Source organism: Uloborus diversus, chromosome 2 (genome assembly GCF_026930045.1).
Source record: "Uloborus diversus isolate 005 chromosome 2, Udiv.v.3.1, whole genome shotgun sequence".
Classification (NCBI taxonomy): Eukaryota; Metazoa; Arthropoda; class Arachnida; order Araneae; family Uloboridae; genus Uloborus; species Uloborus diversus.
The window spans coordinates 206188407-206332585 of NC_072732.1; the positions used below are offsets into that span (position 1 = coordinate 206188407).

Below are 144179 nucleotides of genomic sequence, written 5' to 3' on the forward strand. Positions count from 1 at the left end.
AAGATGGCAACAGTTAAAAATTTTAAATCATTGAGATAATATTTTCGATCATTTCCATACAATTAAAATCACGAGAAATACGCAGAGGACAATCTATTACGATTTATCTTTCTTATTTTTGCATTAATAAAGCTATTTTTATTCGAAAAAAAAAATTAATTTGAATTCTGAAATTTTGAATTCAATTTATGTTTTTCGCAATCACGAACTGAGACAGGACCCTACTCATTGGAGTTATTGTTTCTAGAAACGGCTCTGTCCCCCCAAGTCTGCCTCTCCTCCTGGGCGGTTACTTGTGCATAGTTGTGTGTGTGCGTAGACCTGTGTGTATGCACGTAGGCATGTGTGAGTGTATGTGCGTGAAGTCGTGTGTGTGTTTGTGTGTGAACGTGCGTGTGTGTAGGACATGGACGCATTCGGCCAGGAGAAGCGGATAGCTCAAAACCGGAGCAGCCGCGCCGTCAGCAGAGGACGGTGGGCGGTGCTGCTGCAAAGGATTCTGGTCCAAGTTGAAAAAGGTACGGACACCAAAAACGGTCAAATGAAAGCAATAAGCAATCGTGATTGCTCAAAAGAAAAAAAAAATCAACACCTCTTGGAGCGATTGGCGTCAAAATTAAACCAAAGCCTGTTTACATATGGATTAACGTATATTCCAAATTTCAACCAGAACGTAGCATTATTTTTTGAGATAGGGCACTCACAATGGAAAAAACGAACGGGCGATTGCGCTACTCCCTTTCTAGCTGTTGACACCAAAATAAAATCAGCTCTTATACCCACTAAGGGCTACTTGCCGATAAATTTTTCTTTCATTCCGTTCATTATTTCTTGAGATACAGCAGTCACAATTGACGACAAAAAACGTTCTATAGCTCAACCCCCGTTTGAGTTATTGACACCAAAATACAATCAGCACCTGTTCCTGTTAATAGCAACATATGGACCAATTTTTGTTTGATTCCGCCAGTTACTTCCTGAGGAATAGCAAGCACGCGTAACTCAAAAAACGTCCCATTGCTCCACCCCCCTTGGAAGAATTCGCGCCAAAAACCAATGGGTACAAGTTCACATAGGGGCACATATGTGTACCAAATTTCGTTCGATTTAATGCGGTAGTTTTTGCTGTAGAGCGGCCACAAAAAACTGGTCACACACAGACGTGACACACACACATACACACACACACACACAGACAGACATTTTCCAAAAATAGTCGAAATGGACTCAGCACACCTCAAAACGTTCGAATCCGTCAAAATTCGAAATTCGAAAATCTCCACGAATCCAATACTTTCTTCTATATATTAGATATAGAAGAAAGTAAAAATAGTAATGTCAAAGAAATTGAAGAAAATGTCTGTAGCTGGCCTGCGTCCAGGAGACTCTACAGCATCAACAGCTTTGAAATTTCGTAAAAAATTACTTCGAGCCTCGGAGGGTTGCACCTGGGATTTTTTATTTTAAATTTTAAAATAGTTTTTTTTTTTTTTTTTTTTTGTAATTTATTTTTTTAACCAAAATTTCACATAAATCGCCTATTAAAGGGATGAAAGATTTCCTACACCCCTTAATGTTATGTCGTTGGAAAGATATTTTTTTTTCTGCATCAAATAAAGCTTGTTCCATTTTTCTCAATTAATTAGAACAGCATATATAGGGGTTTCTATTTTACCGGAAAGTAAAATAGAAACCCCTATATATGCTCAACTTAATTCAAGCCCGAAGCTAAAGAGCAAAATATATTACTAGGGACCACTAACTTGAAATCGACTTTACAAACGTTAAAAACGGAAAAGAGAGATATATACCTTTGTCCTGAAAAGTAAAGTAAGGAATAACAACGTCGAAAAGCACAATTTGTCGGATGTCTTGTCATCCATGAGCTCATTACTTTTTGCATTGAAAATAGTGTTCCTTGTAACGCCGAAACACTTGTCTGCAGAAATCTGCAATTTGTGCTTTTTGACGTTGCTATTTCTTACTGTACAAAACGGATGGAAAATGACATTTGCAACTGAAGTAAAGTGATCCCGGATAGTAGGAAGCAATTTCTCCTCCAAAATGCCAATATACACCTGAGCATTAACTGTTCCTTGCACAAAGTGAAGCCCGACAACGCCTTGATCAGAAATACATCCCCAAATCATCTGGGGTACGGGATGCTTGACTGTGTGTTGAATGCAGTCGGGATGAAATTCCTCTCCTTTGCAGAGCAGGTAATGCAATTTTTTTTACCACCACTGTAGTTTGGAACCTGAGAAAAGGTTGCGCTTTTTGTTTTTTTAATATCTCGGTTATGCATATTTTTTTCAAGTTATTTTTGTCCCGATGGGAGCGGGATTGTGTTTTAACTATGAGTTCGTCACTAAAATTCTATTTTCTACGGGAGGAAGAGGGAGATTTTCATTTTGTTCGAAATGAAACTCGTAATGCGTTTTTAAATCTGATTCTTTCTAACAGACGATTTAAATTTGGTGAGCGACAGTGAGCAGGGGACTGAGCTCCCAAGTTTTTAACAAAATAATAATTATAACATACCGTAGTGCAATCATTGCATCGTATAAAAAATGATCTTTCAATAGATGAACATTACAATTATAGGTCTTCGGGGTCACAAATCGCATTAACAGTCTGCAGTCAGTAATTAAGTGACTGTACTGCTACTTATAATAGTTCCTTAAGTAATAATAATACAGTATTCACCGGGAGATTGAATAAGTGGTTAATTAAATCAGCCGTTTTAATTAATCAAATCTTTAAAAACAGAACTCAATCCAGCTTTAACATTAAAAAACCGGAACTACTGATTTACAGCCGAAATTCTAAGCAATAGAATGCTTTTCACGTCTCGGGAAAAAGTTATATCGAACATAATGTAGGAGCAAAATGGGTATTTAAATGAACTTGCCGCCTTTCTTAGACTTTAAAGTGTACGTAACATTTTAAAAATATCCTTAATTAAAAATAATCTCAAGCAAAATAATCCAAAAGTTCCTGGAAACGACGGATTACATTGAGTCAAAAAAATAGAACATTTATTAAAATTTTAAAAGGAAGAAACATTTTCAAACATTACAATATCAATACTTCGCGTCACTTTTTGTTAGAACTATAGCATTAATCCTTTCTGAAATGTATTCCACCAACTGTCAACTGTTTACAAGCATCGCTACGAATACAGTTAAATTTTCTCTTCACTATAGCAATGAATTCAGTTTTCTTATTTTCAACGTGTACTTTAACAATTTCCAATCAATTTGACCATGCCACAAATTCTTGATCATGTTGAGATCGGGAGTATTATTCGAGAAGTTTGATACCAAAACTTCTCTTTCGGTTTTCCATACATAGGAACCAATTTGCAAATGTGACACGAAACGGAATCTTACTGAAAGGTAGATGTGTCACGAAGCGGAATCTTGCTGAAAGATAAATATATCAATGCTTGTGTCATTGCTGTACCTTAAGAATTGAGCATCATGCAGTAATCCCGTTATCTTGATTAACTACGGAATTTACAGCTTGTTTTAAGATTAGGATTGCCAGATTTCTGAAATGTTCAACCGGGACAGAGGAAAGCCCACCCCCCCTCCTCCCCCCCCCCCCCCAGCGTCGCTAGTATTCAAAAGGGTCCAAGAAATTCAAGGTTCAAGGGGTAGCTGATTTTTGGAGTGTTTAATTCAGCAGATTATTCTCAATGCTATGACTAAATGGTTAAACAGAGGTAATAAAAAATGACATAAGCAGATAAAATTTGAACATTTCACTTCTTAGATGAAAATGTTTACAATTTATTTTAGTTAGAAAAAACACTTTGAACGAAGAATAAAAAAAATTAACAATTACTTAGATAAACTTTTCATTTTATAGCAGTTTTTTTTTTTTTTTTTTTTTTTGTCTTTCTTGTTTTTAATCTTGTTGTGAAAATCCTCACAAGCTAATACGGTATTAATTTCACTAATCAATGTTACAAATGATAAAGTAATTATCCCAAACAACCCTTCATAGTTTATTATTTTTAGACCTTTTTGGTCATTTATAATCAAATTTATCATTTTCCGGGACGTGAAGTAAACCGACCAGGACACCGGGATTTTGTCTGAAAACCGGGACTGTCCCGGTCAAACCAGGTCATCTGGCAAGATTATTTAAGATGCATAATTGATCAGTTTCAGTAGCTCCCACGCATCTCCATACAATAACGGATGTCTCAAATTTGATGGAGCGTATTTTCCAAAATTTCTCAAACACTTCACGTATGAAAAAGTAAACCCGAACACTTATTTCGTCAACAAATATTTGGAATAGGGAAGCATCACTGAATAAACTACTTTTTCAATTTTGCTGCCCTCCAGATGAGCTCCTCTTAGGCGCACGTCACTGCTTCAAGTCATCGGTGTTTCCCTTTGACGACCAGCAATTGAAAGTCTATATGCAATCGTCTAAATGTAAATGGCTTGGACACGATAACTAATGATTCCTTCTAACACTTATTGATGCCAGAAAGTTTTTTTTAAAACGATTAGTTCGAACGGTTCAGTTGAATTTGCATTCATCTCTGGCAGTTGTTATTAACTTTCTACCGCATTTACTCCGGTTACTTTTAAACCGTAGATTGTAAAACATTTATTTTATCTAAGTTGATTTGGTTTTTTCTTCTTACTCCAAACAACGATGCATTTCAGAACTTTCTTTTTTCAAAACTATCAAGTTGACAACCCATTTGAAGCAAAATAATAACGCAATATTTTCCGAGAGTCGACCTTTTTTACTAGTTGCAACAACCGGTTCACAGGCATGCAAATATTTTCACTGTTTTCAAATTAACATTGAATACATTTTTTATTCTAATTTTTTGACCAATATAAAAAAGTAACATACTTTTTTAATGTGTTAACGACCCTTAAATTGTTAAATAATATTCGCAAAGTTGTTGAAAATGGTTTTTCCCATTCATGAATAACATGCATCGCTCGTTTTAAATTGCATGTGCTCATTTTACACGATTCAATGACAAGTTTTATTTAAAATGTGCTGATCTTATATAATTAAAAACTGAGCGTGTCTATGTATGTATCTATGTCCGAGTTACTTCTCCCAAACGCCTATGAACTGACCATCGAACCAGGTATCGATAGATTAGTAATTTTCCCGTCTTTATATTTGACTTTTTAACATAATCTTCCAATAATCATTAGGGGAGATATCAATTAAAAACTATTAATTACGACACTTAGATTTCGACATAAAATCCCTATTTTCCGAAGGTTTTCCTCCATTCAAATTATTATTCAGTATTTTATCTAAACTTTCCGCAACAATGCTTTGATTAAAACTGTATATAATTACAAATGTATTTATAAATGTTATTATAATCCCAACAAAACATAAATGTGAAAAAGAAGCCAAGTTCGGTCGAAATGAGGTTCGAGGTAGACGGTGTCCTCGACAAAAAATAGTTCAGATCTAAACTGTTACCAAGTTCCATAGCAGTTCCACATAGATGTTGGATTTTCCCATGTTCTTCAATTCATTTAGAAAACAATTTTTCACTTTCTTTGATAATGGATTTAAAACTTGCGGCAAATTTTAGTCATCGCTATTTTTTTTTCAAACTTGCCAAGTTTTAAATTCATTATCAAAGTAAGTAAAAAATTGTTTTCTAAATGAATTGAAGAACATGGGAAAATCCAACATCTATGTGGAACTGCTATGGAACTTGGTAACAGTTTAGATTTGAACTATTTTTTGTCGGGGACACCGTCTACCTCGAACCTCATTTCGACCGAACTTGGCTTCTTTTTCACATTTATGTTTTGTTGGGATATCATTACTTTTTGAAAAGCTAAATCAAAGATTATGTTCTAATTCAGACGATTATAAATGCAAAAGCGTATAGAACTATATGATTTCCGTTTTTTCCCCTGCTTTTACGGTTCACTGGTTTGCGGTTTCTCTTTATTAGAAGTTTTGAAGATATTTCGATAGCTGGGGACTTGGTGCGATCGCCAATTTTAGGCAGTAATCGTCTGTTTTTCCCATTTCTCAGCAAGGCCAAAGTACATTAGTTCTTGGTCTTTAACGTCCTCAGATTTGTCGACAATTAGAAAAATTGCCGACTCATCTCAAAATCTGTCTGGAATTTATTGTTCAGGGGGATAATCATAACGTAGATCGTAAAATATGCAGAATTGGCGAAAATATTTCTCAATTGTTGAAATTATTGCTGCTATTTTTGCTCCTCCTGTAGAACCTTGCATTTAATTGAGATCTAAAGATTTTATAAATTTTAAAGCTGGTTATTTTTTATTTTAAAGGCTTAGCTCTAGATTTGCAATTTTAATTATTTGATGGATCATTTTTCATTTTAGCGGAATTTAAAGTATCATTTAAAGCCCCGTTTTGGTTAGAAATTTAATTGTTAATTTAAAACATCAACAACCTTGTTTTGGCAACGTTTGACGAGCCCATTTGTTTTGATTTGTTTTGGCGAAATATTTTGTAATCGCGCGGTAAAATGATTACGCCGTGATGCTCATAAATAATAGCGTAATTTTTTGCTACTTTAATGTAGTTTTTTTGACTTTTTAAGATTTTTCCCTTTACATATGCATGAAAATCTATTTTTATGCCAAATTTCAAGTATGAGAGGAAGTTCATAAACATTTTGATGAGTGAGTGAGTGAGTCAGTGTTAAAAATGACACTTTTCAGATCTTAATAATTCCATAACTATAAGAGGTACACTCATGAAATTTAGGATTATAGGTCTACTATGCAGCTCTATTAGAAATACGAAATTTCAAGCACGTAGATTTAATAGTTTTTGAGAAATGAGGGGGTCAAAAGTAGCTTGAAATGGTTCGTGTAAGATACACACTGGCAGACGTTTCGCCTGATTTCCGAACTTGGCTGACACACTGCCGTGTGTCTAAATTATACAACTATATTGTATTAATGTAGCGTGAAGAAAATCATTGCGAAGAAAGATATGTTGCTACTTTTTTTCTCGAATATGAACAAGTAAAATTCCAGCTTTTGTTTTAAAGGCTGTTCCTGTAATCGGGGGATTTAAAATGTTAACTTTTTGGTTATTTTTTCGCAATCTGCCTCTTTTTTTTTTGTTCAAGCCTGATTGTTGAACACGCGTCACTTGACATAACTTCTATTTTGAAGGTAGACCGTGCAAAGCCAGGCGACGAAGATAGTATTCGATTATTTTGTATATGTGTTGTAGATGATATTAGGGATGCATTGAAATTAGGGTTTTTGAGTCACTCTTAGAAATTTTGGCTTCACGCTACGTTGTTAATTCTGTAAGCATTAATTGATTTTCAACTTTCAAAATAAGACAAATCTCAAAAAAATATTTAAAAAATGCATTAGAGATGAATAAAAGGTGGTAATTTAAGGAATCAATGGTGAAAGTTCTAATTTTTCAAACTGTCAGTGTTAATTATAAACACATCGTCGTCTTATGATTAAAGACTGATCTCAGAATTCATCGTGCTAAAAATATACGTTCATAAAAACTTTAAAGCTTGACTCTAATAAAGAAATTTATTAAGAGCCATAATGTACAACACTTTCTGGTATTTTTTCATAAAAACTAAAACCATTTAAGGTAAACTATAACAAGAACTAAAAATTTTATCTAAATACGTTCGTGTAAAATCAGTAAAAAATCTTGTTTCCGCCCTGTTTTGCATTGTGAGTAGGGAAAAAAGAGTGACGTAATTATAGTCGAGGCCTAGTATTAATGACGTCACTATGAACAAGAGATCCGCCCACCTCTCGTCAGGTGTTGCACGCGAGTAATTGAAGTGTGTGCAGAAAAAAGTTCTTTTCATATTTGTAAATACAAATATGACAAAATAATGAAATAAAATAAAAATCAGAAGTTCCTTTAAAGATGAGTCGAATAAAAAAAGGTGAATGGGAGATAAAAAAGATGGCCGAGTATTATCATTAAGGAGAATAATTGCATGTTACTTTGACAGTGTCTTTTAAGATTAACTTGAAAGCTCAAGACAAGTCTTTGGGGGCAGATAAAAATTGCGCTGGATGAGATAGATGGGAAGGAAATGCTTAGTAGTAAAAAAAATTAATTAATTTTGGTTTTTAAAAGCTGTAAGAAATAAAAGTGGGATAATGCAAAAAATGTAATAAATAAAACTACCCATTTTTTAAAAATCATTTTAAGTCCAAACAAAATTTTGCTAAAAGGTTGAAAATCTAATTTTCTACTGATATGTTTCAGAATCCAGTTTCAAAAATTAAATTAAAAAAGTAAAATAAATAAATAGTAATGATTTTTTTTTAAAAAAACGTAAAAATTTCGTGGTTTTTGTGAATATTTATAGAATTTTCTATGACTTTTTCCTCCCACCTTTCAGTGACATAATATTCTGCTTTCACCGTAAAATTCTTATCGCGGTTTGAAATTACCTTCAGTGACCCGGTTGGTTTTTTCTGCACAAACCGACTCTTAGTTTGGTTAAAGATTTTGAGAAATGTTCCAGAAAAGCGAAGAAAAATTCGGACAAGTGAAAAAGATTTTCTTTTCAATTAAATTTACTTTCGCCTGAAACTTCTCAGAGAGATCGAATAGAGCGAAATGAACATCGTGTTGGTTAAATTACTTTCTCTCCATTATTGAATTATATTTAAATTGATTTTAAAAATGCTCGAGAAATGTACTAATGTTAAAACTTTATATTAGCAGAAACATGTTTCTTTTAATTTTAGGAACAACAAAATTTAAAAAGCTGTGTGTCGTAAAAACACACTATAGAAGTGACATTTTAATCTTTTCTTTTTTTTTATTCTGAATTGTCACTTCATCTGCATGTTTTCTGTCACACAAGGGTCTTTTCCTTGCTGTGCCTGACTTAGGCATATTCACAACAAAATTTTACATTTTAATGAAGGAACTAGATTATTAACAACAAAAAACTAATTAACACTTGAAATCCGCTTTTTAATTGCTGACAAAAACAATGAAAATAATATAGTAACTATAAAATTGATTTTTATTAATAAAAGTTAGAAAAATAATTTCAAGGCTGAACTTAACCAATGTGCTTTTCGCTTTGAAACCGACAACTTTACTTGGATCAAAGAAATCTTCAAAAACCTGCCTCATGTGAAAAGTTTAAAATGCATTAAATGGAACAAATATATGCTTGCTTAAATTCAACCTATAATTTTCTTTTAATTTATCAACAAAACTAGCTTTTTAGTTACTATTATATTTCATTGTTTTTGACAACAGTTGAAAAACAATTATGTCGTTTCCGCTACGCAAAAAAGTTGTTGATAAAAATTTCAAAGCCGTGGCATCAGTGGCGTACATAGCAGTTGGAGAGGGGGGGGCGTAAGAGGTATGAGGGCGCATGCTCTAAAAAAATAACACTATGTTAAAATTATAAAAAAAATCTTGTGGAGGTCACTTAAAAATCTTGCGGGGGGTGCACCTAATTCTGTGTACCGTCTCGCATAAAAAAGTTATCATTCAAAAATGCTGTATGAATCATATTTACATTATTTTAAAGTTCATTAAAAATTTCGGAATTGACAAAAAAAATACTACAATAATAGTGAATCAACTGTTTTTTTTTTTTTTTTTTTTTCACACATAATTTTTAATGCATCACTTAACACATTTTTAAAAAGATAATTAAAGCAGAGTTAAAGGATATAAACAGGAAATAAACAGCAATTCTACTGTAATAATGACTAACTATCAATAGATAATATGTAAACATCTTAAAGAATTTTTAATCTCTCAAGCATTTGCTATCACATAAATCAGAATGAGGTACTGCGACGGCAAAAGCTTAGCAATACTTTCCTCATACCCAACAGCTGCATACCACGTTTCAGTAACACACATTTATCCTCCGGAATTTTCTAAGCGGTATTAATATTGCACTCAATTAATTGCACTAATTTACTCTAGTTAATCAAAATTTGAATTTCGGCAGCGGAGGTATTCAGAAAGCCATCGATCCCCAATCTTTACCCGGTGGAGAACTGACAATTGATGCACTGCTTTAAAATTTCACCGAGGTGTGTTTTATGAAGTGAATGGAGTTAAAATGCTCTGCGCACACAGCAAGACGTATGCCTTTAATTTGTGAAATAATTGAATTAACAATATTAACACATTTTTGCAATAAGTCATTCGCTGCGTTGCAGTACGTTTTAAGTTGCTTTGTAGAGTGAAATATTTCAATGAAATATTTTGGACGTCAGTTTCACCCCAATTGTTAGCAAATATTATTATTATTATTATTACTAGCTACGTCGCCCGGCTTAGCACGGTCCCTCTCGAAAATAATAGTTATGTCAAGTGACGTGTGCTCAACAATCATGCTTGAACAAAAAAAAAAAAAAAAAAAAAAGTCAGTAAAATTTTGCGGCAGATTTCGGAAAAATAACCAAAAAGTAAACAATTAAAATACCCCGATTACAGGAGAAGCCTTTAAAACAAAACCCAGAATTTTATTTGCTCATATTCGAGATAAAAAATGGCAACAGATCTTTCGTCTTAATGCTTTTCTTCACGCTCATAGAGTAAAGAAATTACATAGAGAGACCCCTCTATACAAAGAAATTGAAGCTGGAAGTTGCACCCCTATGTCCCCAGATCCTTAACTTCTTGAGTTCCATCTTGATTCAAAACATTCCATTACTGAATCTCAATTGGTTGTTATTTAAACTTAGATATTATTGCAAGTTTATGAAGCACGTTTTTGAAATCGCATTAAAACATGAATTAAAATGCAAACCAATCCACCAGCTATTTTATACGGTCCCTTTACGAGATTGGTAAAAACTATTCTCTTTTAATAAAGCATTGTTGCGGAAAGTTGAGATGAAGCACTGAATAATAATTTGAATGGAGAAAAGCCTTCGAAAAACAAGAATTTTATGTCGAAATCTAAGTGTCACAATTAATAGTTTTTAATTGATATATCCGCTAATTATTATCGGAGGGTTATGTTAAAAGACGAGAAGATTACGAATCCAACGATACCTGGTTCGATGGTCAGTTCACTGTCGTTCAGGAGAAGAAACTTGGACATACATACATAGGTACATACATAGATACATACGCGCAGTTTTTAATTATGTAAGATTATTATTATTTTGCTGCTTACTTTAGAGCAGTGGTCTCCAACTTTTTTCTCATCGAGGGCCGCACCTCATATAAAAAATTGATTCTCGCAAGCCGAAAGACAAAAATATAATTTCAAATGTTTCTTAATTTTTTTCTAAATTACCTAAGAAAATATAGAAAAAGAAAGAAAATTTGAAATCCAATATTTCGTTGTTATCATTACTATGCTTTTTTTATTAAATGCATCTGTTTTCAAGAAACCCATTTCTGAATATTTAGCTCCAAATTTATAACATTGTCATTAAACTTGCTTTTCGATTAGTAGCATTAAACAAAACAACGAGCAACAGAGATCAACTTCATGGGCCGGATGTGGTCCGAGGGTCATAGGTTAGGCACCACTGCTTTAGAATATTTATTTCGAAGATTTACTACAATGTTGTTTAATATCACAAGTATTATTTTTACATTTCCTAAAAAATATTAGTTATGATGCAATATTTACGTATTGTACTGGATTTTATTGTACGAAAATATTAAATAACCACTATACCACTAGTGCAACCAGAATTTTTTTCATGAGGGTGTGGTGTTGTTCGTTTTGCTTGAAGAAAACTAACAACATTAAAATTTGTTTAGTTACATGTATACAGTGAAACATAAATTGACGGGGAATGCTACACGACGCGCTTCAAACTTTTCTCTAACAACAAATCCGTTTTTTTTTAATTTTTTTTTTATTTTTAATCTTTCACTGTCGCTCACTTTTATACCAGTAATGTAAAAAAAATAAAGAAAAAAATATATACAAAAGAACCGTCTGCTAATTCCAAAACAGTTTAAGTAAAAACAGTCATTTATTATTGAATAAAATGATATTGAGACCGACTCTAACTCATTAACAAACTAGTTTCGAGTCTAAACCACTGGCGGATTTACTAATTGGTGGTGGGGATGACCACCCCTTCCGCTAAAATCTTTTTCTCAAAACAATATGAAATTCAAAAAATTACTAGCAGGTGTTTTTATTTTAATCGAATAAATTCAATAAATTGACTTTAGATTAGTTTTAGACTCTAGTGTAATCGAGGATGGACGGCGTTGCCCACTTTTTAAATTTAACCCAAGTAACCCTCTCCTCTTTTTTTTTTTTTTTTTTGAACTTTAATCACACTGCAGAGCAAAAAAAAAAATCACCTGCCATAATTCTTGCTAATTCTTATGCAAAGTGACATCCTGAATTCAAATACTACTGCCGATTCCCCCCCCCCCCTATGCGTCCCACTTTCTGGAAATCGCGCCCCCAGTTTTTTCAGTTTTCCACAGTCTCACAGGTTTTATTTTTATTTGGAAGAAAAGGAAGCGTTATATTAGACATTAACACTCTTCTGATAGGCTAGAGAGGTGCAAGGTTCAAAAGCATGAACATTTGGAGCAAGTTGGGAGTCCCATGGGAGTATTCCCGCCGAAAATATTTTAAAAAATCATTAAAACCTATCTCTTTTTTTTCATAGATTCTTGTTTTACATTATTTTTACTTATTTTCGGTATAAAACGAGAGTATAGGACTCATTTGTATGAGCCTCCCATGTCCGAAAAAATGTTCACGTCGTAAAAAGAAATGTAAAATTCTGGAAACATCGTACTTCGCATAGCAGAAACCACGTTTACAAAAATATTAGTTTTTCAAAGACTTAGGGTGAGGGGGAGCAACTGAGTCCTTGACCCCTCCCCCCCGTGCATGCTTGGGAGGGAAGTCTCTCTAAACCGCCACCCCCTTGAACCAAACTGCAATTAGTGGCGAGAAAACAAATCCACTTACAATTGAAGCGACAAAAGTCATAGGTAGGCCTACAAATATCTGGTCTGACCTCCTTCTGTCGGTAAAGTAAGCAACGATGCAGTCAAAACGTTGCTAGAAAGTCTCTATAGAAATGGAGACCCTCTATAGTCGTAGATAATTACGAAAGCGTTGCCAGAACAGGATTTTGTGCAAAAACTGACCGCTCGATTATGTCCTATAAATGATAGATTGGAATTATGATGGATAATTTAGGTGACCAAATTATTCGCTGAGACAGGTTGGAATTTTCTTTAAGCCGATTGAGGCAGTGAGAAGCAAACAGATGTAAACGGGCTTTTGACAGTTTCTTATAAAATGCTCTTAAAGTTTAGATCCTAGGTAGGCTTTCATTGAATCTTTTTCTAAATCATGCTTTATAACAACACCTAGTAGAGCTAATAGTACTATATCTTACCCCAAAGCAGAGGACAAGTTTCCTTATATCGGTACTGGTTATCTCCAAAATTTTAATTTTGTCACTTGCATCCCTTTGCTTCTGACTGCCTCATTAGGGTCGTTTCCAAAATTTTAAAAGTATTTTTTTTCTGAAAGAGCATGCTTAAAAACATAGGATCTGACCATTTTTTAAATAATTTGTTTAAGTTTAATATTAAAAAAGAAAAAAAATATTAATCGGTGCGCTTTCATTATTTACGCTTCTGCCGATGACGTCACAAATAATGAAATGTTATTCACTGTTGCCATTTCACAGAGCAAAATATTTAATTCGCATCTTTACTCACGTGTATTGGCAACGATACGGTTAATAGCAAGCGTAGAGTGCAATATTCAATTCCCTTCTTGATTATCATAACGTGGAAACACATTTGAAAAATGCGCCAAAGTGCATTATTTGTGACGTCATAAAGACCAAGCCTTGTTTGAAAAATTGGACATTTAAAAAAATTAATTAAAAAATAACTGTTGGGAAAATGAAAGTATTTTCTGAGTTCATGTTATTTTCTTTTGCTTATGCTATCAATTTCAGAGGCTAAAAGTACTACTTTTGACTGAAGGAAACAACCCCATTGTGAATGGGTGTGACCCGTGCAATTGCCGCATTGCCGTCCATAAAAATGCCATCAGTGCTTGGGCAAATTAAGTCCAGGAATGCGATGGGCTGACATAAACAGTTTTATATCAGTGATTAGCGTAGTTGGACAAGAGATTAAGTCCATGTTACGTAAAAATAGTCCATTATGGAGCCCAGGACCACAACAGCAATCCGTGGAACCCGCCGCCAGATATTTCTCCGGATAGTGCTGTCAATTTACATGAAAAGGCTTTCTAGAGCAATTAGCAACTTTTTTCTACACCAGTAAACTACAAACCATGAAAAAACAAAATGTAATGTAAAATAAGGTCACGCAATTTTGAAAAGACATTTCGTAATAAATGTTGCTATCGTTGTGCTTGTTGATAACAAACTGCTTAAGGATAACTTTTCATCTTTAGTTAGGCTTCGTGATAGAAGATAAAATCATGGTCTACAGAATTTTTTTCTATCCTACATAATAAAAATCGCTGGTGACCTTATTGTTCGACATGACCTTATTTGATGCACACACCTAATACCTTATATCCTTCAGTAACGAGACTAGATAATGGTTGCAATTCAGTCATTGCAGTCGTCACGAGATATATTTTTTCCCTCTCTCACGATGAGTTTTTTTTTTTTTTTAATTTTTAAACATCATCATAAAAATACTCATCAAAAACATGATTTCAGAGATAATTAAATTGTGATACAAAAAATTGTCTTTTATTTAATCTTGAAGCTTTATGTCTAACATTTCACTCCTTTATCAAACAAAAAATTTAGATTATCTTATCATTAATCAGATGGTAGACTATTTTAAACCTTGTTAACGCAGTGAACTTTTATTACAGACTAAGCATTGGAAAATATTCATAAAACTAGAATCTTTGATTCCTATAGATCAATTCTGCTATTATTCAAAATAGCAGAACATTTATATTTTTAGAATTGTTGATTCATACGGAAACACACACACATTTATATCAAACTTACAGCTAAAAATATTGCTATTTCTAGAATTATTGTCTTACAGTGACATAATAAATATATAATAATTCAAATATCTATCTATCATACCAAATTAACAACTGGAAAAAAATTATCTTACATAATTAAAAACTGAGCGTATGTATCTATGTATGTGTATGTATTCATCTATTTCCAAATCACTTCTCCCGAACTCGAGAGAACTGACCAGGGAACCAGGTATCGATAGATTCGTATTTTTCCCGTCTTTATGTTTGGCTATTTAATGTAATAATCCGATAATAATTAGCGGAGATATCAATTAAAAACTATTAATTATGTACCTTAGATTTCGACATAAAATCCCTATCTTTCGAAGGCTTTCCTCCATTCAAATAATTATTCAGTGCTTCATCTCAGCTTTCCGCAACAATGCTTTTATTTAAATTTGTAGCTTGAAGCATAGCCTCACTGAATACTTAAGGTAATACTGGTAAGCGCCAGTGCGTTCAGTGGGGCCATGCTTGAAGAAAACCATTTAGATAAAAGATGTGTTGCCATTTTTTTTCTCGAATATGAAGAAATAAAATTCCGGCTTTTGTTTTGAGGATTTTCCTGTAATCGGGGAATTTAAAATGTTTCCTTTTTCGTTATTTTTCCGCAATCTGCAGCAAAATTTTACTGATTTTTTTTTTTTTTTTTTGTTAATTCAAGCCTGATTGTTGGTTTGTCAAGTGACACACGTCCCTTGACGAAACTTTTATTTTCGATGTGAACCGTGCAAAGCCGAAGGACGCAGCTGCAGCTAGTATTTCTTGAATGGTTGATTTTAGTGAACTTTTATGCCTAATTAAGAACCGGAAAATAGTAACTTTTCTAGAATCGTTGATTTGCCGTTAAGCTTTTATACCAAACTAAGAATTAGCAGACATTCATTTGCACTCCATCCCTTTTGTTAAAGACTCTTTTTTAGCTATTGAAATAGCCTCCATAACAGCAATAAAACGCGAAAGAGTGTGTTCTAGAAAGGAACAGTGTGATTAAAGAAACGACAGCTCCCATCATCCAATTCCAACCTCAATTGCTAGTTCTTAATCACACACAGTTTCGTGTGAAGAAAGGTAAAAAAAATGAACTGAAGAACTGCTCCGGTGAAGAAGGACCAATCATCGTTAAAGAGAAGACCCGCGTGCTCGCACCTATAATGATGATTCGCTCTTTTGAATCAAATGATGTGGGCGTGGCAAAAGTCATTAATTATGACACATCTCCAGAGTTCTTTTACGTCATCGCTGCGGTAGCTTTTATTTAATGATACATTTCAAGCTGAAAGATGCCAGTCGTTATTTTTCAAAATGAAAGTTTTGTTGCCATTCCTAAAAAGATAATTTCAGAGAATTTTATTGTTCTTGGGCATTTTTTTCGCCTGCTGGATCATTATGGCGGAATTAAATTATTTTAATTATAAAGGCGATTGGGAAATGAAGTGCTGATGGTTAGTTCAAAAGTTGGTAAACGTTCTAGAACGATGTTTTGAGCTGTGTTTCAAGTAAAGATTAATTATAATTGCTTTTTTTATGTCTTTGAAGAAAATACAGGATTCATAAATATTAAATGGGCTCCTTCGAAAGAGTAGAATTATTTTTCAACCTTTCAACTTAAAGAAGTTAGTTTTTTTGCTAATAATTTTTTATATGTTTGCGCAGTTTGAGCAAACTAATTATAACTCAGGCTGAAAATATTTGAGAATTAAAGAGCTAACTTTCAAAAATTTGTTTTAAAGATACGTTTTCGAAGAAAAATGTTAATGATATAACTAGAAATTTTATTTTTTATTTAAAATTATGTTCTTGGTAGAAATGCTAGTGTATTTAAAAGAAAAGCAAGTATTTCATTTTTTATTTTAATAAGAACTTTAGTTCACGAACTATATACTTTTCAGCAAAATAAGCGAAGGAGTACTTTCTTATCCTCCATTAATAATCTTTACATTTGCGTTTTTTCAATTTCATGGATTTATAAATAGAGGAATACACAATATATGAAAGAATACATAACGGTTAATAAATGACAAACAAAGAACCATTACGATATTAGAGGTTTTTTGGCCTGGCTAACTGTGGAGCTGTTTCTCAAACAGTTAAATGACAAAGTAAACATTAAAATGAAGGGGAAAAAACTAATAAAACAATAAAATTAAATTGAAAAATGTATGCAAACAGTTGGAAAACTGATATACATATTTTCTTTTCACTCATCTAATTGCTACTTCTGAATATATTTATGCGTTCTTTTACTTTGAGGTTCATTGGAGTAAACTGTTATCTGCAATTACTCCCTCTTAGCCGTAATATGCTTACTTATACCAGTGGCGTCGCTACGGGGGCCGAGGGGGGCTGTCTGCAGCGGGTGTCTCAGACTGGGGGGTGAACCCAAAGTTGAATTACATTTTTTTAAAAAACATGAAGCTAAAATGTATTTTTAAGACTACAAATTTGAAAATTTTCTGGTGGGGGGGGGGAAAGTCCGAACCCCTCTGTTCCAACCCACATCATGGAGTGTGTACTCAGGATTAGCTTCATATTGCCAACACTCAGACCTTTTGGTAAATTTTTATTATACCCAAAAACTGAATCCGATTATCGTTCGCTGTGTTTAATGTACGCGTTTGAAATAATTAAGGGACGATCGATTTCATACATCCCCTTACTTTTTTGACCTATCGGCGGTTTGCACATATGCCTCTGAGGCCAGTTAATAAGCGTATATATAAAAAGCATTCATAGTTTTTATTTGTCTCACGTACATTAGCCCACTAAATATTTCGTTCTAAGACGAATGTAATTGCTTCTGAAAATTGTGTAAATTTTACTTTTTCATAGAATTTTTATTTTATTTTCTTGCGTTTGGAGGGGGGGGGTTGACGCCGAAAATTACCGCCTCGGGGGTTTCAACCCATGCTAGGTACGCCACTGTTTATACTAGGGAAGTCAAAAGTTTTGCAATATTTGAGCAGTGAAAATTGTTGAGTAGTGAAAATGAATGTGCAATTGTGCATGTGCATGTAGTGCGGTAAATGACCAATAAAGTAGCCAGTAAATATGCTTGTTGATCACACAACACCACTGAGTTCTGATACGTGACATGTGAATGGACACGTTAAAAATGAGCAGTAAAACTTATCTAATTATAGATCTTTAGCTTCATGTGTTTAAGTTAGGTTATAACGCAGTCGAGGTAACGAGAAACATATGCTGTGCTAAAGTTGAGGTTCAGTTGACCATAGCATTGCAACGAGGTGGTTATTATAACATTATCGATTATCAACATAATAATTATAACAAAGCGGTATTATGGTCGTGGTATAGAACAATTGGCGGACAAATCGACTGATGATAGTAGAACACGATGGGTCATGTTAGGCTTAGTTAGGACTGAAGAAATAAAGTAAGAAGTTCATTGCAAACCATTTGATACAATATTTATGCTATTGTATGTCAAAAAACAGCGTTTCGAAAAGAAGAAATAACTCTGGTATTAAATTAGCTGAGCCGTAAAAAAATAATAGCATCACTGATATTAAAGTTTATAGGTAACAGCAAAATTGGTAGATAAAATAAATGACTGAATGAACAAATAAATTAAAATCTCGGTTAAAATAAGGAGCTTGACTTACCTCACGGAGAGAAGTATAATAGCAAGAGTAGACATAATCATTATTTTTCCAATTGCAGTATGCTTTCACCTTAAATTTATTTTCCAGAAACTCTGAAAGAGATTCGGATAATCAGCGTTTTGGATAGTTGGAGTTCGGATAGTTGAAGTTCTTCTGTACATTGATAATGGAGTTGATCGTAACCCTGAAACAAATGCAAGTAATATATTTTGCAATGTCTGAGTGTTGCAAGGTTGTTCTTTTGTATGAACGAAACTTTTTAATTTATGAAAGGAAAAAAAACCTTGACATTTTGTTAAATTTATTTAAAGAACACTAATAACAAAAACGGGCGTCAATTGACAACGGTAAAGAAGAAAAATATAAGAAAAATAAGAAAAGAAAAGCAAGTTTTAAAGTTAGACAAGTTTATTTAGAAGCCATTACAAACAGAAATGTATGAGATAAAAACCAAAAATATTCATTCATGATAAACTACCGAATAAGAAACATATATACAACTCGCAAACTTTTCTCACTGATGAGCAAATAAAAATATCCTCTTAAGTTATTTCATTAATGAACCTAATGACTCCCTACCTGATGAGAAAACAAATTTTACTCCAATCTACATAAAAGCGAATTTAGCCCTCTGCCATCATCAACAAAGAACTCAACCTCTTATTCCTTATGATTCATTTCACGATTAACAGCAAACGGAGCAGAATCTAAGACCGGATCGAAGCTAATTTAAGTAAGATTTAAATATCGAATTAAAACTGTTAAGAAACAGAATTCGATTTTCCCCTAATAGCACCGGTGGGCTAATTTAGATACAATTTAAAAATGAGTCATTAGTGCTGGCCGATTAAAACTTCTCGATTAACTTCCACCCGAGCGATTTTTCTTGGCAAATTACTTTCATAAACTTTAATTTTCCGTTTAAGCTAAATTTTGTTTCCCCCCCCCCCCTTCTCTCTAAATAATCAACCCTCCAATTTTGGAAATTATTGTCCTGACTCGGCTAATCTTCAAGTTCCATTTACTTATCGCCGAAGAAAATTGCATTTTGTGTTTTCTGCTGAGCTGCAATCATTGCAAGATATTAGTCCACCAAGATATTATTTGTAATTACGCTTTCGTTGTCATTTGGTTAATCAATGCATGCTAGTTAAGACGTAAGAACGACGTGTTTTTTGAGTAATAATTTTGGGCGAAACTTTTTATTTGAGGGCTTTGAAATTCTGATCCACTACCTTTTTGTGTGGCGAATATGGCACAGTTGTTTTAAAATAATTGTTGCAAGAAACAGGAAAAAAATAATAGCAATCATAAAAATTAAAAACTTCCGCTTTTTAGTTGATGCCAAGAACAATTTAAAATAATAGTAACTATTAAGTTAAAATACTTTCTCTTTTTAACTGTTGCCAAAAGCAATGAGTAATATTAGCAGTTAAAATACTTCTGCTTTTTAATTGTTACTAAAAACAATAAAATATGATATTAATAAAAACAAGCAAGTTAAAATACTACTGTTTTTAGTTGTTTTCAAGAACAGCGAAAAATAATACTAATTATAAAGTTAGTTTCGTTAATGAGTTTAGCAAATTAATTTCACTGTTGAACTTAAGCAAGCGTACATTTCGGAATTTTGGGCAAAACTTTTTAGCTAGCACAGGTTTTCAAAGATTTCTTTGTTTCAAGACAAGTTATCAGTTAAAAAGTGTGATCCACATTGCTTAGGTTAAATTTTGAAATTAGTCTGTTAATTTTCATTAACAAAATTGACTTTAGAATTACTATTTTTTGTCATTGTTTCTGGAAACGGAAAAAAAGCAGATTTTGATTGTTGTTTAGTTTTCTCGTTCTTTAAAATTTATTTACGTAGCATTAAAATGTCCAATTAAGGTTGTGAGAAGCAAAGGCATGTAAGTACCAAAAATTAAAAATTTAAAGACAATCAATAAAAATGGTAGGTGAACTTGTCCTTTGCCTTGGGACTACAGCATGATTTTGAAAAACTTTTCAATAAAAGTCTACCTAGGACCGTAACTTTAAACGCGTTTTACTCAAAACTTTAAAATGTCCACTTACATCCCTTTGTTTCTCACTACCTCACATGTGTCTTTATGACACATTTGTTTTTAAAAAATATATATAGCTTATCATATTTTTTGCATTTATGTCTCTGGAATTAAACTTCATATAATTAGCAAATCATAGAAATAAAATATTGGATTAAAACTATTTAAAATCATCAGATGGGATTTTCTGCTGAGCAATCATTGCAAGACATTAGTTTACCAGAGCGTTATTTGTAATTACGCTTTTGTTGTCAATTCATTAATACTTGAATGCTATATCCTAACAAGGAAACCATACGATATTGTAATAATAATTATAAAAAAAATAAGTAGCAATCGGAAGTCACAGCAAAACATGTTTCTGGATGCATAAATTACTTACCCTCGTGGCCCTGTTTTCGAAATATAAGGTCTTAAAGTCTCTCGAAATTTTAAGAAGTGTCGCTAAATTTTCGAGTTTCGATGAGTAATTGTTGTTTTCCCTCACAAATTTTGCAGATGGTAATATCTGGTAACTTCCATTTTTCGAAAAGCCTTTGAATTTGGCTGTTTTCTTTAAATTTCGGCAGAGACATACAAGTCAATGCTAAAATAAGCAGTAGAATTACGAAAAACCAAAACTTTTCAGTGTCAACTTTTTCGATGTTAACTAACTCAGTCACCATGAACTGATTAACTTGATAAACGTCGGTGCAGTGCGACGAAATTTCAAAATTAACTACATTTCGTATATTTGACAATTAGAAATCTGACCCTTGTTTGAACTTAGATTTGGATTCATATTACAGCATATGGAAGAAAAAGCTCATGGAAGAAAAGGCTTGCGTGACATAATTTGACAAGCAAAATATTACTAAATTAATCTTGAGTTCTTTGTCATTAGTTTTTATTTTATTTCCATTATTAAATTTTTTTTAACATATAGAGCAGAAAAAAACATGAAATAATTTTTGGGGAAAAAAAATAACGTTTTATTACTTTGGTTTCAATAGTATTATTTTCGTAAATACCGTGGCCAGTTACTGCACATTTTTATTTATTTATTTATTTATTTTTATTTTTTTTTTAATTTTATTTTTTTATTTTATTCTATTTATTATTATTTTTTTGGTATTTTTGTCAACTATTGTGCGTTAGCTTTATAGTAAATGCCTATTTTTTTTCCGCTGAAAAGAAGCGCGAAAAAAGGTCTAATTCCAACGTTTTTTTATTGTTAGTATTGAATCCAAAACGCGTTTCTTCAAATATCTCGAAAACTCATTTCTGCAGATACTGCCGTTTACCTGAACACGGCAGTATATCACTTGTTATTTTTTGACACCACTTTCAATACTTTTTAAATTAAACCCAACTTTAATTTTTCCACACATTTACAGAAATAGCGAAAACGATTAAATATATAATATTGACAAACAGCTGTTATGAAGTCAAATCTTTTTGTTAAACTATGATAACTGTTTTCATAACATATTGCGTTTCCCGTAATTTTCTAATTCCTTCTGCCCATGTAAACCTATCAACATAATTAACCCCATTTTTATGGCTGTGGTCTCTATCTTCGCAATCTTTGTGCTTTGCTTCGTTGATTTATGAAATATCATCGTTACGCTTGAAAGGTTATTTCATTTGTCTTTGTCATTTGTAAAAGGATTTTTGTTCGAAAACATTTCGAAAGGTCATAAAAATTAGATTTATTGAATAATAAGGATTAATGTTTGTTTACAATGTATTCGAAGAAGTACAGATCTGGAGAAAGGGCATAATGAGAATTTTTCTGATACTTTTAGATATTTTTTGATTAATTCCTTTTAAATACCAAATTTTTATTTAATAAGGATCATTTCTAACTTATAATGTAACCTTCTGGATAATAATCTTTTAGGGAATATTTTCAGAAATTGTAAGATTTACTTATATTAATTTCAAAATTTTAGGCATGAATGAGTTATTTCAAGATTTAAAGAAAGGTGTAATATTCGCATACATTTTACTGAATTTGAATAAAATTAAGTGTTGTAATTTGAAATGTTTTTCGAGCATATTATTAGAAACATTTATTGGAAGTAATATGGCTTTTATGTTGTCAAAAAAAAAAAAAAAACATTTATTTCACTATATTAAATTTAGTACTAATTATTTGTTGAACATTAATGAAACGTGATCTTAAAACAAGTTAGTGTTCAAATTAGTTGTCATAAATCATATAAAGCGGTCTTTAAAATATATCTAATGCCTTTTATGCAAGATGAGAGACAAATGACATTATGAAGTATAATTTTAAACCCTTTTATATATATATATATATATATATATATATATATATATATATATATATATATATATATATATATATATATATATATATATATATATATATATATAAAAGGGTTTAGACGGTAAATATATATATATATATATATATATATATATATATATATATATATATATATATATATATATATATATATATATATATATATATATATATATATATATATATATATATATATATATATATATATATATATATATATATATATATATATATATATATATATATATATTAACCGTCTAATCGATTTAAATTATAGTTAAAACAATAACTTCTTCAAATATAAGTTATTTTTTTTAAAGCTGAGAGCTTTTACAATTGTTCAGCTTACTAAATTTTAGTGAAAGCTCAACCAGGACGTGTGAAAGTTTAAAAAAAAAAACATATTTATCTTGTGCAACATCAAGAAGAGCCTTAGTTAAAAGTAACTTGTTTATTATGGCTATGATAGATACAACGACATGTTAAACAAAATACTGAGAATCGCTCTTTACAATATTAAGTAGCTAATAACACTTGAAATGATTTCTGAAGCAAACATTCTAAGTCAAAGTATGAAACGTTAAACATGTAGAGCTATGATATTCATGTCAAGAGCAGTAAGCCGAAGCTATCGGCAGAAACGGACAGACTCAACTGAGCTGTCGAAAAACAACCAAGTATGACTTGGGTTGAAATTGAAAGGGAAGAGAACGCGGCAAAGTGCCGGGAGCTTAAATGCTACTGCCAATTTGCACATTCTGCTGACGCGATCTTGTTGCAAGAAGGAAAGAACGAATGAGAAAAAAATGATGCAAAATAAGGTTGTCAATACTTTTGGAAAATAATTTAACTTTTTTTGTAACAATGACCCACCTCTTGCAATCAATATCGCACCAAAACATTATATAATACTAGTGGAACTCGCACGGCTTTCCCCGTAATAGAAAATTAAAAGGTCTTTTGGCTCGCCTGTATATTTACAAATAATGTATGGTGAGTTTTCTCGCTAATTGGCTTGTGCCCATGTTACGGTCCACGTTATGATAATTTCGTAATTTACTCGTCCATCTTATGATAATTTTGTTTGGGAAAATGTTCTTAAAATTGGAATAGAAAAAGTACCACATCGAATTTTCGAAAAATCGCTTCGAGTTGCACACCCCCATGCTACAAACTAAATTTGTGTCAAATTTCATGAAAATCGGCCGAACGGTCTAGGACCCTATGCGCGTCACAGAGATCCTGACAGACAGACAGAGAGAGAGAGAGAGATCCGGAAAAAGTGAATTTCAGCTTTATTATTAGTAAAAAAAAGTAACAATTTAAATTTATAAAATTTAAATTCAGCATCTAGTCGACTTGAAATTCTGGCACTGTTTCAAAATTTTTAGAGTCCATGAAACAGCATTTTGCTAATCACGCAAAAACCAAACAAGTTGATGAGTTGAGCTGTAGACCCGCACCGGGAACTAATGCCTCGTTCCAGCTAACTTCGAAGACTCCGTATAAGAACTCAATCTTGAATCGGGAACGACAACACCAAAAGTCCTACACGTGCTGTTGCATTTAAACGCTCCAGAATTTCAAGATAAATGAAAACAAATAACAACAATCAATAACACAATATGAATTTTTTTACATTTTTTTTTCATTTCAAAAAATGTTTATGAAAGAGTTTATTTTACTTTTATTCAAAGGCTTTGCAAAAATATCCGCGAAACTTTGTTTTGTATTCACATAATTTAAATTAAACAAATTTTCTAATATTAAATTTCTTAAAAAATGAAGTCTGGTGTCTATATGTTTTGTTCTACTGTTTGGAGAATTTGAAAAATTAATAACAAATAATCGAAAAATAAAAATAATAATAAATTGAAAAATTAATAAAATGAAAAATAATTGTTGCTTGATTGTCGCAAAAAAATTAAACTGTGGTTTCATCTGAATAAATTCAAACTGTACAAGTTCATTTATTATGCGAACATTCCAAACTAATTCTTTTGAAGCTTCAGTAAGTGACACATATTCTGATTCCATTGTTGATAAGCTAACACTTTTCTGTTTTTAAAGTTTTCCAAATGATAGGCGATTGATCAATGAATAAAATAATTCTGCCAATCGAGATTCGATCATCGCGACTTGCTGCAAAACTTGCATCACTATAACATTCAACTTTTAAATTTGAAACGTTAGACAAACATAATTTCAGAGATTTTGTGGAATTTAAATAGCCAAGAAGTTTCAGTAAAATATTCCAGTTATTCAAACCTGGGTTAGATTGAAATGGAGATAGTATGTTTACAACGTAACTTAAATCGGGTTGCGTTCTACTTGCAAAGAATGAAATTCAACCTAAAATGTTACGGTAAGGCAATTTGGACATCATTTCAGTTTCTTCTTTAGAATTCAGACATTGATCTTTAGAAAGTACAGTTCCTACACCAATTGGCAAGGAAACAATTGGAAAACTGTATTTCTGATATGTTTTACATACTATACTGATATAGTTTTGTTGATGAATTAATAATGCATTTTTCATTTCCTAAAATTAAACGCCTAAAAGTTATTGCGTTTTCCCGAGTACTTTGATATTAAATTTAGATTTCAGACTTAAATAATATTATTCAAAAATTTGTTATTTTTAAAAATACTACTATATCATCAACATAAAATATTAAAAATACACTTTAGTCAAAAATATAAACACAATTTGCTCATGATAATTTCTTAAAATTTTAACCAATAAGAACATTGTGTATTTCTAAAAACCATTCACGACCCAATTGATGGAGTCTATAAAATGCACAATTTAATTTACAAACATAATCAAATTTCTAAGGATCTTGAAATCCCTAGGGTTGTGACATATATATGTTTTCCTTTACAGAAGCATATAAATAAGCGCATTTTATATCAAATTGATGATGAATCCAATTTAGTTTACACACAAAGATAGAAAAAAAATAATCTTACCAATGAGAATTCAATGACTGGACTAAATACTTGGTCAAAATGAACACTTTTTAATTGTCTATGACCTTGAATTACCAGGCGACTTCTGAAACGAACGATTTCATATTTATCCTTTTCTTTTCAGTGTTCTCCAAACATTGCGAATTTGCATGGTCTGAATTTCATCTAACATTTAATTTTACCATTGGACAGCCTCTGGAATTCTTAAAGCATCATTGTAAGATTTTGGTATTTGAACGTCTAGTCATGTTTCTAAATCACTCACTTCATTAAAATTTACTTTCCATGAAAATTTGTTTTTTCCACTGAAGTCAATATTTTCTTTTAAGTATTCTATTTTATGAGATCTGCAAAACTCTTCAACGTCATTATAAGACCGAAGTCTTGCGTTTGAACCTTCGGTTGAATAATAGATACCAGTTCGGGATTTGTCAGGACGGGGAACAGCTTTCCGTATCCAAACAATTTCATCGGAAGATAGGGTTTGACTATCACTTTGTTCATCATGTTACGGATACGGACATGTACGGAAAGGGAAGAGAACGAGGCAAAGTGCCGGGAGCTTAAATGCTACTGGCAATTTACATATTCTGCTGACGCGATCTTGTTGCAAGACGGAAAGAACGAATGAGAAAAAAAGAAATTATTAAATAAAAACAAAAAACCCGACTGCGTAAAAACCAAAAAAAAAAAAAACTAAAAAGAAAAAAAAATATAAACCCAGTAGTTTAAAATTTTATTAAGTATTACTCAATAACTACTCCATTGAAATAGTTTTATAATCGATGCACACATAAAACAAATCATAAATTCAAAAGCAGAATAGAAGGTTCAACAGTCGGGACTCATTCCTTTTTGACCAGTCAAGGAACCCCGTAAAATTTAAATGGTTAAGTCATTGAACATACTCTTACGTATTGCTGCAAAAAATAATAATAATAATAATAATAATGATAAGGAACAAATTTGAGTTTTTCATTTTTCATTTTTTTTTTTTTTCGTTTTTTGCTGCCTTATATTTTGTCATTATGAAATTTGCCGCCCCAAAAATCTGCACCCTAGGTGGTGGCACAGGTCACCTACCCCAGGAGCAGGACTAGCATGTTCCATTGAATACTGATGTCACCGCAAAGTCATTAACTTCATGTGTACTTACGTACATTGTCCATGACATCATTTATCTCCCCCCCCCCATGCGACTTTACCGTCTCTTTCAGACATGGCATGAGTTTCATGTGCCATTACTGGCTCTTTAAGCAAGCTCATTCATTTCATGTGCCATTCCGATATCATTAATGTGTCGTTATGAACTTCCGTCCCCTGGATGTTATTCATGTGCTGTAGAACAACGTCTGAAAGAAGTCATTTATGTGCCATTGTAAACTCTCTAGCGTCTTTGAGAAATCGTTCATGTGTTAATGTTGACTGTTGTCCCCAAGGCGTCATTCATTTATTGTCCCATTATAGACTTTCTCCGAGACATCCTTCATTTTATACGCCACAACACTCTTGCTGATATTTTTCTCATTTTGAGTGCCATCAAGGGGTTATTGATTTCTCATGGATATCCTTTACTTCACGTGTCACTGTAACTTGATATCTGTGAGACGTCATTCCTTTCATGAACCGTAGCAGATTCCTTTCCAAATGGCATTCGTTTCATGAGCAAATAGTCTCTTTTACGTTTCCTTGACGCCACTGCATGTAAAAAAATTGAAGAAAATATTTTGATAATGTGTAATGACCGGTCTTCGAAATAAAACTCATTAATCACCGCAAACATTAAATTACCACCAAACGAAATTAAGTTCAATGGGAGCACACCCGCAAGTTCACCTGATGCAAGCTTTACCGATTTAATACGCAATTTACGACTTTGTTAATGTTCATCAAAGCGAGTAATGTTACGTACGAACAAAAGGAAACAACGACTTCGCCATCCGGAAAAAAGAGGTCATTCCTAAACTAGCGAACCTGACCTTGAAAAGTGAGAGAAAGTGTCAAGTGACAAAATGGTACATTCTTGTTTTAGGGTGGAGGATTATTCAAAGATCGGAATCAAGGTTTCGGAACCAAATGGTGTGGAACTTTATGTATATAAACGGGTGTCGCCGGAAGAAAGGACATTACTTCCTTGGATTTTCCAGAAGTGCCTTAACAAACAATTCAAAATGATGAAGACTGTGGTAAGTCACTTTCTCTGGTGTGCTTTTTGAATAAGAAATGTTTAAAAATATCTTAATTGATCGATATTTTAAACAACAATGTTTTTGATGTAAATTGTATTTCCATTTTATGAAATTTATCGTAAGAAACGTTAATAATAAGATATAATAAATATTTGGGGAGAGAAAGCAATTTTCAGGTGAATAATATTTAAAAAATGGTCCAAAATTCCAGTCATCTCATAAAAAAGTTAAAGTGGCTTTTCACCCTTATAAATTGTCAAAAAAAAAAAATAATATTAATAAAAAAATAAAGATGTTAATTTACTGAAAATTTCTTTTCAACCTTGCTCTAAGGATTATAAGTCATATAATTAAAGATTCAATATTAAACATAAAACGCATGGAGCATTAGGAATTTACTGCTCAAAATAAAGATAAAAATCTAAACATTTTCAATAAAATACATTAAGCTTGATTAAACAAAAGATTAATTTTAAACAAAATGTACACATAGCCATGCAGTACTTTAGGTTTCGATTCAGTTGGTTATCTGCATTTAAACTGAAAATCGAACATAAAAAATTTTGAACCACTGCTCACTTTACTCGCTCCTTGGTTCTCGGGGTTTAACAATACGCTAAAAACCTGTTAGAGTAAAACGTAGGACGCAATTACAAAATTCTAGGCATACATAAAATTTTATTTAAAGTTAAGAATTAAAGTTTAGCCAAAATATATCAAGTAAATTAAAAATAACCGGGTCATAATTGCTCACATACAAAAACGGAGTGACACGCGCGTATACAAGAATATACGGATTTAATTTTTTGGTTGATGTGTCTATGTAATACCTACAAGTATATTTTTAAAAAAGGATGAATTTATTCTATTATTTTACGTCGAGTACTTATTTTGGAACTTTCAATACCTATCAATATACCCTCTCTGGATTAGAAAGAATTGTTCTCAACAGTTTTTCCGTAAGGTGGTCAGGGAAACTAAGTGGAACATCAAGGCATAAGTTAAAAAAACTACTTGTGTGCATAAAAACTAAAATAAGAAACAACAACGTCAAATAGCACAATTTACTTATTACTGCAGACACCTGTTTCTGTGTTACAAGGAACGGCTTTTTCAATGCAAAAGAAATGAGCTTATGCATGAAAAGTCATCCGAAAAAGTTACATAGGACATACTTTTCACACTAAGCAGGGGCGTAATTTAAAGATCCTATTTTCAATATTTATTCAAGCAATGATTTATTAAAGTTTCGTTCCTGAGTTCAATGATATTTTAATTAAAACGGTTACTTTTCACAGTTTTATTATTTTTCTTACAGTTTTATTAAAATACTAACCCATTAATTTACTTGCTTGTATTGATTTTCATTAGCGTATTTATTTCCTTTCTGCTTTTTAATACACTTACAAAGTAACAGATATAAGTCTTAGTGTCTATCATGCTGTAACGTAATTAAGGAATAAATACATTTTGCAGAAAATTAAAATAATCAATTAACTAACGTTTTGAAGCACAGTTTAAAAAGAAGAATAATATCTAGTGTAAAAGAGTAAATTTTCAAAAACTAAACTACTAAATTTTAAATAGAACACGGTTTGGATGGATTTAAAACTCGCATTACGGTTTCCAATTTTCTTTAAAAAAAATAAAATAAAAAAAAAAAAAACAACCGTTCGTTAATATTTTCATCAAGATAAGCACGAAGGTAGTTCAAAATGGTGTTTAAAAAATTTGAACATTTATCTCCACATTTCTGCCCCTCTTCCACAAAGAAAAATAAATTGCCAAACTAAAACCATATCAATTGAAGTATGCTTAGGGGTGGCAGAAAATTGAAAGTCTTAAACTTTTGTACTGCTGTTTTGTAAACGTTCACCGTTTACTGGTTATTTTAAAACAAATTAATTAACCGTTACATTTTACTGAAATTATAAAAATATGTCTATAGCACTTTCTTTTCTTTGTTCTACTGCGCTGACAAGCACCCAAGAAGTTGACGATGACGGTTGCAAATCTAAAATACCTTCTGGAGCAGTGGCGTAGCGAGAAAAACTCCTAGGGGGGGGGGGTTAATTTTTTCTGAAGTTTCAAGTAAAGCCATGCCCTCAAGTTTATACATTTATACTGTATGTATATATATATATATATATATATATATATATATATATATATATATATATATATATATATATATATATATATATATATATGTATATATACGTATATACATACATATACATACATATATATATATATATACATATATATATACATAGTTTCGGGGCTCATGGGGGGGTTCTGACCCCCCTATCCCCCCCATGGCTACGCCACTGTTCTGGAGGAACTCGTTTTACCGACTCCAGTTTATCCCAATCTCCGGTTTATACGGATCAAATTTTTAGTGTTTAAAAATCACATTTACTTAAATAATAATTTAAAATTATAATTGCAAAAACGGAACTGCAAATACGTCAACTATTCGGTTTATGTTTTGATCAAACGTAAAATTTCGGCATAGAACGTTCGCACAGTAAAGTAAGAATGGCATACTTTGAAATGTCGGTTCAACACCACTGCAGCAAAACAATAAATGATAAAGTATTTGCGAAAAACGATATATTAGTCATTTTGTTACAAAGCATAGTTTTTTTTCTTTTCAGCAATAAAATATAAGTCTGCTTATTTAAGAATGTGCTTTGCTTGTTACCCGGATTACACTGATAATCATTTATTCGAATTGTCTTTGGTCCCAGTCAATCTGGATAAACGAGACTGTACCGCAATACCATAAGTAACTAGGGCAAGCTCCTGGAGAATACGGTTTGCAAAATTTTTCTTTTTTGGTCCCCCCTCCCCCCCTAATACACATGCATAAGTTTTTTCGATATCTTTCTAAATAAAATTTTTATTTCCAGATCTTGATGTTGGCTCTGGCAGCCGCTGTCTATTCATCAGCTATTGACGTCATCCCACACTACAGCAAGTATGGTGGCCATGGAGTCAGCAGCAGATACTTCAAAAAAGCTCAAGGTTTCGGTTATGGTTTAGGTGGTCTTGGATATGGCTACGGACTGGGAGGCCTCGGATATGGTGGTCTTGGTTTGAAATACGGAGGTGAAGGTCTTGGATATGGGCTCGGATATGGCGGTTACGGTCTTGGATATGATGGTCTCGGATATGGTGGATATGGTTTGGGATATGACGGATATGGCTTGGGATATGGAGGATATGGCTTAGGATATGGAGGATATGGCTTGGGATATGGTCTTGGCTATGGACTGTAATTTAGACAACTCTTACTGTGGTAAATATTCAATTTTTAGTTGTTCGTTGTATTTTATAAAAGTGATGAAAAAAATGTTTAAAATTTATTGTTGTCATTGGCTGCTTGAAAAAAAAATGATCAGTCACAAGCAAGTGGGGATCGATTACTTTAATTAACAATTCATCAACAGTTTAATTATGTGACCAATACAAACTTATTATTACATTTTAACAACTCATTTTTATGGTGAATGCATAATATTTTGATTATCGAGTTATTTGTTTTTTCATAAATATTTAGTTTGGTTATTAAATTAAATAAGGGTGTAAAATAATAAAAACTAGGATTGAGAATTTCGTGTCATTATGAATTATTTAAAAACTATACGATTTATGATTGTCAGGTCAGGATATCGGTTTTAACTTACTCATATTTTAACACTCATTTTTGTCATATTTTAATTTGAAATTTGAAATGAGACATTCATTACTTTTAGTATTTGATTTTTAAATCACTGTTGAGAAGAAATGCAAATTATGCATTGTAAAATAGGCTGCATATGATTATAAATTTCCAATATAAAAAAAATATCCACAAAAATATTTTTCAAGTAAAAAGTTTTTTTTTATTTTTTTATTCAAAACAATTTTTATGTTTTACTTTCTTTGAAAAAAATTTCGATTAGATAAACAGGTAACATAAATTGAAAAAGTTTGTTACAAAAATTACAATATAAAGTCAAATTTCTCAGTCTAACTTCTTTTATAAAATTAACACATGATGGAATATACAAGCAATACCTAAGGATTTTTTCCAGTAAAGTTTTTCCAAGTTAAACTTTAGAAAAATCATACAACATTCCTATTTTTATAATTGTGTCGTCATTTCATTGATGCCATTTTTAAATTTTAAGCAGTTACAGATAATAAGTAGCTTAATAATGCTTAGGTATATAAAATGGAGAACATTATTGACCATTTAAAAAATGAGATGAAAATACACATCGTTGCTTTTCAATAAAAATATGTATATAAAATTTTAGTTTCCAGTCAGTCATTAACATTTTTACAAACAAATATTGTGAACGCTGTTCCAATATGAATGGCTAGGGTAACTGTAACTGGTGGTGAATTAATATAAAGATGATTTAATGAAAACATTGAACTTGATTTTAAATGTATTATTATTAGTGCACATGAATTCAAAGAATCAAAAAACTAGGTACACATTATTTTAATGTATTTAGGATGACGTTGCATGTTACACCAGTAAATTTCACTGCATCTGTTAGAAAGCTGCCATTGTTTGTCTTTCGCAAGTTTTTGAATGTTAGGTTTTTGACCGTGACAAAGCACACCTCAGGTGTTTTTAATTATGCCTCACGATAGTTTGACTTTACTGCACTATTATTCTGTATTACTTCATTAACTCTGAACCTCAGATCCAGAAGAACGTAAGACACATTATGGTAATTTTACAAGAGAGAGGAAAAACTTTTTTTTTCTGGCTCATGCAAAAAGATAGGACGCGCGCTCTTTTAACCCTGCTAAAAAAGGGAAACAATTTTTTTTAAGACTTACGTTCACGCGGCTCGGTCTAAGGAAGATTGGGCGCCGCAGATTGGCGACCGTCATTTGGGCGCCTTAAATTGGGCACCGGGAACATTGGGAGCCGAGCACTTTGGGTGCTGGGAACATTGGGCGCCGAGTACTTTGGGTACCGGGAACATTGGGCGCGGAACACGTTGAGTCCAATGTTCCCGGCACTCAATATGCTCGGCGCCCAATGTTCTCGGCACCCAATATGCCCGGCGCCCAATGTTCCCGGTGCCCAAAATGCTCGGCGCCTGAAGTTCCCGGAGCCAATATTCCCGGCGACCAAAGTTCTTGGCGACCAATGTTCCCGGCGCCCAATCTTCCCATTTCGCACACTGCTCGATGCGGAATAGGCTTTCACATACAATGCAGAAAATGCAATAAACGGAAAACTGTAATTTTTGGACTTACGTCAGTCTAGATCTGAGGTACAGACTTAATGCATTCATGCCTCCCTTAAAATTATTCTGCGACCCCCAGGTTTAGAATCAGATGTAAATGATCCTTTGTTTCATAATTGTCTTGTTTTATTTTCAGATTCAAAAACAAAGAAACGTGTGAGGAAAAGCGAAACTGAGCTGGAAACCGCAAAGAAACCTGTAATAATAAGGATGTAAAATAATTTATTGCGAAGTGCTGCTATAGCTTGTGATAATAAATGTCATCTGACTTTATCTATTTCTTAGATTGTGTTTAATACGATACAATAGTTGAGGGCTTATTGAAAAATACGGAAAATATTAAATTAACACTACAATCACTTCCTAAGGAAACCATTCAATACACATTTTAACTACACAATTATTTAGTTTTGTGGATTCTATTCTATTGCGCTTTCAAACATGCATAAACTGAAGCATAAAATGCTGCAATAACTATCTATTTTTTCTAGTTAATGTCCAAGTAATTACTTTCCCTTCACTACGAAATAATTTGTGAATAGAAAAATTATTAATTTCAAAATAACAAGCAATATCTTTTGAAATACCAAAATGTATTACTTGTCGATGTGCATCTACTATAACTTATGTTTTAATTTTGATTTTAAAAGTATTTTACTTTCTTTATGATAACGATGCATGATACGTAACATTTCAAAAGTTTTAGTCATGTAATAGCGCTTTTTGTGCTATAAAAAAGTCAAAAAGTATCTTAAGCCAATTTGAAACTTTTAGAACGTACATGTTTTAAATACACACAATTTGTTATTTCCCTGAATTGCTAGAAAAGTCATAGTAAATTTATGAGGCACAATTGCTAAATTGTACACATATGTAATGATTAAAAAAAGAACAAAATATGTAAACTGTATTAAATATTATATGATTTACAGAAGCTTAAAAACTTAGTCCATGTTACAAATTAGTAATTTTGAAACAGAATGACACCTTGTACGTCATAAGTTTCAACTTTTGATGTTTTTATTTGTCGCAAACCACTTCCGGTTTTTTCAGTAAGTTACCGCCCATAGCCCTGCTATGGCCGGTAACTTACTGAAAATACAATGCTTTGCCTGCAATCTTCGAGCTGAACCGAACCATTGCTTCGGTCACTCGTCTGGCCAATGCTAATTCTATATTAGCTACCAAACTGTTTGACACTCTTGGCTTCCTTGAGAGGTTTTCCACCTCCAGCTCAGGCACTTCCTATTTTGGGCTGATGAGTGCTAATGACCACGAAACTGCAGTCTTCGGATGGAATGACTGAGCTGGTGGTGTATTTCATCTTTCACTTCCAGTTATTTAGATTTTAATCGTATAAATATGCAAATGTAGTTGGTTTAAAAGTCACCATTACCATGTACGAGTTAAATATTACACTCGTAAAATAGCGTTTTTAAAGTTGTTAAAGTGGCAATGCTCCATCAAATTATAAGTATTAAATATGTTGTACTTCTAAACCTAAACTATTTTTAATATTGTATTGAACATAAAGTTTCTCTCTTCTCTCAAAGCAAAGATGACTCTCATCACTTATTAAAACGTTAAACTACCGAAATTGCAATTTATAGGAACCTAATTTGAAGTTGCCTAAAAGTTTTTTTTTTTTTTTAGTTCTTTGGCACTGATTTTTATTCCAGAAAATCAACTAAGCCTTCTAAATAATTTATTTTTTGACGATCTATAGGATCACTTAATGTATAATATTAATAATTTTGCTGCGAGACATGGTATTATATGAGATGCAGTTTAAGAAATCAGAGCATAAAATGTCACAAATTTAAGGTTTTGAAGAAATGCACATTAAGAACAATTGGTTAGTGTTAATTTTTCTTTAATTGCATTATTACAACAAGAATTACAAGCACAAATGGCTCTCATCTAGACTTTACAAAAGTTATTATTTCCCTACTAATCGAGCAAAATTGCAAATATTGCAGGGGGAAAAAACATTAATACACGTAGCAACTTGAAGTAATTTTCCAAAAATAAGAGCTTTTAAAATTTAGACACATAAACCATAAACTAATGAGTTCGTAAAAATTACTAAGAAAAATAAATTAAAAAACTCAAAAATGGTTTATAAGAATATGTCTAGTGAAATTACGCTCGATTCTAATTTAAAATATATTTCGCTAGATTAGCATTAAAAAATATTCATCTTTTTAACAACCGATCGACGATAAATAAAAATTCAGACCTGTATCAGTGAACACTCAACTTTTGCATTTCATTAGTGAAAGCAAAATGAAATATTGAACAAATTTACACACATTTAAGGGTAACTCGAAAAGTATTAGACATTAGTGATTATAGAATCTAAATGAGGCAGTGAGAAGCAAAGGGATGTAAGTGGAAAAATTAAAAATTTGGAGATAACCAGTACACATGGTAGGTGAACCTCTCCTCTGTCTTGGGGTAAGAGACGGTACTAGTAGCCCTGGTAATTGCTGCTATACAGCATGATTTAGAAAAAAAATTCCAATGAAATCCTAACTAGGAGCTAATCTTTAAACGCGTTTTACTCAAAACTTGAAAATGTCCACTTGCATCCCTTTGCTTCTCAATGCCTCACATGTAATTACGATATTTTGACGTACAAAGGCAATATTCCAGGTTTAAAAATAGCTCTTATTTTCGTATGTTTAATAGAGAAAGACACCAGGTATAAAAAGTCACAAACATATAGTACACACGTGGGTCACCTAAAATCTTGCGCTGAGCTTAGCTACATTATTTGAGAACAAGCAAAAATTTAACAGTGACCGGGATGGTGATAGAAAACGAAAATTTATGGTTGCTTTCAACAAATATTCGAATTCTACATTCTTCGACTTCAATCACATCACCTTCCGTGTATAGCTCATCGTAAATCACGCACAAATCAGTCATGTTTTTCCAAATAGTTCACTCACGTGATCACTGATTGAGTTACGTGATACCATGTCTCACAGCAAAACATTTAATATTATACATTTAAGTATCATTATATAAATTGTTTAAATTAAAAAAAATAATAATTTACTTCGAGAAATGCGAACTGGAAAACTTCTTTACAATGAACATAATATTGATTTTGTAATTCAAATCATGTCACTTAAAATCAGTCATTTTCTCTGTATAATTCAACTTGAAATTAAATTATCAGTATTTTTGCGTTTCCTTTTAAGAAATAAAATGACTTCTGTAAAAAGATTGGATCCTTTTTCATTTCTTTATTACATTGCAATGAAATAAACTGTTTTCAGCAACATCCAGTACGTCAACTTGATGATCACGTAGCAGTGTAGCTGCTTCCGTCAGTAGGAAAGCACCGCCATGTTTTATAATGTTCGAATTTCTATTCCACGGGGCCTCAGGGAGAGCCAGTGAGTGTGGGAGAGATACGTTCTGGCTTGTAGCGTTTGATTGAGCCAAACTTTGAAAATAAGTTGTGCGCTTAGTATTTAACAAAGATATACATTGTAGGTACTCATTTTGTTCAGAAATGTAAGCCCTACAAGTTAATTTCATATATATATATATATATATATATATATATATATATATATATATATATATATATATATATATATATATATATATATATATATATATATATATATATATATATATATATATATATATATATATATATATATATATATATATATATATATATATATATATTATTTGCATAAATATGGCCGTTATAAGAGTTATTTTTGTAATAGTGTTATATTAATGAAAAAAGCAGATGTTTTGTGTCACTAATTTGGGCGTAACGGAAAAAGCTCACTCAGTTAAAGGGAGAAAACTTAGAATGTTCATTCCAGACCCATGCGGCATAGATTAAAACAATTTCCAGCTTTCCACCAACTACTTCCACTGGGCTAAAGTGTTATTCCGGAAATTAGATGTTTTGTTGTTGCTCTGAGGCGACGATATATAAGTATAGTAACTGGACACATATCAATCCAATTTAAATAAATATTTCCGAAAAAAAGGCTATTTATACTTTCTAATATACATTATCTTTTCCTACTGATGAAAACAAAATGCAAAACGTTTCGACTTCCCATAGAATCTCTACTTTATTGTTGGTTGGTTTATTGAATTTTTATGGCGCAAGAGTCCTTGAGGGCTATACTGCCCCAGAATCTCTACTTGAATTTGAAGAATTATTTCATGTAAATTGTATCTGTTCTTTCAAAACAACGACTAGCTAGTTCAAAAGATTTAGTAACAGAGAAACAGTTAAACTTTTCTTTTTTAATCGTCATGTACTTTATTAGTTAAGTCCGTAAGTAAATAACATATTAAATGAAATTCTTAGAGCAGCAAAAGCCTCTAGAAGTGCTAATTAGCAGTGATGAAATGGATTTGTTTGATTTAGAAATTAGCAACCAAGACCAGAACTTTTAGAGCAGAAATCTTTTTCTGAAAATATGAATACCAACAACTTACGGAGAAATTTATGTGTTTAATTGTCGGATGTCTTTTCATCCATAAGCTCATTATTTTTTGCATTGAAAAAGGCGTTCCCTGCAAATTTGTGCTTCTTCTAACATTGTTCTGTCTTACTTTACAAACACATATGCCTACACACACATACCCCCTACACACAAACACACATATCCCCCCCACACACATAAACACACGCCTACATACACACACACACACTCGTGATTGCGAAAAACATAATTTGAATTCAAGAGGTCAAAATTCAAATTATTATTATTTTTTTTTTATTGCACTACGACTTCCTTACATACCAATACTTTCCTTTTAAAAATACATTTTCCAGCTATGGAGACCGGCCTCGACTGCGGCGGGTAGGTGCACATCAAAGCATTCGGCAGTACACCTTGTTAAGCGGAAGAAAAATTGCAGTGAACTTTGTAGTAAAAGAGGTATCAGCATTAGATTGCGAAAGACGTATTTCGTTGCTTGAAAAACGGACCTACCTTCATAACTTACTAACTGGACTATATTATATCATAAGCATATAAATGTTTCCTTTTTTAGGTCCACAGTTGTAAACTATTGAGAAAGACGTATTTTCAAAATGGGTGGGAATTGAAAATTCCAGATCAATATTTCTTTTTTGTGTTAAATAGAAAGTGATTATTGCAATTTATTATCATTTTCCACATATTTTAATGTAGAATTCATTTCTTTTCTTTTAATAACGGATTTCTAAGTTTTTAAATTTATTTAACTTCGGACAGATGATCTTGGCGGCAGGCATTGTTTTCTTAGTTTCGTTCATCTTCTCGAACGAAGTGAGTCTGAACAAAACAGCAAGACCTCACAGAGTGATAAAAAACATTTTACAAACGTAATGCTGGAACGCAACACACACATAAAGCCAGAAACAGCTCACAAATTTATTATATTAAAACGATTTTGCATAACATTTCAATTTTTAATAGCCTTCGATTACACTGAAAAAACAATGTTTTCGAAATCCAGCATTATAAGCCCACATGTATTACAAAAACTTACTATTTTTTTTTTTTTTTTTTTTTTTTTTGACATTTAAGGGTTTCGGTAGAATTCGGTAATGAGTTTGTCTATTAATTTACGACCGTAAAACTTTAAATAGTTGCATATGACAGTTTGGGTTCACAAAAGTTTATTACTTTTGCGTCTTTTTTGAGAGCAAACATGAAATTGCTCTTTCAATACAGGTTAAGTTTGAATCCGTCTGTAGCTGTGGAAGAAATTATGCTTCCCTTTTTGTGCATTCATTTGTTACTCAGTAACAAACTATATTTCACTTACTGTGTATTCGTTTGTTACTCAATTAAAAACTACATTTCACTTACTGTGCATTCGTTTCTCACTCAGTTGCAACCTATACTTCGCACATTGTGAATCAGATTTTCTTACCCAGTTACAAACTATTTATTTCACTCAGAATGAATTAGATAGATTTATAATAACAAACTTGCACGTTGTTTAATTGCCTTTTAGCTCGTTAATTGTTCTCTGAAACAAATAAAATTAACTTTAGTGGAAACAAAAAATTAAGAATATATTCAGAATCTGCATTATTTTCTCAATTTTTTGATGCTAAAAAATAATGTTTTGCATTCTTGGTTTCTTGAGGTTCCTTGAAAGTCCTCTGCAAGCGTAAAATAAAAAAAAATTCCAACTGTTGTACTTACTGAACAATACTAGCTGAACTGTTGTACTGTTGTTGTTGAAACCTTAAATTATCCGAATTTAAATATCGTTTTTTATGTGTTCATCTACAGAAGCTATTTCCAACAAAGTTTCTTTGAAGCAAATCCATTTGAAAGTTTGGCATAAATATTTGCTTTAAATTTCCCCGTAAGTACTAATGTTAAAACTTTTTGAACTGCTAAATTGGGAACAAAAATAAGTTCAATTCAGAAAATAAAACATGGGAATGAGGTGTCCTTTGCGAGATCTTTAGAACAAAAAAAAAAAAAAAAAAGGTTGTTTGAATCAGAGTATTTTTACCCGACTGCGCATGCGCGACGCAAAGGAGGGGAATGTGTTTATCAGTGTATGTATGTATGTCTGTTCCTATGTGGCGGGGGCTAAACGCCTTGATCTATTTTGGTAATTCTTACGTCAACCGATTTGTCTTAACCTTGGGAGTGTCACTAAACACATGACAGTAATCAAAAATTAACCATAATCAACAACCAGTTGCCATATTTTGTCAGTTCAGGATCGGCGCACGTTTGGTGTTGCACACTGTGTCGCACGCAACCTGCGTGCGACAAATGCAGGTAGTTTTCGCTGCCTGAATTTTTTTGTTTACTAAGTCTACTAATTGGGATCTCAGTGGCCGAGTAGTCTAAGCGATTGCTTCTCCCACTTGAGGCGATGGGTCAAGACACCCTCGCTCCGGATGTACTTTCCCCTCTTTCTGATGTAAATTCCTTCAGGTGTTCTTTATTTGTATTCTGTACTGGTAATAAAAAGGATATAATGCGTAACGAAGGCAAGACACTCAGATTGTAGTCCTCATCCAAGTAAACCAGTGCAATAAGCACCAAAAGAAAGAAAGTCTACTAATTCGATTTTCATCTCTAACATGTTGCATTTGTTTTTGTCTTGATTCAAGGGACTGAGTTTCGCGACGTGTACTTTCTCGACAGGCTTTTTTAGTTTTTCGAGAAAGAGTTGACTAACGGACGTTTCCGATTTCGCGTCATCATGATTTATACAGGCTGTTTATATAGCTATGCTGTGGTTGACTTAAGTTCGCACATTTTTGCCGAAGGTCAAGCACATGTAGCTTTAAGCGGAGTTAGGTCCCTAGAGGGACTAATTAACAGGAGTTTTAGACCATCGCAAGTTACTTAATAGACCTCACGATACAAACAAACTCTCTCCATGAAATGACAAGATTGCGAAATGTACCGTATCACAATCATAATAACTAAGTCAATGAAAATTAACTAAAAAGTGTCAAATAAAAAATTATTAAATAAAAACAAAAAACCCGACTGCGTAAAAACCAAAAAAACTAAAAAGAAAAATGTATAAGCCCAGTAGTTTAGAATGTATTAAGTACTACTGAATAACTACACCGTTGAAATAGTTTTATAACCGTACACAGATAAGGCAAATCATCAATTCAAAAGCAGAATAGAAGGATCATCAGTCGGGGCTCATTGATATTTTACGGGGTTCCTTGAATTAGAAAGGAATGGGCCTCGTCTGTTGATCCTTCTATTCTGCATTTGAATTTATGATTTGTCTTAGCTGTGTACGGTTATAAAACTATTTCAACGGTGTAGTTATTCAGTAGTACTTAATAACATTCTAAACTACTGGGCTTATACATTTTTCTTTTTAGTTTTTTTTATTTTACGCAGTTGGGTTTTTTGTTTTTATTTAATATTATTTTTTTTTCAAAAGTTATCTCGGAGAGAAGGACAGACAGATAGATATATGTTTTCTCTGTCTCAAAAACCTATTTTCTATTTTTTAATTTTTCGATATTTATTTAATTATTCTCCTTATTTTCAATTTTGATCATGCTTTCATTTTCTTCATTTTACACTTTTACTGGAAAGTAGCTGCAAAAAGCAGAATTCAGAAAACGTTTTGACACTGGTATTAAAGCGTATAAAATCCTATTTTAACTATTTCCAGAGAACATAACACTTTTTTGCTCTAATGCAAAGGCTTACTTTTTTTATAATTCAATCATTCCTTTCCTTTTGATTAAAAGTTTTGATTTCCATTTTCATGCCTCATAAATTGTATTTAAAATATTTTCCCCGCAAAAAACAAACAACAGTTCTCATACACGTGAGCAATTTTATTATCTCACTAACATGTCAACCATCAGATAGATTGAGAAACTCGCCAAATAAGCCAAACGTTTTCATTCCATATTTTTTTTAAACCATGAAGAAATATTTGATCAAGATCAAAATTGTAGCAAAATTAGAACTGTAACATTGTAACTTTTTTCTATAATTCACAAACAAATAAAAACTAATTACTTTATCAAGTAAATCAAATATTAGCGGACTAAAACCTACAATTCGAAACCTTTCTCCGGTTATCTTTCATTTATCACGAAGACTTAAAGGATTAAAGCAATGTTCTTTTCATAGCAAATCTAGATAAAGGGATTACTGCATTCACGAGGTCAAAGTTATCAGTTGTATCATCTAAACTTCTTTATTTATTAGTTGATCTTTCAATTAAACGATTTAGTATTGCCGGAATATGAAGATCTATTTCATGAGATTATTTTCCAATAATAGATTTTTTTTTTAATATTAGGCATACGGCGATCTTTGTGTATCTAGAAATACGGCGGGGGGTCATTTTGACCCTTGATAAGAAATCTACATAGTTTCCTACATAATGTTGTATATTTGTAAAATTTAGCTGAATATAAACACATTTAAAATAAATACAGTTTGTTTGAAGGATGTAGATATTTTAATGATGTTTTTAAGGATGTATTTATAAAAAAAATAAAAACCCTTGAAATAACGAGAACTTTTCATTTGCATTTCAGGAACTAGCGACTAATGCTGTCTTTTATGTACAAAAACATTATTAATGCTTCTAGTTCTAAGTAGTCATATAACTTCTATAAACAAATGCTGTATGCGAGAGACAATACAGGCAGGTTTTTTTTTATTACAGAAATCTACTCACGATCTTTTAAGGAAGAGAACGTTGGTCCATAAACTGGGGAGTTTGCAACTAGGAGATCAAAACGTTTAAAGATTTTAGTGACTCTACAACTCAATGGAATCAAGTTATATTCATTGAAGAGAACGTAATTCTACGTATCCAGTTTTAAGAATTTTTAAATAAATTATACCGTAGATGAATTTAAGCTTAGCAAGAGAATAATCTCTATCAAAGAAGCAACTCTTAGCTAGTTAAGCTGAACGTTTTAAGTTTAATTTTTGAACTTGGGGGAAAATTGGGGAAAACCGTTCAAACGGGTCAAATCGACAACTCTGATTTTTTTTGTAATACGAGACTCCACCGTATGTTAAGAAAATCAACTAACAAAATAACTATAAAAAAATTAGTTGAAACTGTAGTTTGGGAGGGTTTAAGTGTAAAATACTTTCGAAATTTTCCTAACATTTTGTCTGTTCTTAAAAGTGATAAAGATCCTATTTTATATCGCAAAGAATTATAGTCCTATATGAAGTAAGTAAATACATGAATTCTTTGAACTTATTAAAATATTTTATGTTAGTAATTTCGCATTAGGGCCCTTAAAATAACAAATTGGTACCATTATGCATTGAAATTCAAAATCACGCACACCATGCCACGGGGCAAAACCACGTTTTCTCCACTCCTTTGAAAAACGTTTTGAAAAGAAACGAGTAACACAGGGAGGATCATTTTTTAAAAATCTTTGATGACTACAATGTTAAAAATAGTTTTACTTGAACAAACTAAAAATAAAATACTAGTATTTTAAGTTTAAAATAAAAAGTAGAAATTTATTTATAAATATTAACTTCATTTTTTAAAGTTATTATTTACACAATAAAACTTATTTGTATTGGAAAAGGATAACTGGATATTGAAACAGAAAATTAGGAAATGGAAAACGAAGGGAAAAAAGGAGCAAAAAGAAAGTTTGCCACTTTTGCTTGTGATAGCACTTTCTTGGATAGTCATAAAAGTATAATTATTTAGTGTTTTCAGTAATTTTTACCTTTCTCCCATTACTTTAACTTAGGATCAACATCAACGGTATATCTACCTAGGATATACCGTTATCTTTAAACTCGTTTTACTCGAAACATGGAAAATCTCCACTTACATCCCTTTGCTTCTCACTGCTTCATATGTCTCGTAATTTCACTTCAAAGCTTTCTCCACTTTCCTTTAAATAAGTATTATTATAAAGAAAATGTTATGCCAGATGAAAATCAACCTATGCAAAATTATTTTTGTCTTTATTGAAAACTACAAATTATAACTGAATTTTTGACATTTCCATTGCAGAATATATAAAATATTACAAAAATTTGGTGAGATAGGGATGACGTATATGTAATTAGATTCTGGGCCTGATTACGAAATCGACAAACTAGGCTGATGCCTAAGACCCCTATTTTTGAGGGGCTACCAAATAACTGAAATTGTTTTTATCAATAACTAAAAATGTAAGGTTTTACTACAAGGGGCACCCGAAAAAGAATTTGGCCTAATACCCCCCCCCCCTTCCCCTCGCCCTCAATATCTTAACTGTGTCCTGAGCAGAATAGAACTTTTACGTAAAAGATACTCTGAACTTTTTAAGTTACATATTTTTCGATGCGTGTAATTTACACGTTTTTTTTTGCAAAAAATTTCATTTTGGAAGTAAGTTTAATAGTTTAAAAAATATGTACAAAGCAACTAACGTTTCTAAAACAGACTACATTGTGTTTATCACCATAATATTAGAATCTCCATTAGAATAGGGGCTATTATCTATAGAAAATCATTATTTGAATGACGTGATTAGTCCCTAGCAAATTTTTACCCAAATAGATACCCATCTCCCGAATTTTTATATATTCTGTATATTCCTTATATATCTTTTACTTATTCTATAACTAAAGAGTGCACAAACAAAATTATCTGTGCTCCAATTTTCTTTCGTCCAATGAAAAAGGGATGCATATTTGAATAAGGATAACAGCTCCCAGAAACAATACCTGCAATGAAAACATAATAAAAATATCTCTCCTCACATTCGAAAAAAAACACCTTATTTTAATTGAAATTCGCAGAAATAAATTTAACCAAAGCCCCTAGATTATTCGATATATTTAATTACAGCACTATTTGAATTATGAAAACTGTCCCTCAAAATCCCTGTTACAATTTGAGCACAGTGAAGAATTTCTATCACAACCTGGTGCTAAAAGTTTCCCGCTTCGTATCAATGAGGGCAATATTTTAAACGCCCATCATAGTTATAACATACTAAGAAAAGCGAATCATTCTCTTAAACATAGTTGAAACTAAGCTCCAAACATATTCTGGATAATAATTTTAAAAATCCCTCTTACAGTAAAGGTTAAAGGTCGTTAAAACATCCATCCAAGTTCGAACAAAATAAAATCCCTCCCGAGAGAATGAAGCTAAAAAAATTAAATGCGCACTCATAATTTAACCTATGATCCAAGCGCATTCAGAGCAATAATTTCAATAAAACCCCACCTAATTACAATAATGATTACTGCCTACAAATGCTTCCTTTACAATTATAATAAAATAGAACCTCCCAGTCAAGGACCCACAATTAATTCAATGTAAGATTTAGCAAGAAAAAGTCTATTAGAACAATGACTATACTACTTTAATTAATATTACAATCTCAAATCGTTTGTTTAAGTTGGAAGATTTGAGGCTATATGTGGATGAATTGAGCCTACTATGTTCGCTAAGTCTGAAACGATTAAGATCCCGGCCCTTATCAAGTTAGAAACTTGGAAAAAGTTAATCTTTTGCAGAAAAAAAGTTTTTCGAATGATACTTGTTAAGATGCGTGAAAACTTTTTCTCCCTCTAAGCAAGCAATTTGTGTCAATATTTAGCTTTAAAAAAGTTTAAAAAAACAATCAAAATAAAATGCCTTTGAGGTGCAAATCTAAAAAGTCCAAAGTTACCTCCAAAGCTCCCAAAGAGGAACTGTAAATGTTCTCCCACGCAAGTAAAAAATTGTTTTTAATGTCTTGTCCTAAATACAAAATTTATGAACTATATTACAAATTTCTGAAAACGAAATTACACTTAAATTTATAGATTACGCTACACCGAATAGAATTTGTTACAAGTTTCATTTGTTGCACTTTATCTGTAAGAACACGATGCAAAAAACAGCGACCTAATTATTAGCATATTTGATTGATTGAACAAGATATTGCTCACAAGATGAATACTCTGCGATACGCATGGTAAACGCTTAGAAAGGGAATGCGTTTGTACGAAATGAAACAATGTAACAAGATCAGACTAGAATTATTCATTTTTTTCTAGCACTTTACTTATCATAAAAATGCATTATCTTAACAAGCAAACTCTTTATCAACGAGAAAAATCTGAATTTAGTAACACTTCCTAAAAATTTCTTGGGTTTCTTTTGTTCCATCTGAATGGTAAAAGTACTGCACCATTAAAACCAAATAAAGTTAAATGAAATGTTTTGAAAATGTTGAAGTTATCAGGTATGGCATCTGAAACTGTGTTTTTAAATTCTTCTATTTTCTTTTCATAAGATCAATAAACAAAACTTTAGGGTGCGTTTCACAAGGCAGTTTTCCAATGTTATAATTTATTAATTTTTAGAATTGGAGTGGAACATTTTTTAAGTATAAAACTATCATACTCGATGATATGAGTACCATTACCTCTACAAACACATATTGCTCATTTCAGTTTGTTTGAAAGATATTTTTCATGATGATGAAGTTTCTGGTACGACACTTGGTTTTTTATTTCATTATTACATCTCTTTTTTTTCGGTGATTTTTTTATATCATTTTTACTTTGTATTTGATTCTTTGCTCATAACAAACTTTTTGAATTAAATTACGCTTAAGTATCAAGCAAATATCGAGAATATTTACTTTATTATTGTTAAGATTGGTAACTAAATCGCTACGATAGTAGCAATTTCAAAAAAAAATAAAATAAATAAATATTTAGAAATATAGGTATTATACATTGATTGCTCTTTGGGTTTTCTTGCCTGGATTTTGGGAATTTTATGAGACCAATCTTAAGTTTTGCAAAACGTTAAATTGAAAGTTATGTGTAGGAATGAATCCAATTCTATGATTTTATCATAAAATATTTCAAAATTAAAAATAAAAGGAATTCAATTAGCATGCAATTTTTTGTAACTATGTTTAATTACATTTTTTGTACTTAAAATGTTATTGGCAATAAGGAAAAAAATGTACTAGCAAGTGAGCAATTGCCTACTCTAAACTGTAACCTAAAAATTGCTTCTCTTGCACATTATCCTCAGCTTTTGTACACCAATTTTTTTAACGAACGAAGTTTCAAGGAAATGGTCAATTTTGGTCAATTGAGAATTAAAAATTAGATATTTTTTCTAACATGGGATCGTATGTTATGTTAGTTAGTATCTCTACCAGTAGATAAAACAATGTGCAACATTTCCTTTTCATGAATTGCACTGTCACATCATTTCGCAATCCAGGAAAAAAGAAGGATTTTATTTTAATTGGTATACTGGTAGAGGTACTAGTAAACTTCTCCTGCATATTATTTCCCGTTTCTGTGCAATATTTTTTTTAATTAACAAAGTTTCCCAGAAACTGTCAGTTTTTGTTTATTGAGAATCGACATTTGGATATTTTCCTAGCCTGGGACTGTATCTCAACCCGCAGAGAAATCGACGTGAAACTCTTCCTTTTAATGAATTGCACAGACAAATTATTATTTCGCAATCCGAGAAAAGAAGGATTTCACGCTAATTGGGTTGTTTCCGAAATTTTAAAAGTACTTTTTCCTGACAGAACTTGGTTCAAAACATAGGATTTAATCTTTTTTATAATAACTTAACAAAGTTTAATGTTTTTTAAAAAATAGCTTAATCAACGCGCAGATTGAAATTCATTTTTACCCGACGGCACGTGCGCGACGCAAAGGAGGGTAATGTGTTTATCAGTCTATGTATGTATGTCTGTTCCTATGTGGGAAACTAGGGGCTAAACGCCTTGGTCAATTTTGGTAATTCTTACGTCAATCGATTTGTCTTAACTTTGGGAGTGTCACTCAACACATGACAGTAATCAAAATTCACCATATCAACAACCAGTTGCCACATTTTGTCAGTTCGGGATCGGCGCATGTTTGGTGTTGCACACTGAGTCGATCGCTACCTGCGTGCGACAAATGCAGGTAGTTTTCGCTGCCTGGAACTTTTTGTTTACTAAGTCTACTAATTGGGATCTCAGTGCCCGAGAGGTCTGAGGGATTGCTTCTCCCACTTGAGTTGGTGCACAGTGGGGCGAAAACGCCAAAAAGCGCTTAGAAGTGTTTTTAAACCTCTCTCGCTCATTTGTTTACGCAGGCATGTTATAATGGATTTTTGTCGGTTTGTCTGGGTCCAAAGTTCGCAGGTTTACGCTTTTCAGGATCTTTTTACAGACCATTTATGACTAATTAATATTAATTTCTAAGAGGACATAAGAGGACTTTTTTTTGTAGGGTAATTTGAAAAAAATAACCTTGAATTCCGAAGTTTTTGGTGCTGATCAAAACCGATTTTCGGTTTGAGAATTCGATTGCTCATTTTTTTTTTCATCCTATTACTATTGTTGGATACGAGAGAAATTAAATGTACCCGCCTTTTATAGGAAAAAAAATTATAGACTGCTTAAAAGCAATTTTTGTAAATTCCCGCACTCCTGGTTCTTCAACTTTCTAAAGGCTCCCTTCAGCTTTGTAGTGGACGAAGGGCTCTAAAATTCCAGTTTTGATTGCCTAAGAGGTAGGCCTATGCAAATTTATTAATCTTCAATAGGTTTAGTATAGGAAAAAAAACCCATTTATAAGCGCTTTTTGGCGTTTTCGCCCCACTGTACGGTGGGTCAAGACACCCTCGCTCCGGACCGGATGTACTTCCCCTTCTTTCTGTTGTAAATTATTTCATGTGTTCTTTATTTGTATTCTGTACTCTAATAAAAAGTATATTATGCGTAACGAAGGCAAGACACTCAGATTGTAGTCTGATTAACAGTCGGGGCTCATTCAAATTTTACGGGGTTCCTTGAATCAGAAAGGAATGGGCCCCGACTGTTGATCCTTCTATTCTGCTTTTGAATTTATGATTTGTCTTATCTATGTACGGTTAGAGAACTATTTCAACGGTGTAGTTATTCAGTAGTACTTAATAACATTCTAAACTACTGGGCTTATACATTTTTCTGTTTAGTTCTTTTTTTCTTTTTCTTTTTTTTTTTTTTTTTTTGTTTTGTTTTTACGCAGTTGGGGTTTTTTGTTTTTATTTTATTTATTTATTTTTTTTTTTTTTGACTCTTCTGCACATGACATCACTAGTATTAATATGACACTTACTAATGCTATTAGCGAACAGCACAAATTACCTCCTGGCAACGCGGTTGACAGCAAAGCTTAAACATTTAGCGCGCCAATGGAGTGACGTGCCAAAGGATAGTACTTGTGACGTCACAAAGACCACGCCTTATTTCTAAAATCGGATTTTTAAGAAACTTGATTAAAAATAACTATTCGTAAAAAAGTTTTCCAAGCTGCATGTTATTTTTTTTTCTCTTATTCTGTCAATCGTAGTGTCTAAAAATAGTACTTTTCACTGAAGGAAACAACCCCATTAGTGTACTGGTAGAGATACTAGGAAACGGCCCCTAAACATGGCATAATTTCGATCAACCCCGAAAAGAATGTGCATAAAAGAAAGTGACTTTAATTTTCAAGTGCACCACCACGATTTTTACACCCGACTTCGTATTCTTTCTTGACCTGAGTAGCAAGGTTTTAATGAAATAAACCTATGTATTCAAAATATTCTCACTAAAGATTTTTAGACACACGGAAGTAAAAACCTTTTTGAATTTTATGTTAATTTCGGTGCATTTGAAATCGTTATGGATGAATGAACATAAAAATAGTCGTTGCAGGTATGCTTAAGAGCATGCTAAGGAATACTACAAGTATGGTGTATTTGTAGGATATAGTTCTCCTAGACTCTAAGAAGTCTAATTTAAACATTTACCACCATCTACTTTGAAGTCTTTTATTTCATTATTTAAGAAGAATAGTCCCGTTTTTGTGTGTGATATACTTCTCTGTTTTTTGCAGATTCTTTTATCCCTTTGCATTGTTGCTTATTCATCGATTGTCGATGTCTCTCCATATTATGGAAACAGATATGGATACAACAATTTTGGTTCCAGATATTTTGGACACAACTACGGATTCGGCCTTGGTGGTCATAGCTACGGAAACTATGGTGGCTTATACAATCGATTGGGTCATTCGTTTGTCAGCAAGTATCTTAACTACGACTCCTATGGACACTACGGAGGCATATTCAATGGACTAGGTCATTCTTATAGCAGCCACTATCCTTATTACAACACCTACGACAGTCATGGATATAACAGGCACAATTATGGGCTCAATTATGGTTACGGACATCGTCGATACGGATTAGGAAGTTTTGGTGGAGTTGGCTATTTTGGACGTAGCCATTAAACAAAACACGACATTAGTACGAACAATTCAGATCCCTGAAACAGAATGACGTTTTAGAAACCTAACAGTCTGTTATGGCACATGTAGTAAAGCACGTCTTGAAGATGTCAAAAAGTCTGTGACGAATCATGAAATGACTGATGTCTTCAGGCGTCATCGTATGGCAAGCGGTAAAGTTTTTCTAAACTGGAAGTGTTTAAGTGTTTTTTTTTTTTTTTCAAAAGGTCGAACAGTTGCTTGGAACAATACAAAATAAAATTCTGTGTTATGCATAAAAAATTGTGTATCATTTTCAAACTAATCTACTGGAACACTAATCGAATTTTGTACTTTTCATGAAAAATATCCGGATGCTGATATATTAGGCAATGTAAGAGGAAATTATTTGCTTTTTATATTAGACATTTTTAGAATAGGGTTTAGTTAAATTTTGATGTGCTGGAAGAAAATAAACAGCAAACATGAACTTAATGTTTCAGAAGTCGCTCTTAATATTTTATAAAATATTATTTTATAAATTGAAGAATACCAAAAGTATAATTCTTCTGGAATGATAGAACAATAAAGATAATACATCAAATTGTAGTACTATAAGTAGCCAATTAAACTTACTGCAAGTAAGGGATAATGGTACAAATGCTGAATAGGAATGTTAAGTAGTTCAAGAAATTAGCGCTATATAGCGGGATTATTGATTATAGGAAATTTATTCTTTGATTTAATATAGATCTTTAATCAATAGTACATAATCATTTATCATAATCAATTGACTGTGTCAAGTTCATACTTACAAGGTTATACAGATTTTTAATCTGTAAAGCATAGCTTAATTTATTTGAGTTCAATTGTATTTCCCGTTTAATGACGAAAGATCGAAAAAAAATTTAATGACCGTGAAGCAACTATAAAAAAAAATTCAGTTAACATCTTCTTAAGCTTTAATTTGTAATTAGAAAGAATAATTTTCGTGTAATAATTCGTACTTCAAGAAATTCATAGCGTGCATTTTTCTCACCGTTTTGTGGTCACCATTCTCCTCTACATAAAAATACTTCTCTTGATACTTAATAGAAAATATCAAACTTATATTATTTTTTAAGATTTGTATTCAAATAGAGGAAACAATTACGCATGGAAGGGAAAAACATACAGAATCAGTTTTAAAGGAAAGTGGTTAGTTAACGAACAACCAAATAGGTTAGTGAAAAAACTATGGGGTTTAAAACTAAAAGGTTTAAAAGCAGGGGAAAAATAGCATAGAACATGACATTTGACAAAAAACAAATAAGGCTACAGAAAAGACAAAAAGAAACAGATACTACGTATTTGATAAATTAAAAAACAGAATGCAAGAAAAATTAATCAGTAAATTAAGAAAATTCTTTAAAAATGGTTCCTAAAAAATCAAGGGAGAAAGAGAGAAAGACAACAAACCGATCTAGATAAAAGCCGCAACTGAAACAAAATTATAGTTGAAATCCCTACAAAATTAAGGAAAAAAAAAACACCGATAAATGTCAACTGCATAACAGTCAAAGTTAACAAAAATGAACTCAGAAGTACAGTTAAAACACTTTTAAATAAAACAAAATGTAAAACCTAGTTATACAAAGTAATTTTAAAAAAATAGCAGAAAAAATGAAATCATTTTATAACAAGAATAACTATTTAAAAACCAGATAATTTTAAACACGTTCGCTAAAGTTACAGAGTTGGAGAAAAAAAACCTACTTCTGTAAATATGCAATTATTTCAATACTTAAAAGTCAGAAAGTAAAGAATACTTTAAATTTCATTACCAATGAGTGTTTAAACGAGTGGTTTTAATTTCAAACAAAGGTGATTAATTAGTTTGGTTGTAGTTTCTTTTCCGTGTAACTCTGATACCCTTTCAATTGAAGTTTTACAGCATCATTAGTTTGAGCTATATACGAGACACAACAGCGGTAACTAATGGATTAACAGCAAAGCCTATGTAGGTGATAAACATGATTTTTTAGAAATGAAAATGAACGATTATTAACAATGGAAATATGAAAGAAATTAAAAGGTCTAAGAATAAAAGTTTGAAAAATTATAGAAAGAAATAGGGCTGAGACAGCGCAACTCTTTTTAAGGAACAGTGTACTGAAACAACTGGTTAAATGTGTTTTTTTTTTTTTTTTTTTTTTTTTTTTTTTAAGGATTATCTGAAAAGAGTTTTATCAACGGATCCATCAATAGTCAGCAACTCGTAGATACCTAAGTAATAGAAAAGAATAATTCAAAAGTCAGAGTTTTAAAACCTTATTATAACCATCAAACTATTTACAAGAAAACTATGCGATTTGCACAAAAGTTCTCAGAAATATGGTGGAGAGGGGGGGGGGGGTTGTTTATAATTGAAAATGATTATTTTATATTAATTACATATTTGAGCGAAAGGTGGGCCTAGGATGGATTAAATGGAATACTATTACGAGACGGATATTTTTGATCAATAGAAGTGTTTCAATATTACGCTATTTAATGTGATGTCCATTATTGAGAATTAAAGCCGGCAGACAATAAAAAGTACCCTAGACAGCGTTAAAAAAGCATTTTGGAGGGCATACCTGTCACATGAAGGCGTAGTATAGCAAATTTTCACTGACTCTGTAGGGGAAGGAGTGTAATAGAGTGGACCGATCTCTATGGAAACTCGAATGTAAAGAGCCCTATAATCAGAAGTCACAAGGTGTAAGATCTGGAGACCATGGTGCCAATTTTCGCGGATTCTTCATTTTCCTAAAAGTTTTTCAAAATAAAGTTTTGTCACGCAAAGATAATATGAGTAAACATAAAACTTCTTGGAAATATGTTTTAAAACAAAAATAACTGAAAAAGATTAATTATTTTAGTTTTTTTAATACTAGGGAGGGGGGTCCTTCCCCTACCAAACCTTGCTATGGCCCATTTTACCCCATCCAAAATAGAACGAAAAGAAAAGAAATAAATAAAATATTAGCTTATCTGACTGCTTTTAGTGGATGCAATAAACTTCTGTTATGAGGAAAGCCCTCAAAATTTATCTGTTATTTAGCAAAATATAAAAGATTTTTTGAAGCTCGTCAACTGCGTGTTTTGTAAAACAACATTTGATGCAGATAAAATAATACTTTCTGTTTTCATTTTAATGAGAGAAACGTTTTTGAGGTTAAAATTTGTTTCTAAAATACCAAGAAATATTACCTTAAATTTTGGTTTGAAAGAAAAAAACAATTTTAGTTGTGTGTACGTTGAATTAATCCATTTTATCCCACATCACCCTACTTGAAAGTAGAGTTCATCCTTTCTCCACATTTGTCCCCTCATGAGTCAGTTTGAAACTTTATTCTTTTTATACTTGATTTTAATTCGGGATTTTCTAAATAAGTTTTGCAAATTCAGTCTGCCGATGCGTCAATTATTTATGTTTTAATACTTTAGTACAGAAGCTGGCAAATGTGGCTTATTTGTAGTTCTTAACAAATCATAGATTAACCGGCAAATCATTTGATTTCCTACGGTTCCTATTCAGAAATTAATAAACATTTCAAAAGTAAAGAATCAAGAAGTTTTACTTCTACAGTAACGTTAGTTCAAATTATTCCAATGAGTATCAAACTTGTCGTTTTTCTTTCTATAAATATTATGCTCAGTTTTTATGCTTTACCAAAGGTTCAAAGAACCGATGTTCCTTTAGAGTAATTTAGTTTCAATTGTTGGTACTATTTCTCATTGCTGCTTCTAGCCAAATATTTAATTCGTTGGGTATTTGAGTGTAGCGATAAAAGGTATGAATATTTCAAGAAAGGAGAATTATTTTGTAAACAGAACAACAATTATTTTTGTAAGTAAATAGGTAATTAATTTTGTTTTATATATTTTTGCAAAACCCATTCACATGTATCTCACAAGACCAAGGAAGATGACATGACCGACCATTGGATTATACACATCAGAGCACTATATTTTTATTGCCGACCACTGGAGCATATGCTAGAATCAAAACCACCTTGATTTTTTTGAACAAATGTTGTTTCTGAAACAATTAACTGTAATAAATGGACTTAAATTTTACAATTTTTTGTTCTTATACTGATTGCTGAAATTCATACTTGCACGAACGTCCACAATCGATCTCTTAAGTGTCCGACTGCTGGTGCTTTTACCCTATTAAACAAGTATAGAATGGCTCTATACTTGCCATTCCATTTCAGATCAAGCAGGGTCTATCACATGACCATCACCGATTTTTTGGAAAAAAATTACAGTAGTTACAACTATTGAACATATGAAATATCTCAACAGGACTTTGCAAGAATTTTTTTTTCTTCAGTTACAGCCCACTAAAATTCTGCACAAACCCGCCATTTTGGAAAAAAAAAACAGCAAAACACACCATTTGAAATGGACACTGTTTCAGAAGTATTTTATCTATTTGAATAATTCTTTTGTTCTAAAAACAAATAAAGACCCATATATCCTCCAGACATCGTTTTTGAACATTTAGTTAGGTTTTTTTCATGAGGAACAAAAAATTTATTTGTGGCAAAAAAACTGCATTTTTACCGATTTTATGATTTTTTTTCTCCATGAAAAAAAGTCTTTTTTACTAAACGGAGATGGCAGTCTAAATCCCTCACATGACAGTTTCATAGTATATTTTATTATAATCCTTAGATGAGCACAGCCTTGGAAATAAAATTTAAAATTTTGTAAAAATTTGCGATTTTCAAAGTGAGGTTACTAAAAAACCCTTTTTTTTTTAAATCTAAAAATTCGTTCAGTTTTTAATGCTTAACAAGTGGATATACACCGCATCCCGTGTTCTTCCCAGAAAATGTATTATGATTTTTTGAAAGTGACCTTATCGCCCACGGCAAGCATGAAAAATAAAAATATTTAATAATTTCATTCACTAAAATTCTGATTATATTAATGCTTGATAGCTACAATAATGATGTACTTTATCAGTAACAGCTAAAATCTTTCCTTTTTCTTTTGTTTCACTATTAGTTTATTTTCTTTCCAAAGCTATGCATTCGTGCAACTCAATTACATGACAGGGGAAACCATCCAAGATCAAAGGGCAGAACAGTACAATGCATTTAAGACGATTAATTTTGATTTCGTGCTTTGTTGTCATTGGTGACTGTTGTCCCAGAATTTTTGGATCCTACCTTGCATGATTACTTTTATACATAAGTATAGGTATACTAAATGCAAAACGCAAAACTGACCTATAGGTTAAGAATTGATTAGAAGTTATTAATTGAAGATGACTGTAAGTTAAGGTAACCAAACAGATCACCAAAGGTAGCTATTATAGCAAGGGATCCAATTTCTAACAAAAGAAGTGCAGGAGCCCTATAGTCTTCTGAACTTATTTTAATGCTTAAGTACCATGAATTCGGTCAAAAATACAAACATTTGAGTGAAGTAAATAAGTAAGTATGGGAGCTCAGCACCCATAACAATTACGCCCTCATCAGCAGAAAAATATATTTATACGAGAGGACCCGACAGACGTTGTTCTGTTCAAACTTTGTAAATTGAAAAGTTGAAAAATTTCGATAAACTATCAAATGTTTGAACCGTTTTGTTGAAAAAAAATAAATAAAAAGAAAATGATTTTAGCTGCTTGATGTCAGAATGCGTATATTTATTACAACTTGATTTATCTATTGTCCACTGAGCATTTGTTTTATTAACTGTTTTTTCTCCCATACTTGATGGCTTGTTCCTTCAGCCATACTCAAAAAATAAAAAGCGTCCTTAGATATTAAGTGTAAAAAACTAACTACACATCTAGAACAAACAGGAGATCCCACTGCAACATCCCCCATATGAAAAAGAAGAAAACAATCGAAAGGATATCGTTTTAAAAAATGATAAAGGTAAAAACAGCTCTCTGAAAAAGCGAAAATCACTCATCCCTCCACCCTCTCCCGATGTAAAATAAACACATTCTTCGACTAAAATGACTAAACACTCTTTAAAACGAAAAACAGTCCTTTGCAGTTTGAAATATTTCTCCAAATGAACAAAAAATTACATTAACAGTAGCGTTGAACGTAAACACATGATCACGCAACTCTATTGTTTATAGCCAAAGTCGTCAAACCACCACGTTACTGTAATCCAGCTGTTCAGTGAGCGAAGCTAACTCCGACCGATTAGCGGTCCGATCTTTTGAACGAAAACTTTTTAAACTTCATATATTGCCTACTTTGCACTTTCCACCAAAGATGAAGATCTTCCACTGACTCATCTTTTGTGTACAGAACTACCCTGCTGTAATTTATCTGGACGAAAATGAAATTTGTTTCGTCTTTAAATTCCATCATCTTTTCCTTTAATAATGTACTGATGATTAGTTTGATAATCCTTAAAGTATTCTTGAGATTGGTGCCAAAACTCAGATGGATTTCAGCCAAGAAACAAATGTTGCTAGTTCTGGTACTTTCTGATCATTTGGTGAGGAAAATCTGAGCACCGATCCGGTCACATGGTTCAACTACGACGACAGAACACACGTTTTGCGTGAACCTTCCAGTACTTTACTTAAAAATTTATCACGGGGTCTAAAATCGTTGCTTTCAAGAGAGAGAAATAAAGGCTTCACTCCCTCTCTCTATCTATTCTCAATTGACATATCACAGTAGGAAATTTCATTACAAAAAGCAGAGCTGACTTTCTTATGTCCTTTGGCAACGGGTTAAATATTTATTTCAATTCTCGTTCAACAATAGGTTAAAATAAATATTAATCATTTGGGAGATATAACCATACGTTTTAATTAATTAATTAACAAAAACGTTTCCGGTTCGATCCATCGCGCTTCGAAACCATGATTGCCACAACCTAATAATTACCAAAAATATTGATCAAAATCGGTTCAGCCGTTTAAAAGCCTTTTGGTGACAAACGTCCACGCAGAAGATTTTTATATATTACTAGTGGCACCCGCACGGCTCTGCCCGTAGTAGAAAATTAAAAGATCTTTTGGTTCGCCTGTACATTTACAAATAATGTATGATGAATTTCTCGCCAATTGGCTTGCCCATGTAACGGTTTCACGTTATGATAACTTGGTAATTTACTCGTCCACCCTATGATAATTTTGCCCCGGAAAATGTTCCTAAAATTGGAATAGAAAAAGTACAAAATCGAATTTTCAAAAAATCGCTTCGAGGTGCACACCCCCATGCTACAAACTAATCCTGAACCAAAATTCATAAAAATCATAAGAACGGTCTAGGCATTATGCGCATTACAGAGATCCTGACAGACAGAGAGACTTTCAGCTCTATTATTAGTAAAGAAGATAACGAAGTCAAATGGAGTCACCAAAGGCTCTTCTATTCTTTCACACAGAGTCATACAAAAAGATGAATTGATTGGGTCATCAAAAAGTGGTTTGTTACATGTATATTATTAAAAGTTAGTAATATTTGAGTTGTTGCTGGTAAAGTGCACGAGTATTGTAGCTATTAGGCCTTAATATAATCAGAATTTCAGAGAATGAACTTATTAGACATTTTTATTTTACATGGATGCCATGGGCAATAAGGTCACTTTCAAAAAATCATAAAACATTTTCTGGGAAAAAACACGGGATCCGGTGTACATTCACTTGTTAAGCATTAAAATGTAAAAAATTAGCCAATTTTAAGATTTTTAAAAAGTGGGTTTTTGAGTAATCTCATTTAAAACTAGCTAATTTGTGAAAATTTTCAAAATTTCAAATTTCAATTCCAAGGCTGTATGCAACAAAGCATTATAATAAATTATGCTATAAAACTACCATATAAGGGCTTTAGACTGCCGTCTCCGTTTAGTAAAAAAAAAATTTTTCATGGAGAAAAAAAATGATAAAATCGGTAAAAAGGTAATTTTTTTTGCCACAAAAATAATGTTTTTTCTTTATCAAAAAACTTAATTAAGTATTCAAAAGCAATGTCTAGAGGATATATACTTAGGTCCTTATTTATTTTTAGAAAAAAGAATTATTCAAATAGGTTAAATGCTTTTGAAATAGAGTGTCCATTTCAATTGGAGTATTTTGCTAGGTTTTTTTTCCCAAAATCTATGATTTTGTGCAGAGTTTTAGTAGGCTGTACCTAAAGAAAAAAAAATGTTCTTTCAAAATCCTTTTGGGAAATTTCATATGTCTCATATTTGTATTTACTGTATTTTTTCCAAAAAAATCGGTGTTGGTCACATGACAATTTTCATACCTGCCTGCCTGATTTGAAATGGAATGACTCTATAATAAAGTCAAATCGTCACAAAAATCAGTATCATGTCAAGAACTCCATTGTTTTTTTTTTTTAATATCGCCTTATATGGTATTTTCGTCGAAAATGAAACTTTTTAAAAAAATGTAAGACGTGGGACATTTTTTTCACCTCAACCCTATTTATTGATTCCTACGAAAATAAAGCTAAAATATTAAATACGAAAAAAAAAATTCAAATTGTATATACATGTCGGAAGTGTCGAACCCCAACGAAAGTAATTTTATTTCAAAGTTTAAGACTGTAGTTTAACTTGGGTCTCCTTGGCATCGCGAGCAGACAAACCCACAAATCAACAAACATTCGTTCTCTACTTCAATTAGATAGACTAGCATTTCTATTACAATTTGTCATTTACTCAGCTTTATCTAAAGTAACAAGATACAAAAAAAAAAAAAAAAAAAAAAAAAAAAAATGACATAATGATTAGCAAACTTTATTGACTGTCCGAGATATTATTCAACAGATTAAGTAAGAATTCAGTGCAGTAGTTATGGTAAAAGTTCAGAAACGAAAGTTGTCGCGAAATCAAATGTAACAAGATCAGATAAAAACTAGGTAATCTTTATATAATTTCCCTTATCTACAAAAAATCACCATCGTAAAAAGAAACCCTCTCATCCATGATAAAATCTGAATCCTTTAACATTTCTAAAAGTTAACCTGCGTCCATTATGCCATCTAAATGGTGGAAGTACTGCTACTTTTAAAAGCAAATAAAGTTCAGAGGGATTAACGTTTTTAATATGTTAAAGCTATCAGGTGTTTCATCTGAAACGTTGTTGATTATATTGTTATTTGCATAGGAAGTTTATACATTGACGGAAAACTTAGGGCATGATTTGCAAGGTAGATATCAAACATTGTAATTTATTAATTTTTAGAATTGGAGTGGAACGTTTTTCAGTATAAAAACATCACACCCTATGGCATGAGTATCATTTCCTCAACAAGCAAATATTTCTCATTTGAGTTCGTTTTGAAGAAATTTTGCAAGATGATGAAGTTTGTGGTAAAACACTTGTTTCTGTTATTGTTACTTCTTTTTTTTTCCTCGGTGATATTTATTTATTTATTTACTTACAACTATATTCCTTGCTGATAACAAATTCACCGCTTTTAAGTTACCTCTTTAAAAAAGCAAATGACATTACTTCATTTTAGTGCAGGAACCAACCTTAATTTAAACATATTGAGCATCTGTAAGTATTGCTACATACCCCCTTTTTTAGAGATAGAACGTCTGCTAGTTAATTGTTCGATATCATTTTAAAAATGTTTTACAATGAAAACTTCCAAAAGTTGTTAGTTTCCTTTCAATTCGGGAAAGATGCAGCTTATTTCAGAAACTAGTTTTGTAAAATAAGTAGTGAATACGATTAAACAAAATGTCGATTTGCATTATGGTTTATTTTGTTGAGTAATAAAAAATAAATAAAATAATAAAAACATTTTATTTTTATATATTAATATTTCACTAAACAAATGCTTTGAAATATAGTATGTTTTACAAGTTAAAGTGAGGATTAATGCCAATGAGCAGTGCTGTTGTAGAAGGGGAACTTGGGGAAACATCGTGTTACGAAATAACTTTATTCTACAAAGATTGTAAATGTAACTTAAATTAATTTAAAACCACCTTTCCTTTGATGAATCCCCCCAAACTTCAAGGTGAGTATAACCACAGGTTTTTTTCTCCAACTACGGTCCTTCCAAACAGTACATGTATCAAAAATTGGACAAAATGTTAAAGAGCTAAGCATTTTTTGCATGATGTTTAAAGATGTTTGTTAAACACAAGTGTGGCATTCAAAAAAAAGAACAACCGAAGATTTGCAGATCTCCATTAAAAGAAAATTGTCATCTCATTCTTTTCATAAATACCTCTCTAAAAATGACCAAAGCTTTTAATCATCGTACTAAAGCACCAATATGTCAAAATTTGTACTTTTGTTGGTTACTCATTTTATTCTTACTTTAGCCCTAGGAATTTTTTATATTTTTCTAGCTCTTAAAATTAAAAAAGAACTCCCTTCTCCCTCCATGTAGTATAAAAATACGATTAGAAAATGAATGCAAAAGTTCCAGATTGCGTTTTATAGGACAATAAAACGCACGTCATGATTTTACTAATAGAAATAAATGTTCTGAAATTTAAAAAATGGTATAAATGGAGTTAAAATATTTTTTTTATTTTATATCAATCACATTCTCCTCTCGTAAAATTGAACTAGTGATTAGAAAATGCCATTTGTGTTGCAGAAAATAAAGCCGACAAAAACTAAAACACTGCACTAATCGCCAAAATTCACTCTAGAAGTTGCCTCCTATTGCACCTTTTTCTACACAGGCAATAGTTTACCTTATGAAGTTTTCCGGAAACAGTCAGTTGCAGTTTTTTGGGCATGTACAATTAGTTGTTTTTTAACCAGGGGGCAGTATGTTAGTACCTCTACAAACAGACAAAGCCTTCCTTTTCAAAGATTGCGCAGACATATTGTTTTGCAAACTGCGGAAAGAAAGGACTTATACATGGCTTCGTCTATTGATAGAATTATTAGCACGCGCTTCCTATTTCTGGAAATATTGCCACTGATCCAAGTCTATGTAAGAAACTAAGATAGCTTCAATATTCATGGAAGATTTCTAAAAAAAACAGGGTTTGTATATTTGTCAAGGAGCACTACGATTAAGTACAATGTACTTATAGGGTATAGTTATGCTTCCCTCAAGAAGTCAAATTTCAAAACTTACCACCTTCTATAAAAGTTATCAATTTTAAATATTGTGTCAGAATAATAGTTCTGCTTCTGATAATTGTATAGACATTTCATCTTCTTTTGCAGATCCTTCTTTTAGCTCTCTGCGTTGTTGCTCATTCGTCAATTGTCGATGTCGCTCCTCATCATGGAAACAGACATGAATACAGCAACTATGGTTCCCGATATTTTGGACTCAACTACGGACTCGGCCTTGGTGATCACAGCTTCGGACACTACGGAGGCCTATACAATGGATTAGGACATTCTTATGGTAGCAACTATCTTGACTACGATTCCTACGGCAACCACGATGGCGTGTATAATGGAGTTGGTCATTTATTTGGCAGCAACTATCCTTATTACAGAATCTATGACAGTCTTTACAACAGGCACAACAATTATGATTTTGGTCATAATCGATATGGATTAGGATCTTATGGTGGCTATTTTGGACGTAATCACTAACTGATTCACAGCACTTACAACAGCAATTCAAATTCTTGGCAAACAATGACGTCGTGGAAACTCGGAGTCCGGAATAACGCATGAAAAAATGAAGACTTGGAAACGTTGGTCTGCAATGTCACTTAACATGAATAACATCTCAGACATGTCATATAATCCATAATGACACCTGAAATAAATGACGCCCCCAGACGCTATTGTATGCAAAGGATTAAAATCATTTCATAGTTATTGTAACTCTAAGTTACGTTACTAGTATGCCAAAGAATTCAAAATATTGATGTAACTTTCATTCAATAAAATTATTTGCTGTTCAATTATGTATTATTGTCATCAGTCAAACAAGCTGCAGTTTTGGCTAATCTTCTGGAACTGTTGAAGAATCGCGTGCTTCTTACAAAAAAAAAATATAATGCTTCAATAATAGTAAATTTAAAAGCTATTATTTACGGTGTACTATATTTCATTTTTGCTTAAGTAAAACCAAAGAGAACAATTTTTCCTCATAAGTTAACAATCAAATCCTAACCGATTTGAAGAACTAAGTACTTCAGCCACACACATTTTTATTTGCCTCACTGAAAAACTTTAATGCAATGCTTTTAGCGTGGTTATTTGGCTGACAGTACCTTTTATAACTAAAGTAGAAGTTTTGAACAAAACATTTAAATAAATAGTTAAACTTTCATCGAACAATAGTTACATTAAAATTACTTTAAGGTATTACTTACTGCAACTACTGTTGTTTATAGGAAATGAATCTAAAAGCATGGATTTTGCAATAAGTGAAAAATCACTTTTTAAAAATAAAACAAAAGTCCTAAAGTAACTTTTTCTGTTATTCCAATATTAATGCAGTAAAAACTATATTTATACACCAAGATACAAATCACACCAATAACGAAATATATCATAGATATTTAGTCACAGTACAAACAGGGAATAGAATTGCATTGAACATGAAGAACTTAGTGGTGTCAAAAAAGTATTCTACTCGAATGGTTTGCTGCAAAAAGGAGGCCGTTCCCATTCCAATGTTTTCAAAAGGTCTACATTTGAGATAAAAACTCCAATCCACTTTTTTCTATTCCATATTTTAGTAACTCCCTTTGTATTATTCTCCGTACTTGTGCAAGAGAAGTCATACAATTTTTTTAAAATTAAAAATTTTCTTTTGCTTTATAAACATTACTGTGGACTTTTGAAAAATTGGAACTAGAAACTACCTTCTTTTTTGCAGAAAACCTATCAATTAATGTACGAATTATATCTTGTATTTACTATGGATTTTGCAATCTACATCATACCTTCATCCTAATTCCTTGACTATAAAAAATAAAGATGAGGCAGCTTTTTAGCCTATAACACATGACGTATTTTTAGTTTTACTTAGTATTACTGTTATAATTTTTATTATTACTGATTGAGCAATCACATTGCTTATTGTTCTCATTTGATTGTTTTGAATTCCTTTGATTTTATTTTCCCCCTCCTCCCTTTGCAGCACCACCGTCGCACAGTAGCCGATTTAGGTGGACAAAATTGAAGTTCTAATTTCAGATTTTTTGTGTTGGATCTTGTTCTGACATGTCTGGAAGAAACGAAAATGACAATAAAAAGTTTCGGAGTTCGTTCGTTACTCGTGGAGGAACGCGTGAATGAGAGTTTTCGACGATTTTAAAGGCGATTTTGACAAAAATTTTATACTCATAAAAGCTCATCTCCAGGCAGACCATGGTTTAATGTACGTTTGTGGTGAATTTTCTTGGGTTATGTAGACTCTGAAGAAGCTATTCCAATTTTTTATTAATATTTTTAACCATCTACTTGAAATCGGCGCATTTTTTCAGTCAAGTTTTAAGCGAAAAATTTTCACATCTGCGACTTCAATTGCCTCGAATCGACGAAAACGAGAAAAAAAAACAGAATGATTTTGCCACCAAAATTACCACTGAAACCTCCTCTTTCCAGCCATACTAAACTTTTTTTGCGCATTTTTGCGCTAGGTGCTTTATTTCCGAAATTAAGTGTCTATTGTTTTACGAAATTATGTTTAATTGTATTCAAGAAATTATGTTTTCATTTATACAAAATAACTAAGGTATACCTTAGTTATTCTGGAAAGAAAGAGAGACAATCCATATTATGTTTTGAAATTTGTGAACAGTTACTATTCTATATTCTTCCTACCTTTTATTAAAAGAAATTTCTTCATCTAAATTTGTTAATTCTTTATTCAATTTTCCTCATTTTAAATAGATTTGTGAGAACTGTTTATTTTTACTACATCAAATAAATCAGAGAAAATGTTGCAATAAAAAAAACAGTCAGTCATGCAGCATAACTAAATATGCGAATTTTCACCATTTTCCTTGTCTATCAAGTAAGTCGTTTCTGGGTGAATGTAGGGACTAATTTCTTCATCATGTAGGGTATCATGTTACATGTATTTTTCTACGCTGAATCGATTGAGACCATCCTCGTCTTCGTAGCTTGCTTCTGGACCGAGATAGAGCCAAAAACGTACGAAAAACAATGTTTTTCGACCTGTAGCGTGCTCTAGCTCCACCGCTATTGGACCTAGAGGGCCCATCTTTTAACTTAGCCTGTTCAATTACCTAAAGAATACGTGTAATTTTTTTCAGATTTTTAAATGCAAAATTGCGACCTGTAGAGCGCAAAGCTGTACATACATATATACATACATACATAGATATATTACGGGACGCGGGAGCGTCCCGCCAAGGAAACCAAACGTCAGCAGCCAACAGAAGCAAATCCACCGCCAAAGACGAAAGAAAAGAAAGCGACCAAGAACAAGATTACGCGACAAAACGAATTGGGGTTTTTTGGATTTTTTACCCCTCTGTATCTCAGCCCCATGAAGACCCCCGGAGTTGATTTTTGGTACACTCAATTTCTAGTGGCCCCTGACGCCGTAAACCAAAATACAATCCCCTAGACCATCAGGGGGAGGAGGTATTAAAGTTATAAAATCGCTGTGCCAAAAAGTTTTCGCTTTCTTTGACAGGGCTACAGCCCAGACGAAAAAAGGAATCAAGCTGAAATTTCGCACACACATTCCTTGTGCCCTACTGATGTGCCTTTTGTGCCATTTGACACCCTCCCCTTACCCCCTCGTATTTACCCCCCAAATTGTACCTTCCCGGGGTTCTATCACAGCCCCCCGGGGAGCTACGGTAATGATTTTTTGTATACATATTCTTGGCAGGCCATTGAATACATATACAAAAATTCAACCCCCAGGGACATCATGGGACGGAGTAATTAAAGTTTGAAAATCACTAATTTTCCCTAAATTCTTATGTACTTACTCTCAGCTCATAGGGTTTGTTTATCGCGGAATGAAATTGCAAGGTTATAACAGATCTAACAGTTATTCCAAAGTAGTCTTAGGAAATTAAATTCAATCAAGACTAAAACATATCCAACAGTTGCAAGTAGACGTTTAATCGCGGATATCACAAATTTGCCACAGCGACTGCGCATTCGCGCAGACTTAGAATCTGAAAACAGAAAGCCCAATGAGCTATGTTGTTTGTTTATACTTAAGTAGAGAACAAATTAATGAATGAAATTAGAATGCTGTCCCCCCTCTCCCCCCCCCCCCAGTTTCGCCGATACAAAATTTCTTTTCTTCCTGTTTTTCAGTTTTGATATATTTATGGAGGAAAGAAATTTTGAATGTCGGCGCGAAACTGGGGTTAAACCATTACAATATTTTACGTGACAAATTACATGAAACTGTACGCATATGAATACGGCACATATAACTTTTTAATTGAAAGCGAAAAATAGCACTTTTTTATTGGTTTGCTTATTTTCTAAATTAATGGATTTTTCACAAACAACACATAATGAATTGAAAATATATGAATACGTGTGTGGATATCCGTGCTTTGCAGCAATGTGTTAGCTGAAAAAAAATTTGCAGTTAAAAGTCTCATTAAAAGTCTTGCAAAAATTTTTGCAAGACTTTTAATGAGCTTAGTCCGCGTGTAACATGCGCATTCGCTGTGGCAAATTTGGGATATCCGCGATTTGACATCGAGTAAAGTTGTATAGATCTTCTCACACATTCAAATTGAAAACACTTAATGGCTTAGGGTTTTTTTTTTTTTTTTTTTTTTTTTTTTTTGCTTGGTGATAACAAGCGTTATTTCATTTTTTAAATGAACTTTTAAACAAAACTAGGTATTAAACAAGACAAAGACTTCTATCAAGAAAAAGATAAATCACAAACAATTAAAATTATCCCATAAACCGCAAAATAATCCATGATTTAAGAAAAAATGTAATTAAACAAAAAGTGAAAAGCTGGATTAAAATAGCCCTCAAGCTGTAAAACATTTAAAGAAACCTTCATGAAAATGTTGAATAATCTGTCAAATAAAGGAACTGTAATAGAATTTATTGCGAAGTTGTAAAATACTCGAAAGCAATATAATTTAAAATTAGTATTTTATTATCCAAGAAATTTTCTTTGCAACAGAGAGAGGATACAAGAATTGTAATAAAATTTAAACCGCCCAATTCTCGCAAAATGAACATAGAATCTTAATATTCAGAAAATAACTTGACGTAAAATTAGGCTAGCCATTATTGTTCCTTAAAAACACAAAACAGCGTTGTTTCAATTGAAAATTTTCTGACTTGAAGTTCTCAATTCTAAAAATACAGACAAAGTAATAATATAAATGCAAAAAGATGTGATATCTCGTCAAAAACAACCCTGTTGTAAAAATTTCCCCGCCAAGAAAACCTTTAACTTTTCCGCACAAACCTGCATCCTAAACCCAAAAACCCTCAGCCACAAAAAGTTATGATATCTAGTTAGCCCGCCAAGTATCTGCCGAACTATCATCCTCCCTCTTCTCCTTTTTCATCACAGCTACTTCCATTAGAACCTCCTCCCACCTTCAACTCCTCAGAAATATGGATAGATTTTTTAAATTGTTTATCTTGTTTGGCGGGAAGCTTTTCAAAGTGAAGTAGTTGCTTGGTGAGCAACTACTTCACTTTGTCATTAGAAATTCAGAAAAAAAAATCCGCGAATGATTCTAAAATTGTTTGTTTCATTGCTGTTAGATATGAAAGAACTGAAACTGATATGGTATGCAATACTGTAGTAAAGAATTATATTTTAGAAAAAATCACGGAAAAAGGATTCTGAAATTCTCGGAAACGTTTTTGAAAATTGTTTGGAGAGTTCCGAAATACTCGGAAACGTTTTCGAAACTTTCATGAACCACAGCTGCACAGAACACTCAGAAACATTTCTGGAAATTACGGAAAGAGGATTCCGAAATACTCAGAAACGTTTCTGAAAATTACAGAAAGAGTATTTCAAAATACTCAGAAACATTGAAAGAGGATTCCGAAATACTCAGACACGTTTCTGGACATTACAGAAAGAGAATTCCGAAATACTCAGAAACGTTTTTGAAAATTTCATGAACCGCAGCTGCACGTATACTCAGAAACGTTTCCGGATTTTTTTTACAGTGTTCCAATCCCCTCTTATTCCCAGTAGACTTTTAAATCCCTTCAGTAGAAAGGATGTGGAAAATAAAAGAAACTAGATTGTTTAGAGAAAATTCTTTCGCCCGTCCAAAGCATTCTTCCTTTATTTGATGCAAATCCTGATATGTGCAACCAAGCACAAATCTTTTCTGGGTTAACAGGTAGAGCCACAGAAGGCGTACGTTCTCTTCTACTTGAACCAGTATGAAACTTGCCTACTGTCTCTCACTCATTGTAAAGGTTTTATTATCAACTAGTGGTACCCGCACGGCTTTGCCCGTAATAGAAAATTAAAAGGTCTTTTGGTTCGCCTGTATATTTACAAATAATGTATGGTGAATTTTATCGCCAATTGGCATATGCCCATGTTATGGTCCCACGTTATGGTAATTTCGTAATTTACTCGTCCATCTTATGATAATTTTGTTCTTAAAATCGGAATAGAAAAATAACCACATCGAATTTTCGAAAAATCGCTTCGAAGTGCTCCCCCATGCTACAAACTAACTTTGTGCCAAATTTCATGAAAATCGGCCGAACGGTCTAGGCGCTATGCGCATCACAGAGATCCAGATATCCAGACATCCTACAGAAATCCTGACATCTTCCGGACAGAGAGACTTTCAGCTTTATTATTAGTAAAGATTATGTGAAAAAGGGCTTAAAATTTTAATAGAAAATTAATAAAATCGAATTATCGAAAAATCGCTTCGAGGTGCACACCCCCATGCTTCAAACTAATTATGTGTCAAATTTTATGAAAATCGGCTGAACGGTCTAGGCGCTATGAGCGTCACAGAGATCCAAACATCCATACAGAGAGACTTTCAGATTTGTTATTTAAAAAGAAAAGAAAAGAAGAAAGATAAAGAAGTAAGGAAAAGAAAGATAAAGAAAGATAATTTTCAGAACAAATTCTTTACCATTTTATTAAATTTCTGTGAAAAATGGGCTTAAAATTGGGATAGAAAAAGGACTAAATCGGATTTTCGAAAAATCGCTTCGAGGTGCACACCCCCATGCTACAAACTAACTTTGTGCCAAATTTCATGAAAATCGGCAGAACGATCATGCGCTATGCGCGTCACAGAGATCCAGACATCCTACAGACATCCTCCGGACAGAGAGACTTTCAGCTTTATTATTAGTAAAGAAGATGCAAAAGAAAACGTCAAGTAGTTTCCAAACTACAGTAAACGCTTAATATGATCACTTTGTGACAAATACAATTTGATAACAATAACCGATTGATAACAATAGCCGAAAAGAATCCAGGACGCACAAAATGAAGACCACTATTTCAAACCAGTTTCAAAAGAAGATTCAAGTTCACCATCTTTTCCAGCATGGCTTCACTTGTTGTTTTAATTTTCATTTAGCTTCACTTTGTTTTCAATCTCGTCACTATTATTTTTTCTTTTCTTTGTAACTTACAAAGTAATGACTAAAAAAAAAAGTTTAGTTGCGCTGCTTTGACTTATCATGGTTAATTCGTCAAAGTGTTTTAAATTTTTTTCCGCAAAAGTTAAATTGTTAAATCATACCATTTTTTTCTCCCTGGCTAAAATTTTTCGCCGTAGAGTGGAGTTTTTAGTGTAACTGGACAGGGAGAAAAATTCTTCTGCTTTACTGATAAGAAGAGAACTTATTTTTCTGGAAACTACTTGTCAGTGTTTACCTTTGCATTTCTGTTGATTAAGGAACAAAATATGGGAAAAAATTCAAAGTTTATGAAAAGAGTGATAACAATAAACGAAACACTGAACACAATATCCAACTTTTTAAACACATGTTAATATACAAGTGTTCCTGGACTTCGTGATTCTGATATAACATTAAGCGAATGATAACATTAAGCGTGACCACATTAAGCGGCGCCTGCCTTATTTCTCAAACTAAAATATACATTGCATGTATGTACATTTGGATGGCAGGAGTTGCCGCTGCTTTTCCAGCGAATTCAGAAAAATAGGAGCATCTTCGTTTTGTTTATTGATAAAGTAAAGAAGATTCTTTTCTTCTGATGAAGATTCTTTCCTTTTCTGAGTAATACTATAAGTTTTCATGAATGGTTTCAAACTTAAAGCGAGTTTTTTTTTTTTTTTTTTTTTTTTTTTTGAGCAATTACGATTGTTTATTGCTTTCATTTGACTGTTTTTGACGTTCCTATCATTTTTCCCACCCCACCCTCCGCAGCATCACCCGTCGACCGGCTCCTCACAATGCTGCACCTCTAGCGAAAACCGCACACAGACACAAACACATATGCCTACACACACATACCCCCACACACACATACACACACTTACCCACACACTCATGCCTGCACACAGACACAAACACACATGCCTACACACACACACATACCCCACACACACATACACACACTTACCCACACACTCATGCCTGCACACAGACACAAACACACATGCCTACACACACACACATACCCCCCACACACAGACACACACGCTTACATATACACACACTCTTGATTGCGAAAAACATAATTTGAATTCAAGATGACAAAATTCAAATTAATTTTTAGTTTGCAGGTTTTAATATTTTGGGAGACAGAAGAAAGGGACGATATATCCGAATGGGGGATATATCGAGAAGCGATATAACGTGGGGCTACTGTAATTTTATTGTTTTGTGAAATATATACACTGCACGATATGCAAACTATGTATGGTGGCAAAACGTTTTGCAGAAACCATACTTTTATGTAAACAAATCCTTTATTTTTCTCTCTTTTTGGTGCTTTAAAAGAGATACTGACAAATTACATGACATTTTCAGTAATTATACTTCAGGCAGACAATAAAATTGGAAAGGGAAACATTTCGCATCAATAAAGACAAGTGTCCATACTTGTGACAGAATCTTAACATGGGACATTGCACCGAATTTTGTTTTGAGTGCTTGTACATCTTTCAGTATTAAACCAGTAAGAAATAAATGGTGCTAAATGGTAAATGAAAATTTATCTTTTGAGATGATATAAGTTTAACTTTAACGCTCCGTCTTTTTATGGTTAAGTCTAATTATTTTGAAATTTTCAGCAAAATATGAAATGTTTATGCACGGAAATAATTTTGATTGCCTACCATAAGCGAGTCACATTAGTTTGGATTTTCGACAAACTTCTCGGCAACGCACTTGTGCTTTATTTGTGCATATTCAATTAAACTTATCTAATTCACAAAAGCTTATTTATTCATAAATTTGAAATTGTAAACACGTTCTGAAAGATAAAGTAGACAAAATTTAGGAATGAAGAGTTAATAAGTTGAATAATTGTAAGGAGAAAAAAAAAGTTTAAAAATAGACAAAATGTGAACTTTTCTGATGACAATAAATGTGTATTAAGGTTACTCGATAAAAAATTTGTCATTGGTAAAAAATCGGAATCTATGAACAAAGACGTTTTGCAGAAGTCAAAAAATTTTAGTTTTACTTAATGAAAGTGAGTCTCAAAGTATAGATGTGACCAAATAACTTACTGTGAGTTTCACGTAAAAGGTAAAAATTAAAATCAATGCGAAAAAAGGTAAAATTAGGAACATAGAGAGAGCTAAAAATCGACAGAACTAAGCCAAGATGATATGGCGCAGATCAAAAATAGTAATTTAAAATTTTGTAGCTTTAAAAAAGATTGCCCTTTTTGCAATTTTACATAAACTGGTTTCTTATTTGCACACTTTAAATCGACTAAATTACGGCAGTGTAAGTATCAAATTACGACAGTGTAAATATCAAATTTCGCCAATGCAAATATCAAATTACGACAGTGTAAATATTAAATTACGACAATGTAAATATCAAATTACGGCAATGAAAATATCAAATTACGACAGTGTTGATATCAAATTGCGGCAATGCAAATATTAAATTAAAGCATCGTAAGTAGATGCTCATAACCCGAATAAGCGGTACGTGTACGACTAGTGTTATGTATTATAGTGCGTTTTAAAAGAGTTTTCAGTATATTGCTGAAAAAAGGGGAGGGGGGGAGGCCATATTTTTAATCATAAAAAAGCTAAAATTCTCATTTTTTCAAATTTTTGGGCTTGTTCCTGAACTAAAAGGTACAATTCAATTTATATTTTTCTTTTTAATTTTTAAGGCTGCACCGATAACAACTTTTCCGTCTAAGAGCATTAAAAAAAACATTTACACATTTTTTATTTTTTTTTTTAAATCTAAAAGAACAAAATTTTAGATTTTTCCAAATTTTTAAACTTGTTGCGGGATTAGAAGATTCACGCTTGCACGAACGTCCACAATCAAGCTCTTAAATGTCCAACTGCTGGTGTTTTTACCATATAAACAAATATAGTCAAAGCGTCACAAAAAACACTATCAAGCCAAGAACTCTATCCGTCTTTTTAAAAAATATCGCTTTATAGGGTTTTTTCGCAGAAAATGAAACTTTTTTTTTTTAATTCTATTAAGACGTGCGATAATTTTTCCACCTCTACCCTATTCGTTGATTTCTGCAAAAATAAAGCTAAAATATTAATCGATAAAAAAAAAATTGAAATATATATCAGAAGTACACAACCCCACCGAAAATGATATTGTTCCAAAATTTAAGACTGAAACAGACAAACCCACAAATCAACAAACACTCGTCCTCTACTTCATATAGATAGACTAGCATTTCTATTACATTTTTTCATTTATTCAGCTTTACCTAAAGTACCAAGATGCAAAAAAAGTGACCTATAAATTAGCTAATTTTATTGACTGACTACAATATTATTCAACAGATCAAGAATTATTGAATTCTGTGCGGTAATTATGGTAAACGCTTAGAAAGGAAAGTGGTAATGCGAACTCAAAGATATGTAACAAAATCAGATTAAAACTACCATGTAATCTTTCTATAATTTCCCTTATCAAAAAAAAATCACAGTTGTAGCAAGAATTCATGATAAAATCTGAATCCTTTGACATTTCTTAAAGTTTACCTGTGTCCATTGTTTCATCTGAATGGTGAAAGTACTGCTCCTTCCAAGATCAAATGAAGTTAAGAGGGATTAATATTTTTAATATATGGAAGCTATCAGGTGTTTCATCTGCATTGTTGTTGATTGGATTGTTATTTGCATAAGTTTATACATAGACGGATAATATAGGGTATGTTTCGCAAGGTAGATTTTGAACACTGTAATTTATTAATTTTTAGAATTGGAGTGGAACAATTTTCAGTATAAAAACATCATACGATATGGAATGAGTATCATTACCTCAACAAGCAAATATTGCTCATTTGGGTTCGTTTGAAAGATATTTTTCAAGATGATGAAGTTTGTGGTAAAAAACTTGTTTTTGTTACTATTACTGCTTTTATTTTTTTTTCCCAGTGATTATATATATATATATATATATATATATATATATATATATATATATATATATATATATATATATATATATATATATATATATATATATATATATATATATATATATATATATATATATATATATTGATTATTTATTCACAACTTTTTTCTTTGCTTACAACAAATTCACCGCTTTTAAGTTGCCGCTTAAAAACTCAAACGGCATTAATTACTTTAAGTAAATGAAACAAAATTATATTGTACGTCTATTAGTACTTGCTATTAACTCCTCTATTTAGAGAAAAACACTTCTACTTAATTGTTTGATTTTTTTTAAAATGTTTTCCAACGGAAACTCGTTACTTTCCTTTCAATTCAGGAAAAGATGCAACTCTTTTCAGAAACTAGTGTTGGGAAATAAGTAGTGAATACGACTAAACAAAATGTCGATTTATATTTTGGTTTATTATGTTGTGTAATAAAATAGTAAAAACAATTTTATTTTTGGAAATTATAACTTTTGATATGTTACTGGCAAGAGCTTTGAAGTATTGTTTCTTTGAAAGAGTTAAGTGAGGATTAATGCCAATCTGCAGTGCTGTTGTAAAACGGGAACTTAGGGCTAAGGTCTCATTAAATTACTAGTTTTTTTTTTTTTTTTAATAGTGCAACTGCAATTAAAATTAATTTTGAACTACCTTTCTTTTGATGAGTCCCACGCCCTAACTTCAAGGTGAAAATAGTACAAACTGTTAAATAGTTAAGTACTTTTTTACACGATTTGTAACTTGAGTAAAAATCAGAGTTAAAAGTTAAAAAAGTAATAATTGAGGATTTGCAGATCTCTATAAAAAGAAAATTGTCTCAACTCACTATTTCCATTAAAAATATCTCTAAAAATTACCAAAGTTTCAAAGTTTTTTCTCATCGTAGTAAAAAACCAAAATATCAAAATTTTACTTATGTGAGTTACTCATTTTTTTTTTTCGTAGTTTAGCTCTAGAAATTTTTGATCTTTTTCTAGCTCTTAAAATTATAAAAAAGACTCCCTTCTTCCTCCATGTAGTACAAAAATACGATCACAAAATAAGTGAAAAAGGTTCATGTTGCATTTCAAAGGACAATAAAAATTGCGTTAAGATTTTTACCAATAAAATAAATGCTCTGAAAAAAGAAAGTTATGAATGGAATTAAAAATTTTTTTTGCATTTTATATCCCCCCCCCCCCACGTTAATTTGTATCAGCAATTAGAAAATGCCATTTGTGTTGCAGAAAATAATACCTAAAAAAACTAACACACTACACGAATCATTAAAATACACTCTAAAAATTGTTTCTCTTGCACCATTTTCTATACAGGCAATAATTTACCATTCAAAGTTTTCCGGAAATAGTTAGTTTCAGTTTATTGGGAATGTAAAATTACTTTTTTTAAAAAACCTGGGGCAGTTTCTTAGTATCTCTACCAGCAGACAAAGCCTTCTTTTTCAAAGGTTGCGCAGACAGATTGTTTTGCCAACCGCTTAAAGAAAGGACTTCTGCGTGGTTTTTTCTACTGGTAGAATTATTAGTACGCGCTCCCTATTTTTGGAAATATTGCCATAGATTCAAGTCTATGTAAGAAACTAAGATAGCTTCAATATTCATGGAAGATTTCTAGAAATATAAGGTTTGTATATTTGTCAAGAAGCACTACAAGTAGGTACATTGTATTTATAGGGTATAGTTATGCTTCCCTCAAGAAGTCAAATTTCAAAATTTACCACAATCTACCTTATATAGTTATCAATTTAATATATTTTGTCAGAATAATAGTTCTGTTTCTGATAAATGTATACATATCATCTGTTTTTGCAGATCCTTCTTTTAACTCTTTGCGTTGCTGCTCATTCGTCGATTGTCGATGTCGCTCCATATCACGGAAACAGACATGAATACAGCAACTATGGTTCCCGATATTTTGGACACAACTACGGACTCGGCCTTGGGGATCACAGCTACGGACACCACGGAGGCCTATACAGTGGATTAGGTCATTCTTATGGTATCAACTATCTTGACTACGATGGCAACCACGATGGGGTGTATAACGGAGTTGGTCATTTATATGGCAGCAGCTATCCTTATCACAGAATCTATGACAGTCTTTACAACAGGCACAACAATTACGGTTTTGGACATAATCGATATGGATTAGGAAGTTATGTTGACTATTTTGGACGTAACCACTAACTGATTCACGGCACTTACAAGAGCAATTCAAATTCTTGGCAAACAATGACGACTTGAAAACTTGGAGCCCGTAATAACACATGAAATAAATAAAGACTTGGAGACGCTGGTCTGCAATGTCACTCAAACATTTCAGACATGTCATACAATCTATAATGGCACCTGAAATAAATGACGCCTACAGACGCCATTGTATGCAAAGAATTAAAATCATTTCACGGTTATTGTAACTCTAAGTTACTTTACTAGTATGCCAAAGCAATCAAAACATTGATGTAACCTTCATTCAATAAAATTATTTGCTGTTCAATTGTTTATTATTGGGTTATTCCACGAAAATGTCAACCTGCAGGTCAAAATTTCAAACTCAATCAATATTAATGTGTTATACATAATTTTAGAGATAACATTCTTAATTTTCGAGTCTCGTAAAAGGTTTTTTTAAGATGGATGCCATGCAAAGAATAATTAGTGCTTGAACATCTTCAACAACAACATGTAAATTTTAACTACAAAACATTCAAAAAACGCGACCTGTATTTTTAAGCATGCATTGGATGTAATTTTTTTTTTTTTTTTTCAGTTATTGCTTACATTTTGAGATTTCAGTTTCTTTAATTTCTTTCATTGAATTTTAATTTTTTTCTCGTTGATCCTAATTTGAATTCTGTGTTAAACGGCCTGTTACGTTCGTCACAAACCGTCGTGTTTTCCCTTCCCGGACTATAAAAAGAAAATTTTTGCTTTATTCTCCTCCCAAGAACTTCCTAGAATGCAATTGAAATGTTGAATTTTTATTAAATTATTTACACAATTAGCTAGCAACGTGACGAACGTAATCGCTTGAAACACTACATCCTTCGAACGTTTTCTTCTATAAAAAAAAAATGAAATGTATATTTTGAAAAAGTTGTTTTTTTCAACGTTACTCTTTATTATTTTGAAATTTTTGCAGCAATTAACTTGATTTTCAACACACATTTGTGGAATTTTCTTGCCTTGCATTTTATGGAAAAATCGGCTGCTCAAAAAAAAAGAGAGAGAGAGTTAAAGCAGAGCAGGAAGGGTAGGTAAACAAAAAGAAAATGACAAGGAAAAAAACATCAGAGCGTATACGATTACCACAAAAAAGGAGAAAAAAAAATACACACACACACACACGCGCAAACAACGATAAAAAAATCAAGATGACTGAGGAATCAAAAATGAGAAATCAGAAGATGAGAATAAATTGTAGAGAAGCTAGTAAGCAAGCATTGTATAGAGTTGTAAACCAATACAACTTCGCCTTTCTCAACATGCTAAATTTATGGAAAAATTCAAAAAACACGCTCTTCCATGCAGTTCCAGGAAAAAATAGGCTTTCATATGTTATCTTGCTAAATAATGATAATAATATTGGAATTACTGTGGCAGAAATGAAATTCAAAAAGCTTCTGGAAGGAGCTTTTTAAAAAAAACAATCCTTACAATGAATATTGTTTTCGTAAAAAAAATACATATCTTGATAACTTTCTGGAAAAAAAAGTTCCGCTTGTGTGTGATAAATAAAAAGTGTGTTGTAAAGACCCACGACAGAAAAAAGACTTTTCTCCTTTAGAAAATTCTGAACTGCCATTTCACCGTACGTTTTGTCTCAGGCTATGCTCTTATTCTTTCTGCGTCTGACTAAGGTATATTCACAACATGATTGTATATTTTAATGAAGAAAATATGTTATAAACAGTGAGAAGGCTAAAAATTTCTCGAAATCCGCATTTTAGCTATTGCCAAAAACAAGAAAAAAATAGTAATAATAAATTTAATTTTGATAATAAAAGTTAACAAACTTAACTCAAGGCTAAACCTTAACAATGTGGATTACGCTCTTGAACTTGAATCGAAGAATTCCTTGAAAACTTTCATTATTTGAAGCGTTTAAAATGACTAAAATCCACAAATATATATAGTTACTTAAGCCTTGAAATCAAGTTGTTAATTGTATTAAAAAAAATAAAATTTAGACGGTATCACATTTTTTATTTTTTCTGAAAACAATTTTAAAAATACCAACGTCACTTCCGTCACGCAAAAATGTTGAGTATCAGAAAAGCAAAGTTCTCAAATAAAAAGTTTCACTTCAAAACAGAGGAGAAAAAAATAAATTTCGCACAAAGTCAATAAAAATGCATTTATTTAATCCATGTTGAAACATTGCTGATATAAGTGTTACTTTTAAGACAAAATATCAGTGCTTACTTATTAATTAATATTTAGACACGTAACGGTCTAAAAAACTACACGGGTTATCACCGCGACGAACGTAACTTCAGAGTTACGCTCGACAATGTTACGTTCCTCACACGTCATATTTTGAAGAAATATTCATTTAAGTTATATTATAAGAAAAATGAATATTATTCTGCATGAAAAATAAAGTTAAGGTATGAAAATAACGCATAGCACTGTTTTTACAATAATATCTACCTAAACTTCTGGATTTCATGTTGCAAACTCAAGGTTGCAAAAATGTTACATTCGGCACACTATAGTAATTTAGTTTCAAAAAACTATTTATGTAATTTATACTGTGTTTTATTGCATGAATGTTAGACATAAGTTTTATTCTTTCACAAAATTCCATAAAACCACAAGTAAATGATTATTAGACGTTTTAAACTCATGATATGCAACAAAACAGAGTCTCTGAATGTTACGTTCGTCACTATGGAATGACCCTATTCTCATTAGTCAAACAAATTTAGTGCATTTTTGACTAATATTCTGGAACTGTTAGAGAATCGTGTGCTTCTTACAAAAAATTATACTGCTGAAATAACAGTAAACATAAAAGCTATTATTTACTGCGTACACTATTTCATTTTTGCCTAAATAGGAACGTGGGAATACATTTTCGTCATACATTAATAACCAAATCATAACTGGTTTAAAAAAACGAAGTACACATCTTCTCATTTGTCTTACTAAAAAACTATTATGTAATCCTTTTTTGAGTGGTTATTTGGCTGACAGTGCCCTCTGTAACTGAAGTAGATGCTTTGAACAAAACATTTAAATAAATGGAGAAACAAATATTTAAATTAGCATTGTTTTGAAACATGACTTGCGGGAACTACGGTTATTTAAAAGAAGTGAAACTACAAACCTGAATTTCGTAATTATGTCTCAAATCAGTCTTATTTTTTAAGATACAGAAGAACTAAAGTAGCTTTTTCAGATCTTTTTTATAATGAAAATATAAATTACATAATTAAACATCAAGATACAAATCGCACCAATAATGAACTAGGCTGCAGATATTTAAACACAATACAAACAGGGAAACGAATCGTTTTGAACATTAAGAACATAGTCTAGTCGAAAAGTATTATACTTGAATGGTTTGCTGCAAAAAGAAGGTAGCTCCCATTCCAACTTTTTCAAAAGCTCTTCATTTGAGGTTAAAACACAAATCCATTTTTTTTCTTTTTTATGTTTTACTCAATCCCTTTGTATTATTCTTAGTACTTATGCAAGATGAGTCATACAATTTTTTTTTTAAATTTTAAATGCGATTTGGCGTTATAAACTTTACTGTGGACTTCCGAAAAATTAGAATTTGAAACTAATTTTTTTTTTTGGAAGCAAACCCATCAATTATTGTACGGAATGTATCTTGTATTTACTAGTGATTTTGCTATCTACATCATACCTTCATCCCAATCCCTTGACTAAAAAAACTAAAGAATTACAAGATGAGTAGCTTAAACTGGTCTATTATTTGCACACTTTAAATCTACTAAATTTCGACAATGTAAATATCAAATTACGGCAATGCGAATATCAAATTACGACAGCGTAAATATGCAATTACGGCAATGGCAGATATCAAATTACGACAGTGTAAATATCAAATTACGGCAGTGAAAATATTAAATTAAGGCAATGTAAGTAGATACTCATAACTCCAAATGTTCTACGAGCAAAACCGTACGGGTACCACTGCTGTTATGTATTATATTGCTTTTTAAAAGGGTTTTCATTATTTTGATGAAAAAAAGGGGGGAAAGGCCATTTTTGTTTATCACAAAGAAAAGCTGAAATTCTCATTTTTCGATTTTTAGGTTTGTTCCTGAACTAGAAGGTACAATACGATTTAAATATTTCTTTTTAATTTTTCAAGGCTGCACCGATAACAACTATTCCGTCTCAGAGCATTTAAAAACAACTTTGACACTTCTTTTTTATCAGTAAAAAAACATTAACTTTTACATATTTCCAAATTTTTTGGCTTGTTGCGCCGATCGGAAGATTTTATCCGTTTTCAATACTCGTTTTTGTTTGTTTGTTTTTGTTTTTTAAATCTTCATCAATCACAACTTTTCCACACTATGGCAACTCGCAAAAAAGAAAAAAAAAAATTTTCGCCCCACCTATTATACACGGCAGAACACTAGATTTGTATTGTCGACCACTGGAGCATATGCTGGTTTTAATATTACCTTAATTTGTCAATAAAGATGTTGTTTCTGCAGCAGTTAATTCGAATAGACTGTAGTTTTACAATTTTTTACTTCCTTTTACAAAAAAGGAAGTATTGTATTCGCGAAAAAATTTTCACTCAAAAATCGCCCTTAATTTCCATTTTGCTCACCCCCAAATGAATGTTGAGTTTTTTTTTTCGATTCGACCACATGCGGAAAAGTGCCTAAGAATGTATAGACACGCGAAATATCCATTTTGACCATCACCGAGGTAATTACAACGACTTTTCTCGTGACGTCTGTATGTATGTGCGTATGTGTGTATGTGCGTATGTGCGTATGTGCGTATGTATCTCGCATAACTCAAAAATGGTATGTCCTAGAAAGTTGAAATTTGGTACATAGACTCGTAGTGGGGTCTAGTTGTGCACCTCCCCTTTTGGTTGCTTTCGGATGTTCCTAAGGGGGTCTTTTGCACCTTTTTGGGGGGAAATCATTGTTAATTTCGATGTAAACTCAAGTGGCGTTATAATTTGTCGGACACTTGGCGATATATCGCCAGTCTTTTGGTCGCCAAGTTTTGTCGCCAACTTGGCGACAAATTTGGCGGAGTTTTTTTTTTTTTTTTTTTTTGGTTTCAATTTGGCCATTGTTGGTGATATTTAGAGAATAAATATTGAATCACATTAAAATAGCGAATAATGGGGAAATGACATTAAATTGGAGTAAAAGGAAGTCATGTGATGCACACATCAGCTCGTTTATTCTTGTACTAATGCTGAAATTCACACTTGCACGAGCGTCCATAATCAAGCTTTTAAATGTCCGACTGCAGGTGTTTTTACCCTGTAAACAAATATAAAGTCAAAGCGTCACAAAACTCAATATCAAGCCAAGAACTATCCGCCTTTTTAAAAAATATCGCTTTATAAGGTATGTTCGCAGAAAATGAAACTTTTTTTTTAGTTCTATTAAGACGTATGATAATTTTTTTCATCTCTACCCTATTCGTTGATTTGTGCAAAAATCGGAATTTATAAATATCGGACTGCATCTTAAGTACACAACCCCAAAGAAAGTAATTTTGTTCCAAAATTCTCCTTAACATCGAACAGACAAACCCACAAATCAACAAACACTCGTCCTCTACTTCATATAGATACACTAGCATTTCTATTACAACTTTTCTTTTATTCAGCTTTATCTATAGTATCACGATGCAAAAAACAGTGACCTAATCATTAGCAAACTTGATCGACTGACCGAGATATTATTCAACAGATCAAGTATCGAATTCAGTGCGGTAATTATGGTAAAAGGTCAGTAAGGAAACTGGTAACAATGCGAAATCAAAAATATGTAACAAGATCAGATAAAACTGGGTAATCTTTCTATAATTTCCCTTATCCACAAAAAATCACCGTTGTAACAAGTAACCTCTCATCCATGATAAATATCTGAATCAATTAACATTTCTAAAAGTTAACCTAAGTTCATTGTTTCATTTGAATGTAGTACTACTCTGTCTAAGATCAAATAATCGTAAGAGGGATTAATGTGTTTAATATGTTGAAGCTATCAGGTGTTTCATCTGCATCGTTGTTGATTAGATTATTTACATAGGAAGTTTATATATTGACGAAAAACTTAGGGTATGTTTCGCAAGGTAGATTTCGAGCATTGTAATTTATTAATTTTAGAATTGGAGTGGAACATTTTTCAGTATAAAAACATCACACACCATGGCATGAGTATCATTTCCTCAACAAGAAAATATTGCTCATTTCAGTTCGTTTTGAAGATATTCTGCAAGATGATGAAGTTTGTGGTAAAACACTTGTTTTGTTACTCCTATTATTTTTTTCTCAGTGATATTTATTGATTTATTTTTTTTAACTTATAACTATATTTCTTGTTGATAACAAATTCAATGCTTTTAAGTTGCCTCTTTAAAAAAGCTAATGACATTACTTTAAGTGCAGAAACCAACCTTAATATATATATATATATATATATATATATATATATATATATATATATATATATATATATATATATATATATATATATATATATATATATATATATATATATATATATATATATATATATATATTGAGCATCTGTAAGTACTTGCAACTAACCCCCTTATTTAAAGAACAAACGTCTGTAAGTTAATTTTTTGATATCATTTTTAAAGTGTTTTACAACGGAAACTTCAAAATTTGTTAGTTTCCTTTCAGTATGTTAGATCAATTTCAATATTGTGATATTGAACTGATTGTTTTATTTCAATTTGTGAGGTCAATCATTCAATATGAAAGATGCAGCTTATTTCAGAAACTAGTTTTGTAAAATAAGTAGTAAATACGACTACGCAAAATGCCTGTTTACATTTAATTAATTTTGTTGGGTAATAATATAAAAGTTAAAACATTTTAGTGTTTGAAATTCTAGCTTCTGATATTTCACTGAACAGGTGTTTAGAAATACTGTATGTTTAATGAGTTAAGGGAAGATTAATGACAAGGAGATGTGCTGTTGGGAAGGGGAACTTAGAGGCACGCCGCCTTAGGGAATAACTAGATTTTTATTTTAAAAATAGCGCAAATGTAGTTTAAAATTTTTTTCAAGCCACCTTTCTTTTGATGAGTCCCCCCAAATTTTAAGGTGAGTAACCCCAGTTTTTTCTCCAACAGCTGCACTTTCAAACAGTACACGTATGAGAAATCGGACAAACAGTTAAAGAATAGATTAAACACATTTACACGATGTTTAACTTGAGTAAAAAAACAAGAGTGAAATTTTTAAAAATAATGATCGAAGATTTGTAGATCTCCATAAAAAGACAATTTTCATCTCATTCTTTTCACTAAAATACCTCTCTAAAAATGACCAAAGTTTTTAGTCATCGTAGTACAGCACCAAAATGTCAAAATTTGTACTTTTGTTGGTTACTCATTTTATTCATAGTTTACCTCTAGGATTTTTTTAAATCTTTTTCTCGCTCTTAAAATTCAAAAAAAGACTCCCTTTTCCCTCCAAGTAGGACAAAAATACGATCACCAAATGAATGCAAAAGTTTCAGATTGCATTTTAAAGGACAATAAAACTAACGCCATAATTTGACCGATAAAAATAAATGCTCTGAAGAAAATAAAAAAAGTTAGAGTTAAAACATGTTTTTCATTTTATATCAATCACATTCTCCTCTCTTAAAACTGAAGTAGTAATTACAAAATGAAATTTGTGTTTCAGAAAATAATGCCTACAAAAAACTAACGGACTGCACGAATCGCCAAAATACACTCCAGAAGTTGCTTCTGTTGCACCCTTTTCTACATAGACAATAGTTTACCTTATGAAGTTTTCTGGAAACCGTCAGTTGCAGTTTATTTTGCATGTACAAATAATGGTTTTTTCAAACCTGGGGAAGTATGTTAGTACCTATACAAGCAGACAAAGGCTTCCTTTTCAAAGATTGCTCAGACAGATTGTTTCGCAAACTGCGGAAAGAAAGGACTTATGCATGACTTCGTCTATTTATAGAATTATTAGCACGCGCTCCTTATTTTTGGAAATCTTGCCATAGATCCAAGTCTATGTAAGAAACTAAGATAACTTCAATATTCATGGAAGATTTCTAGAAAAACATGGTTTGTATATTTGTCAAGGAACACTACGACTAAGTACAATATACTTATAGGGTATAGTTATGCTTCCCTTAAGAAGTCAAATTTCGAAATTTACCACCATCTACCTTATATAGTTATCAATTTTAAGCATTTTTTCAGAATAATAGTTATGTTTTTGATAAAAGTATACATTTCATCTTTTTTTGCAGATCCTTCTTTTAGCTCTTTGCGTTGCTGCTAATTCGTCGATCGTCGATATCGCTCCATATCACGGAAACAGACATGGATACAGCAACTATGGTTCCCGATATTTTGGACACAACTACGGACTCGGCCTTGGTGATCACAGCTTCGGACACTACGGAGGTTTACACAATGGTTTAGGTCATTCTTATGGTAGCAACTATCTTGACTACGATTCCTACGGCAACCACGATGGCGTGTATAATGGAGTTGGCCATTTATATGGCAGCAACTATCCTTATTACAGAATCTATGACAGTCTTTACAACAGACACAACAATTATGATTTCGGACATAATCGATATGGATTAGGAATTTATGGTGGCTATTTTGGACGTAACCACTAACTGATTCACTGCAAGTTCAATTCAAATTCTTGGCAAACAATGACGTCTTGGAAACTCGGAGTCCGTAATATCAAATGAAATTTATGAAAACTTGGGGACGCCGGTCTGTAATGACACTTAAAAGTAATAACATCTCAGACACGTCAAAGAATCTGTTATGACACATGAAATAGATGAAGTCTTCAGACGCCATTGCATGCGAAGAATTAAAATCATTTCGCAGTTATTGTAACTCTGAGTTACTACTAGTATGCCAAAGCAATCAAAACATTGATGTAAACTTCACTCAATAAAACTATTTGCTGTTCAATTGTTTATTATTGGGTCATTCCACGAAAATGTCAACCTGCAGCCCAAAATTTCAAACTCAATCAATATTAATGGTTTATACATAATTTTAGAGGTAACATTCTGAATTTTTAAATCTTGAAAATGGTTTTTCAAGATGGATGCCGTGCGTAGAATTACTGCTTGAAGATCTTCAACAACAACAAGTAAATTTTAACTACAAAACATTCAAAAAACGTTACCTGTATTTTTTAAGCATACATTGGATGTATTTTTTTTTTTTCAGTTATTGCTTACACTTTGAGATTTTAGTTTCTTTAATATTTTTCATTTAATTTTATTTTTTTCTCGTTGGCCCTAGTTTGAATTCTGTGTTAAACGGCCTGTTACGTTCGTCACAAAACGTCGTATTTTCCCTTTCACACTTTTTATAGGACTATAAAAGGAAAATGTTTTCTTTGTTCTCTTCTTAAAAGCTTCCCAGATTGCATTTATAGTGTTGAATTTTTATTAAAATATTTACACAATTAGCTAGCAGCGTGACGAACGTAACATATTGATTGCAACGATCGTAATGGCTTGAAACAAACACTGCATGTTTCGAACGTTTTCTTCAATAAAAAATAAATGAAATGTATGTTTTGAAATAGTTGTTTTTTCAATGTTACTGTATAATATTTGTGATTTTTGCAGCATGGTGACATTTTTGCATGTGATTTATACTATGTTTTATTGCATAAATATTACACATAAGTTTTGTTCTTTCATAAAATTCCATAAAACAACAAGTAAATAATTATTAGACGTTTTAAATTCATGATATGCAACAAAACAGAGTCTCTGAATGTTACTTTCGTCACTTCGGACTGACCCTATTCTCATTAGTCAAACAAAATTAGTGCATTTTTGACTAATATTCTGAAACTGTTGGAGAATCTTGTGCTTCTTGCAAAAAAGTCTGCTGTTGAAACAACAGTAAACTTAAAAGCTATTATTTACTGCGTACTATATTTCACTTTTGCCTAAATAGGACCGTTGGAATAAATTTTCCTCAGACATTAATAACCAAATCATAACTAGTTTGAAGAACTAAGTATACATCTTTTCATTTGTCTTACTGAAAAACTTTTATGTAATACTTTTTTGAGTGGTTATTCGGCTGACAGACTATAAACTAAAGTAGAAGTTTTGAACAAAACATTTAAATAAATGGTGAAACAAATACTTAAATTAATATTGTTTTGAAACATGGCTTGTGGGAACTAGTATTGTTTAAAAGAAATCAAAATACAAACCTGAATTTCGCACCTAGTCACAAATCACTTTTATTTTTGAAATACAAAAGACCCAAAGTAGCTTTTTCAGTTATTTTTTGTAATGAAAATATAAATTAGATAATTATACATGAAGATACTAATCGCACCAATAATGAAATAGGATGCAGATATTTATTCACAATACAAACAGGGAAACGAATCGTTTTGAACATTAAGAACTTATTCTTGTCGAAAAGTATTATACTTGAATGGTTTGCTGCAAAAAGAAGGTAGCTCCCATTCCAATGTTTTCAAAATATCTTCATTTGAGGTTAAAACACAAATACAATTTTTTCTTTTTTATATTTTAGTAAATCCCTTTGTATTATTCTCAGTACTTGTGAAAGATGAATCATTCTATTTTTAAATAACTTAAATGATTTGGCGTTATAAACTTTACTGTGGACTTTTGTAAAATTGGAACTAGAAACTACCTTCTTTTCTGCAGCAAACGTATCAATTACTGTACGGAATAATATCTTGTATTTACTATTGATTTTGTTATCTACATTATATCTTCATCCCAATCCCCTTGACTAAAAAATCTGAAGAATTACAAGATGAGGCTGCTTTTTTGTCTGTAACCATGTCGTATTTTTAGTTTTACTTAGTATTTGTGTTATAATTTTAGATATTGCGTATTGCGTTTCTTTTTTTTTTTTTTTTTCAAATTGATGAGGGAGCGTTGAGCAATTTCCATAACTGCGTTGTTTATTTGGTAAAATTGTAGTATACAATCTCATTGAGCTTACATTTTTTAAGCATCAATAATTTTATTGTGTTTTGTAAAATACGTACACTGCACGATTTGCAAACTATGTATGGTAGCAAAACGTTATGCAGCCACCCAGAGCCGTGTCCAAGGGGAGGGTTTTAGGGGTTAAACCCCTCCCATTGGAAAAAAAATAAAAAAATGAATGAAGAATTGTGCATATTTGACTGGAAATTAGCTTTAATGTTCAAATTTGTGTACAGAACTTTTTTTAAAAAGCATTCTCTTTGAAGTTGCCTTTTAACTTACGACACTGTCTTCTCTTAATCAACTAAAATCATATTTTGGAAAAACAGAGATGGAGGAACAGTTGAATGGGCTGTTAATACTTTGTTTAATATTGCTTCTCATAAGGGGTTTTGATCTGGGGCGTTTCACAAAAAGCGATAACTGTTGCCGCTCTGTAGATGCATAGTAATTGCGTTTGTTAATGTAATTTACATCTATGGGGAAGTTGTAGTAGAATTTTAAATGTAATTGTTAAAGAACTTAGATTTTTGCGTTGTGTGAAATATGTATGTATAACCCATTCGTATCACGATCCTCCCCAGTTTGTGCACGTGCATAGAAAAGGTAATGTATCCATGGTGACTTATCATCTGGGATTGGAGATATAAAAAGGTACCTGGAGAAATGAGGACACAAATTGTAGATAAAAAGACGATTCATTTACTGTTACTTTGGGGACTTGACTGGCTGGTGCGGATGCCGGCGATCTCCTTCCACTAACTCCACATATATCCTGACTCCCGAAAAAGGGACGATCACACAATGAAACGCTTCATATACATCACTTTGGGCATGGTTCAGTTCGCAAGGCTCAATTCGGATCCCGGTGAGCAGCGGGCAGCCCTGCCCGATCCATTCCTAGAGGACATCTCTATCATTCACGAAGCGCAGTTGAAGAGTCCACACGAAATTACACGCTCGCGGATCATTTTTATCAATATTCAGGACCGTAGTGGAGCGTTCAGGCGATTCTTACATGTCCGCAGGTCATCTGATGTAGAACTTACTTTATAGATGTTCCATTTTTATAAAAAAAACACGGGTGATGATAATTGTTGAAGAAGAGAAAAAAAGAGACACGACGATACAGGCAACGGATGTGGCTCAACTAACTTTTTCCCACGTGCGCCACGGCCGAGCTCAACTCTGTGTTGCCATACACATTTTTGAAACATTTCGACCGAAGTGCTTCTTCTTCTGTCCGAGAGCAATGGAGGTCAGCGTTGCGTACATAGAGATCAAGGATAGTGGAGAAAGAGAGGAAATCCGTAAAATATATGTCGAGCTTCACGACATATTCTCCCCCCTGACACAGTTAAGAAAAATTTAAAGCCAAACAAACAAAAAACGAAAACCCCAAAAAAATTTTTTTTGTATATGAAAACCTATCACTGACCAACATCTCGCATTAACCAGTCACTTACATGGGTGCTTACATAAACCAGTACCTCAGACGGTACCTTTGAAAAAGCTTGATTAAACAATCATAAAAATGTACATGATATACAAAAAGGAAGTATCTAGAAATTCATACATACTTATATGCATCAGAACAGTATGTCAGAAAATAATTTGTTGATGACAAATTATTATTATTATTTTTCCACAAGCATATACCCTCAAGTGATAACTCGAGTACTTCACTCAAGAAGGTTCAACTCGTTGTACTTAATCTTAATCCTGATTTTTTTTTTTTTTTTGATACTTCAACAGAAAAAACATATTAGTTTCAATTTTAAAAAAAACATGAGAAAAAATTTTTTTGAAATCTTCACAACCAAACATTTTCAAATGGTGAAAATAGTACGTAAAATAGTGTATAAGTTTAACTAACATTTAATTAAAGTATATTCGACTATGCTTCACAATTGTTATGAATGCATACTCCTCCTTTGTATTCATTTTAATTGCAAAATTTGCATTAGTGGCAAGCACTATCTTGACAGTTCACCAAAAAAAGTTCTTAGTTTCAGTCACTAAAATTTTTTTTTTTGAAGAAAACACATTTTTTTTTGAAAAGTTCATTTGGCTTTGATGTTGAAAGATGATTGTCACAATTGCTCATAATTAAACTGTCATCTGATTGTAAATTACCAATTTTTTTTATACACACTGTACTTCAATCAAATTTTGTAAAGACACATTAAAAATTATACACAAACAATGCAAATTAAAATATTGAAAAAAACTATGTACAAAATATTCGAAGACACCAGTTTTCAGATCACTCCAACACAGCCATGTGTATTTGTATTTGAACACAAATCACTTCAATCCTTTGGAAAACATCACAATATCCTCCCCTTAAAAATTTTGCAAAAGAGGTAAACTAAAGTGTATGAAACAAATATTAAACCAAATAAAAACCAAGAAATTACCTTCATAATGAAAATTTAAGCTGACATCACCAGAGGGATTTTTTTTAAACAAAAAAACAACCAAAATTCAAAATAAACAAGATCTGTAAACAAAACAAATATGATGCCAGCATCAAAATAACAAACGTAAACAAATAAAGTTTGAATTGAAGAGAAAACCTTAACCTGATCAGTATGCACCCTGACTCAAGAAAAGTGAAAAAAATATTGACAACTTCTTAAGTAATACCTTGTTTTATACACTTGAGTTTGTTCCTCGACATTAGAGCTATTTCCCTGATAATGTTGTTTCCTGTGGATTGCAGGTCTTAATCTATCAACATGAACTTTAAATGTATTTGCAAAAGAGTTGTTGGCAAACCTAATTAAATAATTCACTGCGTTACATCTTTTAATAACCTGATATGGCCCAGTAAATTTTGGTTTAAATTTGTCCTTAGATCTTAAGTACACTATTTGCCCTTCCTTAATATCCCTGAGCTTAGCATTTTCATGTTGCTTCACATTTTGCTCATATTGTTTTCTCTCTAAATTTGAAAAGGCTGTGGTATACTGTTTCTGTAAGGTTTCAGGGACATGTGCCATATATTGAGTTTTGTCCAATTGAACACATTTTATATCAGGGTTATATGTGTCAAAAATCAAAGCCAATTCCCTACCAAAGTGAAGAGAATTAGGAGTAAAACCCGTTGAGCTGTGTACAGAACCATTATACAAATTCTGGTGAAATTTTAGCGCATGTGAAAAATTATACCCTTCTTCTTGCATTGCTAAAATAGTGGCCTTTATTCCGGTATTTATCCTTTCACTTTTTCCGTTGGCTTGTGGTCTACCTGAAGAAGTGTATCTTAGTTTAATACCCAATGTTTTTGACAAGGTCTCACACATTTCAGCTGTAAATTGTGAGCCTAAACCTGTTAAATTTACAGCGGGTCTCCCAAAAATACTTATATATGTAAACAAATGTTTTGCAACAGATTCCGCAGAAATGTTCGACATTTGGTATAATTGCATATGTCTACTGAAATTGTCAAGCACAGTAAGTACATATTGTCCATTCCCTAGGGGGCCCAAAATGTCGCAAGAAATTTGATGACCTGGTTCATGAGGAATAAAATTTTTGCCTAAAGGAGCTTTTTGCATAGCATAAGGCTTCAATTTAATGCATTTATCACAAGAATAAACCCAATCCAATGTTTCAGCATACATTCCTACCCAAAAATATATTTGTTTAATGAACTCATAAGTTTTTGCTAACCCTTGATGAGCCAAGTGAGCAATTGCCATAACCTTAGGTCTCAGTGACTTAGGAACAACAATTTTATGTACTACTTCATTATTTTTCTTGTCGTTGAAAGCATACATCAGTACCTTACTTAAAGGGTGGATAAAATATTGGTCCACTTTTTTAGTTCTACGTTTTGACGACATTTTTTGTAAAATTACAGCTAATTCAGAATCTTTTTGCTGTTCTTGTCTAAATGACTCATCAGAAATTTCTAACTTAGGGTCATGTGGGTTCCGATTAGAAACATTTAGCTGATTTACAAACTCATAGGTGTCATTATTTTCCTGATTGTTATTACTACAATTTTGAGTTTCCCTAGAGCTACTAGTCATACTTCTAAAATTTTCCTGCCAATTATCTAGACTACCCTCGGTTTCGTCCTCATCCTCTATATTTATTATGGGTAAAATTGCACTAGAATTTAAAAGATCTTGATTTTCTTTTAGACTTTCATTTGGTAACTGTTCAGAAATTCTAGAGATAAAATCCGAAAGCACATTTAATTCCCCTTTTATAAATTTCATGGTAAATGTATATTCACTTAATTGTAATAGCCATCTAGTAGTCAAATCAGCAGGCGATGAAATCTTTTTATAATGCTGCAGTGGTAGACTATCAGTCAATATACAAAAATGACGTGAATAAAGATGGTATTTAAATGCTTGTACCCCTTTTACAATTGCCATTAACTCAAGTTTAATTGCAGGATACCTTTTCTCATGTTTGGAGAGTGCTTTGCTAAAATATGCAACCGGGTGTAATTTCCCGTCATGTTCCTGCATTAGTACAGCAGCAATTGCTATGCCACTAGCATCAGTATTGAGTACAAATTCTTTATTCCAGTCAGGAAGTTTTACAAAAGGTGCAGCGAAAAAATTTCTTTGCAACAAATTAAAGGCCCTAGTGTGTTCAGAAGTCCACTTAAACTTATTTTTATGAGATGTTAGTTCGGTAAGTGGTTTAGTAAGTTCCGCATATGAGGGAATCAAATTTCTGTAGTAACCACATAATCCCACAAATCTCTTGACTTGTTTTGAAGTTTTGGGAATAGGAAATGAAGTTACTTTTACTATGTTGGATTTAACTGGTGACATGATACCCTGTGTTACGCTAAATCCTAGATAATCTATACTCGTTTTATGAAAAATACATTTTTCAGGAGATAGGGTTATGTTATACTTCTGAAAAATGTTCAAAACTGCTGTAATTTTGTCTACAGACTCTTGGAAACTCTGGGCACAAATTAATACATCATCCTGATATGCAAACAAAGCTGGGAGATTTAATTCCTCTAAAATAGAGTCCATCAGAGATTGAAAAATTGAACTCGAATTTTTGAGTCCGAAAACTAATCTCCTATTTTTAAATGTACCAAAAGGCGTAGTAAATGCTAAAATATCTTGGTACTCTTCAGGAAGTTTAATTTGCCAATAGGCATTCTTTAAGTCACACACAGTGAAAAACTTGTACTGAGCAATATTGCTAAGAATGGTAGCTATTTTTGGAAGAGGGTAAGACGAAGATTTTAAAATGCTATTAATTAGCCTCAAATCCATAGCTAGTCTATATTTTGGTGGGTCATTTTTGTTTAAACACTTCTTACGAACCAGGAGCATAGGTGCTGACTACTCGGTATTTGTTCGAGCAATCAAATCAGCGGCCTGTAATTGTTCAATTTGCTCTAAAGCTTCTTTTTGTAGAGCCTGCGGAATTGGGAAAGGTAATGTCTTAATTGGGTTCCTGTGAATAAAGTCTAATTTTGGTACTACCTTATCAGTACATCCCAGTGTATACAAATTTTTAGAAAATGCAGCAGAATGTGACATTAAAATGTCCTTTAGGTGTTCTTGTTGTGCATTGTCTAAATGGGTTAAGTCGAAATCGGTTTCTTTTAACTCCTCTTTGCGTTTCAGTAAAACCTCCTCCTTAGCAGTAATTAAATTCAAATACTTCCTTTGAATGTCCTTATCATTCTCTGCTCCAAATTCAATGTCTGAAATTATGTTTCCAATAACCTGTCCTTTATTTAGGTGAATTTTTTTTGTTTTCGACACATTTTTGATATACACATAGATTTGGTTTGATGATTTATTAATTTTATCAGACTTCAATTTGTTTGAAGAATTTGATATTGGAAAAGTGTTTTGATCAATTTGTAACAAATTGAGATATTCATTAACATTATTATCATTTGAAGAGTAAATGGTAAGATCACATTCAAGATCAACCGATTTTAATGATGGTTCAAATAAAAAGTTTTCAGTAGTCACCCTTTCAGACATTGAAACCAAAGCATAGCATGATTCGTTTGGGGGAATTATGAGTTTCTTAACAAGACGAGCATGAATTTCTTTTGGATGGTATGCACCGACAAGTGGAATATCCTTATTGTTGATGGTAATCAAATATTTGTCTATGTGCATACACACATTATGGCGGGAAATGAAGTCAAAACCTAAAATTGCTCGATATTCAGATTCTTTTGGAAGTTCAACAATATAAAAAGTGTGTCTGAAATGTATTTTGTTCAATTTAAATGATACTTCAGCACATGCTGAGAAATCCACCGAAGAGTTTACAGTAGCAATCGACACTTTACGAGAAAGAAATCTATATTTTACCTCAGATTTTATGCTTTCAAATGTGTTTTTAGCCAAAATTGAAATTGTCGATCCTGAATCAATCAAAAACAAAGCTTTGTGATTATTAAAAGAGCCTTCAATTAAGGGCAAGTTAACACTATCATGACCAGCCACATTATAAATAAACTCATATTTTGTGGAGACTTCAGTCTGCGAATTTGCATCACTTTTCTCGATGGCATTAGTTGAAATACACCTTTTTTTACTTTGGGAAATTTAACATGCTGATGACAAAAAAATTTTAGAGCCTGACTCATCAGCCAGTGCAGGTCTCTTTTCTAGTTTAAATTTTCCCCATTTGAAATATTTTGAGAATTACTAGCCCAATTTCTATTGTTTCCCCTATTTTGCCTAAAATTGCCCCTTCCCCTAAAATTTTGTCGACCTGACGAACCTAGATAGTTTGAATTATTCTGATAGTTTGAATTATTCTGATAATTTGAAGAACTAAGGTTCAAGCATAAATACTCTCTACAAGAAAACAAAGTGTGCCCTTGACGACTACAAAATTGACAGAAAATATTATTTCGAAATTGTCACCTGTGACCAATATTCTGCCTGTTTCCCCTATTTTCAGAACCAAAATTTTGTTGATGGTTGTTATACCTATTCCTAACATTATATGGTTCAGACCTGTTTCTGTTCCCATGAAATTTTTCCCCATTCGAAAATTGTCTTTGTGAGCCGCGACATTGTTTAGCTGAATGACCTTTCTTTTCGCATAATTGACATTCAATTTGATTTTGCGCCTGTAAATTTTTAATCTGCTCTTGCATTGCCTTAATTTGAGTTTCATATTCATTTTGAGTGGATGTATGTGGGTTTACTGACATACACGCAGACAATTGTGCATCCTGGCATTTCTGTGAGAATGTTACTGCCTCCTCATACTGAGTTACATCCTTTTCAAACAGCTTACATTTTATATCAGAGGGCAACGCATTAGAAAACTGCACAAACTTTATTTGTGATAGTGCCTTTTTATCACAGTTGTAATAAACTTTTACCGCCATTGCATCAATCCTATGAGCTAAAGACTTAATTGATTCCGCTGGTAACAATTTTATGTTATTAAACTCTGTAACTGATATTATTTTATTATTTGAGGAGAAGAATTTCTCAAATATGATCTTAGCTTCTTTAATGGTCTGAATTTCTTGGAATTCGGGGCACTCAAAGAAATATTTTAAAGCATTACCAGTTAATTTTGATTTCATCAAACTGATCATCATGCCTTGGGTATAATTATTATATGTTTGGACATCATTAAGTTGGGAGAAAAAAAAATTTAATCATATCCTCACTTCCGTCAAAATTTTGAATTGATATATTTAAGTGTGGGTGTACACCTGGCCGGTCGGAGGAACTGGGTGTCCCCGAAGAGTGAGTCACATCCGTTGGCATATTATCCCGTGTCTGATTTCTAGTATTAGGCATATTCTTACTTAAGACTTACAAGTCTTATAAAATTTTCCCCTTTTTTTTAAAAAAATTTAGTAAAATACATCGTACTCAAAACACACTCCTTATTTAAAATAATAATTAAAACATATCACATGTAAAAAACATCATATATCACATTTAAAAATTCTCGATGACATATAATACTGATAAGATCATTTTCATTTTAAAAAAATATTATCATAGAGTTCTTTCATTTTACTACTGTTCATTATTTCTATAAAAATTCATTTTCTTTTCCCGTGCACGCAAACAAACAGGTGAGGAAGGTCAACGGCACCAAATTTATATGGGGAAGTTGTAGTAGAATTTTAAATGTAATTGTTAAAGAACTTAGATTTTTGCGTTGTGTGAAATATGTATGTATAATCCATTCGTATCACGATCCTCCCCAGTTTGTGCACGTGCATAGAAAAGGTAATGTATCCATGGTGACTTATCATCTGGGATTGGAGATATAAAAAGGTACTTGGAGAAATGAGGACACAAATTGTAGATAAAAAGACGATTCATTTACTGTTACTTTGGGGACTTGACTGGCTGGTGCGGATGCCGGCGATCTCCTTCCACTAACTCCACATATATCCTGACTCCCGAAAAAGGGACGATCACACAATGGAACGCTTCATATACATCACTTTGGGCATGGTTCAGTTCGCAAGGCTCAATTCGGATCCCGGTGAGCAGCGGGCAGCCCTGCCCGATCCATTCCTAGAGGACATCTCTATCATTCACGAAGCTCAGTTGAAGAGTCCACACGAAATTACACGCTCGCGGATCATTTTATCAATATTCAGGACCGTAGTGGAGCGTTCAGGCGATTTTTACATGTCCGCAGGTCATCTGATGTAGAACTTACTTTATAGATGTTCCATTTTTATAAAAAAAAAACACGGGTGGTGATAATTGTTGAAGAAGAGAAAAAAAGAGACACGACGATACAGGCAACGGATGTGGCTCAACTAACTTTTTCCCACGTGCGCCACGGCCGAGCTCAACTCTGTGTTGCCATACACATTTTTAAAACGTTTCGACCGAAGTGCTTCTTCTTCTGTCCGAGAGCAATGGAGGTCAGCGTTGCGTACATAGAGATCAAGGATAGTGGAGAAAGAGAGGAAATCCGTAAAATATATGTCGAGCTTCACGACAACATCTGCATAAAAACTCTTTCTATTTAGTTTGCTAAGCATTATCTTACAATATTAAAACCTGAAAACATATGTTATAAAAGAGTTTGTGAAATTTTCTTAGTACTTTTTGCAATATATTGCACTGTAAACAGATAATAGGTTTGAATCTAAACAAGCAGTAAAATGGATAAATACTGAGGTTTTCTTGCCCAACCAGAAATTTCCTTCTGGGAGGTGGGGTTCACAACGATCCTTACACGTACAATACAACCTCAATTATCCGGACTAGATAGGACCAAAGGCAATCCTAATAAACGAAAATCCTAATAATAATCAATAATATTCTTAAATATGCAGACTTATCTTTTATTGCACCAAAAAACAATGCTTTCTAACAAAACTATATCATACCATTTTTTCTCAATTACTTCATCAGTTATAATTCAGCTGCAATAGTATTGGGCTGACATCCAAAGTATATCATATTGTTTGCTTAATTAGTACTATACTTTATTGTACGTCCTTTGCAGGAGTAGTATGCTTAATTGAAATGAAACCGAGTATTTGGCGCATTTAAACTTCTGTTCTTGAAATCATAATTTTAAATGATTATTTACGTAAATATATTTTTTCTACAAATTTGATCCGGATAAACAGGCGCTGGCTAGACGAGGCTCTGCTGTGTGTAAAATACATTAATAGAATAGGTAGTATATTACTTGAAAACTTATCTTCTGTAAATTTGAACCATCCCCCCTCCCCTCCAAACTGCTAAGCTCCTCATTGTGACCTTAAACAGTAAAGAATTATTTGCACACTGAAGTGTGTTTTCCTGACAATGCAACTAAGAATGAAAATAATTGAAGCCAAAAGCAGGCCCGTCATTTGGGAGATCAGGGGGGTCAATTGCTACCACTTTCCCTGAATTTTACAAACACAGGAATGTGCCGTCCTAAACTCGCTTTTAGAGCAATCTTGGGAGCAGGAAAATGGTGAGTTTGGAGAAGTAAAACGGTGAATTTGGAGCAGCTTGCAGCAGCGAAAAGTTAAATTTTGCATCAATTTGTAGCAACTATGTATATTTCACGCGCAGAAACATTTGCGACATGATAAAATGATAAAAAAGGAGATTAAGGATGCAAAAAACCGTAACTCCAACTACTAATTGAAGCTCTCTTAATTACATTTATTTATTTGTTTATTTTTATTTCATTTTATATTTATTTTCTTTTTTTTGTCTAATATTTTTCACAAAAAAACAAGCCATGTTCTGCTTTACTTTTTTCTTACACCGATTTAAATTTAGTTAACATATTTACTTTGCTTAATACATCACTGCTTTTGTTCACATTTAAGTTTTGGTGTTTGATATCTATTTTTAAATTTTGTTTGCTTTTATGTAGTTCATATACATATATGTAAAAGACACAAGATATATATAAATAAATCTGAAAAACATATTCAAAAAGGCTAAAAAAAAACAAAAAAGAATAGTTAAATTTAAAAACTTTACCTCAACAAATTACAAGTGAGTTTTAAAGAGCTATTTATTAATCTTTTTTTTTTTTTGGTACCTGTAAGTTATTTACTAACATTTGATCTTATACACATAGTCATATATGTTACATACTGAGCTACTTGATTAACAAATCTGAAGATCAAGCAAAGGAAACCATTAAAACCTTTAATTTTTAACTATTTGATATTCATCACAAAATTATCAATCATTAATCACAAAATTAATAATGAAATTACAATGAAAAAAATGCTTTTGAGAAATGATGTCAAAAGAAAAGGAATTGCAAAATACATGTGAAAAAATAAAAATAAAAATTTTGAGGCAGGCTCAGAATATGGAAAGTAATTCTTGAGTCTCAGAAACTTTAAATGTCTGCATTTTCATCGCCAGAGCATTGAAATTCCCCGATTTTTGCTATCTTATGTGTCTCCAACCAAAATTAGGGATCAATTTTCTGTCCTAAAATCTTAAGAAACCTAAGATTAAAAACTGGTGAACAATATTAATTTTTACACATGGCATTTGCTTAGATCAATTCGTCTGCAACTAGATTTGACATTTTTGAGTGAGCGTGGCAAGAAGACGAACTTACAAGTCCTCTTTTTCTGAAAACAAAAGATAAGAATGGTTGAAAATAATGGTCAATGCAAAATTTTTCAACTCAAAGGAAACGATCACATAATAAATTAAAACGATTGAATTTTTCAAAAGCGGATGCAATCGGATTTTGAAATACGCAAAAAATCGGGGCTATATAAAAAAAAATCGTAAAAACAAGCTCCAAATGCCTAAACTTGATGATAATCTGAAAAAATGCCAAATATGCTGAAGGAACTGCAACATTAAATGCAAAATCGCACTTTTGGCGCAAGTTTGTCCGATTTTGGAGCAGAAAAGTTCATTTAGCAGTCTTTTGGAGCAGTTTGTCGCAACTGGCACATCCCTGCAAACATGATGAATTTAAGCATTTTTGTACATATTTTGTTGTTTTTTCAGATAAAATGTATCGATCAAACGTTTTGCTCCTCCCCTTCAAAACAAAATATTTTGAAGTGACAGGCCTGCAAAAACCCCTCCCTTTATGAAATCCTGGACACGGGCCTGCAGCCACCATACTTTTCTGTAAACAAATCCTTTCTTTCTTCTCGCTTTTTGTTGCTTTAAAAGAGAAATTGACAACTTACGTGACTTTTTCCAGTAATTATATTACAGGCAGAAAATAAAATTGGAAAGGGAAACATTCAGCATCAATACAGTCAAATGCCCACACTGTTATAACCAGAGGTTCCAGACGAGTGAATATATTCCCCCTAAGTTAAAAGCATGGTGCCCAAGGGTGCCATACTAACCAGGAAGTAGAGCAGGGGTGCGAAAACAGCAGACAATCGTAGACAGGGGTTCCAAAACAGCAAGCAATCGCAAAATGACTTGCTGGCGCATGCGCTTCCGGCATACATTCACCATTCAACCACTTCAATATGGCAGACGAATGAAAGGTTGCATCTATGCGTGGCTTTTATGTGTTGAAATTGAATGAAGTACACATTGAATGAAGTACACTATTGGATTAAATCTCAACTTTTCTCGGATAATTCTTTAAAATAACAAGTAAGTACAGCTTTTGATCACTTTGTAGCTTTTAGGGCTTTCAAACATAGTTAAAAGTACGTTTAATGCTTTTCAGTTACCGTTAGTCCGTTACGATACCGTAGTACCGTTAGTAGTTGATTTTCAGTTTGCCGTTACTGTCGTGAAATTTCCATCATTCAAAACGTTACTAAATATATATATCATTATTTTCTTGAGTATTCGATAAGCAACATTTAATCACCAAAATAATAACCGCAATAAGATTATCAATAATCAACAAGTGAGAACCTAAATAAAAATTATTCTTGTGCTTCGCGTAGATTACTACACAACAGCGAGCGCAAAAAATAAAAAAGAAATCTCTCGCCGTCTAGCTTTTTCTTTTGCTTTTTCGTTCAAGTGTTTAAATCATTTCCTGTTAGCGGTTAATATTTCGATAGCGTTAGGAATTTCTTTAAATTTTTGAACTGTCGAAAAATTTCATGCGCATTTTATTTTATTGTTATTTTGATTGAAATTTTGAACGTTTGAGAAACGAATTTGTTTTTCAATAATTTAAATATCCCAGAATAATTTTGGCTCTTCATGTAAATAATTCATAAGTACCTCTGCACTTTACTTGCGGTGCGGTTATTTCTCACAAATGATCATTAACTTAACTATGGTTATTCAAATAATTACTCGTTTTTACAACTTTAAATATATTTGTGACAAGTCTTTGATACCAAATAAAGTCTGTAGATATTTATTGTTTTATTCATTTTTAATATTACTTTGTAAAAAAAAAATATTTTTAAGAAAAGGATAAAAATTTCACAGGTCCGCAATTTTTTTCATTTGTTTTTACCGACCCGTGGGTCAAAAAGAGGTTGAGAAACACTGATGTAGAGAACGATCAGAGGAATTAAAGCAATGAGCACTTCTTAACTATGTTGAAAACTCTGAAATATGATCAAATGCTGTGATTACAAGTTTTAATCATTTCCAGTACTGAATTCATGCAATGTGAATTGCATTGCAAAACGTAGACTATCATGAATCAAAAAAAAAAAAAAAAAAAAAAAAAAATACACAACTGTATTCAAAAACGCACACAATACGGGGGAGGGGGATCTACAGTAAGGGTGCCATTTCTCTCTCCGAAGGTTCATTCTTTTCACCCCGGCTGCCTATTTTTTAAAAGGTGCCTGTTTTTCACCCTAGTTAGAGGTGCAATTTCGGCTCCGTATTAGGTGCCGCTGGTGAACAAGCGTTTCACCCCTGAAAGGTCCCGAATGCAACCTGTAGTTTTAACAATGTATACTTGGGACAGAATCTTAACATCGAATATTTCACCAAATTTTGTTTTGAGTGCTTGTACATCTTTTAGTATTAAACCAATAAGAAATAATTGGTGTTAAATAATAAATGAAAATTTATCTTTTAAGATGATGTAAGTTTAACCTTAATGCTTAATCTTTTTATGGTTAAGTTTAATTACTTTGAAAATTTCGCCACAATATGAAATTTTTATGCACGGAAATAATTTTGATTGCCTACAATAGTCGAGTCACATTAGGTTGGATTTTCGACACTTCTCGATGCGTTTTATTTGTGCACATTCAATTAAACGTAACTAATTCCGAAAAACGTATTGATTCATAAATTTGAAATTGCAAATACCTTCTGAAATACAGAGTAAAAGGAATGAAGAGTAAATAAGTTGAATCATTTTATCGAGAAAAAAATAGCTAAAAAATAGAAAAAATGAGTTTTCTGTTGACAATAAATGTGTCATATCATTACTCGATAGAAAATTTGTCATTGCTAAACAATCGGAATCTATGAGCAAAGACGTTTTGCCGAAGTATTTCAAATTTTAGTTTTACTTAATGAAAGCGAGTATCAAAGTATAGATGTGACCAATTAATTTGCTGTGAATTTCACGTATTAGGTTAAAATGAAAATCAATGCGAAAAGAGGTAAAATTAGGAACATTGAAAGCTAAGTATCGACAGAATTAAAAAAAGATGATATGGCGCAGATCAAAAATAGTAATTTAAAATTATGAAACTTTACAAAAGATTGCCCTTCTTGCAATTTTACATAAACCGGTTTCTTATTTGCACACTTTAAATCTACTATATTACGGCAATGTAAATATCAAATAACGACAATGTAAATATCAAATTACGGCAATGCAAGTATCAAATTACGGCAATGCAAGTATAAAATTACGGCAATGTAAATATAAAATTACGGCAATGTAAGTATCAAATTACGGCAACGTAAGTATCAAATTACGGCAGCGTAAATATCAAATTACGGCAAGGAAAATATCAAATTACGTCAATGCAAATATCAGATTACGACAGCGTTAATATCCAATTGCGGCAATACAAATATTAAATTAAGGCAACGTAAGTAGATGCTCATAACTCCGAATGTTCTACGGGCAAAACCGTACGGGTACCACTAGTGTTATGTATTAGTGCTTTTTAAAAGGGTTTTCATTACGTTGCTGAAAAAAGAGGAGGGGGGGGAGAAAGGCCATTCTTTTAATCACAAAGTAAAGCTGGAATTCACATTTTTTTTATTTTTAGGCTTATTCCTGAACTAAGTACAATTCGATTTAAATTTTTCTTTTTAATTTTTCAAGACTGCACCGATAACAACTTTTCCGTCTCAGAGCGTTAAAAAAACATTGACACAATTTTTTTAATCCGTAAAAACACATAAAATTTTACATATTTCCAAACTTTTAGACTTGTTGCGCGATCGGAAGATTTTATCCCTTTTCAATATTTATTTTTTGTTTTTTTGTTTTTTAAATCTTCAGCAATCGCGACTTTTAAACACTATATAGCAACTCGCAAAAAAAAAAAAAAAATCGTTTCCTTCGCCCCACCCTAAGATTTGTATCGCCGAAAACTGGAGCATATGCTGGTATTAAAAATACCTTAATTTTTCAATAAAAATGTTGTCTCTGAAACAGTTAATTGGCAGGCATAGACTGTAATTTTACATTTTTTTTTTGTTCTTGTACTAATTGCTGGAAACCACCCTTGCACAACAGTCCACAATCAAGCTGTTAAATGTTCGACTGCTGGTGTTTTTACCCAATAAACAAATATAAAGTCAAAGCGTCACAAAACGAAGAACTCCATCCGTCTTTTTTAAAACAAATCGCTTTAAAAGGTATCTTCACAGGAGATGAAACTTTTTTTTAAATTTTTATGAAGACTTGCAATAATTTTTTCAACTCTATCGTATTCGTTGATTTCTACGAAAAGTTAAAAAATGATTCACAAAATATAATTTCAAAATGAAGTATATGTCTGAAGTGCACAACCCGACAGAAAGTAGTTTTGTTCCACATTTTAAGACTAGTTTTACTTGAATCTCCATGGTATCGTGAACAGACAAACCCACAAATCAACAAACACTCGTCCTCCCCTTCATATAGATAAACTAATATTTTTATTAGTTTTTTCATTTATTCTGCTTTACCTAAAATATCACGATGCAAAAAACAGTGACCCAATCATTAGCAAACTTGATTGACTGACAGACATATTATTCAACAGATAAAGTATCGAATTCAGTGCGGTAATTATGGTAAAAGGTCAGTAAGGAAACTGGTAACAATGCGAAATCAAAAATATGTAACAAGATCAGATAAAACTGGGTAATTTTTCTATAACTTCCCTTATCAACAAAAAATCACAATTGTAACAAGAAACCCTATCATCCATGATAAAAATCTGAATCCTTTAACATTTCTAAAACTTAACCTGAGTCCATTGTTTCATCTAAATGGTGAAAGTACTGCTCCTTCTAGAATCAAATAAAGTTCAGAGGGATTAATGTGTTTAATATGTTGAAGCTATCAGGTGTTTTATCTGCAACGTTGTTGATTAGATTGTTTATTTGCATAAGAAGTTTTTACATTGACGGAAAACTTACGGTATGTTTCGCAACGTAGATTTCGAACATTGTAATTTATTAATTTTAGAATTGGAGTGGAACATTTTTCAGTATATAAACATCATAATCTATGGCAGGAGTATCATTTTCTCAACAAGCAAATATTGCTCATTTGAGTTCGTTTTGAAGATATTTTTCAAGATGATGAAGTTTGTGGTAAAAAAACTTGATTCTGTTGATGTTACTCCTTTTAATTTTTTTCTCGGTGATATTTAAATTATTATTATTTTTTTAGTTCCAACTGTATTCTTTGTTGATAACAAATTCTACGCTTTTATGTTCCACTAAAAAAATGAAACGGTATGAATAACTTTAAGTGTATTTACCAAACTTAATTTAAATATATGGAGCATATGTAAGTACTTGTTACTTACCCCATTATTTAGAGAACAAACGTCTGCTAGTTAATTGTTTGATATCATTTTAAAGTGTTTCACAACGGAAACTTCAAAATTTGTCAGCTTCCTTTCTATTCAGGGAAAAATGCAGCTTATTTCAGATACGCGATTTTTAACTTGAGTAAAAAACAAGAGTGAAATTTTAAAAAAGTAATGATCGAAGATTTAGAGATCTCCATTAAAACACAATTTTCTTCTCAATCTTTCCACTAAATACCTATCTAAAAATGACGATGAAAGTTTTTAGTCATCGTAGTAAAGCACCAAAATGTAAAAATTTGTACTTTTGTTGGTTACTCATTTTATTTGTAGTTCTTGTAGGAATTTCTAATCTTTTTCTTGCTCTTAAATTTAAAAAAAGACTCCCGTCTCCCTCCAAGTAGTGCAAAAATACGATCACAAAGTGAATGCAAAAGTTTTAGATTGCGTTTTAAAAGACAATAAAACTTTCGTCATGATTTTACCAATAAAAATAACTGCTCTGAAATAAAAAAAAAAAACGAGCTGATGTGTGCATCACATGACTTCCTTTTACTCCAATTTAATGTCATTTCCCCATTATTGGCAATTTTAATGTGATTCAATTGTTTACTCTCTAAATATCCCCAACAGCGGCCAAATTGAAACCAAATTATACAAACAATCAAAATTTGTCGCCAAGTTGGCGAAAAACCTTCGCGACCAAAAGACCGGCGATATATTGCCAAGTGTCCGACAAATTATAACACAACTTGAGTTTACATCGAAATTAACAATGATTTCCCCGAAAAAAAGAAGGAAAGACCCCCTTTGGAACATCCGAATGCATCAAAAGGGAAGGTGCACAACTAGATCCCACTAGCAGTCTACGTACCAAATTTCAACTTTCTGGGAGATACCGTTTTTGAGTTATGCGAGATACATACGAACATGCACACATACATACGGACGTCACGACAAAATTCATTGTATTTAACTCGGGGGTCATCAAAATGGATATTTCGGGTGTCTGTACGTTCCTAGGCATATATCCACGTGTGGTCGTTTCGAAAAAAAACTCAACGTTCATTCGGGGGTGAGAAAAATGGAAATCAAAGGCCGATTTTTGAGTGAAATTTTTTTTCGCGAATACAATACTTCCTTTTTTGTAAAAGGAAGTAAAAAGTTATAAATTGAGTTAAAACATTTTTTCATATCAATCACATTCTCCTCTCTTAAAACTGAAGTAGTAATTCCAAAATGAAATTTGTGTTTCAGAAAATAATGACTACAAAAAACTAACGGACTTCACGAATCGCCAAAATACACTCCAGAAGTTGCTTCTGTTGCACCCTTTTCTACACAGACAATAGTTTACCTTATGAAGTTTTCTGGAAACAGTCAGTTGCAGTTTATTTTGCATGTACAAATAATGGTTTTTTCAAACCTGGGGAAGTATGTTAGTACCTCTACAAGCAGACAAAGGCTTCCTTTTCAAACATTGCTCAGACAGATTGTTTCGCAAACTGCGGAAAGAAAGGACTTATGCATGACTTCGTCTATTTATAGAATTATTAGCACGCGCTCCTTATTTTTTTAAATCTTGCCATAGATCCAAGTCTATGTAAGAAACAAAGATAGCTTCAATATTCATGGAAGATTTCTAGAAAAACAGGGTTTGTATATTTGTCAAGGAACACTACGACTAAGTACTTATAGGGTATAGTTATGCTTCCCTTAAGAAGTCAAATTTCCGAATTTACCACCATCTACCTTATATAGTTATCAATTTTAAGCATTTTTTCAGAATAATAGTTATGTTTTTGATAAAAGTATACATTTCATCTTTTTTTGCAGATCCTTCTTTTAGCTCTTTGCGTTGCTGCTAATTCGTCGACCGTCGATATCGCTCCATATCACGGAAACAGACATGGATACAGCAACTATGGTTCCCGATATTTTGGACACAACTACGGACTCGGCCTTGGTGATCACAGCTTCGGACCCTACGGAGGTTTACACAATGGTTTAGGTCATTCTTATGGTAGCAACTATCTTGACTACGATTCCTACGGCAACCGCGATGGCGTGTATAATGGAGTTGGCTATTTATATGGCAGCAACTATCCTTATTACAGAATCTATGACAGTCTTTACAACAGGCACAACAATTATGATTTTGGACATAATCGATATGGATTAGGAATTTATGGTGGCTATTTTGGACGTAACCACTAACTGATTCACTGCAAGTTCAATTCAAATTCTTGGCAAACAATGACGTCTTGGAAACTCGGAGTCCGTAATATCAAATGAAATTTATGAAAACTTGGGGACGCCGGTCTGTAATGACACTTAAAAGTAATAGCATCTCAGACACGTCAAAGAATCTGTTATGACACATGAAATAGATGAAGTCTCCAGACGCCATTGCATGCGAAGAATTAAAATCATTTCGCAGTTATTGTAACTCTGAGTTACTACTAGTATGCCAAAGTAATCAAAACATTGATGTAACCTTCATTCAATAAAATTATTTGCTGTTCAATTATGTATTATTTTCATCAATCAAACAAAAGCTGCAGTTCTGACTGATCTTCTGGAACTGTGTAAGAATCGTGAGCTTCTTACAAAAAAATCTAATGCTGAAATAATAGTAAACTTTAAAAGCTATTATTTACGGTGTACTAAATTTCACTTTTGCTTAAATAGAACCGAGGGAATAATTTTTCCTCATAAGTTAACAATCAAATCCTAACCGATTTGAAAAACTAAATATATCAGCCACACCCTTTTTTTTTTTTTTTTTTTTTGTCTCACTGAAAAACTTTAATGCAATCCTTTTGCGTGGTTATTTTGCTGACAGTGCCTTCTATAACTAAAGTAGAAGCTTTAAACAAAACATTTAAATAAATAGTTAAACTTTCATCGAACAACAGTTACATTAGAAATGTTTTGAAGTATGACTTACTGCAATTACTGTTGTTTAAAGGAAATGAAACTACAAGCATGGATTTCCCAATCAGTCAGAAATCACTCTTATTTTATAAAATACAAAATATCTAAAGTAGCTTTTTCTGTTATTTTAACAATAATGCAGTACAAACTATATATTTATACATCAAGATACAAATCGGACCAATAATGAAATATGCTACAGATATTTAGTCACAATATAAACAGGGAATAGAATTGCATTGAACATGAAGAACTTAGTGGTGTCAAAAAAGTATTATACTTGAAGGGTTTGCTGCAAAAAGAAGGCCGCTCCCATTGCAATGTTTTCAAAAGGTCTACATTTGAGGTCATAACACCAATCCACTTTTTTCTCTTTTATACTTTAGTAATTCTCTTTATATTATTCTCAGTTCATATACAAGAGGAGTCATACAATTTTTTAAAAATTTTAAATGTAATTTGGCGTTAAAAATTTCACTGAGAACTTCTGGAAAATTGAAGTTTGAAACTACCTCCTTTTTTTGGAGCTAGTCCATCAATTACTGTACGGAATATATCTTGTATTTACTATCGATTTTTAAATGAAAATTTATCTTTTGAGATGATGTAAGTTTAACCTTAATGCTTCATCTTTTTATCGTTAAGTTTAATTATTTTGAAAATTTCGACAAAATATGAAATTTTTATGTACGGAAATAATTTTGATTGCCTACGATAGCCGAGTTACGTTAGTTTGGATTTTCGACACACTTCTCGAACATTCATTTAAACTTAACTAATTCAGAAAAACTTGTTTATTCAAAATACGTTCTGAAGTATAGAATAAACAAATATAAAAATAAAGGAGTAAAAAATTTGAATAATTATATCGAGAAAAAAAATAGTTCTAAAAATAGAAAAAATGGGGAGTATTCTGATGACAATAAATGTGTCATACCGTTACTCGATAGAACATTTGTCATTGGTAAAAAATCGGAATCGATGAACAAAGACGTTTTGCCTGAAGTATCAACAAATTTTAGTTTTACTTAATAAAAGTGAGTCTCAAAGTATAGATGTGACCAATTAACTTGCTGTGAACTTCACGTATTAGGTAAAAATGAAAATCAATGCGAAAAGATGTGAAATTAGGAACATAGGACGCTAAGAATCCACAGAATGAAGAAAAATGATATGGCGCAGATCAAAAATAGTAATTTAAATTTTTGTAGCTTTAAAAAAACGTTGCCGTTTTTGCAATTTCACATAAACTGGTCTCTTATTTGCACACTTTAAATCTACTAAATTACGGCGATGCAAATATCAAATTACGACAATGTAAATATTATATTACGGCAATGCAAATATTAAATTAAGGTAATGTAAGTAGATGCTCATGACTCTAAATTACGAATAGTACTAAAATACCAGTTTCTTAATACACTGTATAAGTTTCTGTAATGGAACAGAGTGAGTTCAAGCAATCAAGAACGTAAAATCCTTTCCCTTACAAAAGAGTTATTAATTTAAGCTATACTTTTTGTAGCATGTGACATTACGCTTTACAAGACTAAATTTCTGTAAGGTATTACTTATAAGAGGGATGGGAATAAGGTGGTTATTTTGTTGTAAAAGTGATCTTTAACAATTATCATGTCAAATATTTTTTGTTCCATTATAAATTTTTAGATTAAACTTTAAAAATCACCTAAACGCATCAGGATATAAATTGCCTTCTACTTGTGTGTTAGATTTTATCTGCTAGATGGTATAAATATTCATATTTGATTTAAAGTTTTAACTACTCTAATAGTTTTAAACAGTCTGTTGCTTATTCAGTAAATTACCGCCCATTAGCCAGGGCTAATGCAAAAATACGTGAAATACACCGCCAGCTCAATCATTTCCAGCCGAGGACTGCAGTTTCGTGCTTATTAGCATCAGCCCGGCATAGGAAAGTGACTGAGCTGGAGATGGAAAACCTCTTAAGGAAGCCAAGAGTGCGAAACAAACTGGTAGCTAATATATAATTAGCAGACCAGACGAGTGACCGAAGCAATGGTTCGGTTCAACTCGAAGATTGAACGCGAGGCAAGGTATATTCAGTAAATTACCGCCCATTAGCCAGGGCTAAAGCAAAAATACGTGAAATACACCGCCAGCTCAGTCATTTCCAGCCGAGGGCTGCAGTTTCGTGCTTATTAGCACTCATCAGCCCGGCATAGGAAAGTGACTGAGCTGGAGATGGGAAACCTCTTAAGGAAGCCAAGAGTGCGAAACAAACTGGTAGTTAATATATAATTAGCAGACCAGACGAGTGACCGAAGCAATGGTTCGGTTCAACTCGTCTGGTCTGCTAATTATGTATTAGCTACCAGTTTGTTTCGCACTCTTGGCTTCCTTAAGAGGTTTTCCATCTCCAGTTCAGTCACTTTCCTATGCCGAGCTGATGAGTGCTAATAAGCACGAAACTGCAGCCCTCGGCTGGAAATGACTGAACTGGCGGTGTATTTCACGTAGTCTGTTGCTTATTAAACTGAATAAAAGGAAAAGCAACAGGTTTATTACGTTCTACTAGTTCAGTAAACAAATCCAACAATACTACTGAATAACAACAAAAACTTGTTTCAAAATGAAGTAGGATAAATTGGTTGCACATTCTGAACTGAAAGAAGAAATGTGATGAAAAACCCAACCAAGTTATGTCATGAAAAGCAAATCGCTTACCTCATGTTGTTGCAAACCCTGCTGCCGTTGAGATGCAGGCCGCATCCCCGATTTGATACACAGCTAACAGCTACCATCTACTACCACAAAATCTGTTTCAAAGTTAGTTTCTGCAGTTTGCCACGAACGCCTTGTCGTTTTTTGTTTTATTGGCTCTCTGTTTCTACTCTTGCACCTATTAATCAAAACAGAGAGATCAACAATAGTGAGAAGTCTTATTCAGCCGTTTGGAGAAACGTTAGTTTTACAACGAAATGACATCGGGCTATTCGGGAGGAATGCTTGCCACATTCAGAAACTACGTGGCAAATGTAATGGTTCTCTTTCCATTAATTATAGAAAACTGCCCTTCAGGGGCCTCATAGAGCAGTTGGTTGACGCGTCATTATAGTGATCCCGAGGTGGTGGGTTCGATTCCCGCCCGTTGATTGTAACTTCCTTCTCTGTGCTGTTAATTCTGTCCTATACTGTGTGCCCTGTATTGTACTATCTGTCATATAAACGGGTCCTGTGAGACCAAGTACACGAACTCAAAATGAAATTTACCAATAAACCAAAACCAGTAAACCGCCCTTCAGTCACAATCTCGCTTATTGCATACTTTAGATTCCTAACTACAAGTCAAAGCTGTTTGCATCAATCTTGTGTTGGGGTAATTAATAGAACTTTTAGTCGAAGTACAGCAATTTTTGAACGTTATGCCATTTTGCTTATGCAGGACTGTTAGTTTTAACTCAAAGAAGACTCGTAATTACTTTTCTAGTCTCTGATAGCATGATAATCTGTTTATAATAAAGTGATTGCTTCAAATATTAAAAAGTGCAGCTAACACACTCGCTTACAATTCAAGATGACACAAAATAATGAATAAAAATAGCCCAGTTTTCCTAAGCAATCAATGCGTATTGGAAAAAGGTTTTTTAAACGTCGTCTGAAATGTTTATCAACGATTCGATAAGTAAAAGAACTATAAAAGCATAAGAAAAAAAGGGGGTTTTCTTATTTATTAATTTAAAAGTTTTCGTGTTGTAAGTTTCAATATTTAAAAACTACAATCCAAATAAATGTATCTCTTGAAAAAATACATATTTGCACACACTTGCAAAATGGTAATCCACCTGAAAAATTATTTTTTGTTTATTTTATTTTACTTTTTACTTTTATTTATTTATTTATTTTGAAGTACGGGAGTTGCTGAACATCCCAAGGGTTTTGTGTCACGAAAATTGCTGCCGAAATCATGTGATATACATTCAGGCAGAGTAGAGTTAAACTATATTATATATTTGAACTAAATGCAGCTGCCAAAGTGAATGCACTTTGTGAAACAAAACTAATGGTGACGCGTATAACCACTACAAAGCAAATTTAAACAAAAACTGCAACAATTTTCGATACTATCAAAATTCAATTCTTACAATTTTACTTTTTAATGAACTTATTTTTTTTTCTTCAAAATTTTAGTTTTGTAAACAGCATACAGTCAAGGTGAAATACAAATACTAGAAAAACATAATGAATATGATGCCGTTCCAAAGAAAGCAGAAATTTAAATAATTAAGTTGTCCTTGGTGTATTACAGGAAAAAAATAAATTCGAAACATACAAATCAAAGCACCTTCAAAACCTGAGTCGTCCACGGTCCAACTATTGGGAATTTATTTTCGAAATAAATCGTAAGAAACCTTGGCTATTAAAAAAATATAATCAGTTTTGACAGCATAAGTACCTCAAACAGAGAGATAAAATGTTTATATCTGCAAAAAGCGAAACATTTTTATGATTAAGATCGCTAAAATTACCATTTCCTATTTCATCTATAAGAAATCCGTCTTAACCTTAGAATCCTATAAAAATAACACAACTTTCTTATCGATAAGTTACTGAATCGATCAAAAGTTGTCTTTCCGCACCGTTGACTGAAGTCTTTTCGAGTTGAAGCAAAATAAAACTAGCTGAAATTTCGCTTTCTAAAACGTGTGTAGAAATATATTTTCTTTACTGAAACATGAACTGAAAGTATTGACATTGAAGGATTAGCAGCTTAGGTGTAAAAATATGTCGAGCATTTACGGCATCCAATCTGATAAAAAGATAGCTTTGAATGTCTACAAATGAAGCGAAACCTCTGCTTCCTATAAAAGTGTTGGCATTCAAAATTTCAAACATTAACTTCAGCAATTGTCTGCACTTGAACTAAACAAACTTCAAAATGATGAAAATTGTGGTAAGTGTTAAGGAAACATTTCTTTTTAAATTTACTTATTCTTTTAGATATAAAAATTTATTTGAATGCAATTCGTTTAAAATATGAATAAAATAGAATTTTGAGCCTTGTTTTTCATAAAATATAGCAAAATATGTATAGTTCTTTAAATTGTATGCTATATAATTGCATTTAAGTCTATTTTTATTAAGTTACAAATATAATAGTCATGAGGCATATCCATATCTTTAAAAATTATGACTGCTAAAAAAAGGAACATGAAAAAAGCTCCTTTAAAACATAAAATGTTTAAATTTATTTTCTTAATCTTTAAAGCAATCACACTTATGTTTATCAGACTAAAATGCTTTAAATATTTATGATGAATAAAGCATTGAATAAATCTATTACTTTGGTAAAATATTAAAAGCTAGAAATTAGATTTAAAAAAAATGTTTATAGCCTAAAATGTGAAAAAAAAAAATACTTTTTTTAATCATAATTTTAATAGACCAAATGTAAGACATTTTTTAACAGTTTAATGCGAGCACAATTTATAATGTAAGTTTTTAATAGTATCTGAGACTAAATGACAAAACTCGAATTCGGGATTAATTATTAAAGAATTCATCAAGTGCGGAAGAAAAGTTTCAAATAACTTGTTATGTTTCGATTATTTGAGAAACATAAAAAAGAAAAGAAATAATTTTCACAAACGAGAGTAACAGGAGAATATTGATTTTATAACGTTGAAATTTCCCATTTAATAAGTAAGAAAAAAGCAATTGGAGTATCATAGCTTGGAGAGCAAAGATTTATATTTTACATTTAAAAAAAAATACATGAACTCTATCTTGCGTAAGTGAAAATACTTACAAAAAATTATGTAGTGCAATTAAATATGCATATTTTAGTTGTAATTTCATACTTCTTGAACTAACTTTTTATCAGATACAAATATTTAGTTTTCATGAAATATTGTCATTATAACAGTATTTTCTCAGTGTAAAAATTATAGCTTTTTAAAAGAAAAAAAAACAAAGAAATTATGGATTATTTTAAATGCAGTTTTTAAACAACTTCACTATCCAAGAACTCTTAAAGAACTTTCAAGAAATTAATGCAAAATTTGTAATGCGTTGGATCACACTTTTAGACGCTATTATTACTCATCATATTAAAGTATCCATAAAAGAGAAATCTGGAATTATTCTGTACATTGAAAAAAGAGAGAAGGAGACAGTTCTCAATATATATGCAGCAAGTCAAAAGAGCACTGTCAGATTCTTCAACAATTGCAGTATTCCTTGAGTACCAAGACAGTCTCCCACATACTCAGCATGCTCAGAGTACACACACTATTTCTTCGATAGATAAAGCATACTTTGAATAATAGTATCTGAGACTCTTTCACGAAAATTGTATTCTTTTGCGCATTTCTCATAGGCTCATTCAAAAAAAAAATTAAGCGCTGCATTCGTTCATCTTTAAGAAGAACAGTCTATCCTCGAAGAAATGATTCGAATATTAACATGCGTACTCTCCATCTCTGGCAAGTTCAGCTCCGCTGCCCGACCGATTAAACGATTCCATTAGTTGAAATAGGGGTGAGGAAAAACGGCTTAATAACTTACGGAATTAGTTTGCCGTGTTATTGCCCATTTGGTAAACAATATAATTCAGGTAAGAAGTAGCAAGAGGAACAAGATTTTCTCGACAGTAAAAGGGTTACAATACTAGCCAAACTCTGCGCCTAAGAAATCCTCTTCATTCCGAAAGCTCTCCTTGAAAGAAATGAACTTGCTCAAGGCCATAGCTCAGCTTCTCAGAGGTGAACAGTAAAAACGGTGTCGTTAAACAAGTATCTTTATTTCCTTTTAATGAAAGAAGTTAGTCCTAAGTTAAACCCAGTGCATTTCATGATAAGTGAATGATTAGAAAATAGTATGTAAATATAAAAATTAACTTCATCTATTGTATGCAATAAATTTGCAATAGTAAGATTTTCGAAAACCTGAAAAGAGATTTAGCAACGTTACTTATATACAACAGTAGAATTCCAAAAGCGTCACAAAAAGGCATCAGAAATTAAATACAGATAAAAAATAATAATTAATTAAAAATATAATCAATATTAAAGGGGAAAGGCTCGAAAATATAGCAAACATTACATAAGAAGCTTCAAGTTCGTTTAAAAAAGGAATAAAACAATACGATTTAACCTGGATCAAACTTGAAGTAAATTTAGGAACAGGAGAAAAAAGCTCGCACAAAAACTCGTCGTTGAAACGAGCATACCAATACAAGCCTATATAATAATAATAAAAGTAATAATAGCACGAAATAATATTGAAGCATGGGCGAACATAAGCAGAACTTAGCACTAAGAAACTAAACAGTTACCCTTTTTAAGTTAAAGTATGTTTTAAAATTTCTTCATTCCGTTCGGGAAAGGTTTTGCAAACGCCCATGTTAGATGATGAGGCTCAATTATCGCACACGCCATTTTCAACAATATAACCCAGGGGTTCCCAAACTTTTCCGATTCGCGGCACCCTTTGAAGAATTAGAATTTTCTGACGACACCCTGCACCATCTCTTTTATCTCTATGCATTGGTACCGTACCCTTCGTCTCCTTTTGCGGCACCCACTTTGGGAAAATCCTGCCGTAGCTCATTTCAAACAATCCAGATGTTATAATAAAATTGAAAAACAAGTGTAAACAAAGCACAAGTTCTGAAGAAGATACAGCATATAGCTATTTCAGGGCTACAATGGAGCCTCTTCATCAGTGCAAAAAATTCATCATATAAGTGTCAAGTCAGCACAATGTCGTGAGAGAACTGAATAAATACCACTGTAAATGTGGTTGAGACGTACAGTTCTCTCACAACTTTCTGATTGTGGGCTGAATTTATTGCTCTGATGAAGAGGCTCCATTGTAGCTTAAAAATAGCTATATATTCTGTATCTTCTTTAGAATTTGCTTTATTTAAGTTGGTTTTATAATTTCATCACATAGTAGCATAAAGCTTTTCATTTAATCAAGGTTTTGTTTCTTCTTTGTATGTATATAAAAACATGATCTATTGAATGTAGAAAGTTAGTTGCACAGATTGTTTATCGATTTCTGCAAAACGTCGTATGAAACATTGTCATTTAAAGTTTTCCAGCATTGAGCACACATTCGTTGACCAATATCTCATCACAACCTTAACACGCTCTGAGCCATGAGGATAACCGTCAAAAAATGTTATATGCCTCGAGAATCACCCGTAAGTAACGAGTACATTTCTTCATAACGCTGAGTTAAAAACCATAGAATTAAAAACCATGGACACTTGAGTATCTGGCATTCTAGAGTAATTTTTCTTGAAACATTTCAATCATGGGCATCGAACCTAATTAGCCTGTTTTTTACTCAAAGTCCGATTATTCATGCATTTAGAACTCAAATTCAGCTTAGCACAATGGAGATCATTAATTTTTCTATGGTGGAACTGAACGATTTAAAGGAATATATATAATAATTTTATTACGGATACATCATTTGAGCTTAGCAGCACTACTTTGCATGAAGTCATAAAGGACAGCCATGAAACCTATCAATATCTTCACATGAGCGAGCTATAACACTGAGGTATCACCATAGAAAACAACAGCATAAAAGATCGATACACAAACACCATGAAACACAAAACATCGTATAGTGTATATAGTGCAGCTCTGGTTAGTTGAGTTGTGATCTTGACAATGTTTACCCGTTTTAGGGAAGTTTAGTAAAAAATAGACGTGTGTGTTTGAAGAACTACTAAGAAAGTTACTCAACTCAATTTAGCTCCAATTACCACTCCCTATTTTCCGAAACAGAGGTAAACATTGTCAGAGTCTTAGTTCAACTTCTCAGAGCCTCACAATGTTTTCCGACCACAAAGCTGGGTGTTCTCTAAATCTATTTTACTGTTTTATTTTTTAGATTCTTGTCTTGGCTTTCGCTGCCATTGCTTACTCATCCGTAGTAGATGTTATTTCCCATCGCAGCAAGCAAGGTTATGGTAATGGCGTCAGCAACCGCTTTTTCAGAAAGGCTCAAGGATATGGCGATGGGTACGGACTCGGATACGACGGATATGGAGATGGGTACCGTGGTCTAGGACAACGAGGACTTGAATATGGTCGTGATGAAGGATACGGTTATGGAAACGGTAATCAAAGATACGGCTATGGAAACCGCAATGAAGGTTACGGCTATGCAAACCGCAATGAAAGATACGGCTATGGAAACCGCAATGAAGGATACGGCTATGAAAACCGCAATGAAGGATACGGCAACGGAAGAAATGGTTATGGAACCGGTTATGGAAGATATGGTTATGGATCCCCCTGAGAGGGATATACTGAACAAATAGGAGTAATCAAATCACGAAGAAATTTTGTTAACATCTGAAAATTTTCGTCTGTGATTTATTAAACTGCTTTCTGCTTGAGTAAATAAAAAATAATCTGATATTTTGCTTGTTTTGATTTAGTTTTTTTATAACAGCAAAAAGTTAAAACAGCAACTTAAAAACACTAAGAGCAATAATGTATTTCAAAGAAGAATCGTCTTCACTAAAAAGTAAGAGGGCGTAACGGAATTCGTAAAAGCAAAATTGATACATTTCACACCGTATTCAGGAATTACGGAGAATATGCAGTGGTACGTAATATTATTAGATATAGACCGACAATTTCGTTAAAATTCCTTCTGAATACGATTAGCTCCATTTTCCAGTAGACCTCCAGTGTGATTGAGATATTCTCGCTAAGATACTGTATGTGCTTGTGCTGACAAAGTATAAAATTGAGAGCAAAATGCGGAAATTGCCACAAGAAAATGGTAGAATGACAATTAGTTTCCGATTTCAATTTTTCCGAGCCCAGAAAGGAACTCAAAGCAGCGCCGATAGCGTGGTACTTAAAATAACAGCTACATCACACGAAATTACAGCCTGAGTAAAAACGTTAAGGCCAGTATAATTTTCTTTGAAAAACGGAAAATGAAATTAAAGGGATTTTAGTATTATTCTATTATTAATTTTAATGTTCATTGGTAAGAAATAACGCAACAGACAGGATTTGTTAAAACATGAACTAAGTTCCATAGCAGTTCCTCATAGATGTAGGATTTTCCCATGTTCTTCAGTTTATTTAGAGAAAACAATTTTTTACTTTCTTTGATAATGGATTTTAAACTTGCGGCAAGTTTTAGTCATCAATATATTCTTTTTTAAACTTGCCAAATTTTAAATACAATATCAAAGAAAGTAAAAATTTGTTTTCTAAATGAATCGAAGAATATGGGAAAATCCAACATCTATGAGGAACTGCTATGGGATAAGGTAACCGTTTAGATCTGAACTATTTTTTGTTGGTGACACCGTCTACCCCGAATCTCAATTCGACCGAACATGGCTTCTTTTTCACATTTATGTTTTGTTGGGATATCATTACTTTTTCAAAAGCTAAATCAAAGGTTATGTCGTAATTTAGACAATTATAAATGCAAAAGCATATACAAATATATGATTTCCTTTCTTTTCTCTGCTTTTACGGTGCACTGGTTTGCGGTTTCTTTTTATTCGCAACTCCAATAAACTATAGGGGGCGCTGCAGCCAAAGTCTAATGGCGGATGAAAAAGGTAAAACAAATGCCATAACTTATAACTTGCTTTGACACTTAGTGAATGACAGTATTTTTTCATCGTGTTTGTGGGAAGATTTCCTTTCCATTCTTCTGAAATTACATTACACCACAAAATGTCTGAAGCCTGTAATTTACCCAAAGAAAGCACATGGAATGGAATGTTTTACCTTTTTCTTTAGTTTTGTTAATCATCGCAAGGTAGAGTATTCGAGCTCTGGAGTTGCGAGTTAGAAGTTCTGAAGAAATTGAAATAACAGAGGACTTGGCGGGATCGCCGATTTCGGTCAATAATAGTCTTTTTTTCCCATTTATCAGCGAGGCCGAAGTACATTAACTCTTGGTCTTTGGCGTCTTCAAATTTGTCCACAGTTAGGAAAGTTGCTAAGACTCATCTCAAAATCTGTCTGGAATTTCTTTATTGTTCGGAGGGATTATCATAACGTAGATCGTAAAATATGCAGAATTGGCGAAAATAGTTCCTTATTGTTGAAATTATTGCTGCCATTTTTTGCTCCTAGGGTAAAATTTTGTATTTAATTGAGATCTAAAGGTTTATTAATTTTAAAGCTGGTTATTTTTGTTTTTAAAGGCTTAGCTCTAGATTCGCAATTTTTTAATGGATCATTTTTCGTTTTAGCAGAACTTAAAGTGCTGTTTAAAGCCCCATCTTTGTTAGAAATTAAATTGTTAATTTAAAGCTCTAACAATTTTGTTTTGGCAACGTTTGATGAGCGCATTTGCTTTGATTTATTTGGCGAAATATTTTGCAATCACTCGGTGAAGTGATTACTCCGTGATGCTCGTAAAAAAAATAGCGTAGTTTTTTTTGCTATTTTAATGTAGTTTTTTGACCTTTTTAGATTTTTCCCTTTACATATGCATGAAAATTGTCTTTATGTCAAATTTCAAGCATGTGTGACACTTGGAAGTTCGCAAACATTTTGATGAGTGAGTGAATGAGTGAGTGAGTCACTCAGTCAGTCAGTGTTAAAAATGACACTTTTTAGATCTTAATAATTCCATTACTATAAGAAATACACTCATGAAATTTAGGCTTATAGGTCTGCTATGCAGCTGTATTAGACATACAAAATTTCAAGCACGTAGATATAATAGTTTTTGAGAAATGAGGGGGGCAAAAGTAGCTTGAAATAGTTCGTGTAAGATACACACTGGCAGATGTGTCGCCTGATTTCCGAACTTGGCTGACACACCGCCGTGTGTCTAAATCAATTTTTACTTTCTTCGTTATCTAATATATAGAAGAAAGTATTGGATTCGTGCAAATTTTCGAATTTCGAATTTTGACGGATTCGAACGTTTTGAGGTGTGCTAAGCCCACTTCGACTATTTTTGGAAAATGTCTGTCTGTCTGTGTGTATGTGTGTGTATGTATGTATGTGTGTGTGTGTGTCACGTCTGTGTGTGACCAGGTTTTTGTGGCCGCTCTACAGCAAAAACTACCGCTTGAAATCGAACGAAATTTGGTACACATATGTGCCCCTATGCGAACTTGTGCCCATTGGTTTTTGGCACGAATTTCTCCAAGGGGGTGGAGCCCTGGGATGTTTTTTGAGTTACGCGTGCTTGCTATTCCTCAGGAAGTAACTGACGGAATCAAACAAAATTTAGTCCATATGTTGCCATTAACAAGAACAGGTGCTGATTCAATTTTGGTGTCAATAACTCAAACGGGGGTTGAGCTATAGAACGTTTTTTGTCGTCAATTGTGACTGCTGTATCTCCAGAAATAATGAACGGAATGAAAGAAAAAAATATCGGCAAGTAGTCCTTAGTGGGTATAAGAGCTGATTTTATTTTGGTGTCAACAGCTAAAAAGGGGGTAGCGCAATCACCCGTTCTTTTTTTCCATTGTGAGTGCCCTATCTCAAGAAGTAATGCTACGTTCTGGTTGAAATTTGGAATATATGTGAATCCATATGTAAAGAAGCTTTGGTTTAATTTTGACGCCAATCGCTCCAAGAGGTGTTGATTTTATTTTTTCGAATAAAAATAGCTTTATTAATGCAACAATAAGAAAGATAAATCGTAATAGATTGTCGTCTGCGTATTTCTCGTGATTTTAATTGTATGGAAATTATCGGAAATATTATCTCAATGATTTAAAATGTTTAACTGTTGACATCTTATGTATGTTAACAAATAAAATATTTGTAATTAATTCAAGCAAGGCTTTTAAAATAACTTTCAATTTTCGCTCTTTGCTTTGCTTTTGCAAAAATTCAGACATTGGGATGGTCGTCAAGTTTTTGCATGTATAATTTTGTTTTTGTTGAGAATATTGCTTCCTCGTCAAGCATGGGGAGGGATCAGAGAAAAAAAAGAAAAGAAAAAGAAAAATATAGAAGAAAGTTTCGTAATGGCCACAACATACTAGTTATTTTCGTCGCTCAATAACTGCAATCGTTCAAGCATACAAGTTTTTTCATCCGAGTCGTTTACAAAAGAGGAAAGGACCTTTCATATTTCTGACTTATGCGGCCCCTGTTAGGCAAAAGTTTAATGCTTGAAACAATCCAAGATTAGGCCGGTCATCAGATTTCTCAATATGAAAATCAAGAAAGAACCATTCCGTGTAAAATCAACAAGGCGCTCAACCTGACTATCTCTTATTTTCATGAAACTTTCCGATATCGTAGGGGAGAGTGTTGTACCTTGTGACATTTTTCATATTTTAATTTTTAATGTCAATTACGCTAGTCAAGAAAAAAGATATTTTTGTCTGCGTCCTGGAATAGTCAATTCCTACTAATTTTTGGTCAAGAAAAACGAATACGGTAGTGGATTTTTTTTTTTATTAGCTCTTGTTTTCAAGATACATAAAAGCCCACTGGAGAAAGATACACAGCAAAAAAATATTGATTTAAAGGTATTGTTAAAAAGAGAAAAAAATCCTTTGAAATAAATGTTACTCAAAAGGTCCTGTTTTATTAAACAATGCTTATGTTTTTTTAATCAGTGGTTGCTTTTGTCTTATTGCTGTAAACGCTTCATTTTCGATTGCTTCTTGTACGTCAAAGAAGGACCATTTCTTGTACTAGTTCAGCAGCATTTGGTGAGAATTAAATCAGCTCCATGACCCTCATATCTGCGTTACATTGTAAAGATATCTTAGTGAAACCTTTCCTCATCCTCACTGCTCATAGCTTTAGTTTTTAAACAAAATATCCTGGAAGAAGTGAACAAAATAGAGTTTCAGAGAGACATCATTCATCAATGATCACAAAACTTTCGCTGGGATTGTTTGGCTAACTGTTTTCATTCTGGTCTTCTTTCTGCTGCTTAGAAATACTTGTAATATACCCTTAAAGGGTTCTTGCATTTTTTTTCCTCCCCTCGCTTTTTTTTTCTTTTACAAAATCACTTGTTTTTCGTAATTGCGCGCATTTGAAGGGCCATTAAAAATTCTCTCCTTAACTTTAGCTTCAATGTATCTTGGAAATTTCCATCTAAGGTATTGGAAAATTTTCTTTGTTCACAGCTTTCACGAAGTTCGTCATTATTCCCAGTAAAATGAGCGTGGGTGGAAGCAGAAAGGGGGGGGGGGAGAGAGAGAGATCTACCTAGAACTCCAAATTTTGACTTATTTTGGGCATTTCTCGTCCCAGAATTTAAAATTCTTTTAGTCCATTTCGGTTCTTATGTAGTGAGATTTTCTCTCCCAATTTAGGATCGAAGTTTAGAGGACAATCAATCCCATGGGGGAGGGGGGGGGCGTTTCTATATGACAGGAAAAAAGAGCATTAGTGAGAATTCACTATCCTACTTGGTTCTGTATCTTGAAAACTGGAACTATTCTCAACGTTTTATGGGGATTTTCGTGTTTAGCGAGGCAAAAAAATCTTCCGAGATGGCTATTTTTGAGCCGGATGCATTTTTGGTGTTGGCTAGTGTTATTTGAATCAAATTTTAAATCTAAAAGTATTTCTTTACGTTTTCACTCGCTTTGCCCATACCAATTCAGTTAAACAGGTGTGTAGGGGAGAGTGTTGTACCTTGGGAAAATTTTCATGTTTTAATTCCTAACATCAGGTATTTGAATCGAACTTAAAATCTAAAAGTCACAATAAAATATGCCAACATACTTCAATGCAATATATTTTTTAAAAATTCAGTCAGTTTGAAAATACACTGCTCGACATTGAAAATGCAACACCGAGAAGGAGTGCTCAGAAAGTGATGAAATTTGGAAAAAAAGACAGAGACAGAAAGGAATAATAAATGATCTTAATTTCAAAATGATAGGCAGAATATAGAGCGAGGACGGCGTCGGCTCAGTAGGATGTAGGATCACTGCGGACAGCGATACACGAAGAAACAGGTCTAGGTTAGAGTCAATAAGGGTAAGGATGGTGTCCAGAGGGATGGTCAGAGGGATCAAAAGATTATTTTTGTCTTTTTAGTTCATTTTGCTAAAAAAGCGTGCTTTTTTTCAGTTTTTAAACTATTATTTTATTACAATAAGTTCAAAAAAAAGTTTCAAAATTAGTTATTATAATTGTAGATATGCGCTTCGGAATTAAAATGAAACTCTTTTTCCAATGCAAAAAAAGAAAAAACAGGAAATAATCAATCCACAAAATGACACTTGAAAACACCAAGTTCAAGACCCTGCAATAATTAACACATTTTTGCTACTCTAAAGCACGTTTCTACACATTAATTTGTTGCTCTGCCTAAATACAAACAAACAACGCGGAGTCTTAAAACCGAAAGCCCAATGAGCTAAGTCCGCGCGCAAGCGCAGATGCTATGGAAAATTTGTAATATCCTCTATTTAACGTATAGTTAAAAACAGAAACAAAATCGCATTATTTAATTCAAGTTCTGTTAAGTAGAGCACATTGTTGCTTTAAACATTTGTTAATATTGTTGGTAGAAACATTGAAAGACAACCTATTGTTCAACTTTCAACAATGAGGCACTCTATCATTTTCAGTCAAATACCTGAAAGTGCAGCAGTTAAAAGTCACTACGAGGAAAAAAATTTCAACAGCATTTGAAGTTGGAGAAATATATCCAAATGGATGAAGACCAATTACTCTTATATGTCAAAGCTAATGGATGGGTGATGCCAGAAGACGATAATGACTCCTTGTCGGAAGATGATCTAGAAGTGCTTGAAAAGATTTGGGCTCTTAAAAGAGAAAGAGATGCCGGTCGTGAAGAAATGAAGGCAAAATGGTTTGAAGAATGGAAATCTTTAGATAACACCCCAAAATACCAACCCAAGTTGGAAACTATTCTAAGCGTAACGCAATCACTTAAAACCTTAAAATATAAGCCCACACTTGAAACCATTCAAGAGGAAAATGAAGAAGAATATTTGTTGAAAGGTCACACATTTGATTTGAAGCCGTTGAGCGAACAATGTTCTTCACTCAAAAGAAAAGTGGAAAATGAAATTGACGAACTCAGAAACGAATATGATGTCGACAGATTAAAACCTGATTGGGCCCGACAAATTTGGTTCACGCGTGAAGATAAAGAAACAACTCATGATGAAAAAAACAAAAATAAAGATAATGTTTTCGGTTCAATGACTCCCACTTTTTTGTCGGAAATGAAAAACATTTTTTTGGAAGAATCTACCGAAAAAACAAGTCAAAACGACGATGAAGAGCCTGTCTCATCAGGATATACATTTCATGAAAATGTTTCTTCCACTGTATCAAAAGACGCTTACCAGATGTTTGAACCTCATATCGTTTCGCAAATATCAACGCAAAACTCGATTCATGAAGAAGAAGGGCCAAAAAATCCTAAAATCAAATGGTTTTTCCGTGCTGTTGCACAATTATTCCGAAGTTGTTCATTCTGTACAAAAATTTCTGAAAAGCACTAATTTTTTACTTGTACATTTGACTGATTTCGAACCGCAGTTTGATTCTAACGTACACATGTACAGTTTGTTTTTTATATGCATGATTGACTGATTTCGAATAACAGTTGTTTTTAGGTGCACAAGTACAGTTTAGTTTTTACGTAAATAGTCGACTGATTTCGAAGAAAAGTTCGATTTTAACGTGAACATATACAGTTTTTTACGTGCATAGTTGTCTGAATTCGAAGAACAGTTAGATTTTAAAGAGAATATGTGCAGTTTGGTTTTTACGTGCATGGTTGACTAATCTTTAAGTATAGCTGCTTTCAGGTGCACATGTATAGTAGGGTGGAACGAAAAAAAAAGTTTTTGATTTTCAATTTGCCGTAGTGCGGAAAAGTTGCCTTTTCATGCAAACAAGATGCAAAAAAAAATATGAAAAATATTGAAGCACGTCTTGGGGCGCAAAGAGCATAAAGTTTTGCAAAATTGCAATTTTTGCTTCATTTTATTTTTTTTTTTTTAATTTCAAATTTATCTTCATGCTTCAAATGTTGTCGAAAAACAATTTTTATGCTCAACAGGTCGCAAAATAACTGTTTTTTTTTTTTTTTTTTTGTTCGGATTATGCCATTGAGGTGCCGCAAGAGCGAAGTAAGTTTCGCAAAAACGCACTTTTTGCCGAATGCACTGGCATCTGGGAGCTTGAGTCATTGCAGCAGCGGATGTGCAAATGGGGCGGGGTTGGTCAGCAGTGATTTGTGTGAGTGGGGCCAAGCTCAGATCAGGTGTCAATTTCTTTGTCGAGTTGAGTTAGTGAGTAACGTAAAATTTCGTTAGTTGGTAAGATACTTCATTGTCGTGAGTTGCAATGGCTCAGTCTAAACAAGTGCAGACGAGACAAACGTCAGAATGTCCTATTTTTGGAATCTTTAGCGATTTCAATGAAGTTTTACTACCTACTTACGAAGATGTAATGAAATGTTGCTGTTTTATTAGACACGGCCTAAAAAGTGCGGCTGGAAAAGATCTTTCTGTAAGTGAAATATATGACTTTTTAGTTTCCAGAATAGATTACATTTGGTCAAGAGGATCTTTGAGATAACAGAATAGAAACCTAATGGATTCTTAGATGGTAAAACAAAAGAATTAAACGAATTTAAAGACAAAATAGGTCAACAGCTGGAAACCTGTTCTATAATCTTCCTGTGGTTACTTCCTTACCTATTGAAAATAACGTTCTTTTTGAGAACATACAGGACATAAGTACCGATCACAAATATGTATTGGATATGTGTGTCACTATATCAAGTGGGATTTGCTCACTAGATTTATCTTCAAGGAACCTGGGAAAGCTTCCCCACTCCAGATGACTTACATTTGCAAACCGTATATTTCCATTGTACGTGGCAACTAAAAATCCGACTGAAAATCTCAAGACTCTGACTCAGTACATTTTTAAAGTGTAGTAAAGTATAGTTTCCTTTATATGGGCGTGGCATTTCGCTAAAATTGTTTGAAACAAATAATAACACTGAAATATATTAATAGTAATCATTATTCATTCATACATTTTCAAGAAAGGATCCATTTCTTGTACGGATCAAGTGGGCAAAGCGTATGCTCCTGTATGGTTTAAGATCAAGTTAAAACCTTCTCGTACTTACGGCTCTAAACATTTATTTGAACTTATCTTACATTCACGATATCTCTCTCATAATTTTAAGAACATTATAGACCGGGTTATATAAAGAAATGGGTATTTTGATGCAACAGAAAATCTCCATTTGGCTATGTTATGCAAAGAGCGTAGAAATGTAAGAGAACTTGGATTACGACGTGTTTTGAATGCAAGAACACAAAGTAGAGGCGGGGTTGAGAAGTTTAAAGTTCAATAAATAATTTTTGCTGCCAAAGATTACAACGATTTGATCTCGTGGAGTGAAAATGAAATAACCGAACCCCCCTTGGTAAAACATTTGTCTAGTGAATCCCTCAAAGTGAAACTTGTAACCCCTAAGCGGCTCTTAAAACGTATGGTTCAGTCGCAGGAGACGAAAAAATGACTCAAGAGTTATTTGGAAGAAAGAGTTATTTGGTACAAAAAAAAAAAAAAAAAAAACACTTTAATGTGTCAAAGAAGTAGACACAAACATAATACAGGTTTAAGCATTTATTTACAATCATTAAAAATACTTTAAATGGTAAAAATGGAATTGTTAATGTCTTTTATAGTATACTAGTGATACCCGCACGGCTTTGCCCGTTGTAGAAAAATTAAAATTTCATTTGGTTTGCTTGTATATTTACAAATAATGTAAGAAGAATTTCTCGCCAATCGGCTTGCCCATGTTACGGTTTCACGTTATGACAACTTGGTAATTTACTCGCCCATCTTATAATTTTCCTCGAGTAAATGTGATTAAAATTGGAATAGAAAAAGAACAAAATTGAATTTTCCGAAAAATCGCTTCGAGGTGTACATCCCCCAAGCTACAAACTAACTTTGTGCCAAATTTCATGAAAATCGGTCGAAAAATCTAGAGGCTATGCGCGTCACAGAGACCCAGACAGAGGTCTAGATCTCCAGGCAGACTTTCAGCTTTATTATTAGTAAAGATTACAATTTTTTTAAATGTATTTTGTAATTAGTATTTATTTTCCTAATGTAATGCTTAAAAATGTATTTACTGTCATATTTTGTGCCGTTATATACAGTAGGAAAGCATAAAAAGGAATTTCATCGTTAAATGGAAATTTCGGTTATTATCAAACTTTAAGCTCGTTGCGGCACCTAAAGATGTTGTAGTAAAGCAATGAAATTTCTTCTGCTTCTTTTTAAACTTAAATGACAACTTTTCCCCCCTACGGCAAACGAAAAAAATTGAAAAAAAAAATTTAAGGTCATTTTCGTTCCACCCTAATGTATAGTCTGTTTTTTACGTGCATAGTTGACTGTTTCCAAAGATCAGTTCAATTTTAACGTGCACATATACAGTTTTATTTTTACATGAATAGTTGACTAATTTCAAAGAACAGTTACATTTTAAAGTGCACACGTACAACGTAAATAGTTGACTGATGTCAAAGAACAGTTCGATTTTAACGTGCACATGTACAACGTAAATAGTAGACTGATTTTGAAGAACAGTTCAATTTTCATATGCATACGTAGAACGTAAATAGTAGACTGATTTCGAAGAACAGTTCAATTTTAACGTGCACATGTAAAACGTAAATGGAAGAATGATTTCGAAGAACAGTTAAATTTTAATGTGCACATGAACAACGTAAATAGTAGACTGATTTCGAAGAACAGTTCAATTTTTACGTGAACATGTAGAACGTAAATAGTAGACTAATTTCTAAGAACAATTCAATTTTAACGTGCACATGTAGAACGTAAATAGTAGATTGATTTCGAAGAACGGTTCAATTTAAACGTGCACATGTACATTGTAAACAGTAGACTGATTTCGAAGAACAGTTCAATTTTAACGGGCATATGTACAACGTAAATAGTGGACTGATTTCGAAGAACAGATCAACTTTAACGTGCACATGTAAAACGTAAATAGTAGACTGATTTCGAAGAACAGTTCAATTTTAAAGTTCACAAGTACAACGTAAATAATAAACTGATTTCGAAGAACAGTTCAATTTTAACGTGCACATGTAAAACGTAAATGGAAGAATGGTTTCGAAGAACAGTTAAATTTTAACGTGCACATGAACAACGTAAATAATAAACTGATTTCGAAGAACAGTTCAATTTTAACGTGCACATGTAAAACGTAAATGGAAGACTGATTTTGAATAACAGATGTAAAACGTAAAGAGTAGACTGATTTCGAAGAACGGTTCAATTTTAACGTGCACATGTACAATGTAAACAGTAGATTGATTTCGAAGAACAGTTCAATTTCAACGTGCACACGTAAAACGTAAATAGAAGATTGAATTCGAAGAACAGTTTTATTTTAACGTGCACATATAAAACGTAAATAGAAGACTGATTTCGAAGAACAGTTCAATTTTAACGTGCACATGTGAAACGTAAATAGAAGAATGATTTCGAAGAACAGCTCAATTTTACCGTGCACATGTACAACGTAGACAGAAAACCGATTTCGAAGAACAGTTAAATTTTAACGTGTACACGTACAACGTAAATAGCTGACTGATTTCGAAGAACAGTACGATTTTAACGTGCACGATTGCTGTTTGTTTTCTACGTGCATAGATGGCTGATTTCAAATGCAGTTCGATTTTATCGAGAACACGTGCAGTTTGATTTTTATGTGCATGGTTGGCTGATTTCAAAGAACAGTTCGCATTTAATGTGAACATGTACAGTTTTGATTTTAACGCACTCGTATACAGTTTGTTGTTTCAGAGCATAGTTGACTGATTTCGAAGAAGTTTGATTTTAGCGTGCACATGTACAGTTTTATTTTTACGTGTATGATTGACTGATTGCGAAGGGAAAAAAAATAAGTGCATATGTACTTCATGGTTTACGATTTTTTTCGTGTTATTTGTTGATAACTCAATATTATTATCTCATTTTGCTAAAAGATAATTATGGTATAAAAACTGAAAATTTTGGCTCTTTTACTGATTGGAAAATAAATTAAATTTTTTGCATTTTTGTGTATAATTTATTATTCTTTATTCCATCTTTAGATACATATTCCTTCTTAGCGCGTGTTTATCCCGTACTCCTCCTAAACGGCTGGATCGATTTCGTCAAAATTTTTTGTGTGTAATTAGGTTGATTTGAGAATGGTTTAGCGTCATAACTTGATCGAATATGAAACGTTTTTGTTAATTAATTAATGTATTTAAATTTGAAAGGTTATATCTCACAAATTAATATTTATTCTAACCTATTGTTGAGCGAGAACTGACATAACATTTTTAACCCGTCGCCAAAAGATGATAAGAAAGCCAGCTCTGCTTTTTGCAATGAAAATTTTCTGTGATTGGTCAGTTGAGAATAGATGAAACTAGAGAGAGGCAGAGAGTGAAGCCTTCATTTCTTGAAGGCAACGGTCTTGAGTCCCGTGATGTATTTGAAAGTAAATTACTAGAAGAAATCGGGTTCTATTCCTTAGGTTCACGTAAAACGTGTCTTCCTGTCGTCGTAGTTGAACCCAATTTTCGTAACCAAATGTTCAGAAAGTAACGTACATAGCAACGTTTGCTTCTCGGCTCTAATCCATGTGAGTTGTGGCGTCACTCGCAAGAAATTTTTAAGTATTATCAAACTAATAAGTAGAATTATAAAAGAAAAATATGGTGGAATTAAAAGAAACAAATTTTATTTTCGTTCCAATCACTCCCAACGGTGTAGTTCTGTACACAAAAGATCAGTACAGAGGAAGAATTTTATCTTTGGTTAAAAGAACAAAACAGGCCGTATATGAAGATCATTCAAGTACGCGAGGAAATATGGTAAGTGATAAAAATGCTCAGTAAGACAGCGGGATTATCATTTAAAAGTTTTCGTTCAAAAGATCGGACCGCTAATCGATCGGAGTTCGCTTCGCTCACTAATCTGCTGTATTACAGTAGCGTGTTGGTTTGGTTGTAAACAACAGAATTGCAGGATTATTTTACGTTTTTAAGCTACTGATGCAATTTAATATCTTTTTGGCGAAATATTTTAAATTACAAAAAAATCTTTTTGTTTTTGAAGGATGTTTAGGCCTTTTAGTCAAAGAATATGTTTATTTTACATCGGGTAATGAGTGATTTTCGTTTATTCAAGGAGCTTTGTTTTACCTTTATAATTTCTTTAAAACATAACTCTTCCGTAATTAAATTCTTTTTCTGACGGGGGACGTATCAGCGGAATTTCCCGTTTATTATAGATGAACTGGGTAGTTAGTTTTTTACACTGAATATCTGAGGAAGTTTCTTATTTTTGAGTGTGACTGAAGGAACAAACCATGCAATATATGAAGCTCTTTCAAGGTATGTGAGGGAAAATAACAACAAAGCAATTGCTCACTGGTCACTAGATGTATCAAGTTGCAATAAATGTACGCATTCTGGCACAAAGTATCTTGAAAACATTTTCTTTTTACATATTTTTTTAATAAAACTGTCCAAACACTTGATGTTTTATTGAATTTTAACTTTTTTATTTAAAACGTTAGGACAGACAGTCTGTCGGGGTCTCTATGACTATGAAAAAATTGTTTTCTACTTATAGCTTTTCTTGATTTGGCAATGGATTCCCTTTTTGTTCACCAAGCACACCACACTTTACAAAGCTTTCCGCAAACAGCATCTATATACAGGGTAGTTACAAAATAACGTGAGGTATTCAGAGCCCTCTAGCGAGTGAAGTATTAGACGAAACATTGCCAAATTTCTTACGCATACACAGTAGACCACAGGATTTCGAGTTCTGAAATAAAAAAAAATTGTACCAAAAATCACCACCAGGGGAAATTTTGGCGTTGAAAAGATGTATTACTGTGGCTATTGAAGAATTAAATGCTAACCGATAAAATATGCATCGGTTTTATTCACAAAATATGATTTTTACCAACAAACTAGGTTCAATATGACCAACATCCAAATTTTCCAGGTACTGCATACAATGAACAATATTTTCCACACATTGGGGGGGGGGTAATTTCGCGTACCTGTAACATTTCTCTAGTTTTGAAGGTTGAGACATCGACTACATGTCGGAGATACACAACTCCGTTACGAAATCCCTATGGTTAAAAATCACAAGGTGAAAGATTAGGCGACCAAGGTCACCATACCGTAGGAAACGCATGACTAATGAAACTGCTATCAAAAAAATGTTGCCGCCATACACTCAGTACCTAAATCCCAACATGGGGTGGTGCACCGTCTTACATGAATATTATTCAGAAAGAAATTCTTGCTGCCGTGCTGAAATTACTTCCTGACGACTTTTGGTTACAAAATGAAATTTCTTGCTGGTTTTATTGAACCCCATTTGTAAGCAACGATTTGTGAACTGCATTTTTTAGCATTTCAATCTTTAGTATTCGCAAGTAATACACTTTTGCAGCGCAAAAATTCCCCCTGGTAGTGATTTTTTTTTTTTTTTTTTTTTTTTATTGTAGAAATCGAAATCCCATGGTCTGCTATGTACGCCCATAAAATTTGGCAATGTTTCGTCCAATACTTCACTTGCTAGAGGCCTCTGAACACCTCACGTTATATAACTATACTGTATATAAAATGCTTATGCGTGTCTTAAAACGGTCCTTTATTTCTTTCTCCCCGTTGGCAACGATCAGCTTTGTTTACGTACGATCGGTGTTGGTGTTGCTGTTTACAAGTGCTGCAGACACGCTTCTAGCGTTAGATCTAGTTCCAGTTCTAGCTTTTGAATTCTAGCGTTAGGATTTTGATTTTAGAATGAGTGTTTTAGATCACTTCAATATCATTTACAAAGAAGAGAGCAGTGGGCTTGAGAGTCTTTAGATGAAAGATTTGAACGCAGATCGGTCAAAAGTGCTGCCTATAGGCTTAGGTGCGCAAACGCACGAAATGAACCGCGAATCACAAATTGAGTGAGTTCTGCAAGTGATGATCATGCATTTTACTGTAGAAAAGAATTAAACTAACACTGATAGTAATAAAACTGGAGAAAATATTATTGTATTAAAAAAATGCTAATAGTAACACTTATCCTCGAATACCACTTATTTCATACGACAGAAACGTGCCTTTTAAATTTAAACATAAACAATTTCCTGTTAGATTAGCCTTCCCAATTACTATAAATAATGCACAGGGTCATACTTTTGATAAAATTTGTTTACATTTGACAAAACCATTTTTCAGTCATGGACATGTCATATGTAAGTCATTCAAGAGTCAGATCATTTGATTATGTCTCTGTTGTATCTGAAAACCCAGCAATTTTCAATCATGTATGTGTATTAATTATCATGATTTTCTTCTTTTTAATTTTTTTTTAAATCTTTTGCAAAGCTAATGTTACTGTTAAAAGTTTTTTCCCTTAACCATAGTGCTTGCAAAAAATAAATTTCCTTACTTACCAGGGCTGCAGAGTCGGAGGAAAAATGTCTTACTCCGACTCCAGGATTTTTAAAGACTCCGACTCCTTTACCCAAAATTAGTCTGACTCCGGCTATAACTCCGCAAATATTGGCAGAGCTGCGAATTTTGAGAGAAAATTAGCGACTGCGCCTCTTGAAATTTTAAACCTTCGACTCCGACTCCTTTACCAAAAAACCAGTCCGACTCCACAGCCCTGCTACTAACTGCAACCTGTAAATACTGAAGTTTTTTTTTTTTTTTTTTTTTTTTTTTTGACCAACCACAATTTTGTACACATTATGTTATTCCACATAGACTAAATTAGTTTATTGGACAAATTTCATTGCAAAACATGTCACTTAGTTTTGCAATGCATTGAAATTAAGAACTGAACCACAATGACAAAGTAGAGCGACAAATTGAATCGTGAAGACTTGAAGAGCGTAACATTTCACATACTTTTCCAATGGCATTGATGTTAAGAACTGAACCACAGTGACGAACTAAAGCGGCAAATTAAATCGTGAAACATGATGTTACTGCCAATATGTTTTCACAATCAGTTTGACCCTGTGCTTTATTTATAGTCATGTATTTGGAAGGCTAATCTAACAGGAAATTGTTTACGTTTGAATTTGAAAGGCACATTACTATCGTATGAAATTAGTAGTATTCGAGGTATGATATAAATATTAGTGTTACGTAATAATCATTAATTTTTTTTGCTACAATAATATTTTTCTCCAGTTTTATAGTTATCAGTCTTAGGTCAACTCTTTTTCTCCAGTAAAGTGTATGACTATCCAGTAAATGTGTTCGGAAACACTTGCGGAAATCTCTGTATTTGAAGTACATAGTGTGCATTTGTGCACCTTTGCCTATCGCTAGCATCTCTAACTGATCTGCGTTCAGATCTTTCATTGAAAGACTCCGTAGCCCACTGTTCTCTTCTTCGTAAATTATATTCAAGTGTTCTGAAGCTCAGTGGCTCAGTGATAGCGCTTCACTCTTCCACGCTGCAGTCCCAGGTTCGATTTCCGGGTCGAGCATGGTTGATTCAGCCATTCATCCCTTCAGTGGGTCGATAAAATGAGTACTAAGCATGCACTTGGGAGCTAAACCCTATGGGTTCTGCGTTAGGCTGTCCTCTTAACCGTAACATCTGCCCAGCACCCCAGAGATGATGGAAATAATGAAGAAAATATTTACTTTGGAGTCATGAAATTTTCTTTCGCTCACAAAATTGTCAATTTTACTCATTTGATGCTGATTTTTACTATGGCACCATTTAATGGTGAATTTTACTATTAGAGATTACAAAAAAAAATGGCTGCTAATAATAGATTCTTAGAAATTAGCAATGTCCTAATTCACAACAGTCTCTCCTACTCTTGATACTTTAAATTTAGATATACGTATTTTTAAAGAATCTATGATTTGGAATTGATGATAAATTATTTTTTGACGGGTGTTAAAAAGCACTCGTTTTTAACTTGCCAGCAGTGATTTAAAATGCTATAACTCAAGTTCCATTTCAGATAGTCTTTTAATAGCTCATTTTAAAAACAATTATTTGTCCTTTCATTTGATATGTTCTTTGAATAAAAAAAAAACGGTTCCCCAAAATTTATAAACTCATAAATTTAAAAATAGTATCGTTTAAAAATTCAAAAAAAAGTTTTTAATTGTATTTTCATAAATGAATGCAATTTTTTAGAGACAATTGATGGGTCAGTATTTATGGCAAATAAAGTGGAAACATTTTTGCTCGTGTTGCTTTAAAATGTTGTAACGCAAGTTTTACATAGTGCTGTATTGTAGCTGATTTTAAAGAAAAATGCTTTTTGATCTGATATGTAACATATTGGAAAACTAATTTCAAATATTTTAGAGATAGTGTCTTCTGAAAAACTGGAAAAAGAGAATATATGATGGTGTATTTTATTGAACGTATCCAACAGTTTACGAAGTGGCACAATTGGGAGATCAGTATTTAAAGCAATAATTTGGAAAAAGTTCTTGATAAAATGTTGCTTAAAAATTTTGTTACTTAGCTTTATACAGCGTTGTATTATAACTTATTTTAAAGAGAATTACATGCATTTTTAATTGATATGTAACTTTAATAATATTAGAGAAATATTTTAAAATTTTTTGGAGACAGTGTCTTTTGAACATTTGGAAAAAAATTATGTTAAGTGTACTTTGATGAATACATCCAAACATTTGCAGGGTGGGTAAGTTTTCAAAATTTTTATCAAAAATGACAAAAAATGTCTCACCTTTTTTGTTGCAACTGCTGTTCTATTCCTATTCCCACTGACTTTTTCAAGGACATTTAAAATATTTTTTTAGTTATTACATTTCAAAATTTCGATAAAGCATTTTTATTTTTTATTTTTTTATTTTTATTTTATTTTTTTATTTTATTTTATTTATTTATTTATTTTATTTTATTTTATTTTATTTTATTTATTTATTTATTTTTTTTTTTTTTTTTGAAAATTATTGTATGTCAAATGGAACTGCATGCATTTGATTTTAAAAAGAGCTATTTTAAAAATATGTAGCTCTCATAGAATTTGAGTTCTAACATTTTTAAGCACTTTCTGTAAGTAAGAAAAAAGTGCTTTTTAACAATTTTCAAAAATCAATTACTCATCTATGATGAATGATGGATTTATGTAAAAATTACATCTATGCTTAAGATGTCAAATAATAAAATTTCTGAATGTTTCCTAAAAGTCTAAGAGGGTCAGGTTGAGGGGTTTTTTTCCGACCGATTTTACATGAAACGATCAGAAAACATGGGAAAATCAAAGACAATTTTACATCCATTGTTTAATATCCAATGCAAAGAAAGTTTTCCTGCATAGACGGCTGATGCTCTAAACAGAAGGGGGGGGGGCTAACCTTACATCCCGGATCTCGCACTAATTGGCAATTATATTTTCAAGCACTTTAAGTTATATTTTGATCGGAAGTTGTCCCTGGACAACGACGAAGTTAGATTCATTGAAACTAGGTAAAGCTTTACAGCGAAGAGAAGGTGAATGACCTTGAAGCGAAACCTAGTTTTGCATCATTTGTAATCAGCCAGAAAGCACCGAAAAGTAAGAGTCGTTCTCACTCTGATCCTTAATATTACAAAATAATAACAATTAACCTATTACAAACGATACAAGATGTTTTTGCTTCAAGATCATCCGCCCTCTCTTCGCGGTCAAGCTTTATCACGGATTGCGATCGCAAGTGGCATCGTTCTTTGACGAGGGCTATCCAAACTCTTGCGGCCCGCTACAATAAATACCTGTGTTGAAATATTGTCTGACTATTGCAATTAGTTATTTAATAAAGATTAGTTTCAAATGACTTTTTTTTTTTTTTGCTAAACGGAACTTGCTTACAGTATTTCCCGCGTATTTATTTCATTTTTAAAGCATTGCATTTCCTAAAACACATTTTCTCACATAAAACAGCAGAGCAAATTCGTTTTGTTGCAACATATAAATAGTTTAACATTTAAAATACACCATTTTGATTCATTAAATAATAGAAAAGATTAACTGAAGCATGACCATGGTTAATCGGAATTTCAAACAAATTTGTGCTCAGTCAAGCTTGGCAAGTGTAACTGAGACATTGAAGTTGGAGTTTTTTGACGAAAATTTAGAGCATCGGAATGAAATACTGTTGTGGATAAGCCAAAATGGTCAGTTAATAAAATATGAAGCTTAAGTGTAGAGAGAAACTTATGAAAAGTTTTGTAATAGTTCTTTGTTTAACGCAAGTCGTCTAAAAATAGCTTTAAACAGATTCTCACCCTTTAATTTATTCCTTTAAAGCCGAACTTAAACATCTTGAACTCTCAAACTAACCGTATAAAACCATAAAGCGAGACGCATTTGTCTTCAAGGCTTTAATTTGCCCATAAATCCATAAAATAGATTTAAGCAATTGATATTGCAAAGCAATTTAGACATTTGAATTCAAGATATCGAAATTTAAATGAATGCCAGGGGCTGGATGCTTTTTCTTATGTGCTTGATAGGGATGCACTGGTAAATCGGCAGTACCGGTTAATTGACCATAATCAGCCACTTTGCCGATAATCAAAAATCGATAAAATTAGCTATACAGATGTGTCTTTCAGTCGATATTTTGTGGGGAAAATATTTTTTCCCAACTCCATGTTTACCATACTTATTTTTGGTCATTTTTATTTTATTTTGGTTTTGCAGTTTTAAGTATGCAAATATTTAAAAAGGAATTTCTGTTTAGATTCATCTAACTATGCATTGCATATCGAAAAGTGCATTTGAAATATTTTATGTACTAAATTACTGAACTGAAAAAAAAAAACTGCTATAAACTCGAAATGGCGCTGTGGGAGGAAACAGTTCAACAGGCGCAATTTTTATTTGAGACTTAGATCATTTCCGATACCAAAAATTTCATTTATTCATACCCGAGAATTCGAAGTTATAGTGCTAATATTTGTAATAGTTTCATACTTTTCTATACAAAAAGGTAACCAACTTCACAATTATCATAAGACTGCGAACTTAGCATCATACCTTCGCATACAACACAGGAAAGATTGACATTACAAACCCGAAGAGCCCATAAAGCTCCATACTGTACACAAGCAGCTGCTGGAACAGGTGCTTTAGTCCTCTTGGAACCTGCGGTTGCGTGATTTTTTTTATTTTGATCAACATTTAGATGAACTTTTATACAAAGTGAAAGTGTAACTTCAACATACAGTTACAGTTTTGTACGCAATTTACGATACCATGAAGCTACATTATAATAAATTTATTATTTAACATTTTTAATTTTGTATCATTAAATCTTCTTAGAAACTATGATGCAAATTCTAGGGCTTCCTCCCTTGATTAGACGTCATTGAACATTTTATTGTTATCAATATCGCTATTTCGCTGCTTGCTAAAATGTAAAAATTGAGGTTACTACACCGATACCTTTCCGATTCAAAAAAAGAAAGAAGACTAATAATTAACTAGAACGTATAGTCAAAAACAATTGAAGAAAGAATTCAGATATTTTAGAAGTACATGGAAATGGTATTTTTCTGAAAATAAACACGCTATTGCATAGAATCAGTGACGCAATCAGCGTATTGCCTAGGGAAAGAGAGTTATAGTTCCATAACAGTCCATACTCCTTTAAGGAATGGTTTGGGACATGTATGTCCCCTAGGTTCAACTTTATTACATAAATTGTCGAATACAAATAACTCATAAATTACTTTTTTCCCCCTTTTATTAAGGCATCAGACTCTTATAATGTTAGCAAAAAAAGTTATTAACTAAAAATTATCCTTTTTTTTTTAAAAATGCTTTTATTTATTTATTTTATTTTATTTAATTATTTTATTTAATTTACTTATTTTATTTAATTTACTTATTTTATTTAATTTACTTATTTATTAATTTTGAATACACCATCAATAACATAGCTATTGCTTCACAAAAGGGTCAATATATTAATTTTGCCAATTTAACGCAACAGCAAAGTCTCTGGTGGATGTTTTAATCTACCCCCCCCCCCATTCCCAATGCATAAAATAAACCGTTAAAACGAAAATAAAGACTTAAAATGAATATTAAATACCCACGTTTTGTACTTGCGCGTCATGGTATGCAACTGTTTTTCAACTTTTTTACTTCCTTTTACAAACAAGGAAGTATTGTATTCGCGAAAATTTTTTCACTCAAAAATCGGCCTTAATTTCCGTTTTTCTCACCCTCGAATGAATGTTGAGTTTTTTTTTTTTTTTCGACTCGGCCACACGTGGATATATGCCTAGGAACATACAGACACCCGAAATAACCATTTTGACGACCGCCGAGTTAATTACAACGAATTTTCTCGTGACGTCTGTATGTACGTATGTATGTGTGTATGTATCTCGCATAACTCAAAAACGGTATGCCCTAGATAGTTGAAATTTGGTACGTAGACTCCTAGTGTGGCCTAGTTGTGCACCTTCAATTTTGGTTGCATTCGGATGTTCTTAAGGGGGTCTTTTGCTCCTTTTTGGGGGGAAATCATTAATTTCGATGTAAACTCAAGTGGTGTTATAATTTGTCGGGCACTTGGCGATACATCGCCAGTCTTTTGGTCGCCAAGTTTTGTCACCAATTTGGCGACAAATTTTGCGATGTTTTTTTTTTTTTTTTTTTTGGTTTCAATATGGCCACTGTTGGTAATATTTAGAGAGTAAACAATTGAATGACATTAAAATTGCCAATAATGAGGAAATGACATTAAATTGGAGTAAAAGGAAGTCATGTGATGCACACACATCAGCTTGTTTGACCGGCAGTCCGGAAAAAGCTTCTGAAAAAAAAAATACTGACCAGTGAGGATCCTACCCTTCCTTTTCATTTTTCATATTATTTATCTTCTTTTTCAATTATTTTTTTACAGTAAACGGGTTTTTAAAAAACCTTCGACCACGGAACCGTTAAAAACTAGAGAAAAGTGTTGCGGATCAGTGAATTTTTTTATTCATTTTTTTAAAACTAAGCAATTGTAATTAATAAATAAAATTTGATTTGCTATTAAAGAAGTCATAAAAGATATTTAAATACAAACCAAAGTAATAATTGTAATTAATATACATAAGTAAATAAAAACATTTGAAAAGTCATAGAAAATTACGACAATTAAAGCACAAAATTCAAGTAAAAAACAACGCATAGGAAATTATTATTATTAGCTCTTTTCTTTTATTTAAATAAGGAGGAAATTTCTTTAATGTAGAGCAAACATTTCTCAGGTCCGGTCAAATGTTTCTGAGGGTCGATGTCGGTCCGCCGGTTGAGATATACCATCTCACTTATTCCTTAGTCCCACCATCCCCTTTATTATCTTTATGCATTGCATTTACTCAATTAATAAGTTACAATATAACATAGTGAATAAACAAAGCAATTTCAGGACATAACATTTAGCTAAATTTATCAAAACTGCAAATCAATTACATAACAAATAGGCATTGATAAGAAAACAGTTTTTGAATTTTTAATACATTTGGGTAAGTAAATCCGAAAGAAATATTGACTTTTGTGAACTTAACAGCGGAACAATCATCTCACAAAAGCGAATAATTTACTTGATTGCTGGATTACATAGCAAAAGGCAAGAGATGCGAATGTGCGATAGGGGAGAAATTGCAAGAAATGGAAAAGATTGTAGCTGTTCTTAATCCGTGAACTTTACGTAATAGTTTGTTAGATTAATATGAATTAGTCTTTGTTAAAAGCAGTTTTTATAAATAGGTTGTCATTTGAGTTTGAAAACAGTTTTCGAGAATTCACGGAAAGCAAAAGTTGTTTTTTCAAAATGAGGAATCAGGTATGTACGTTTACGTTTTTAAACGTTGTATTTTCCCGTTATAGGTACGCCACTTAGCTTGCTGACTTGTGTGCTTTTTGTGTTGGTGAAAATAGAAAATAATGTTTAAGTCTTGCCATGTTTGGTCCTCTTCTTCTGATTTACATTTAAATTGAACTTTGAATATTTATTAATGACTCGATATATTTATTTTGTGGTGCTATTATTGTTGTTTTATTTAGTTGACGGGGGGTTATATTAATATAATTTCCCACGTTTTTAATGGTCACGGGCATGAACCCATCTGCCCATATGGCAGATTTTTTTCTACTTTAATGCTTAATTTTATTAGTTGACAGATTTTTTTTTTTCTTAAAATGCAACTTTATCTCTCGCTTATGGCTTGTTTAGTTTAAAAGTTCCTTTAACTTTGAAGAAATATGGAGGCAATGGATTGCATGAAAATAATCGCCAAGATTAAGACTGCACCAAGTGATGCAGCTATGAAGGAAAAGAACGTACATTTTTGCTTCGTATAAATTAGTTTCAGGCAGTAATATTACTTATCATCACAAAAGATATTCAAATGTTGAACCATATATACGTACATTACTCGTGATTAAAAGTATAGTGGATGTTTATGAAACGCTTGCATTATTTATGAAACAATTTGATTTTTCCGTGATTGTAATATAACTGATTATTTTTCGCGGTGTCTGTAAATGATGCATAAATACCTACACTCTTTATCTTCGGTATCATTCTGCAGTATCATTTAAAATTACTGGGAAATCCAAGTGGATATTTTTTTTTTAAGAGTTAAGAGAGCGGGTAGAGGAATTGGAGTCATTGATAATTCTAAACTATGTTGGAAAGTCTGAAAAGTGTGATTAAATGCCTTAAATTATAAGTTTAAATCAGAACTGAATTCAATAAGAAAAATGTACAAAGCCTTCGTATATCTTAAATCAAAACAATAAATAGAAGACAATAGTATTCAAAACCGCACACAAGACCGGGGAAGGGGGCCAGAATTCGCAATACGAAGCAGTTAAGGTACCTATTTTCTCTCCCAGGGTTCCATCTTTCACCCTCAGTGCACGTTGGGCTGAGAGTGCCAGTTTTTCACCCCAGCTAAGGGTGCAATTTCGGCTCCCTATTAGGTGCCGCTGTTGCTACAAGCATTTCACTCTTGAAAGGTGCCAAATGCAACCTGTAGTTGTAATAGTGTACAGTAAAACTGAGGCTTACTTGAAAAGTAGAGCATAACATTGCGCAGAATAGGTAACTTAAAGTAAAGATTCGTATTTATATTAATGATAAAATAAATCACCCTAACGGTTAGACTGCTAGTTAAAATCCAGCATCCTATACCAATAACGAACTTTTTTTTTTTCAAATTAGAGAGACATTAATGTTCTAATAATATTAATGTTCTAATAATGCATTTGATCAAACCTAACATGTTGAAGTGCGAATTTATACAGCAAGTTGCATTCACGTGTTTTATGCCTAGAACTACAAACCGGGGTTGATATCCTACTCCAGGTAAACTGGGTTTTGAACATTTTTAACCAGATTTTCAGCACTTTTAGCAATTGAAATCTTACTTCCACCAACTAAACCTTGATAAATTGAATTTGCTCTTCACCTTTCTCTTCGTCATGAAATACAAGAAAAAAACCCTGCAATTATGAATTAAATTGTAGTTTTCCGAACGATTTTACGAGAAAAAAAAAACCATGGGGTAAATATGCATCCCGGTTACGTTGTTCACATGCAAAAAAATGTGTTTGTGGTTCTAAGGTTAAAGTTATGCAAAATACAGTTTTTAGTTGCAAGATAGAGCAACGCGAGGAAATCCCTTCCTCCTCCCTTTCCCAATAGCAACATTCCGCACATTTCTTTTTACAGAAAAAAAAAAGTACCTAACACAAGCATAACGAGCATTCTATTATTATTACAAATTTGTATTTAACGATGAAGAATTTCTTTAAATAATCAATTTGTCCAAAAAATATAACAGCAATGTACTTTAATGATTTCTTCCTAATAGCACTTAGTAAATATTTCCAAAAAGTTTTGCCTTTCAAATATTTATCTTTTTTTATTTTTAGGTCTGTGTGTTAGTGTTCTTGCTCCTGGTGACTATCTCTTCTGCCTCCTTTGACTTCATCAGAGACTACAGCCTAAGGGATAACCCCGAATATGGAGAAGTCACGCCTGGATACATACCTTATGAAGAGCAATCTGAAGATTATGACTCCTTAGATTCGTTCTTCCTCAATGATTTCGACGACTATTTCAGAGATGTTATGGATAACTTTCCCGACTATGGAAATATCTATGACTACATATTAAACATCGAACCTCGGGCTTATTATAGAAGACAGTCAGATTTTTCCAAGATAAGTTACGGAAAAAATTTCCAAAACTTTTCTTAAATAATGAATGCAGTGAACCTTGGACAAAGTGCTTCTTTCCAAATGACAAAAAATTCTTCTTCAAAGCTAAGTTGTAAAATACTACGAGAAGCTAATTGTTAAAGCACTTCAACTAGTCATTTATTTTTAAGGCAATAAACCTCACGTTGGTGCAGGTACAGTCTGCCAACGGATGACATGGAATTCGCAAACGTCCAGTTAAGACGAGTCTATCTGAATGAGGGGGGAAGTAATCATTTGATGCGCGTGCTCCGTTAATTGCAATGTGACTGTTTAATTTAAAGGCTGACATCTGCAAAAATTGCCATCGCTAAAAAATAATAGATACGTCCATTTCCGCCTGTAAACCGGAAATTTGCCCTTCCATCTCATTGGTGTTCAGACTGTGCTTGTGTGTCTGCTCGTGCCTTCAAATCTTTGGATTTTTCTTCAAGTGAACCACATCGTAATTTTTGTGATTATTTTTATACGAGTGCTAATAATTTGACGACACCAGAATCTGCTCCTGATGACGGAAAGCTACCTTATGCGCAGAAAAACACATCTCTATAGGATAGTTTGCATGGCAGGATAGTTTGCATGGCAGGAAACAAGAATGTTTGGAAAGAAAAGAAAAATTGAAACGGAAGAGATTTTCGGCTAAAATATAAAAAAATTTTCAAGCATTTAATTTTTGTTTCCCTCATATTCATTCTATTGAGTTGTCTGTGTAAAATTCAGTTTTTAACATTACTTTTATTTTGTCGGCATTTCCAGTGACTGGTGTGATACTGCTAATGGAATAACGCAAGATTTTTACATTTCATTCATTACACGTATGGTACAAATAGCAATAAAATGGTTTACTCTATTTTTCGATAAAGAATTTCGACTCAATGATTTTCAATTTGAGAAGTAAGTGTTATCATCACGAACAATTTCTGTCAGTAAATCGAACGGACAAGGAAGCTGCATCAAGTTTTTATTTTAAAATACATTGGTATTTTACAGTGAAAAGAATAATATATTTCAGGAATACGTAATGACTTTTGTTTCTTTCATAAAACTAGTTGAACATTGCTACATTGATACCTGAACCTTTAATTGGTAACTGACAATATTTCGACAATGTCATATAGGGTAACGGCACCAGTAACGAACAAGGGTCCAGTAACGGACCGCCGTAAGTTTGGGTTTAAATAATAAGAATTTTAGGCGGGTAAAACTGATGTTGCTGTGGTCCATGGAATACGGTGCAACCATCTAGTGTTATCAGAGTGAATTTTATAAGCCAGTTGGCATTTACAAGGCAGTGGTGGAAGGTTATGAACAGCAACTACAAGATTAATGAATACCTTTGTGCTGAATAGTAAAGTAAGACAAACAACGTTAGAATTGGCAAATTTGTGCTTTTTCTAACGTTGTTTGTCTTATTTTAGCAACTGCAAGGTCAGCTGATGTTTCATGTTCAATTGAATTCAATAAGGCTTTAGTTCTCAAATTAAGGAACTTTTGTACGTTTTGAAAAGGAAATGGGGGAATTTTGTCCTTTCCTCATCTTATCTGTTACTGGCTATCATCACATTTTTCGATGTCTGCTACTGGGGGTCGGACCTTTCTCTCAAAATTAAGCAAATGAAAATAGAATTAACTAATTCAGAGGATCCAGAAGCAGCCAAACGTTCGATGAGATGTAGATCCATGAGAGAAAAATAGTTTGAAAAGTCTAAATGCATTGAAAGGCTCAGAAATTGAGTTAACCTGAGAGCGATGTCTTAAGCATGTCTATTACTGATTCCATTACCCTATATATATATATTTTTTTTTTTTTTCAAAATTCGGAAATATTTTATGTGCAGAAAATTTAAACTAATTTTGAGACTTTCATAATCTACATATTAAAATATGAAACAATCCAAGAGCTAATTTTTATAGAGGCCGAGCAAGCAACTCACAGAAACAATACGCTCTACACATTTGTTATAAAACAAATTATGCACTAAAATTTAAGGACAATTATTTGACTTTCTGTTGCATAACATTAAAAGTGATGAACAACAAAATTTTATCGTAGACTAATAAAACGATCTTAGCCCTCAAAAATGCCACAAGTTTCTCTTTTAAAGTATCAAATTAGCAATTGGTGTTCAACACAGAACTAATCGGGCAAAAAAAAAAATTATAACTAAATGTTATTCATATAATAGAAGTGAAAGCTTTAACTCTTTATTAATAAAACTGATTTTTGAATTAACATATCTTTAAATTTTCGCAATACCGAAAGATAAACTTAACCTACTTCCAAAATAAACGGTTCACATATTGATGAAATATATTTTCAGTTAAATAAGTTACTGAAGTTACAAATAATTATTTCTAATTAGTTTCAAAGCACAACTCAATATCCTCTATATAAAGTATGAATACTTATTACGGCTAAGATATAATTTTAAATAAATAGGACATTTCTGAAATCACTAAAAAATATTTAAATTTATCGCTAAATACAGATAAAGATTTCTATTTATTGCTGAAGCATATTTCCATTTTTTACAACTGAAAAATATTAAGTTAATAACCAGTATTTAATAATTATTACTATCACAGGAACATATCATTGAAATACGAAATATCTAATGAATATTTCAAAACTGATGACTAAACACAAATTAAGATTGTATCTCCTTTTTCGCACATTAAAGCAGCATTTAATTAAACCAGAACCTATAAAAATGCTTATAACTTAAAGGATTAGTTGCTATCCCTTCCCTTATATAGTTTTTTTCAGGTATCTTAAAATTACTAAAACATGCCTCCCCCCCCCCCCCCCCAAGGTTCCTGCAAAGTGACTTAACACTATTTTTTAGTTGATTTTTGCAGAAACATTTAGATGTGCAATATTTTACTTTCATTCTTATGAAGTGGAACGAGATGAAACCGATATCCTGTTGTTATCGTCCGATCGTGGGAATTGGAATATAAGTTAACAGTTTACTTTACCTATAAAGAATTATTTAACCTCTGCCTAATTACGTCACGTAAAAGTAAATGCCATCTACATAGTCCATCTTAAGTACGGAAAACCACAAAAACACATAAAACATTCTTAAAAAGAACGCATAAATATGAGGTAATTGAGTCAGAAGTAAAAGATGAATAATGAAAGTTAAAAGAACCGTAATACATACTTGGTTTCCAGTGAAGCGAAAAAGTACTTTTAAAATGGTTTCAATTTTTTCCTAGCTAAGCCTCTTTTTAAAAAAAATTGAAATCCCATAATAGGGTGACATATCTTGGAGATCTATCTATAAAATTCTACCTCTTGTTCCACTACTGTTAGAAAGAAAAACCTGAACTGATTAAAATTCATACAGCATGATTTCAAACTATTTTTTAGCTTTCGGACAACTGTTGTTTTTGTACGTATTTAATTGCAAGCGTATACTAAGGGCCTTAGGGGTACATTCAATAAGCCGTACTAGATTGCAACCCAATAGCAACGAGTTAATGTCTCGATAACGGTTTTAAAACAGGCTTGTGAATAGCAGGAAAACTATTTTCAATCAGGTTTATTTTGCTGCAAGTTTAAATTTTAAACATTTTTGCTTACAAAGTGAGATAAATACTTCGACAAACGGTATCGCATGAAAAAGGAAACACTGTTATCGAGACATGTCCTCCCCCCCCCCCTCTTTTCAGGGCATCCAGCAAATAGTATCGAATGAGAAAGAGAGAAAACACTTAAATTATCCGGTAGATTTAAAAAATGTACACTCTGTACGAAGAATTTTCGGAAGAAGCGGAAAGTACTCCGTTAGCTATTTCGAGCCATTCCATTTCAGATCAGGCAGGGTCTGTCACATGACCATCATCATTTTTTTGAAAAAATTACAGTAGTTACAACTAAGCGACATATGAAATATCCCAAAAGGATTTTGCAAGAAAAAATTTTTTTCTTCAGTTACAGCCTATTAAAATTCTGCACAAAATCCGCCATTTTGGAAAAAACCGGCAAAACACTCCATTTCAAATGGACACTATTTCAAAAGTATTTAACCTATTCGAATAATTCTTTTTTCTAAAAATAAATAAGGACCCATATATCCTCTAGACATCATTTTTGAAAGTTTAGTTAGATTTTTTAATAAAGAAAAAAATTCATTTTTGCCGCGAAAAAACTGCATTTTTACCGATTTCATCATTTTTTTTCTCCATGAAAAAAATGTTTTTTTACTAAACGGAGATGGCAATCTAAAGCCCTTATATGATAGTTTCATAACATATTTTATTATAATCCTTGGATGCATACAGCCTCGGAAATAAAATTTGAAATTTTGAAAATTTTCAAAAATTAGCGATTTTTGAAGTGATTTTACTCAAAAAACCCATTTTTTAAAAATCTAAAAATTGGCTCACTTGAACCCCATATAATGCTTAACAAGTGGATAGACACCGCATCCAGTATTTTTTACCATAAAATGTTTTATGATTTTTTGAAAGTGACCTTATCGCCCATGGCATGCATGTAAAATAAAAATTTCTAATAATTTCAGTCACTGAAAATCTGATCATATTAATGGATTAATGCCTAATAGCTACAATGATGGTGCACTTTATCGGCAACAAATAAAATTTTACTGACTTTTAATA

At 32.5% G+C, this 144179-nt stretch overlaps 2 protein-coding genes across 2 annotated transcripts; both read left to right on the forward strand.

The window, feature by feature from the left end:
• The first annotated feature begins 28150 nt into the window (after positions 1–28150).
• LOC129217656 (keratin-associated protein 21-1-like) lies at positions 28151–33715 on the forward strand. The gene is made up of 3 exons (XM_054851983.1): positions 28151–28187; positions 31106–31494; positions 33588–33715. Exons 1-2 carry the CDS (start codon positions 28173–28175, stop codon positions 31472–31474), a joined length of 384 nt encoding a protein of 127 aa, XP_054707958.1. The 5' UTR covers positions 28151–28172; the 3' UTR covers positions 31475–31494; positions 33588–33715.
• Positions 33716–49861: 16146 nt separating this feature from the next.
• Positions 49862–114536, forward strand: LOC129216772 (keratin-associated protein 19-2-like). Its single transcript, XM_054850988.1, has 3 exons — positions 49862–50009; positions 50063–50187; positions 114126–114536. The coding sequence occupies exons 1-3, from the start codon at positions 49862–49864 to the stop codon at positions 114534–114536; spliced, it is 684 nt and encodes a 227-aa protein (XP_054706963.1).
• The last annotated feature ends 29643 nt before the right edge of the window (positions 114537–144179 follow it).

What these genes read in the sequence shown, in the direction of transcription:
- LOC129216772 (XM_054850988.1), top strand. Translation starts at nt 49,862, where the DNA reads ATGTCTCTCCATATTATGGAAACAGATATGGATACAACAATTTTGGTT. An exon ending in GGTCATTCGTTTGTCAGCAA is followed by an intron (nt 50,010 to 50,062) that starts GTATCTTAACTA and finishes TCAATGGACTAG; the next exon opens with GTCATTCTTATAGCAGCCAC. An exon ending in GATTAGGAAGTTTTGGTGGA is followed by an intron (nt 50,188 to 114,125) that starts GTTGGCTATTTT and finishes TTTATTTTTTAG; the next exon opens with ATTCTTGTCTTGGCTTTCGC.